This window comes from Antechinus flavipes, chromosome 3 (genome assembly GCF_016432865.1).
Source record: "Antechinus flavipes isolate AdamAnt ecotype Samford, QLD, Australia chromosome 3, AdamAnt_v2, whole genome shotgun sequence".
NCBI lineage: Eukaryota > Metazoa > Chordata > Mammalia > Dasyuromorphia > Dasyuridae > Antechinus > Antechinus flavipes.
Window position 1 is genome coordinate 253,013,045 of NC_067400.1, and position 143,536 is coordinate 253,156,580.

Sequence of the window (143,536 nt, forward strand, 5' to 3'; positions counted from 1 at the left end):
AAGTCCATTTTAAATAACTAAATCTGGGAGGAGAAGACCCTCTGGGTTTCTGGCCAAAGCAAAAATGATTGCTATTTACATTCAGTCTGAGTTAATCAGGACCCAAACAATGAACAAATAAATATGGTTCCAGAATACATGAGTATAAAACACATTTTTCCCATAAGGAGAACATCTCTAGTATGCAGCCTAACCTTAGCCTGGAACCTATCTATTCCTTGTAAATCAATGAGAATCAGATTGATTTTGGTCTTTATATGGGAAAATGTTATCTGTAACTCTTAAAAATGTTATCATTATTTGGATAGTTTCTAAAAGCATAAAGTGGTAGCCTGGCATTTTCTGCTTCAAAACTCTTCTAATTCAATATTCCCTGTATTTCAAGGAGAAAAAAATGCTTCAGCACTTGATACTTGCTTAGTACTTGTTGCACTTGGCTGTCTTGGTTGAGTAGTAGGAATGTGAGGTGGTCCAGGCACACTGCTCATCCCCCACAATTGCTGCTACTGCCTTTAGTTGTGGCAGCTCTTCTTCAGCACAATAGGAGGACTGTCAGGTTGGAAGACATGGTGCTGAAACTGTACGCATGTGGCAAGTCTTGGGGCAGTTTCTGCAGAACAATGTGGCTATAGTATATAGTTTCCTGGCTTCCAAAACAGTAGTACCAGAAGGGTCACAAATAACTGGTGTGCTCAGCAGGAAGAGAAGCAGCCCTCCCTTCCCAGTAGTGGTAGCATGAGTAACATGGGCAGGGGGAGAAGAGGGAAGATTGTAGTTCCTCTCAGAAAGTGAAGAAAGGTCAAGAAAGGTTGGGACGGCTTGTTTCTCCACATCATTCCCATTTGCCACTCTGGGGAATTGAGTGGGGAGAAATGATTAGACTGCAGACCAAAGATGTACTCCTCATGGGAAAAATTTGTCCTGTATCATGCCTTCTGGAACCAAATAATGATGAGTACCAAGGTACCACTGTATAGTAGATAAAAGGTTTGAAGTTGACTTGGGTAGATGACATAAAATGGAGCAATTATTTCATACAAATGAAGCATAAATAGAACTGCTTATAGTGGCAGCAGGAATGGGAGTGGAGGGCTGGTTCTTAATTAGAAATTTATTCTCATCAGAACTTGGATAAAAAGGAAATAACATACACCTAGAAGTGTATAAAAGTCTTCTTAATGTACAAAGAAATAGAAGGAAAATGAGGATAGGATAATAGAGGGATGCTTGGAGAGGTGTAGAAATAAATAGGAGAGTAAGAGGAGGAGAGGATGAGGAAGTCAATTAGACTTTTAAGGAAGGATAGACTAAAGAGAGAGAGAAAGAGGGATAATGACCAAAAAAAGGATGCAGGAAAGTGTGCAATTAGTAATTATAATTTTGAATGTGAATGGGATGAAATCATCCATAAATAGTAAATGAATAGCAGAATGAATTAAAAACTAGAACCTAATACTATGTTGTTTACAAAAACATATTTAAAAATGAAAGATACATGTAGAGTAAAAATAAAGAGCTGGAGTCAAATGTTATATTTTAACTAATGTAAAAAAAAAAAGCAGGGATAGTGATTATGATCTCAAAGTTAAATTTAATTAAAAAGAGATAAACAGGGAAACTACATTCTGATAAAGGGAACCATAGATAATGAAGTATTATCAACACTAAAGCTATATGTATCAATTGTTATAGTCTCCAAATTTTTAAAGGAAAGGCTAAATTAATTCCAGGTGGAGAAAGATAGCAAAATTATAATAGTGAGGGACTTCAATCTTTTCCTCTTAGAACTAGATAAATCTAACCAAAAAGTAAATAATAAATCATGAAGATGAAAATAATCTTAGATAAATTGGATATGATATATAACTGGAAAAATGGAATGGGAATATAAAGGAATAGATCTTTTTTCTAGCAGTATATGGTACCTTTACAAAAAATGGGCATTAAATTGTTAACAGTTAAATGCAGAAAAGAAGAAATATTAAATGCATTCTTTTCAGATTACAATATAATATACTTAATAAAGGACCATGAAAATACAGATTAAAAATTAATTGAAAACTAAATAATACAGATAATTGGTAATAAATTTGATAATAGACTATTTGTAAATAATTGATAATAAAAACTAAAAGCTGATTTTATGGAAAAAAATAAACCATTGATTAATATGATTTTTAAAAAGAAAAGAAAAACCAAATCACTAGTATCAAGAAAAAAAAGGATGGTTATATTGCTAATGAAGAGGAAATTGAAGCAATTATTAAAAGTTATTTTGCCCAATTATATGCTAATAAATTTAACAGTTTAAGGTTAATGGAAGAATATTTACACAAATATACACTGCCTAGATTAATAGAAGAAATAGATTATCTAAATAAAACTATCCTAGAAGAAAAAAATGGAACAAATGATAAATGAGCTTCCGAAAAACAACAAACAAAAAAATCAGGACTAGATGGATTCTACCAAACACTTAATATCAAATAATTCCAATATTAAATAAATTATTTAGAATAATAGGCAATGAAGGATTCTTACTTGTAGAGGGCTGAAATTCTGAATAGGTGTATTTGAATCAGAGAACTGAGCACTTAAGGCTAATTACCTATTCTATGTGAGACAATGACTCTATTAGCATATGTTTGGATAAATGTCTCTTCTCACCATTGGTGCTTGCTGAATGTTTGGTGTAATTGTAGGCAAGAATTAGAGGGTGGAGTGACAAAGAGTTGGAGGGGATGTAGAAAAATTAGGACATTAATACACTGTTTGAGGAATTGGGAACTGATTCAATCATTTTGGAGAACAATCTGGAATGAGGCCCACAGAGCTATAATGCTGTGTATACCTTCTGGCTCAGTAATGCCACTATTAGATCTGCTTCTCTAAATGATCAGATAAAAAGGGAAAGAACCATATGTTCTATAATATTTATAGCAGCACTCTGTGGTAGCAATGAAGTGGAAACTGAGGTAATCCTTATCACTTAGAGAATCTGATTGTGATGAAATAATACTGTGCTCTAAGAAATGAGAATCTATATACTATATCCCAAAGAGATCACAAAAGAAGGAAAAGGACCCACATATACAAAAATGTTTGTAATAGCTCTTGAGATTCATCAGTTGGGAAATGGCTGAATAAGTTATGATATATAAATAATTACATATATATACATATATACATACAATAATTGTGTAAGAAATGAGCAGGCTGGGTTCAGAAAAATTTGGAAAGACATGAACTGGATGCTAAGTGAAATGAGCACAACCAAAAGAACACTATATATAATAACAAGATTATGTGATAGATCAACTGGGATGGACTTTACTCTTTTCAACAATGTGGTGATTCAAAGCAATTTCAATAGACTTGGAATGGAAAGTGCCATCTGCCTCCATAGAAAGAACTATAAGACTGAATGTGGATTGAAGCATACTTTTCTTGTTTTTCTTTCTGATTTTTTTCCCATTTGATCTCATTTTTCTTGAATAACATGACAAATATTGAAATGTTTACAAGAATTGCACATTATCTAACCTATATCAGATTGCTTGCTGTCTTGGATTTGGGAGAGGTAAGGGAGAGAGGTAGAAAAATTTGGAACATAAAAGTTTTACAAAAATGAACATAGAAAATTATTCTTACATGTATTTGAAAAAAAAAATAAAGTACTAATTTAAAAAAATCCTGGCTGATTTTAGAAAAACATGAATTTGAATGAAGTAATGAAATGTAAAGTGAGCAGAACTAAGAGAATGTTATACTAATAGCAATATTGTTTGAAAAATAATTGTGATCACTTATTCTGAGTACTATACTCAACATCCTGGAAGATGCCATACATCTCCAGAGAAAGAACTGAGAGAAGTATACACAGTATGGTTTTACACATATTTATAGATGTGTCAGAGGCCTTTTCTAGTGTTGAGTGGAGAGGGAGGAGGGAAAAAGTTTTGAATCTAAAATGTAACATATATATCTGCATTGTAAGATGCCCTAATCTGCATTGTAAATTCACCTGTAAGGTGGGTTTGAGTAACATGTTTCTTCATGAGTCCTGTGGAATTCCCATTTGGTCATTTTGATGATCAGTTTACGTTCTATTTAAAAAAGAGATCTATAAGAAAGGGATATGCTCAGCACCATAGCAATATGTTAGGTGAAATCTGCTTCTATTCTATTGCAACAGTCTCAAAATCCTTCCCTCTTTAGGAAAATCTAATCAGTTGTTTGGAGGATGGATTAAAGCACAGGTCTGAACAAGACTCTCCTTACTTTTAAGTAAAATATGAGAACCTCTGCCAGTTCTTTAAAACCTCAACTTACCTTTCCAGCTTGTTGTGTGTGTGTCTATACACATACATATTTATCATACATGCAAAATAAGTATATAATTTAGTGAAAATTTGTGGGGTATGGTTTAGCAGTTATGGGGATCAGGAAAGGCTTCATTTAGGAGGCAGAAATTGAATTTTGAAGTAAACAAGGGATTCTAGAGGTAGAAATGACAAAGTGAATTTGAAGCATTGAGGACAGCCAATAAATTACAGCTATATGCGATACAGACCTTCATATTGCTTTTCCCGATAGAAAGCTTCATGAGGCCAGAGACCTAGCATAGTGCCTTGGATGACATATAAAGACTAAAGAGAGAAATTCACCTCTACTTCATGATGAGATACTGATACTGGGTAATACTGTATGTAGATGTTTAATGCTTGTTTAAAAAAAGTTTTAATATAATAAGGTTAAGAGGAAAAGTCTTCCAGGTTTTTTTGGTGATGAGTAGAACCACCTATGTTCTATTTAGCCCATGTCATAGGCGCTAGTCTGTATAGTGGAACAGGGAACACTCCAACCTAATTCTTAAGTAACTAATCTATTTTGCAGATTATCCTTGGTTTCGAGATATAGCCTCCCTCCCTCTAGCTCTTGTCTTTTCCCATTTCCCAGGCCAGCTTAGCCTTATTTTTAGTAACCTTGGCTGTGGAAGATAAAAAGAAATTGTTGAGTCGTGTCTGACTCTTTATGACCCTTTTTAGACCTTTGTTGGCAAAAATATCAAGTGGTTTGCCTTTTCCTTCTCCAACTCATTTTACATATTAGGAAATGGAAGCAAACACTGTTAAGTCACTTGTCCAGTCTCCAGGAAGTATCTGAAGCTGAATGAATATGAATTTAGGGTGTCCCAACTCCTGGCCCAGTGCTCTATTCACTGCACCACCTACCTGCCCATACAAATAGAAATTACTCATTTGAGTCTTTTTTTTTTTTTTTTGGTCACTATCAATAATTTATTTGCATTATTTTTGTTTTTTATCATTATATCATTTGTACTTGACCATTTCTTCCTTTATCCTTTTCAACAATAGGTTTTCAGCAGATATATAATTCTAATGATGAATATGCTTTTGATTTATCATTACACATATCTGGAATTACTTTCCTAACTGTGAGCTGCATTTGTTTTGATTCAAATCAGTCTTGTTCTTTCTCCACTATACACACATCTTCAAAATGGCCAACTGAAGTTAAATTGTTATTACAGCAATGGAATGCTAACAGGTGTAAATGGGGGACCTCCTGCTCAGCTCAACTAACTTTAGTCTTTTTAACTCTATGCATTTCTTAGCCCTCTCAACTAGACCAATAATGGTAACTGCTGTCTGATTCATCTAGATTGTAATATACATTCCAGGCCCCATTGCACATCAGAAATGTATTGGTGGTATTTGGTTTTACCCAAATGAGTAGCTCAGATCATATGTTCTACCATAGCCTTAACTTTTACTTTCCTTTCATCTGTTTGTTCATTATCTTCATCACTTACCACAGTGCTGGTTCCATGGCAAACAGTCAAATAGTTATCAGAACTTTTTGAACAAATGGCATAATGCACATAAACTTTTTTTTTAAATTAGGGTGTACAAACAGTATTATAATGCTCTAGTTCAAACTCTCTCCCACACTTATTCTCAAAAAAGAAAACTAAGCTCTATGCAATTGGTAGTTCCCAGTCTAAAGCTTTAGTCAGTTTTTGTAATGCATTAAGTCTGGGAATCAATAAATAGCAAACATAACTTTCTTCTGCAGATAGAAGAGATATCTATTTGCTTTTGGAATAAATAAAACATAGATTTTTTTTTTTTTTAATAGCCAAAGCCAGGAAATGTCTTGGAAGAGGAAGAAGGCCCGATTGCTGGTGAGAGGAGAGGGGCTCAAAGATAGGAGGCTAAATAGGAATCAAAGATTATTAGCATGATATGGAAGATTATTAGTTTCAGCTTCCTAGCATACAGATTTTGTTTTTAAAACTTTTCAGGCTCACTTAGAGTACAAAGATAAATTAGCAGCACTGTATAGCAATTTAGGATAGATAAGTTAACACCCTTCAAGAGACAGAAAAGAAAAAAAGACTCAGTTAAGGTAAAAGAGGGATTGGGAGAATATTTGCCATGAAGCTAGCAAGGTTTATTATTGGAATGACAAAACATTCTGAGGAGGCAACCAACTACTTATATAATTGTTAAGTCCATTTAGACAAAATTTAAGTCTCTTATCCAAAGACATCAAATAGTTGTTATAATAGTGGCCATGACTGCTCTACCTTGTCCTTGCATCATTTATTATATTTTATTTCTCCTTCAATAGTGTTCAATAATTTCTACCTACTGTCAGGCCACCAGGTGAGGGGGGGAGGGGATTCCAAATTGAAAGTCCACAATTTTGGATCCTATTTTTCCCCTCACACCAAACAAGGTATCAGGAAGGAATATTAGAGAATGGTCCGACTTTCTCATTTAGACTTGAGACCCAGATAAGTCATTTAGCTCATTAATGTCTCGATAGAGTCAAGATCTGAATCCTAGTGCAGCTACCCATCTTGCCTAGGAGTAGCTTGTTACCACAACTTATTTTACAAGTGAACATACATATAGTACCACTATCTTCACATGGATCTCTGCAATAATGTTTCAGAGTTAAAAATCAGTCTGTTTACTTGAAAAAGTTTGAAGAGTACCAAATTGCGATCTAGAGCTAAAAATAGCCAACTGTTAAATTATATGTGCACTTGCTTTTCCAAACCTACATTGTTCCCAAACCTAATATTGTTGATTATCTAGACTTAAGAAAGCGATGGGGGTAATACTGATCATGGAAATTAGACTTAAATAGTAAGCGTGCAATTCCCTCGCTCCCTTCCCCCCAAAAGACTTGTTGGTTAATGTTAACCAGAACATCGTTGAATTAGAGTAGGGTCTCTTGCCCACTTTCACCCTGAGGCTCACTACTAGACAGAACAAGGAAGTCAGAAGCAGCGTCCTAAATCCTGCAGCTTTCCCCAGCCCTAGTGCGCCCAGCCCCACTGTGCCTGGTCTCTGTCCAGCGTCTTCCCAAGGGGACCCTTTAGCACTTAAGAGACAGCCTCTAGTAAGAGGTATCTGCCCAAACTCAATATGGCAGTGCCGACGACTTCATATTATTCGGCGCGAGGTCTTCATCACATGACAAGAACCTCTATCTTATTGGCTGTCAGGGGAGGTATGGCAGATAAGAAAGCTTTCACTCCCATTCTAACTTAAAGAACCCGAATCAAATTCGCCGTTCTCTGGCTTTGGGAAAGGGAATGGCCGGGCTGATTCGTTTCCCTTCTATTCCGGGGAAGGTGTAGCGACAGTTCCGGAGGCAGCTTGTCGAAACAAAGACTTGGGAACGAGGGGGTTAACCGTCAGCCCGACTGAGGCCATAACCGTGGGAAGGAGGCAGCGGAGCGGCGCTCGCGCCCCTGGCTGTACGTCTAGGTGCGGAAGGCTTACGCTCGCCAGCCTCCGTCCCCGCTCTGCTCCCCGCCCCTCCCACTTAGAGCTCGAGCTAGGCTCCCATCCCCACCCCCTGCACTAGCGCTCGCCAGCCTCCGCTTTTCCCTCCTCGGGGAGGGCTCGTCCCTGCCCCGCCTCGTCCTTCCCGAGTCCTCGGCCCGGTCTGCTGGGGATGGAGGGCGGCGTACTGGAGTCCCGGAGCGAGGCGGCGGTTGTCGCCGGCGCGGCGTCGGTGGAAGGGGAGGAGGCAGGAGAGGAGGCGGTGCCACCGGACTTGGAGGCGACGCGGCAACACTTCTCCCAGTTCGAGGGGGCGGAGGCCCGGGACGAGGCTGGGGGAGATTGGAGCTTCATTGACTGTGAGATGGAGGAGATTGACCTGCAGGACCTGCCCAGTGCCATCATCGCCTGCAACCTGGACCCGCGCGTCTTCGTGGACGGCCTGTGCCGGGTGAGGATCGAGCGAACACCCAAGAGGGGCGGGGAGGGCGATGGGCAGCCTGTGCCCCTCGGACCGCGCCCTCCACAGCCCCTAGTGCTGGGCTCCTGCAAGGATGGCGAGGCGGGGGCGGCGGCCGCACCTGGTTGCGCAGGGAGGGGCCGCGGGGGCGTGCCCGGTGCCCCTGCGGGGATGAGGAGGGGAGAGCCCGGGGAGCTATGGGGGGCACTTGTTGCGCTGTGCGGCCTCCGGGTGACCGGGCCCTCGAGGACCGGGGGCGGTAGGGGTGACGGGCTTCTAGAGTATTAGGCAAATTTGGAGCGCAGAGGTTAGAAGAGGAGGTGTTGGGTTTGGGAGGGCAGCCTCTGACCGACGTGAGAACGATGACACCTCGAAGAGGCTGGAGGGAAAGAGCGAATCCCTTGTTTGTAGGAAGAAGCTTTGAATGGCACCTCCCCAAGCCTTCCAAATCCGGCTGTTCGGTTCAGCCTCCTCGGAGAAGGAAGCCGTCAAGGATGTTGCTGTTCTGGTACCGATCAGTTATAGAGCGGCTCGTTGCTTCCATTTCTAATTAACCAGGGCCTGACATTTTTTTGGTTAAAGATGCTTCGGCGAGTTGCCTGCCTGTTGCCATCCATCCCACGACTGTAAGCACACCTTTCGATAACGTGACATCAGGCCTTATAACTCAGAAATAAGCATTTTTTCATTCTTTCCTACCCCCTCTATGGATGGGAACTGAAAATGTTAGTAAAAAGGCCAGTCAACTGACAAGTATTAATTATTAGATGTGGGATCTGTGTTAAGACCTGACAGAAGTGAAACCATCTCTGCCCTCAAAGAGCTTGCATTCTTATGGAAAATCGGCTTGTGTAAAGGTAATAATAAAAACAGAGTAGATTTGTGGGGAATTTCAAGACTTAGAGAATGTTTTCCTTTTTACAATCTTAACAAATTAGTGCAAATATTATCCCCATTTTACAGTTGAGGAAAGAATCTCAGGAAAGTGACTTTTCCAGTATTAGCCACTTGTTATGTGATACTAACAAAACAAGAATAATTATCCTACTGGGCTAGTATTTGTGGTAGTTTCATATGTTAATATTGTTTGGGGACCATTGTAAAGTTGGTTATAGAACTGTTTTCCAAATTTACATACTAGGAAAACAAGTCTTGAACAGTTCAAGAAATATGTAGTCAAACAGTAGTTGAGGTGACTCAACAAGTCTTCTGATATTCATTCTACTGATAAAAAAAAAAAAAAAGGCACAAGATGGTTCTCTGCCTTCTTTTAGTGCATAGTGCTAAGTGTCAGTGGATGGCATAGTGCTGGTCCCAGAGTCAAGAAGACTTGAAACCAAATATAGCCTCAGAAGTTCACTAATTGTGCAACCCTGGGCATGTCATGTAATAGCTTTCTGCCTCAGTTTCCTTCTCTGTAAAATAAGAATTATAATAGAGTCTCACTTCCCAAGTTGTGAAGATAAAATGAGTTATTTGTAAAGCATTTTGAAAACCTTAAAGGGCTATGTAAATGATAGATATTATTATTAATCTATATTGTCATATAAAGTGTGTCTGCCTAATAATGTGTCTTTCTTTTATCCTTAAGGGACAGGCAATTTTTTTATAGACCAGGAAAATGAATCCTTGGGCAGTAAAGTGATTGTTAATGAGTATTAACAACTCCCATTTATATTGCACTTTAAGAATTAGTGCAATATATAAGAATATTTTCATAATACAATAGTGATATGAGGTAAATTGTGAAAATATTATTTTTATTTTACAAATGAGAAAACTGAGGGTCAGAAATGATAGCTGACTTGTCCATGGCCATTTTATATTAGATTGGAGCACAATATAATGTTCTTTAAGACTTACTCGTGTCATAGGCCCCTTTTGCAAGCTCATTTTACATTTATGCAAATGGTTGTATATGATATATTTTCGAATTATCTGGTTCCCTTGACTGGGTAGAAGGAGGCAAATTTCTAAAAGACTTTTGTATTTTGTTTATTCAGGAACTTATTGTATTAGAGGGGTATCATTAACAAGCAGGGTACTAAGAAAATCGATTGTGATACTTAATATATCAAAAATTCATTTAGAAATGCTTTGGTAGCAGGGGAAAGGAAGATTTAATAATGAATGGTACTGTTTAATTTATTTTCACTTAAAATTTGCATTTACATACATTTGGCAAGATAGAATTTGGGCATTGAAATTCTTTAATTGTCATTGCAGAAAGAAATTTATCTTTGAGACTTTTTTCTTTTAAAAATGCACATGTCCCAAAAGGCTGGAATTTTTCCAATATGGATTTTAGGTTATATCAACTACCCAGAGTCTATATTTAAAGGATGTTTTCTAAAAAAAAAAAAAAAAAATCCCCCTGGAATATAGTGAGTGATATACATTCTAAATTAAGTGCATTATACTCTGAGACCTTTTTATTCCATCTATATTCTGAAGTAGAGTAAGTCATCATTGCCTAACTTCTCTTGGCCCCATGCATAACTTACTACATTAACAAGATCATGATCTGCACAATAGATTTTGCAATGTCGATAGTCTATGATAGACTATAAGAACATTGCCCTTTTCCCTTTGAGGGAGAGAAAAAACATGTCTAGAATCTCTTTGTGATGAGCCAGAATTATGAAAGTGCCAGTTACTCATTCTCTATAAATTAAGGAACTTAGACTAGAAATCTTTGAGATATTTTTCAGTTATGACATTTCATGCTATATTAAGTTTTCCTTTTGTAAAGGCAGTCCCACTTCCTCGGTTCTGACAGTGGTCAAAATTAAGAGGATCTTCAGAATGGGATACCCGAACCTTTTACCCTAGTACAGTGAAGTAGATAGAAACCAAATACCATTTCATTCTTTGGGCAAAGATAGCTTATCTATTGGCTAAAATCACCATGGGCTGGCCATGGCTTTTGTGTTTCAAAATTGGAGATTTCTCTCTCTCTCTTTCTCTCCCCCTTTCTTCCATTCCCCTCTTCTTTTTTCCTTCCTCCTCCTTCCCTTCCTTTCCCTCTCCTTCTTTCTCTTTTTTTTCTTATGTGTGTTACATACACATATCTATATGTTAATTTGGTTAATATATTTTGGATACTTAAGGCTAACAATCAGTTTTTGATGGTATAAACATAATATGATTACATGAAGAAATTGTGGAATTAGCAAGCATTTATTAAATTCCTATTATGTACCAAGCTCTGTGCTAAACAATGGGGAAAGACAAAAAACCCTGCTCTTAAAGAGCTCAGGAGGGAGAGAGTTTCAGGAGTCGTTGGAGTTGGAGATGGAGAGACTTGTTCAAGAAACTGCAAGGAGATAGTGTCACTTGGAAGGCAGTCTAAATAGGAATAAAGTGTATGAGGACTAGAGAGGAAGGCAAGGGCAAAATTATGAAGGACTTTAAAAACCAAACTAGAAAGTTTTGTATTTGATCCTGGAGATAATGAGGCCACTGAAGTTTATTGAATAAGGGACGGAGGGTTACATGGTCAGACTTATACTTGAGGAAAACCAATTTTATAGCTAAATGGAAGGTAGACCGGAGTGAGGAGAAATTTGAGGCAAAGAGACTAACTAGAAGATTATTGCCTTATTCCAGACATGGGATAACAAGAATCCATATCAGAGAGACAGAATGAAAAAAAAAAAGAATTTGGCTATAGATAAAGAGGGATTGAAAATTGAAAATAGAAGAGTTGAGAATGGAGAATGACAGATTTTGAACCTAGAAGTCTCAGAGAATGATGTTACTCTTATTAGTACTAGAACTTTCTAGTAAAAGGAGAGAAAGTTTGGGAGATGAGAATGATTTTATGTTGAATTTAAGGCGTCTGCAAGAAAACTAGTTTGAGATGTGCAATAGAAGTTGAAGGTTTGAGACTGGAAGTCAGGAGAGAGATTAGGCAAGACAATAAATATAAAATACTTACTATAGACCAGGTACAGTACAAAGTCTTGATGGTACCAGAAGGCACTTCATGGAGCTTACTTTTTTTTTTTCCTATTTCATTTTATTTATTTAATATTTTCCCCCAATTACATTCAAAATAATTTAAATTTTTTGAGTTCTAGGTTCTGTTCCTTATTCCCACTCACAATTAAGAAGCCATTTGTAAAGTTATACAAAATATTTCTATAAAGTCAAGTTATGAAAAAAAAAACAGATCTCCCACCCTAATGAAAATAAAAACCCTCAAGAAAAATTTAGTTAATAAAAAAGAGGGAGAGAAAGAGAGAATGCTTCAATCTGTATTCAGATACCCCATTTTTTTCCTCTGGGTACAGATAGGATTTTTCATCATAATTCCTTCAGAGTAGTTGTAGATTATCTTACTACTGAGAAAAAGCAGTCATTTACAGCTGGTCATCTCAGGACATTACTATTACTTTGTATAACAATACATTTCACTTTGCTTGAGTTCATGGAGGACTTTCCAGATTTGGTTTTGTTTGTTGTTTTTTTTCCCGAGAACATTCTGCTCATTTCCCATAGAACAATAATATTCCATCATAAACACACACTACAGTTTATTGAGCCATTCCCCAATTGATGGGCATCCCCTCAATTTCCAATTTTTTTGCTTTGAGAAGAGAACTACTATGAATATTTTTATATAGGTCATTTCCTTTTTTTTTTTTTTTTAAGTCTCTTGGTATTCATGCCTAGTAGTGGTATTGTTAGGTCAAAGAATATGCATGAATTTATAATCTTTTGAGCATAGATCATATCTTTTGATCATTTATCAATTGGCACTTGGCTCATGAAGCAACTTTTAATTTAATATGCAACATGCAGCATCTGTTGCTGCGCTCACTTTTTTATGGGACTTGACATTGAATTCACAAGATTTTGACCTATTCTTTAATAATTTGTCATGAAAACACTCTAATAGAGGAAAACAACACACAGAAGAGAATTGAAAAGAAGTGGGAAGAGAAAGATAGCTGAGAACCAGCTATTAAAAGTTTGGAAAATCCAAAACAGAGCCAGGAAAATGAAGATTGGTCAGCCTAGGTAATTCCCCAAAATGGAAGCCCTAGGATAGAGCTTAACAATGATTGAAAGTGGCTGGCATCATGGAGAAAGATGCCCCGGGGCAACAAGCCTGCAGGAAATGAAAGGTGTAGGGTCAAGGGGCCCGAAATATTGAGGGAAGTTGCAGAAAGCGAATATAGCTGAGGTACTTTATTAAAGTCCAGAAAGGCAGAAGCAGATCCAGGAGTGGAATGAACGTTGGTTGTTTAGGCTTCTCCACAAAAAGGAGCCCATCGGAAGGAGTCACCAATGTAGGTGGAATAGGAGGTGGGGGGTGAGCTGGCATGGTGGAGGAGCATTCCCTTATAAGAGAACTGTGTCATAAAAACAGAAGAAAATATCAGAGAGAAAGAAGATGGTTGTCAGAGGTTGTCAAGAGGGAAAAAGGTTCAATTAGTGAAATAATATATGTAAAGGTTTTTTTTCCTTAAAACTCTAGAGTTTTAAATTCTAGAAATCTAAAATTTTAGAGCTTGTTCTATCCAAAAAATAGCCACCAGATTAGGCAATTAAAAGTTTATTGGTAACTTTGGAGAAAGCCGTTTCAGTTAAATGAGGATGTTGTGCATATTGAAGAATTTAGCTTGGCAAGGAGAGAGGTCGACAGAGGTGAAGAGGAGATAGTGGGGTAAGTCATCAGAGGGATGTGAGAAGAGGACTGGAATAAGAAGGCACTCTTGGTGAAGGACCTCAATTTTTTATTGCAATATTGGGCAAGATTCTTGGCTGAGAGGGTGATGATGGAAAGGAATGCTTAAGAGGAGGACTGCAAAGGTTTGGAAAAGGTTCTGTGCTAAGTAGAATAGTGACTTGAAAAGAGAGGTGTACAAAAAGGTGGCCCAGGTGAGATTATGTACATTTGGAGTGGATCCATCCACTCAGAATAATTTTGTATTTTCTTCAGTTTTATTCAACAGCATGTAAGTAGGAGCGAAGGCCATGGATGTAGTCCAGCACTAAAACTTGGTAGGGTGAGATCTGAAGTTTTTTGAGTCTTAAAACATATCCACAATCTGTGTTAGTTTCAGGCTTGACATTGTCTCCTTGTTCAAGTCTTCGCTTTGCTTTTCCTGTGTATTAGTCCTTTGCACTATATTGTGAAACTGTTCAATTAACAGTAATTTATTAAACACCTATAATATCCTAGTACTACATACTGGAGATACAATATAAGACTCCTTGCCCTCAGGGAACTTATATACCAATAAAAGTATATGAAGTATGTCAACCCCTTTTACCTTTTCCCCCTTTTCCCCAGTGATTGCAGCCTGTGATGGATAGAGCTTTGGTTTGAATTGCTCATTCATTTAAGCATTTTAAAGCTATAAATGAGTTTTATAACTATAGCAGTTTAGCCTTATTATAAAAATCTCATTTTTCTTTGCCTGAATTCTAGAGAGGATTCTAGCTAGGTGAAACAGTTGGTCCTGGAGTCAGGAAAGCCCACATTAAGATCTGATCTCAGGCTGGCTAGTTACCAGATGTTTAACTCTGGCTATATCACTTATGTTTGTAGCAAACATAGGACTTAAACACAACCATATAAATGATTATGTAAAAGTCATCCATTTAAAATGATGAGATTTTATTGACTTGTAACATAAATTAAGAAATAAATAATTTGTGTCCATGCAAATACTTTATGTACACTCTATAATTGCATATCATTATTCACAATGATGCTTAGAAAAGGAAAAAATACTAATAAATCCAAATTATTGGTTGCCTTTATCTCTTTGCAAAGATTTGATTATCTTTTCCAGAATTAGCGAGCAATTTGATTACTCAGTCTCCTTTAATTAGAAAGACAATAACTGTAAATCAAAACCACATTAATTACCTTTTATGCCTTAGATGCATGTTAGATGCATATTTTCCTGGACTAAAACATAAAGTATTATATTTTGCTAGCATAATTATAATGGGTAATCTAGCTATCTGACAGAATTTTAATTAATGGGAAAAGGCTTGAATACATTAACTTAGGAATTCTTAGAACTAAATTAGGTAAACAGTTATAATTAATAGCAAATAAACTATAATAAATTCAAGGATATATGGGATAATCAGGGACGACTAGCCCCTTTGGTGTGAGGGCTTGCTGAGTTCTTTTCAGGGTTGTTCATCTACCTTTCATATTCATCTTCACCCAGCTCTCACCTATGGTTCCAAAGAACTGTGAAATGTACAGTAGGCGCACCCAGGTAAATTGTGCTGAGGGTTATCAACAGGCTACAAACCCCTTGGTGAGATAGGGGGATGTCCATCCCCCCCATGTCAAGACTGTCCTCCAGCAAAATGATGAGATCAATTTGTTCCAATTCCATGAAGTCAGTTGAAGCAGGAATTGTGGAGTGCTAAGAGCATGGTCAGACATCAGGGTCATCCATCACTGTATCCCGTACTATCACCAATCATCTTGACTTTTGTCTTGCCACTGGACTTCCATGACTGGAAAGAGAGAATGAGGCTGATAACTTTGTGCAACTCTGTCTCACTTAAATTCAGTTCATCTACAGATCAAGATATGATGTCATTGTTATTCTTCAAAATGAACAAACAACAATAAATACAAGCCCTGACCATTAACATTTTGAGCTATATAATCACTTCCTAAGTTTCTCTTTATTAATTCAATCTTACCTATCTAGTAGTAACCCTTGACAAAATAGCTGCCCAAATTTCTGCTCTGGGGCAAATGATACATTTAGAACAGTATCAAACTTGACTACCCTCCAGTTCTGCTCCGCCTTACATTTAGCATGCAAGGTGAATATCAGCATTTAATAACTATCAAAGCACACTAAAATTCAATCTGTTTATTTGCTTACCTATAACTTTTGGGTTATTGAATTGAATTGAAACCATTTCATTGTTTCCTGATAGGAAGAATTTTTGAGATAATACAATAAGGTTACCATAGTACATGATTCCAGGTTATGACTTTGAGTTCTTGAATAGATGCCTTCCATGCATGTTACAATTACATTACATTTGTGACATATAGAATCCTGAAATTCTAGTAGCATATTAACAGTTGAGTTATGTTACATTACAGTACAAAATCCAGACATTCTTAGATTATTTTTACTTTGCATCTAAATATGGGTTCTGAAACTCAGATTATGTATGAAATATATAGAAAGCCCTAGTTTTTCTCCTATGTCTTTTACTTGGGGAAAATGATTAGAAAAGATAGAAGTATGTTCTTTCCTATTATCATAAGGCTCCAGAATTTAGCTGAAAATTTGCAATGTCTTCCATAAGTCTACATAAGGAAACATCTACTTCACATGATGGTTGTGAGAGCCAAATGAAATGATTAATGGAAGGTATCCTGGACTAAAGAAATAAAATTAGTTATTGTTGTTATTACTTAATTTCAAATTCCCTAAAGAAGAACTACATTTTTTTCTCTAATGAATTTTTTCCCTTCCTAAATATTTTGTTTCATTTTTTGGCATATCCTGCTTTGCAATAAAATTATTAAAGCATTAAAAAAGAAAATACTAGTGACTTAATATGTTGTTGGTTGTCATTAGATTGAGTCCAAAGAAAATTACAGAGGAAATAAAAAATAGGCTTTTCAGTCAAATAGCATAGCTAAAGCAAAAGATGTTGATTATAGTGTTTATGTTTGTCTATTTTTTTAAAAGTAGTCAAATAACATACTTTATATTCTTTTTCTTACACATCACTGAGGAGTCTGTTCTGGCTCTTTAAATGTGTTACAGTAGTAAATATGCTGCATATGTCAGTGGAAGAAAAATGGACCTACATTTTTTATGCTCAATTGTGTAGAGAGCATTTTAAGTGATGGGGATAGTATCAGCCACTTGAAATAAAATTCATATGTGAAAATGAAGAATTACCTTCAGTTTTTTTTTTTTTCTTTATAAATACTAATAACCATCCAAACTGGGAAGCTGTTGATTAATGAGAGAGTAAATGTTCTCTGCTGTGGTCTTTGGTTAGGGCATATGGTAGTAATAGAAAATAAAAATAGTTTTATCTGCCCTTCCTCGAAAGAGAGAAGCTTGTTTCCAAATACTATATCACCAAAACAACATTAATTTCAAGCCAGGTTTTGACATTGTCAAAGACTAAAATTATATTCATTGGGTGATGTTTTATTGAAAATTTACAATACATTTTAAAAATACTTTTACTTACATTGTTTTCCCTTTTTCTTCCTTGAATCCCCATTGAAATTAATGTTGTATTCACTATAACAGAGTTAAAATGCCATCAGCATCCTCACTGAAATTTATAATTTGATAATTAGTATTTTTTTCCAGACCCAATTTTTCTTCTTGAACCTAATTTTCCATTTCTTTTTAGTACTCAGTATTCAGGCAGTTTAAAAAAATGTTATTTTTTCAAAATGCAGGAAAAAATATCTATTTTTCCTGAAGATAGTCTCCCAATTGGAGATCTTACAGGCTTCTGCTCACTAAGGAGGATGTGTTTAAAGCCCTATCTAGTAGCATTTATGGATACTATCTATATAGACTGTATCTAAACTAATAAAACTACCTAAAAGGTTTGTAAGGAAACATATGTCAGAGAAATAAAAGCAAATTTTGCAGTTTGAGCCTTGAGCAAGCCTAGTATTTTTCCATAGTGATTTCAGCAGGTACAATATGATATTCCCATGTAGAATCATTTTCTTAATCACTTTTACAATAGAAAAGGAAGTATTGAAACTAAGCTGTGCTTTTACACTTAAAACTTTCTTTCTTCCTCTTAAAGAAGTTATTTTGTTTTCTTTGAGGCCAAGGTTAAGGTTTTGTTTGCTTCGTTTTTATTTTTAAAGTAATAGGTGTTGACCCTCCTATTTGACTGAATTTTTCATTTTCAGTCAAATGGTTTGACATATGTGAATGCAACTAGAATGCTCAGTATACCGCTTATTAATTGTCAGGCAAAACACTTTGCCTATATTATCCTCAGTTTTCTCATCTGTAAAATTAAAGGGTTGAATAAGATAATCTTGATGGTCTCTACCTGTTCTGACATTCTTTTAATCTATGTATTTAAGAACGTTGTTGTTCATTCATTTCGGTTGTGTTTGATTCTTTGTGATTCCATTTAGAATTTTCTTGGCAAAGATACTAGTGTATCTTTTCCAGCTCATTTTACAGATGAGGAAACTGAGACAAGCAAGGTTAAATGATTTGACACAGTAAGTGTCTAAGGCCAAATTGGAACTCGGGTAGAGAAATCTTCCTAACTCCCAGCTTGGCACTCTTATCCACTGCACTACATAGGCTGCCCTGCGTCTTATGATCAACACGAGGACTTCCCATTTTTTTTTTTAATTTTAGATTTATAGTTCCAACTGATAAAATCATGAAATATTAAGAGTTCAAGGGAATCCCAGGCAGCATCTAATTCTTCAACTCCCTTACTTTACAGATGAATAAACTGAAACCCAGAAAAACAAAGTAATAATCCTAACAATAATATTTGCTTTAAGCACTGTAAGGTTAAAAAACTGCAATTTTTGACACATACTACAGCCCTGTGAGGTAGGTACTAAAAGCAAGAGAGCAAGAAATTTAAGACCAAAAGAAACACAGATTAAAATTGAAAAGTTCAGGAAACATATTGTATAACAGCCAGCTCAAGAGACACAGATATGACTGCGGTGATACCCAGGTCAAGTTGAATTTAATCTGAAAAGCATTAAAAGAAACAGATTTTTTTTTTTATCATGATTAAAGGAATAAGTAGTAGTGAAGATGAAATACTGAATTCATATGCCCTAAATAGTTAATACTTAAAACTAATAAAAGAAAAACTGACAAATCTAATGATAAATTATAATAGATAGTAATATTTCATTATCAGGATAATGATACATTAAGCAAAAAAGATAAAATATTGAATTCTTTGATTTCTTTATGGTTTATTTAGCAAGCTGAAATGGATAGATATTTGGGTTAAATAAATAAGGGCAATGATTTTTAAAAATATATTGGATGAGTACAATTCTGTGTGTGATTTCTCTGAGTCTATTGGGAGAAGCTCCCTCTTGAAGTATAGTTTGGCACCTGATCTATAGTAATGTACTTTTAATTGTCTGGGGCATTGAGAGGCTAAATATTTTTCCCACAGTCATACATACAACCTATAAATGATAGAGGAAGGACATAGATTTTTATCTTCCTGGCTGAGGTCAGCACTGAGGTCAAGCTTCCATATTTCTTCTTTAAGAAATGTATGTAACATGAGGACACACGTGTTATTGTGTTAGATAAGGAAAACTTTGATTACTAAGCATTGTACCTTGAAATAGAAACCCAGATTAGTGCTCTGCTTTGTTAGTAAAAGACAAGTCTACATAATGTAGAATATTTCAGTGTTATTAATTAAAGAAAATCCATCAATTATCTGCATTTACTGAGTTTTCCAGCTTGTTTGGTCTCTTGCCATCTGAATTTTAAGATTATTCAATGTGAATTTAATTTTTTATCTAGTGTTTTGTTGACACTTTTTAGGTACATTTAGTGATCTAAAATAAGCTTGTTTTGTATACTAGAAATGTTGTTGATTGTTATATCTTTTCTATATAATAAGGCAGAGCAAGAATCAATCTGATCTAAGGAGGTTGGAAAGTTGACAAGACAGAAAAAGAAAGGAAGAAGGACTATTTCATCACTGGAGCAATAATACAATGGTTCCTCCAATTGGATGAAAGTAGACTCTGTGAGAAGGAGCAGGATGCAATTTCCCACATTCTTCAGAATAATAATAAGAATCCACCAGTGCCAACAATACAGAAGCCATAGGAAAGATGAGCAGGTTTCTAGTCCTTAGTGACTTACTGATAAAGAATTACAGAGACAACCATTATATCATCCTCACACAAGCAAGCCAGGTATGAAAAGCCTCCTAAATTTTGTCAAACATGATGTTTTTTAAACAGTTCTGAAAAATTTTGATGATTAGAGTTTGAAATCTAGCTCCACTTTCTTTCCATTTTTTTCTTTATTTCCCTTGAGATTCTGATCTTTTGTTTATTTACATCAGTATTTATCAAGTTTTTCATGCTTAAATATTATAGAACACTCTCCCAAACAGCTTTTGTTTACGTGGATTATATTTATTGGTATGTACCATATTCAAATTGAAAACATTAAAAATAATTTTAACTTAGAAGATCCCTGAAAGCATCTTGAAGACCCTCAGGAGTCCCTGCATTTTGCAACATTTGCTGTCACTGAATTTTATTATTTAATAAATTTTTATTTAATATCTTTAGCATAGAAACAAGATACAAAACAAACCCAGAAAAACCATCAGTCTTTCTTTATATTACCAACATAACAGCTAGAAGAGAAAGAAAAATTTCATTCAGAATAATTACATAATATATAAAATATTTAGAAGTCTACCAAGAAATGCACACAGAAATTTTATAAATACACTGCAAAAGACTTTTTTCTATTATTCGAGAACTGAACAAAAATAATTTTTTGTACTACTCGAGAACTCAACAATTGGGAGATATTAGTCACTCATGGATAGGCAATATCTATATAATAAAAATGACAATGCTGCCTAAATCAGATTTTTATTCATTGCCATACCAATCAGATTACCAAAGGATTACTTTATGCAACTAGGAAAATAATATTTTAGAGCAAGGATAGTCTAATCTTGGAGAATATAAGCCACTTTCCCCCCAAGAAACTTTGATTTAGAAGAGATTTCCTTTGCTTCAGTAATGTAAGGAATAAGTTCACTTAGTAGGTAGAAACATCCTTTTGTAGTTACATTCCATTTATAATGTATATATCTTTAGGTACATAGTTATTTACACATTTTCTTCTTATAAGAATGTGAGCTTTTTAGGTAGTTTAATGCCTTAATGGTTTTGCCTTTTTTTAAACTTCATAGTACAGTATCCAACACATAATAAGCACTTAATGAATGATGTTGGCTAACCTCTGAGTTTAACCTTAAAGTTTCAGTCTCTGTCTCTTTTTGATAACTGCTAAAGATTTTTTAATTTGTGAAGTCTAAATGACATTTTGCTGTCATTGGAGGAAGTTCCATAAGATGAAGGAGCTGCTTAATGTGTTTACTGGTGAAACTAATATAACTTGATGAACATCCTTGTAATCAAGGTATGGATGAATTTGACTCTCTTTTTAATTTGGAAGCCATACTTAGGAGAAGTAATAGTGGATTTAAGGCTAAGTAGGCTTAAATTATCTTTCTGTAAAATGGCATAATTTACATTCTTTTCATAGTTTACATTGATCACCAAATCAGGCTCCTCTATATAACTACTCTGTAATTTCTGGTAGTAGAAACTAGTTCTGAATTGTTTTCATATATTCCTTTTGACATTGTTTTTCACACTTGGCCCACATTGCAGTCAAATTGTAGTGTTCTCCATTTCTTATAAATATTTTGTACTCTCCTGTCTCTGTACCTCTCATGCCACTTTTTCTGCTTATATTCTCTTTCTTCTTCTTTTTTTTTTTTTGGATTAAAATCTTGTATGTCTTTAGGTACTATCACTTCCATGATCTCTTCATGTGGACGCTGTCTTCCTCCCTTTCAACCTCCCCAATGCCCCATGTTCTTTTTTTAGTACCATTTTTATGGCACTCATCACGAACTGGCCTATATTACATTAATTTGTGTATTTGCGTTTCCTCCTTTGGATTGTAAGGTCCCTACGTAATGAGGACTTGTAATTGGATTATAAGTGCCCTTCCTTACTCATCCTTGTATCTCTTAGGATGTCCATTTTTGTAGGGAATATTTCTTTAACACAAGGCAAAAGTTTGTTGAATGAAGCAAAAAGAACTATGTTGTATATGTTACCATAAGGATATATATGGCAGTAATTCTCAAATGTTGTCCAAAGAATCCTGGAGGTCTCTGAAACCTTTTCAGAGGGTCTACAAATTCAGAATTAGTTTTAAATTTCTAATATGTTAAATATCTGTAAATATAACTCATGTAAACAAAAACTCCTTGGACCTATCCTCAATAATTTTTAATAGTATAAAGATACTAAGAAAAAAAGTTTGAGAACCACTGATATATAGTACCAAATTAAAGGCCTCCCCAAAAGGACCAACTTGATTACTTCTCTCCATTTTTTTATTCTTTCCCCTCTAATGTGAATATTCTTTGAGTATTTTTCCTACATAAGACATAAGTAATTTGCTCTCTAATTACTCCTTCCTTCATTATCCTATTCTTTTAAAAATATAGAGCATTGATGCAAAAATAGGCCCTTTAGCAAGTGTTCAGCATTAGCTCTAATTGCTTAAGCAACCCTGAATTGAAGAAAGCATATAGAAATTCAGTCCCACCGTAGCTCCTGTTTTCTCTGTTAAAATGGTGTGTATCCCTTGTCCTTGCTTCCTCCTGCTTCCCAGTTACTATAAACAGAAGTCATAATCATGGAATGAATTCTTTGGTGGCTATAATAGTCACACAGGTTGGAAACTTCTACTCTGAAGCTAGAATATTAGAAGTTTAGGAACTCAGGGAATGAATAGAAATCATCTTGTCTTCTCTAGACTTTTTGTCAGACCAGATGCCAAAGAACTTACAGTCTAGTTGAGGAGGTTAAAAATTTTAAATTATATAAAGGTGAGTATTTTAAGTACAACAGCAAAAGGCTGTTTTTGGCAATGCTCGTTGCCAGATGATTAGTAATACTGATAACTTACACTCCTATACTTCTTAATAGTTTATGAGTATTTCATGTTATCATGTTCAATACAGTAATTCTCTGAGGCAGGCAGTATAAGTACTATGATTCCCGTTTTACTTTATGGGGCAGTTTGATGGCCTAAGGCAGGGGTCCTCAAACTTTTTAAATAGGGGGCCAGTTCATTGTCTCTCAGACTGTTGGAGGACCGGAGGATAGTAAAAACAAAAACTTTGTTTTGTGGGCCTTTAAATAAAGAAACTTCATAGCCCTGGGTGCGGGGGATAAACATCCTCAGCTGCTGAATCTGGCCTGCGGGTAGAAGTTTGAGGACTCCTGGCCTAAGGGACAGAGTGTTGGGCCTGGAGTCAGGAAGACCTGAGTTCAAATGAGGCCTCACATCTGTTAGCTGTGTAACCCTGAGTAAGTCATTTAGCTTCTTTTGCCTCAGTTTCTCTCTGTAAAATGATGTTAATAGCCCCTACCAATTGTGAGGATGAAACAAATCATAACTGGAGTGGCACAGTGTCTGGCACATGATAAGTTCTGCATAAACATCGGCTTTTGTTACATGAAATTTAGGTGGCAGAATGAAATTCCATAGTCACATATCCCTCTCTTTCTTCAAAGAAAAGGAAAGTACAATTGGGGGATAGGAGAGAATGGTAGAATCTCGTTCTACTGCATTGTATATTTATGGGTTATGGGTTACTATTGGTAGTCATAACACAAAATGTTAGAACTGGAAGGAACCTTAGCCCTAATTTTACAGTTAAAGAAATTGAGTAAAGAGATACAAATGAGTTGTCTAAGGTCACATTAATTGGGGAGGCTATGAAGTAATGCTCCCTGACTAATGAGTTGCAGCTTTTTTTATTGCATCACACTGCCTTTTATTTACTATATGTAACACTGTGCTTCCCCTGCTCCCAAAAGGTGCAACAGCAAAAATGACAAAATCACCACATGCAACAGTAAAAAATGAAATAGATATGTAAACGAACATTGTAGAGTGTTTAAAATGAGGGTTAGTCTTGTTACTCAAAACCTGTATGAAGGAACACAGTGTCTTATTGATACATTCCTTTGTGAATTATTTTTTTAAAATTGCATAGAACTTCCAGGCTTCTGGCTGAACAACTTAATATCATTGCAACCATGGGAAAATAACTTAACTCAAGGTGTTAATTTCCTCATATGTAAAATGGCTTAGATGACTAATAAGGTCCTTTCCAATAGTGAGTCCATGATCTTATGCTCTTCTACTCCAAATGAGAATAAAAAGGCAACAGTCACCACTAGAGGGCCAAGTAGCTCTATTTATGTTTTGTCCTCAGTCCAGTCTGGTAAGTTACATTGCTTTTACTTCATCTAGTAGGAAAGAAAAGTTTATTTTTAGGTGTTAAGGTTATATGGATGTATGCACCAAGAAAGGATGTTATCAAAATCTGCTTATAGGTAGAGTTTAAAATTATGTAAGAAACAAAAAATAAGTGATATCCCAGGAAAAGGGTCCTTCTGAGTTAGGTAGGCTACTCCTATGGGATCTAATATGAAAGAGTTTTTATGACACTAACAATCTTGTTAGAAAAAATTAAAGTTAAAGTAGTGTCGTGTACTTAAAAATAAAGCAAGATAATTAACCTGACTCCAAACATAATCATTTGTAAATTTGTATTCCTTTTACTCAAATGTGGTTTTATTTATTGAGTCGAAATCAATTATCTTAATTAGATTAAAAACCTATTCAGTTCATTCAAGGCCTTTTTGAAATTACTCGTATGCTAGGCCCCCTGTGAGTAGGATGATAAGAGAGTAGGCCAGGGCAAGTATTGTGTTGGTAGTTTTGCTTAGTCTGTAATTTAAATCATTACTTTAGAAAAAAAAAATTCGAATAAAGTGAACTCATTTGTCTAGCAAATGCTTTATTCAGGGATAATGATATTTCCCTCAGAAAACCTTTGGGAATTAATTAGGGTTCTATATAGATTGATTTTAAAGTAAAATAAAACCCCCAAACCAGAAAACTTCAGAGGCACCTGATTTTAGAGAAACAATAGGCAGTGGTGGAAAGTGTTCTCTCATAAGGGAGTCTCTATCCCCAAATATCACTGCCATTAACTACTTTTCAGTACTGCATGCTGTCAATTTCTTCTGGAGCCAAGAGTCTGTGAACTAATGTAGCTCACCATCACTATTGTTAGACATCATCTACTTTTGCAGTAGTCTAGTCTCTGGCCCTCTAGTGACAAGGGTGTTACAGCTTTAAAAGTAGACTAACCTTTGTAATATTTAACTAGATTATTATTCATGAAATGATCTAGAAAACATTTTTTAGGTTAATTTTATAAGTTATTCAGTCCTTTTATATATTTATATATATATTGAGAGTCTGCATAGAATAGTGGAGAGAGAACTAGCTTTTAAGCCACAAAGCCCTGAGTTCAAGTCTTACCCTTCTGACACATGTTGACTGTGTGACTTTGGACATCCTCTGAATGCTTTCAACATCTTTCTAAGAATTTAAATTGCAGAGAAATTCATTGATAGGAGTTTCTTCATTTGAGTGTTCCCTTTATTATTGAGATTACAATTTCATTCCCTACACACACACACATACACATCTTAGAATAGATGAATCTAGATCAAATCTTTTTTGAACTCATGCAATTGCATTGTTCTATTTGAAGAATGATCTTGCTTTGGGAACCAATCATAATTTGTAGGAAAGACACTTCTTTGAAATGTTTTCATAAATTTACCAGGCATTAATTTACTTAATTTTTTCATGTAGCCTTCTGCCATATGTCTTCCTTTCCATATACAATTATGCTATTTATATACATCACATATTACATGTTTGTTTTTTGTAGGAATATGTGATTCATTGTAATAAAGCAGAGGTGATACACTCCCCTTGCTGGAACCAGCAAAAAAAACTTCCAAGTACATCCCAAATAAGATTGAAATGTAATTAGAAAATGTTTAATAAGATAAAAATACAATAAAATATTGATATTTGTTTGACCTCACTGGATTATAAAACAACCTTAATCAAGATTAAGGACATTCTCTCTACCAATGTAGATCAGCAATTGTTATTTAAGTTTCTATGGTCTTAGAAAGTTGCCTGGTCCATGACTTTCTTATGGTCACATCACATAGCTAAGGAGACTTTAACCTTAGTCATTCTAACACCAAGGCACATTCTCTACTCATCATGCCTTGCTGCCTTTCACATGTCATATCATAATTTCTTAATCTTTAATTGTGTTTTAGTTCTCTGTTCTGTAAAGTGTCCTAGCTCTTATACTACTCTGAATCTATATGCATGCTATGTATGTACATTTATGTAGATGTATATATGAATATGTTTAATAATAATTAGCATTGATATAGCATTTATTGTATGCCAGGCAATGGGCTATGCACTCTACAAATATTATCTCATTTAATCCTCCCAACGGTCCTCAGAGGTAGGTGGTGTTGTATCATCCCTATTTTAAAGTTGAAGAAATTAAGGCAGAGATCAAGGTTTGCACAATGACGTACAATTAATGAGTGTCTGAGCCTGTATTTGAACTCGTTTCCTGATTCCAAATGCAGTATTCTAGCCACTGCACCTAATTATAGCTCTCTAATTGAATATATGTGTAGCTATACATAGGTATTTACAGTGGAAAGTAGAAAATGGTTACCATTTTAACTTGCCTTTAATGTTGAGGATCTCACTTTACTTTTGTTAGCCAGTATTGCTTATGTAACATAGAGAGGTCTAATTTTTGACTGAACATCTTTCACATAATCTTGTTGCCATGTACAACGTTCTCCTGGTTCTGCTCACTTCACTTAGCATCAGTTCATGTTAGTCTCGCCAGTTCTCTCTAAAAGAGAGGCTTGGAGAGACTTACATGAACTGATGCTAAGTAAAATGAGCAGAACCAGGAGATCATTATACACTTCAACAACGATATTGTATGAGGATGTATTCTCATGGAAGTGGATTTCTTTGACAAAGAGACCTAACTCAGTTTCAATTGATAAATGATGGACAGAAGCAGCTACATCCAAAGAAAGAACACTGGGAAATGAATGTGAACTATTTGCATTTTTGTTTTTCTTCCTGGGTTATTTTTACCTTCTGAATCCAATTCTCCCTGTGCAACAAGAGAACTGTTCGGTTCTGCAAACATATATTGTATCTGGATATACTGCAACATATCTAACATATATAGGACTGCTTGCCATCTAGGGGAGGGGGTGGAGGGAGGGAGGGGAAAAATCGGAACAGAAACGAGTGCAAGGGATAATGTTGTAAAAAAAATTACCCTGGCATGGATTCTGTCAATATAAAGTTATTATAAAATAAAATAAAATAAATCATCCTGCTGATCGTTTCTTATAGAACAATAATATTCCATAAAATTCATATGCAGTCCTTTGAGCATTTTTCCTAATTTTTTCTTTTAAAAATATGATCTTTGTTCTATAGTTGTTTGTTAGGTTACACAGAAACCACATTGACGATGCTAAATAGTCTTTCTTGCCCAAAATACACAGTGACCAGCAAATAAAATAAACAAAAGCAAAATAGAAATATCATTTTAATCTGATTATATTTCCCAGAAGCAAATAAAGTATCTTTTAAAATTTGGGGTCATTAGAATTGTATGTTGTCCATTGGCATTGTTTTGTGGAATCCAAGGTCATCTTTTTGATATGAGAGGGATAGGCCTTATTTAAATTGAACATTCTTTTAGTTGGCAAAATCATCTTTTGTATGTGTATTGTATGTCTATGCATATACATGCAGTTATATATATGCATACATATACACACATGTTTATATGTGTATGAATATATTTTGCTTTTGTCTTTGTGTTCACAGTGCTTGATACTGTAAGCAGTAAGAGACTAATAAAGGAATGTTGTTGCTTGATTGGTGAATGTTTCATTGTTGTCCCACTTTTCCCTCTTCTACTCTTTTGCTTTGTGTTCTGGATTCCTTCAAGTGAAACATAATACCTTTCATTAGTACTTTGAGATCTGTTAGATGCCTGATTCTATTCTTTGCCTTTTCTAGTAAGGAGGTAAGTTTTATCTGATACTTCTTATCAGTGAATGATCCAGTTTTCCATTAGATTGTTCCAGGAAAGATGATTTGCCTCTAAGCTATTCATAATATCAGGTTACCCTGGAAGTGACCTGCTGTGCTTTTGTTTAAATAATACATTAACAAATCTTGATTTCCACCCTCCTTGTTTGTTTTCCAAAGTCAAGCAAATAAGAAATTGTAAGTAATGGGGTTTCACTGTAGCAAGGAGAAACACTGTAGCATAGTGGAAAGAAAAGCTGTCCTCAAAGTTTATAAGACTTGGATTCAAGTCCTACATCTGATAAATACTGTCCACATGACTTATGAACTTCTTAGTATTCCAGATATCTTTCTAAATTTATATATTGTATAACAGTGACTCATCTGCTTTGGTAGAGGACATTTCCTAACAGGAAACTTGCTATACTAATGGAATAATAATTTTGAACCAAGTTCTGAACCAAAACAAAATTAAAAAAAAATGTTGTAAGGAAAGAAGTTCTGCTTTATTGAGGATGTCATATGCCAGGGCTGGTTTAGAACCCACATTCAAGTTTAGATTAGTATTTCAGGTTCAATATTGGAATGAACTGAGATATTTATTATACATCTAATAATAATTGTTAAGGGAAATAGAAAGGAAGAGAATAAGCATTTATGTAATGCTTACTACTTCCAGGCACTGTGCAAAGTGCTTTACAAATATCTCATTTGATCCTCACATCAGTCCTACAAGAAACATGTTATTTTTCCCCATTTTACAGTTGAAGAAACTAATGCAGGATAGAGGTTAGTTGTCTTGCCCAGGTTTACACAGTAAGTGTCCAAGTGCCCTAGCTAGGTAAGCTAGATTTGATCTTGGGTCTTATTGATTCCAGGCCTAATTCTTTCTATATTGAATCATCTAGCTGCCTCAAAAGGAGATTTTGTTGTTGTTGTTTTTGTTGTTTCTTAACATAGCAGAGAAAAGATAGCCTAGCATAAATATATAAATACAGTTTTGATTGAATTAAGCACAATCTACCTTCCTATTTGTTGCACATAGTGATTCTGTGATCAAACCTTGGACCTAGTTTCAGCTTCTCCTTACTTTGTTCTCTGATTAAGAAACAGTCAGTGGCCCCAAAATTTATCTTCCTGGAAGCAGCCTTCCCATCCCCCTTCCCCAGGCAGTTAAGTTTTTAACTAGGACAATTGCATTGTCTTAAAAGGCAAAGAACCAGCCCATCTCTATTACCATCTTCTGGTTTTATATTTGTTTAGAATAGGACCAGTCACTGCTGGTTCTGGGGAGAAGCTTATTGAGCTCTATCATCTTTCTCATCAAAAGGACTTAAGCAAAACTGTCCAATTGTACTTGTCTATATTTTGCTTCCAAAGTGAACTTTTATTGGCTTTAGGAAAAAAAGACTAATATTTCTTATCTGTTAAGAAATCAAGATTGTTATATGACATTCAGTTTTCAGCCTAGTTCCCTGGTTGAATATCACCATGCTAGTAGCTATTATTATTTTCTCATTACTCATATGGACATTCACAGAGGAACTCTAAATTAATCTTTCCTTCAATTTTAAGTAAGTTCAAGCAGAACTTATAGTATTGATTATTAGCAAACAAGAAATCAATAGATCTTCAACATGATTTGAATATTTTTTGCTCTTAAAACCCTTTAGAATTCTTTCCATATGGTTGGGGAATTCAAAAGAGAGCTCTGAAGGAATAAAATCATATCTATCTATCTATCTATCAATTCTTCCTTAGAACACGTTATAATTTCAGTCAGCAGTTGAGATACTCTTTGGTATCTTTGTGTCTGTGTTTGTGCTGTTAGTTAAACAAATAGTTGGTGGCTACATTTCTCTGTAGTGGCCAGAAAGGAATGATTATTTCCTTTACTTTGTGGTTCTGGGGAGTTTTTAGGAGATAGAACCAAAAGATTAATAACACAGAAGCCTAAGGGATGTTTTTTAATGGCTCTATTTTTTTTAAGCAACAAAAATAGGGGAAGAATGATTTGCTCAGTATGATGACTTATCAGCACTTTGGTTTCCTATGTGATACATTATTTGTGGCTGCAATTATATGTTGAGAACAGGAAAGTGCCTTGTTTTAGTTCCACAATGCCTAACAAATGTTTACATTTTTGTAAAAATGAATGAGGAGTAAATATAAAGTGAATACTATTCAGAATATACTCTTGTTTTCCTTATAAGTGCTCAGATCATCCTGGATAGATATAGTGGATATAAGTCTTGATACATTGCTTCTTAAAGGCAGCTGAGTCTTCTTTTTCTCTTCATGGAATGATCTCTTATGTAATAAGAACTTTGACGAATCTTGTTCGTTATTTTTTTTATTACAGCTTTTTATTTTCAAAACATGCATGGATAATTTTTCAACACTGATACTTGCAAAACCTTGTGTCCAAATTTTTCCCTCCCTTCCTTCCCACTCCCCTGCCCTAGATGGCAAGTAATCCAATATATGTTAAACATGTTAAAAATATGTTAAATCCAGTATATATATTTATATTTATAAAATTATCATGCTACACAGAAAAATCAGATCAAAGAGGAAAAATGAGAAAGAATTGTTTGTTATTTTTAATAGGAGACCCAAGAAGAGTTAGATTCATATGATCTGTTTCTGACAAATACTGACTCTGAGCAAGTAACTTATCTTCTCAGTGCTTCTTTCACCCCACTCTGACCTCTTGACCCTCCCAAGTAACTCTCTAATACTGTAAATTGCAAAGATGCCAAACTGCATTATTATAGGAAGTTTGCTCATTTGGGAGTATCCTAAACCAGTCTATTCTCCAGTGTTTTACATAGGTCTCATTCTCATCTCATATCTGTTTGAGGGCATTTTTAGCAGTTTGCCCCATCTTTTCAGCCTTACTACTTGCAAGATGAAGTGCAATAATAACTACTAAAATAAGATTCTTAACCCACAAATGCACTGCAGTCAGCTGAGGTAATTCTATAGTAACTAAAATCAGAACTAAAAAAACAATTATAGCATCCCTTCTTGAGTTATTCCCTCAACTCAGACTCACAGATTAGGTCTCTCCTGAGAGACCTTTTCCCAAGATTTAGTGTACTCTGTGGGTCTATTCTTCTAAAACTATAGTTCACAAACCTTTAGTAGTAAGTTTGGCTTTTATAGATAACCAGAGAATATACTCAGTCCAAAATGAAGGCATTTACTGAGTTATTCTAAGATCAATAGCACCAAAACAATCCCCTCATAAATATAGATCTCCTTTTCTCCCTCAGTTGCACACATCATCAGTGGAATGAGGAGACAAATACTGAGAATACCTTAGTAAAAACATTACATGTTTAAGGACCTCGTGGAGGATAATTTTCTCTTTTGGGAGCTGCTAGGTGGTGCAGTGGATAGAGCACCAGCTCTGAAGTCAGAAGGACCTGAGTTCCAATGTAGTCTTAGACCATTAACACTTCCTAGCTATGTGAGCTTGGGCAAGTCACTTAACTCCAATTGCCTCAGTAAATAAAATAAAATAAAATAAAATAAAATAAAAAAATAACTCTCCCTTTCACCATATCAGGACCTCAGTATTCCTTTCCCTTTTTTGTGGTTTCTTCCTGTTGCTCCATGGTGCCTCTTTTGAGTGATAAGGGTTATTTGTCTTCACTCACATAGTTTTTTTACTCCTAAGATCTATTTCCTGCATAGGTTACTTCTCCTGGGTATGATGTTCCCAATATTTTGCTCTCTTCTCTGCTGCCAGAAGTCATACTCTTCAAAACTGCCTCTGTGCATTACCTGACTCTTTAGAATGTATCTGTATTTATATTTTCATTATTGACTTTGCTGACTCCCTTTAAATCCCAACTAAAATCCATTCTTTTATAGGAAACCTTTCTCATCCTCTCTCCCATCTAGCATCTTTCCTCTGTTATTTCCTATTTGTCTTGTATATAGCTTGTATATCTATATTTGTTATGTCTCTTTCATTAGAATGTAAGTTCCTTGAGAGCATGAACTGTCTTTGCCACTTTTTGTTTTCTTAATACTTAGCACAATGACTGGCACATAGTAGCAGCTTAATAACTAACTGTTTACTGATTGATTGATTTCTCCTGGTGTGGTTTTTCCCTTACCTTTCCTTCTTTTCTGGTACCAGAGTTATATTCTTCAAAACTATGTTGACTGATACCTTTGTAAAGATGTCTCTTTACTTTTTTTTAAATTTTATTTAATAATAACTTTATATTGACAGAATCCATGCCAGGGTAATTTTTTTTTTACAACATTATCCCTTGCACTTGCTTCTGTTCCGATTTTTCCCCTCCCTCCCTCCACCCCCTCCCCTAGATGGCAAGCAGTCCTTTATATGTTAGATATGTTGCACTATATCCTAAATACAATATATGTTTGCAGAACCGAACAGTTCTCTTGTTGCACAGGGAGAATTAGATTCAGAAGGTAAAAATAACCCAGGAAGAAAAACAAAGATGCAGATAGTTCACATTTGTTTCCCAGTGTTCTTTCTTTGGGTATAGCTGCTTCTGTCCATCATTTATCAATTGAAACTCAATTAGGTCTCTTTGTCAAAGAAGTCCACTTCCATCAGAATACATCCTCATACAATATCGTTGCTGAAGTGTATAATGATCTGGTTCTTCTCATTTCACTTAGCATCAGTTCATGTAAGTCTCTCCAAGCCTCTCTGTATTCATCCTGCTGGTCATTTCTTACAGAACAATAATATTCCATAACATTCATATACCACAATTTACCCAGCCATTCTCCAATTGATGGGCATCCATTCAATTTCCAGTTTCTAGCCACTACAAACAGGGTTGCCACAAACATTTTAGCACATACAGGTCCCTTTCCCTTCTTTAGTATTTCTTTGGGATATAAGCCCAATAGAAACACTGCTGGATCAAAGGGTATGCATAATTGGATAACTTTTTGGGCATAATTCCAGATTGCTCTCCGGAATGGTTGGATTCGTTCCCAACTCCACCAACAATGCATCAGTGTCCCAGTTTTCCTGCATCCCCTCCAACATTCATCATTATTTTTTCCTGTCATCTTAGCCAATCTGACAGGTGTGTAGTGGTATCTCAGAGTTGTCTTAATTTGCATTTCTCTGATCAATAATGATTTGGAACACTCTTTCATATGAGTGGTAATAGTTTCAATTTCATCATCTGAAAATTATCTGTTCATATCCTTTGACCATTTATCAATTGGAGAATGGCTTGATTTCTTATAAATTTGAGTCAGTTCTCTCTATATTTTGGAAATGAGGCCTTTATCAGAACCTTTAACTGTGAAGATGTTTTCCCAGTTTGTTGCTTCCCTTCTAATCTTGTTTGCATTGGTTTTGTTTGTACAAAGGCTTTTTAATTTGATATAATCAAAATTTTCTATTTTGTGATCAATAATGGTCTCTAGTTCATCTTTGGTCACAAATTTCTTTCTCCTCCACAAGTCTGAGAGATAAACTATCCTATGTTCCTCTAATTTATTTATAATCTCATTCTTTATGCTAGGTCATGGACCCATTTTGATCTTATCTTGGTATATGGTGTTAAGTGTGGGTCCATGGATGTCTCTTTACTTTAAAATTTTTTCCTCTTCTTTGATTGTAGAAGAAATTTGATAGGACCTCCTTTTCAATTTTTTTCAAACAACTTTCGTAATATTGGAATTTATTTTTAGTTAAATATTTGAGAGAATTTATTATAATCCATCTAGGCAAGCTTAGAATTTTATTTCTTTGGGAGTTCACTTGTGGCTTAACATTTTTGTTTTGAAATTGGGTCATTTAAGCTCACTGTGTCTTGTTTTATTCATCTGAGTGTTTCGTATTTTTGTAAATATTCATCTGTTTCATTTAGTCTCTAATGTAAAGGGTAGAATGTGGGTATTGTGCTGCTTAATTTTTACTTACATAATTATGTGTGCCCACGTGGTTCTGTCTAGATAGGATTCAAAGGGAGGCAAGAAAAGATATTTCCAGTATCTCCTTCCCCATTTGATTCTTGCCATGAGGAAAAGTAGGAAATCGAAGCCAGAAGTTAGCTGCTCCTCTCTCTTCAGAGTGAGGAGATACTAGGCTAGAATTTCATTTATCTGCTCCCTTAAATATTGTTATAAGGGAATTAATTTTTAGATTCAAGGAACAATGTGATCATAATTCTTTACTGAGAAAGGAAAGCTCCAAGCTCCAAGATTTGGCTCTCCTCTAATCATATAGCAGTTCCACAATCAACACACAACAAGTAGAAAACAAGTCCATTTGTCCAAACATCAAACAGAAATCAAAGAAAACATATATTAGAGAATATATACTAAACAGTATGTGTTGAATGAGTTTGAGTACCAAAGTAACCTAATCAGGAAAGCCTTAAATCTCACCTAGTGGGAAACTTCAGAAAGTCTCTAGTGTAGCTCCTTGAGAAGAAGGGCATGATGGAGAGCACCACTGCTAAACAGGTCAGCATCTTCACCAGTTTTTCCCTTATGGGCCTGAAAAAAAGTTGGCATTGCTTTTCCCTCTCTCAGGGCTGGAAGTTGTAAAAGGTTACACACACACACACACACCATATAATCACTATCAATGAAGTTCCAACAATTGACCTTCTGAGCCAAGGGTTACACTAATAATTTACTTTATTTTTTCATTGGTGGTGTAGTCATCTTAATTCATTTTTTGATACTGGCAATTTATTTTCCTTTTTTTCTAAAAAGTAAATTAGCTAATGGATTCTCAGTTTTAAAGTTCTTCCCCAGGGGGAAAAAATCTCCTGATTTTATTTATTAATTCTACAGATTTTTTAAAAACTTTCGATTTAAAAAAAATCTTTTTTTGACTATAGGAAGAATTTGTCTGTTGTTGTTATTTTTTAATGAGGATCATGGCCGATTCCTGATCTACCAAAGGTTAACTTTCTTAGTTCCGACAATTTTAATTAAGGATGGAAGAGTCAAGATCAATTTCCTCTCCCCCTCAGCAATACACAAAGAAACAAAAAAATTGGCCATTATCTGACATAGTATCAGTAAGGAATTTTTCTGATGAAATGTCAATTAAGTCTAGTATTATGAACTTGGCAAACATAGTTCAAATTCAATCAGAAATGGTGGTTTTTGGTCATCTGTATGTTGCACAAAAGTGGCTAAGAGTTATGCCTTAATTGCAACAAAAGTTGAAATGGAACTGGAAGCATTCTGAGAATTCTATTAAAATCTTTCAAGCAAAGTCATTACGTAATTTTGACCTAGATTTTTTTTCAATTCTATCCAGTAAACTTTATTAAGCACCTTCTACAAGCCAGGTACTGTGCTCATAAACTCCAGGAATGCAATGAATAAAAAGAAATTTAATCTCTGCCCTTAAGGAACTCTCAGTCAAAAAAGTAGTAGGTGAGAGTAGGGTGCCCACCAGGGAATGCTTAGCACAGGGGCATCTTGTTTTGTGGAATTGAAACAAGTCAGAGCAGTAAATGCTAAGTAACCTGAGCTAAAAACTTCAGTTTCTTCCCTCTATTAAGAAAGCTATTGGCAGGAGGTTGGTACTACATCCTTCAGCCTTCCACAGGGGAGAGGGACTGAGCAAGGTGCTATTAGCCAAGAAGAATAGTGATGAGATTAGAGATCAGAAGAGATGAGATTGGTATGGGAGGGTCATTCCAAGTAGAGTGAGCCACACAGAAAATTTTGTAGGTGCCTTTGTGGAGTTACACAGAATAGTCTGACATGTAATAAATATATTTAGTATCTTTTCAAGTCATTTTCAGGGAACCATGTAATTTCCTGTTTGTTTTGCATATAAATAATTCCTGGATTCTGCATGTAGTGTGTTTAAAATAATGTGATTTTCCTAGCATTTTTTAACAATTGATATACAACATATGTTGACAGTTTGAATTCCACAGATGCCATTATTGAATACCCTCTTCAACTCTTGATTCAGAATAAAGTCTAGGGTTCTGTCAAATCATGCGATTTAGTCATCCTAAGAAGGTGGGGTCAGGAGTATCACCTAATTCTTGAACTTCTTAAATAGTTTCAGTGACACCATATAATTCAGGATCTATAATGACATTTCTTCTCCCACAGCCTCCATGCTGCACTCTCTCTTAGAGCAAAAGTTATATTTCCCAGCTTTTAGGTGATTTATTATTAAAGGCTGGATCCAAATATAATAATTCATTTTTAAAAGATCTGAGTTCATTGGGAAATAGTCTGGGAAAGCTGTTAATGCCTTCCTTATTAAGACTTTCTAATCAATCAACAAGAATTTATTATGTACTTACTATGCCAGACTGTGGGGATGCAAGTACAATGAATGAAATAAGGTAGAAATGAGTGCAAATAAAAATGTAAAGGGGGGGGGGGTTGTGAGGAGCAGGATTGTCCATACTCCCTGAAATGGCAGCTCTCTACATGGGAGAAAGTTAGAAAACTGGTTCCAGAAAATCATTATGATGTATAAGTGTCTAGGAGAGAGAGGCTCTTTGATTTTTTTTGATTTGATTGCAATCAGAAAGTCCTTTCAATTTCAAATGTAATTTCTTGGCCTCAGTACTTCTGGGGAAGTTTAACAGCAGTGAAGAAAGAAGAACTTACAATTGTATGAGTTCAAAAAGTCCAGAGGGCTTCTTAGTACCTCATTCCAGAGTTCAGTTTTGCAGCATTAATGCTCTTGTTCTCCAGCAAGGAAAGGCTTTTGGAAGTGGAAGGAAGCCAGCCCCAACCCAGTCAGGGTTTATGGGGACCATTGCTGTGAAGGAACTAAGCTATTTTGTTCCTAAATTCCCTTTTTTCTCAGCCTGTGTAGGTGCCTATGTAGGGCAATGCCCTTCAAATCTTTGGGGACATGTTTGTATTTGCTATTCCTTTGAAGTAAGTATACCTTTATAAAAGCTAATCTGATACTAAGTGGTTAAATAGAAGTAGAGGGGATGGTCACTAAACTAACAAATGGGGTGGGAACTGTAGCAAATTGGGCTTGAGCCAACAACTGGCTGAAGAGAAATCTCTAACCTGAGATTAGGAGGAAATGAGGGGAGGGGAAAATATAATAGGCCTGAAGAGAAGAGACCAGAACTAACCATGAATCAAAAGCAGATAGGCAGAAATATAAAATAAATTTTAAAAATTGCAAATCAGGTAAATATAGGGAGTTTGGGAGAGGATAAGCAGCTGGGAGACCAGGAAAAGCTTACCAGATCATAAAGTAGGTAGAAGGAAGTAAAAGTAAAGTGTAAGAATATTACAAAGATAGGAAGGTGCCAGGTTACAGGAGATTTTGAAAGTCAAACAGAGGATTGCATATATTTTTTTAAATAACTTTTTATTGACAGAACCCATGTCAGGGTAACTTTTTACCCCATTATCCCTTGTACTTCCTTCTGTTCCTATTTTTCCCCTCCCTCCCTCCACCCCTTCCCCCAGATGGCAAGCAGTCCTATACATGTTAAATAGGTTACAGTATGTCCTAGATACTATATGTGGGCAGAACCAAACAGTTCTCTTGTTGCACAGGGAGAATTAGATTCAGAAGGTATAAATAATCCGGGAAGAAAAACAAAAATGCAAGCAGTTTACTTTTATTTCCCAGTGTGCTTTCTTTGGGTGTAGCTGCTTCTGTCCATCCTTGATCAATTAAAACTGAGTTAGATCTCTTTGTCGAAGAAATCCACTTCCATCAGAATACATCCTTATACAGCATCGTTGTTGAGGTATATAATGATCTCCTGGTTCTGCTCATTTCACTTAGCATCAGTTCATGTAAGTCTCGCCAATCCTCTCTGTATTCAGAGGATTTCATATTTGATCCTGCAAGTAGTAGAGAACTGCTGGAGTCTTTTGAATGGAGGTGATTCAATTAAAGCAAATTGTCAAGGGTTTTTTCCTCCTGTTTAGCAACTACAATTTTATTATCTGTGATCTATAATTAAAAATCATAAAATTGTACATAAAATTACCAAGTTCTGTCAAAAAAAAAAAAAGTCTAGCAGGGAACTATACAAATCAAAAGACGTATAATGAGTCAAGTTGACTTTGATGTACTTAATGTATAGATAACTGACTTACTTTGGGCCAGTAACAAATTATCTGCCTTTTAGGCATTTAATTTTAATGATTTTAACCATATTAAGTGAATAGGTCTTTAATGATATGTATGGTTAGCAGAGAAATTGATTTCTGAGGCAGGCAGGATGAAGGCAGTGATCTCTATCATCCTATTCATGGTCCCATTCTCTAGGGAGATGGTCCAATCTGAAATCCAAGTTACATCAAACTCCTGAGACCCATTCTGTAGAGGTCTCAAGCAGTCTGCCATGCCATGCCCTGCCAGAAATCCTAGTCATGTCCCTGAGATTAATTTTTCCCAATAAAATCGACTTATGGGCCATCTAAAGCTGCTGCCCTACCTTTGGGTCAGCCTGCCACAGTATTTTGTTTCATGATTTCTTTCCCTTTCCCTTTCCCCCTTTGCCACAGAATATCTCTACTAACTCCATTAGGCTTCCCCACCCCACTTCTTATAGCTAGTTACTCTTTTGGGATACTATGTCCCTTTCAGGAATTTTTTTTTCATATACTCTCCCAAGTTATCATATTTACCATTCCCATTATCTATTGTATTCCTTTGAAATGAATATAAGCTGCTTGCATTTTTGTTTTTCTTCCCGGTTATTTATACCTTCTGAATCCAATTCTCCCTGTGCAACAAGAAAACTGTTCGGTTCTGCACACATATATTATATCTAGGATATGTTGTAACCTATTCAACAAGGACTGCTTGCCATCTGGGAGGGGGGTGGAGGGAGGGAGGGGAAAAATAGGAACAGAAGGGAGTGCAAGGGATAATGGGGTAAAAAGTTACCCTGGCATGGGTTCTGTCAATAAAAAGATATTTTTAAAAAAAAACCTATTTGTATCCCTTCATTTTGTCTGTAACCTTATTCCCCTAAGTAAATCTATCTTTTGCCAAAGAGAATGGCCATTGTAAATTCTTCACTCCTGCACCTCAACTTTTGATGTCTACCATAATCTGGTGTCTACATTACCTACATCCTTTTGGTCCTAAAATCATATCATTTGATGCCAAATCCCACATCATTGATCACATCATTAAAGACAGATAAGATATTGTTCATTAAGAGTATAGGGTCAGACAAAGATGAACTAGAGACCATTACCGATCACAAAATAGAAAATTTTGATTATATCAAATTAAAAAGCCTTTGTACAAACAGAACGAATGCAAACAAGATTAGTAGGGAAGTAACAAACTGGGAAAACATCTTTACAATTAAAGGTTCTGATAAAGGCCTCATTTCCAAAATATATAGAGAACTGACTCAGATTTATAAAAAATCAAGCCATTCTCCAATTGATAAATGGTCAAAGGATATGAACAGACAATTTTCAGATGAAGAAATTGAAACTATTACCACTCACATGAAAGAGTGTTCCAAATTAAGACAACTCTGAGATATCACTACACACCTGTCAGATTGGCTAAGATGACAGGAAAAAATAATGATGAATGTTGGAGGGGATGCGGGAAAACGGGGACACTGATGCATTGTTGGTGGAGTTGTGAACGAATCCAGCCATTCTGGAGAACGATCTGGAATTATGCCCAAAAAGTTACCAAACTGTGCATACCCTTTGATCCAGCAGTGTTTCTATTGGGCTTATACCCCAAAGAGATACTAAAAAAGGGAAGGGGACCTGTATGTGCCAAAATGTTTGTAGCAGCCCTGTTTGTAGTGGCTAGAAACTGGAAAATGAATGGATGCCCATCAATTGGAGAATGGCTGGGTAAATTGTGGTATATGAATGTTATGGAATATTATTGCTCTGTAAGGAATGACCAGCAGGATGAATACAGAGAGGCTTGGAGAGACCTACATGGACTGATGCTAAGTGAGATGAGCAGAACCAGGAGATCATTATACACTTCGACAACGATATTGTATGAGGATGTATTCTGATGGAAGTGGATTTCTCTGACAAAGAGACTTAACTGAGTTTCATTGGAGAAATGATGGACAGAAACAGCTACACCCAAAGAAGGAATACTGGGAAATGAATGTGAACTATTTGCATTTTTGATTTTCTTCCCGAGTTATTTTTACCTTCTGAATCCAATTCTCCCTGTGCAGCGGGAGAACTGTTCGGTTCTGCAAATATGTATTGTATCTAGGATATACTGCAACATATTTAACATATATAGGACTGCTTGCCATCTTGGGGGGGGGAGGAGGGAGGGAGGGGAAAAAACGAAACATAAGTGATTGCAAGGGATAATGTCGTGTAAAAATTATCCTGGCATGGATTCTGTCAATACAAAGTTATTATTAAATAAAATAAAATTAAAAAAAAAAAAAAAAGAGTATAGGGTCAGAGATGAGAGACTATATATGCTTATATGAGATTTTTTTTTTCTCCTAGCCTATATACTGGGCCACTTGCTGAGTTTTTTTATTTTTTTCCAATATGCATGGATAATTTTTCAACATTGACCCTTGCAAAACCTTGTGTTCCAAAATTTTCCCTCCCTTCCCCCCTAGATGGCAAGTAATCCAATATATATTAAACATGTTAAAATATATGTTAAATCCAATATATGTATATATATTTATACAATTATCATGCTGGACAAGAAAAATCAGATCAAAAAGGAAAAAAAATTGAGAAAAAAAAAACAAAATGCAAGCAAACAACAAAAAATAAAAATGCTATGTTGTGATCTACACTCAGTTCTCATAGTCCTCTTTCTGGGTATAAATGTTTCTCTTTATCACAAGATCATTGAAACTTGCCTCAGTCATCTCATTGTTGAAAAGAGCCATATCCATTAGAATTGATCTTCATATAATCTTGTTGTTTTAAGTCTCTCCAGACCTCTCTGAAATCATCTTGCTGATCGTTTCTTATAGAACAATAATATTCTATAACATTCATATACTCTAACTTATTCAGCCATTCTCTAATTGAATGGCATTCACTCAATTTCCAGTTTCAAGCCATTACAAAAAGGACTGCCATAAAATTTTTGCACATATGGGACCCATTTTCTCCTTTATGATCTCATTGGAATACAAGCCCAGTAGAAACACTGCTGGATCAAAGAGTATATATATTCCTTTGAGCATAATTCCAAATTGTGCTCCAGAATGGTTTGATCAGTTCATAACTCCACTAATAATGGATTAGTGTCCCAGTTTTCCCACATCTCCTCCAACATTCATCATTATCTTTTCCTGTCATCTTAGCCATTGCCTCAGAGTTGTCTTAATTTGCATTTCACTGATCCGTAGTGATTTAGAGCATCTTTTCATGTGACTAGAAATGGTTTTAATTTCTTCTTCTGAAAATTATCTGTTCATATCCTTAAACCATTTATCAACTGGAGAATGGCTTGATTTCTTATAAATTTGAGTCAATTCTTTATATATTTTAGAAATGAGGCCTTTATCAGAACCCTTGAATGTAAAAAAATTTTCCCAGTTTATTGCTTCCCTTCTAATTTTGTTTGCATTGGTTTTGTTTGTACAAACCCTTTTTCAATTTAATATAATCAAAATTATCAACTTTGCGTTCAATAATGTACTCAAGTTCTTCTTTGGCCACAAATTTCTTCCTTCTCCACAGATCTGAGAGGTAAGCTATCCTTTATTCTTCTGATTTGCTTATAATATCACTTTATGTTTAGATTATGAACCCATTTAGACCTTATCTTGGTATATGGTGTTAAGTGTAGGTCATTGCCTAGTTTCTGCCATATCAGTTTCCAATTTTCCCAGCATATTTGTCATAGAGTGAGTTCTTATCCCCAAAGCTGGGGTTTAGGGGTTTGTCAAACATAAATTACTATAATCATTGACTATTTTGTACTGTGAACCTAACCTATTCCAATGATTGACTACTTTATTTCTTAGCCAGTACCAAGTGGGTTTGATGCTGCTTGTCATTTCTTAATATTTCATTCCAATCATATGTCAATTGATGGGTATCCCTTCAGCTTCTGGTTCTTAGCCACTACAAAAAGAGCAACTAAAAATATTTTTTGTACAAATAGACTTTTCTTCCCACCTCTTTTTTTACATATTTTTGAAAGTATTGCTGGATAGGTATACAGTTTTATAATCCTTGGACGTTGTTCCAGATTTCTCTCCAGAAATAATTGGAGCAGTTCACAACTTCACTAACAATGCATTAGTGTTTATTTTCCCACATCTCCTCCAACATTTATCATTGTTCTTTTTTTGTCATATGTTGATAAATTCATTAAACCTGTCGTAGGTTTATCATATCATAGACTTATTATAACATATCAAAACTACAAATTTGAAAAGAACCTTAATTCTTGAAATATAAACTTAACTGACAGAAATTCCCTTAGACATAAATTTGGAAGTAATCCAGAAAGGAAGATGGAATTACTCATTTTGAGAACCATTTTTTGGCTATAAAAAACAGACCTGGCTTTAGTGGTCCTTTCTTCCTTTTAAACACTGCATCAAAGCAATCTCTTCTGTGAAATTATACCAGATAGGGGCAGCTAGGTGGCGCAGTGGATAGAGGACCAGCTCTGAAGTCAGGAGGACCTGAGTTCAAATCTGACCTCAGACACTTAAGACTTCCTAGCTGTGTGACCCTGGGCAAGTCACTTAACCCCAATTGCCTTAGCAAAAAAAAAAAAAAAGAAGAAATTATACCAGATAGTCCAGCTTAACTTTAATCATTTTAATCACCTGTATATTATTGGCTAGTTAAGTCAGATATATTCAGTATGTTTCTGAATATCTTATGCTAAAACTACAAAAGTTTAATTTCTGGCTATGATTTTGTGAGTCTCAAGTATGTGTACCATCAATGCAGCTCACAGCCTCTCAGTGTCTTTAGTATATAGTTTCATGATTTGCTATACTCCTGGCTTCTTTTCCTCCCATAATACACCCCCTATATTTTCCTTTCTTTCCTTCCCATCATTCAAAAAAAAATCATATCCTGGTCAATAATCTTCTGGAGATAACCTTTTCCAAACTTTGTTAAGCTGATCATCAGAGCAAAAACATAGTTTCTAGTCTCTTCCTTGAAAAACCTCTCTAGTTTTTCTGTGTTTGATAGCCGTACCTTAAGTCAGCTGTCTCAGATTTAAAGGTGCAAGTTCATCTCCATGCCTTAAAGAAGCAGTGGAGAAAGACTTAAGTGGACAATAAATTAGATTTTCATTGATCAAATCCTATTTTTAATTAACATATTATAATTTCTTAATTTTATTTTCAGTTTTGACTGACCTTGAATTGTCTATGTCCACAATACATTTTCAGTTACTCTGCTCCCCCCAGCTCTAGTAATTAATTATAGACACTCAAGTATGTAATAATTTTCTTGGTTCATCTATATAACAGTATTAAATAGGTGTTTTCAATGTCATTAAATGGATATTTATTGCATATTAAATTAATGCACATTAAATGGCAGATTTTGATATTAAATCTGTTGCTTTATTCTGGGATTCATTAAGTTTTCCCTCCCTCATAGTTTGCACTGCAAAACAGTATTTTATTTAACTTTTTAAATTTGTCCTTTTAAAATACCCCTCTTCCTTCCCCAAAGTACCCTCCCCTGTAACAAAAAGTACAGCTAATGGAAACAAATCAACACATTGATCATGTTTGACAATTTGTGCTTTTTTACATCTTAGGTCTTAGGTTTCTCTGTAAGCTCTCTGACGTTAGACCTTCCCTTTTTATATTGAAGTCCAGCATTGGCTGGATCTCTTTTTCAACCGAGGTGTCATCTGTTACACTTTTCTTCACAAGTAGCAATTTGATATAATGGGAAGAGTCCAGAATTCAGAAATCAGGAAGTTGTGAATTTAAATAGCATTTTAGACACTTAATACCACATAATTCTATACTTAACTTTTCTGAGCCTTAGTTTCCTTAGTTGTAAAATGGAAGTGTAAAATGGTAACACTTGGTCCCTCCCACCTCTCTATATCCTGAAGAGCAAATGAGCTTAAAATAAAATGCTCTGCAAAACATAAAAGTTACATAATCATTATCTAGTTTTATTGTTATTTTATCCATTGTTTACTGACACTGCCTGATTACTATTTAATACAGATACAAGGTAATAGATCCCTCAATCCAGGCATTTTCTCTGCTTGTTTCCCATGCTTGGGACATTCTCTTTTCTTTAACTACTGATCTTTCTGGCTTCCTCAACTAAAATTGCACCTTCTACTGAACATATTCCCCAACTCCTTTTCATGTCAGTGCTGTATTCATCCTGCTGGTCATTCCTTACAGAGCAATAATATTCCATAACATTCATATACCACAATTTACCCAGCCATTCTCCAATTGATGGGCATCAGTTCATTTTCCAGTTTCTAGCCACTACAAACAGGGCTGCTACAAACATTTTGGCACATACAGGTCCCTTTCCCTTTTTTAGTATCTCTTTGGGGTATAAGCCCAATAGAAACACTGCTGGATCAAAGGGTATGCACATTTTGATAACTTTTTGGGCATAATTCCAGATTGCTCTCCAGAATGGTTGGGTTCGTTCACAACTCCACCAACAATGCATCAGTGTCCCCATTTTCCCGCATCCCCTCCAACATTCATCATTATTTTTTCCTGTCATCTTAGCCAATCTGACAGGTGTGTAGTGATATCTCAGAGTTGTCTTAATTTGCATTTCTCTGATTAATAGTGATTTGGAACACTCTTTCATGTGAGTGGTAATAGTTTCAATTTCATCATCTGAAAATTGACCAGAACATACTTCTACAAGTAATTCCAGGTTTTGCTTTTAATGTCTAATGCTATGCATTTAGATCACTCTTGTTATGTTACCATGCACTTGAATTTCAAAAGATGCTTTCGTGATGCTTTCATAAAGTTTAATATAACAGAATCATCCCAGGGAAAAGTGGATTTATAAAAAATAATTCATTGGGGTGACAGAAGAAGATAGAAAAGACTCAGCTATCAAGAAAGCAGATGCCTATCTGCATAATAACACGTCACAAAGCCATATTAGCTTCTATTTCTTTCATTGCATACAATTTATATTTAAATACTTAAGATTTTTCTCAACTGATGTTCTTTGCATTTTTTGCAATTTCTTTCCTAGATACCCCTAATTATATCTTACCTAGCAATTTGATGAAAGCCATAATAGATGTTAATATTAGAAGGATTGTATTTCTTTAATGATGTGAGGTTTTCCACTGAAGTCGGCAAAAGAAAGAGTGGATTGATAAGAGAAAATATTTTAAAAGAAAATGTTTCAGAGCAAAAAAGACAAAATTATAACTGAATTTATATTTTTCTTATTTTTAAAAGTATAATTATTTTTCCACAGTAATAATTAGTCTGCTTCTAAAATCCAGAGAAGAAATGTATTTTTATTTTCACTTCATATTCTATTTTTAAATTGTAGTTTGGAGTTACATATTTAGTTTTTCTAGGATAACTGAGTTTCTACATCTTCTTTGGATTATTAAAAATCATCTAGGAGCTAAAGAGGAAAATTGGCAGAGGGGGAGTACACTTAATTGCGTGAAATAAAACTTAGGATTTTTCTGCTACTACACACATTTATAGTTAATAATAGAATGTTTTCAAGAACACAGGCAATTTCCAAGAACATGGGCAAAAGCTTCAAGCCAATAAATGAATCCTCAGAAGTCTATCCTGAAGAGTAGCTTAGTCTGTTTACCATTACAAATCAATGTTCATCCTATCTCAGGAAATTCAAATCTAAGCAAACACTTTCCATGGGTTCAGGAAGGCAAACGTTTTTCTGATTTCCATGAGTAAAGTCAATGTGGTCATTTTTATCAGAAATTTAATTTGCCTAATCAATAAGCATACATTTATTAAGCACATACTATTTGCCAGGCACAGTATCCTCAGGTATTAGGGATAAAAAAATTTAAAAATTAGATTGAATATAACATCACAACTATATACAAAATAAATATCCAATAACTGGTGTTAAAAAAAAATGGTATGGGCATTAATAGTTTAAGCTTTTCTAAAAAGCTGGATTTATCCAGCAGTGCCATTACTGGGTCCCAAGGAAATCATAAAAGAAAGGGAAAGGACCCACAAGTGCAAAAATGTTTGTAGCAGCTCTTTTTGTGGTAGTACAGAATTGGGAAATGAATAGATGCCCATCAATTGGGGACTGAGTGAACAAATTCGGGTATATGAAAGTAATGGAATATTATTGTTCTATAAAAAATGATGAGCATGCTGATTTCAGAAACGCCTAGAAAGATTTACATGAACTGATGCTGAGCGAAACAAGCAGAATCAGGAATACATGGTACACGATAACAGCAAAAATGTTCAACTAGGAAAGACTTAATTCTTCTTTTTTTTTTTAATAACTTTTTATTGATAGAACCCATGCCAGGGTAATTTTTTTTTTACAGCATTATCCCTTGCATTCACTTCTGTTCCGATTTTTCCCCTCCCTCCCTCCACCCCCTCCCCCAGATGGCAAGCAGTCCTGTACATGTTAAATAGGTTACAGTATAGCCTAGATACAATATATGTGTGCAGAACTGAACAGTTTTCTTGTTGCACAGGGAGAATTGAATTCAGAAGGTAGAAATAATATTCATTTCCCAGTGTTCTTTTTTTGGGTGTGGCTGCTTCTGTCCATCTTTGATCTGAATTAACTCTCTTTATCGAAGAGATCCACTTCCATCAGAATATATCCTCAAACAGTATCGTTGTTGAGGTATATAATGATCTCCTTCTGCTCGTTTCACTTAGCATCAGTTCATGTAAGGACTTGGTTCTTCTCAGCAGTTCAAGGATCCAAAGCAATCTCAATAGACTTTGGACAGAAAATGTCACTTGGATCCAGAAAAAGAACTAAAATGACTGAATGGAAATCAGCATGTGCCATGTTCACTTTTTTCTGTTGGGTTTTTTTTTTTTTTCCCTCTCTTATGAGTTTTTCCCTTTTGCTTTGATTTTTCTCTCCCAACATGATTTATAAAGCAGTGTTTATTCATAAATAAATAAATTTACTAGAAAAAAGAAAAAAGATGGCATTTGAGCTGAACATTAAAAGGAATTGAGGTGTCAAGAGATTGAGGTGATGAGAGAGCACTGATAGGGGGACAAGCAGGGTACAGAACATTGTATATGGAGAAACAGCAAGTAGGCTAGTGTATCTAGGGAAATAATGGCTAAATCAGCCTAGGAAGATAGATTAAAACAAGCTTGTGAAAAGCTTCAAATATAAATAGGAATTTGTATTTGGTCAGTGAGAGACACAGAAACTTCTTGAGTAGATCAGAGACATGATCAACCTTGTAATTAGGAATATCAATTTGCAGCTGTGTAAGGATAGATCTGAGAGCTAAGAGACTAGATGAGGATGACTTTGTAATAGTCAAAGTGAGAGGTGAAGAAAATCTATACCAGGAGAGGATAGAGAGGAGGGAACGGGTGTTAATGATTTTGAGGAAAGAAAATCAACAAAATTTTGCATTGAATTAGATAGGGAGAAGACAAAATGAAGAGTCAGATAACCCCTAAGTTTTGAACCTTGGTTCCTAGGAGAATGGCAGTGACTTTGACAGATACAGAAGAGGGGTAAGTTTAAGGGGGAAAGCTAATGAGTTCTGTTTTGTACATGTTGAATTTGAGATGTCTGTGGGAGCTGTCTAGACAACTGGATATGTAGAGCTGGAGCTCAGGAGAAAGACTAGGGCTGCATTTATCGAAGTCATGTGCATAGAAATGGCAGTTGACTTCATGGTATGTGATAAGGTCAGCAGGACTCAGGACAGAACCCCTGCAGATAGGGAACAGAACATCTATGATGATTCTGCAAAGACGACCCAGAGACATGTAGGGGAAGAATCATGGCACAAATTTCATAAAAGTTCAGGGAAGAGAGAATACCTAAAAGGAAAAGATGGGCAATGTTGTCAGACACTTCAGAAAAGTTTAGAAAGATAAGAACTGAATAAAAAAGTTCATTATAAAGATATTTTTACGAATCTTGCAGAAAACAGCTAATAATGTAGTGATGGAGACAAAAGCAGCATTGGGACAGAAGTCATTTTGTAAAAAGTTGAGATGGTTAATAGGTAAGAAAAATGAGGCAAGATGAGTATAGACTTTTTCCCCCTAGACATTTGATTGTGAAAGAAAAAATCTAAAAAATTCTTCTAAGAGGAAGATGAATTAGTGAAAGTTTAAAGGGAGGAGAGGCATCAGGAAAACAACTCTTGGATAAAGAGTGCATGAACATTAAGGAGAGAGAAACGATAGGAGCAAGTTTCTCTAGGAAATAGGAAGAAATGGGATCAAGGGCACAAATAGAGGGGTTGGTGTTTGTAGGAAGAAGGGCCACTTTATACTTCAAAACTAAAGAGCATGGGAAGGAGGGGGTACAATGATGCTGAGGTGATTTTTAAGTTTTAAATTGAGAGGGGGTTTAGGAAAAATGAACTCTTTTTTTTTTTTTCAATGAAGTATATAAAAATAGTCCTCTGCTTGAAGGAAGTAGAGAAATGGTGATATAGGTGAGTTAAGAGAGAAGAGAAAGTTTGAAACAGCCACTGCAAGGAATGTAGTGGTCAAGCAGCAAAGAGTGAAAAGTATTGATATGTAACAAAATCAAATTTGGACACTGCAGAGCAGAAAATTGTATCCTGGTCAATCCCTGTCATGTGACTTCCTCCAGTGTTGTTTAGAAGCACATAGACAGGAAAGAAAGATAGTTGGAAGGAGAAGAGCAGGCAACAAAACAAGTGGAGAAAAGTGTAAAACTAAACTTTCTAGGAAAAAAATTAAGGTCTGGAAGGAGAAAATGTGAAGCCAGAGCAAAAAGTGATAGTATGGGAAAGTATTTATGGAGTGAAACAAGAATAGTGAGTTTGGAGATTAGGTTTTAGGAGGGCTGAGGCATAAGGACAACTGGAAGGATAAGAGTTGAATTATATAGAGGAATTTCAGAGTTATGAATTGTATACATTTAACACTTGTAAGTGATGCTATAATGCGATATAAAAGTGTTTGTTACCTTTTAACATATAACAAGTTGGAAGTCCCCAAATAAAAAGGCAGTATTTGGGTTGGAGAGAAAGACTGTGAGCTATATACTGAACTTTTAGAAAAAGAAGGAAGAACAAATAGCACATGACCTGATAACTTGCCTACTGCCATTCCTCCCTTCCTCCCCTTTTTTATTTAGAAATAAACTAATACCACCACAACATTCAACTTTACAAAGAACAAATTAAGTTTCATTTATACATGTATCCGTGTTTACACACACACACATAGACACAGCCATGACCATACAAAATACAATTGTCTGCCTTATCTTCCAAATTAAAGCACTGTGTTTTTTTGTACAGTCAATTTACTGTATACTTTAATTGAAATTTAATTCAATTTGGAAACTATTTCAGTTATTTATTAAAGAGTGTCAGTACCATTAATCTTTACTCTGCTCTTCATCTTCCAGGATTCCAAGAATAGTTGACATTCTTGAAGCAAAACTTAGAAAGTATGGTCAAGTAAGATAGTAGAATGAAACCAAATTTGTAGTCATGGTTGAACTCTCAACTGTGAGATTAACTAGCTTTGTGATCATGGGCAATTCATCTTAGCTCTTCAAGGCTCAGTTTGTACATCTCTAAAATAGGTTATATTGAAGAAAGTGTTTTGTGAAAAAAAAAAAACATAAAGCATCTTCTCAGTTGGGAACCTTTTCTCTTATTTCACTGAAAAAAAAAATGAGGCTATCACTGAGACGTCCCACTTTTCCCCTCCTATGCATTTCACATTACTCAAACACTTTCTACCATGACCTCCTCCTTCATTTTTATCTCATATAAAAAAAGACAATCATTCTTGCCAAGGCAAATCTCTCTATTGGGAGCTCAAGTGCTCCCAATCTCATCTCCTTCAGGGTTACTCTCCTATTATTTCCACTCCCTCAGTAATCTTCAGTTTCTTCCCTAGCTGCTTCACTGTCACCATGTCTACTCCATCCTGGGAAATACATTGCTCTTCCTCACAAAAGACACTCTATCCCCCAATATGTTGCTCCATGCCTAAAATTTTCTTCTTTATATCTTTACCTCCTAACTTCTCCAACTTCCTCTACATCTCTACTAAAATCCTGCTAGTGACTGGTCTTTCCAGTTTATATTTTTTTTATTCATAATTTGAACATCATCCTACCCCATTATATCATGAACTCTTTGGTAACAGACAGCCTTGTGTATGTCTTTGTAACTCCAGTATATATAAATGCTTATTGACTTCACTTGACTATGAATGTAAGTTATTATTTATTTGTCTAAATCCAACCTCAGTTCTTTATCTTTGAAGAAGACCTGGTAAGGGACAGGTCAATTCTCCGAGTGCATTCACAGCTGTGGATCACAACATCTGAAGGAGTTGCAGGGCAGTTTTTGCTCTCACAGGTGTTGCGGACTGGGAATGAGATAAATTGGAGGCAGAGGGAAGAGGAGAGAGGTCAGACAACACAAGGGCCTCTGTCAGGTCAGACAATAGCAATTCCTTCTTAGTCTCCTTGTATCATCCTCTCACACAAGGAAATCCATTCTGCAGCACTCCAGCAGCCACTGTCAGGTGGCTCCCAGGACACAACAAAGAACCAGGGAAAGCTAGGGTCTAGTGGAAAGAAAATTAAATTTGGAATCAGAGGAACTGAGTTCTCATTCTGGTTGTGCTTCATATGCAACCTTGAGCAAGTCATTTCCTCTCAAGGTTTCAGATTTTTCATCTGGAAAATGAAAGCTTTGGGCATTAGTTGACGTCTAAACTCTCTACCAACTCCAAATACTATGATCCTATTTTTTTGTTTCTAACTTTGACTATGTTCCTTGTATAACCTAGACGTAATAGCACAGATGTATTTTTACCCTCATGGCTTGAAGTAGGCAATTCCATTAATTTAAAGTAAATATCGGATGTTTTACACTGTCTAATGACTGCAGATCTAAATCCATGATTTCATTCAAGGAAATAACTGTAACAGAAAAAAAATATTGCGACACTTTTAAAAATAGTCAATTACTTCTAAATTCACCCATGACATTCTTTTTTGTTCCTTTTTTCAGTTTCTTTATTTTTAATACATATTGTTTTGTGAATCATGTTGGGAGAGAAAAATCAGAGCAAAAGAAAAAAACCATGGGAGGGTAAAAAAAAAAACAGAAAAAAGAAGTGACATAGTGTGTGTTCATGACGTTCTTTCAAAAATGGTTTTGCAAAATGTCATTTTAGAACTCTAATATTGTTTCTGACTTACTCAGAATAAACCGTTACTAAATAAATTGTGGGTACCCAATTTGCAAAGGTAAGTGAAGCCAGGCCTTTTGAAACTAGATTATGCACTATTTGTGGTCCTCTTCAGTATCTTGATAACAAATCAGAACTGCTAACTGAGACAAGAGCATGTGATTCTTTACTTACATAGAAGTGTCAAAGTGTCTTCTTTCCAAGAATTCTAGAGAACATTAGCAGAAGGTCTTAGCATTGCCTATTCAGTGAAAATTTAGGTCACTTACTAACTTTTTTATAATTTTCAATTATATTTTGTTTCTTTAAAAAAATTAATTAAAACTATATATATATATGTATATATATATATTAAAAGCATAGATATTATAGATTAGGAAAATGGCATTTTAGAAAATACAGTTTCAAGGGGCAACTAGATGGCATGGTAGATAGAGCACCGGCCCTAAAGTCAGGAGGACCTGAGTTCAAGTCTGGCCTTGGACACTTAACTTGTCCTAGGTGTGTGACCCTAGACAAATCACTTAACCTCAATTGCCTCACAAAAAGAAAAAATGCAATTTTAGTCCTTGATGATGATGCATAATCTTTCAGTTTTGGTTAATTCTTTTCAAAGCCTGTCAGAAAGGAAGTTTTTTTCCTTTCAAAATAATTGTACCTACTTTTTGAGAAATTTGTTTTTCTTTGTGTCACTCGATGGGTGTGGATTAAGAAAAGAAAATGGAAGAATTCTATAGGACATCATTATTTTAGTCAAAAAAGTTTAATTTCAACCTCTTAGATTAATAATTCACATTTTTTTTTTATGGCATATGACTGACTATTAGTAAAAAAAAAAACAAAAAAAAAAACTAAAAATTTGAATCCATATCTCCAAATATATATTCATTTGTAAATTATATACAAGTGCTACTGTATATTTAAAAAACAATACATAATAGAAATTTAAGTGTATGAGACAAAAATGAAACAAACATCATTTAAAATATTTTTATTTTATTAATGTTAAGAAAAATTTTTGTTTCTACTAAAAAAAAAAACTTTATAATTGTTTTACCAGAGTAACATGGTGAATATGCTTGGTTATTTTTTAAAATCTTTACTTAATATTTTGTGAAATAACAATTTGAAAGTCCAATTCTAAATTCAGTTTATTTCAGTACTTGGTTTTAAAAGCCATCCTAGCTGAAATGATATATCACAAAGATACATAGATCCAAATGGAAGAAATATGTCATTGCCTGTGCATAATAAATCATGATACTCGTTTTTCAAACCAACCCATCAATTATGCAAAGGTTTTTGTTTAAATTTAGCTAGTAAATTTCCATTTTCTCTGATGTTGGATGTGAGAAAGGACAATGGTTCCCAGAGATCAGGTCCCAGTCCCAAAAGGTCACTATTCTAAGGTGGCTTGAAGGTTGCTCCAACACAATATCCAGGTAGGCTCTAATTTCCTTAATCTTTGCTTTGATGGTGTTGACTTGTCTTTCTGCTGGGTTAAAATTTGTGTCCATAGCAGCTAGGGGGATCATAATTTGTCAAAGTCTGCCCCAAACTAATAGATTCAGGAGTGTTTTTGCTGCAGTAAACATAGCAGGTATTTCCAGAAAATGAGATTGGTTTCCTAAATCAAAATGGGAGAGACACCTCCAGTTTTCCCTAAGCATTCCCAGAAAAGGCCCCCATCCCAACTCTAGTGTTTCATATCTCAGATTTTCCAAGATGAAAAAAAATGATAAAAAAAACGATATTTTTCCTTCTATCATCCTTATATACTTTCCTTCACTCTCCCTCTTTACAAAATGTAATGTTCTCATTGGTTTTCTGGAGATCTCGGAACCAGCCTTGTTTTCAGTGGGGGAAGTGCAGGAGGACAGGCCAGCCACTAGGAGCCTGACCAAACACAGGATTGAATCTCTCTCCTTTTCTCCAAGAGCTTGAACTCTTGCCTCCAGTTCTTTGTCTTCTCTATCTCTCTGAATGAATCTGGCTGAGGCTCCTGGCTTATATGCTCTGAGTATAAACCAATCATTCTATCACTAAGAAACCATTATTTGTTGTAAGATTAAATCATGCTGAACTTCGAGAACTATTAATCACTATGCTAATAGACTAGATAACCATTGTCTCATCAATTCCACTGACTTAACATCTTGTAAGAATCTTTGTTTCAGAGTTCTGGCCCATAACATCTCATGCTTTCTTTTGTTTTTGAACATAAGGTGGTCACATCCTCCCTGACTTCTCAAGGAGGTGACAACCCCAAAAAAGGGGTGATCACATCTTTCCTGACACCTCAAAAAAGGGGTGAAAACACCAAAAAAGCTGATCACTCCCTCCCTGACATCTCATGAAGGGAAATGAAAACACTAAAGTAAATGAGGAATCAAATCAAATTAGTGGGTTTCTGAAGGGTCTCACTTGAAATAGGTATACATAAATCCATCAACATGGGAGGTATTACACAAGCACATAGTAATACAAGCTAGTAGTGATATAACAAACATCACAAACAAACAAACCTGAGGTATTATACATGTCTATAAATCTTAGAAATAGTCCAAAACCAATCTATTGTCTGTTACTTCACATATGTAGGGAATCCAATAATTCCTGCAAGTTTTGAAGTCCTTTATTAGTCTTATGTGTTAGGGAATCCAATGATTCCTGCTGGTTTTTAAGTTCTGTGACAGTCTCATTATCAGCCATGTTACATGTTTCAGTGTCAAATGTTTCTTAGTTCTTTTCCTTTGTTTTGAGGTTTTTTTCTCTTTTTCGGTCTCCAGATGTTCATTGGCACCCATCTGATTCCTTCTTCATCTATAGAAATACAAACAAACCCTTTCCCTCAAGCAGTTATCTCATTCCTTCCATTTACCACTTTTGGGATTTCTCCTCATCATCTGGCAATTATATTGGAGCTGCTCGCACTGCACACTGTCCTTCTTTCAGGTTAAAAAGCCTATATTCTTTCCAACTGTAATTCCTTTCTTCCATCAGATTGCTTTTTGGTTAATTGATCATGTAATCCCTTTCTCCCATCTGATTGCTTCTCTGCTGATTGATCATATCAGAGTCTTGAACTTCTAAAGACTCTTTTGGTGTAACCTCAGCTGCCATCATGTCCCATCTTTTTTTGTTTGATATCTTGGAGCTGGGTCCCACCTCTCGTTTCCCTGGGTCAATCTACATTCTGAGGTCCAGTGGAAGACCTTATTGCATGGGGTTTGGGGGCTTATTCTCTCACCCTGTCTTCTTACTCTAACTCTGTGCTTACATTGAGCTTTTAGATGCCCTTATTTACCACACTGAAAGCATCAATTAGTCTCTCTGGAAGTCTCTTGCCAAAAGGGACCCTTTTTTCTTATGTTCTGCATCATAGCCTAAGTATAAAAAGCATTTGTGCCCACTATAGCACAGCATCTTTGTGTAGTTCTCATATAATTTTTCTACAAACTTCAGTAGCATTTTCCTTAGCAAGTTGTATGATCATTATTCCTGTAACTGTATTTTCTCCAATTGTTCTTATGACAGCTGTTTGCAGATATCCCACAAAATCAGCAAAAGGTTAATTTGGACCTTGCTCTGTTTTTGTGAAGGCTTCTTCTCTATCTTGCTTTCCTGTGAGAGAGTCCCATACTTTTTATAGCAGCAGCTGCAATTTCCTCAAATGCTTCTATGGGGTAATTAATCTGTACTGAAGTGTCTGCACTGACCTTTATCTACTAGTTGATGAAAGGTAATTTGTATATTAACTCTAGTTTGCCTTTTTTGTTGGGCTTGTATCCTACAGAGTTCACTATATTCAGAAAGCCACAACATGTTTTGTTCAGGTTCTAAACATGTCATTGCTATAGATTTCCAATCACTAGGAGTTAAAAATTTCATAAGCCAAATTCTCTAGTACCATCTTAACATAAGATGATGTAGCCCCATAAAGAGTGCAACCCTTTTTCAGATCTTTAATTTTTTCCAGATCAAAAGGAGTATATTTTCTCCTGGCTTGACCTGAAGAGTCAAACTCTTCAATAACAGAGTATGCATTTATCAAATCAGATATATCCTGTCCTTTTTTAGCTTTAATTAGTGCCTTTTGTAATCTTGTCATAGGCTGCTTCATAGGTGGTGCTGATTGTGTCACTGCCCTTCTCCCTCCACTCATGAAGGGTTAATTGAGGGGGGTAGGTCAATGGATAGGCAATGCCCTTTTGGCTCCTGCTATGAAGCACCACACTCCTTAATTTAATCAGAATTGTACTTAATTCCTTTCTTGTTTAATTCTTCATCCTTTTCATCTAGTTTGTCAGTATCCTCCCCCTCCTGTACTTTCTTCTTTTTCCTTATTCTATAACTTATATAATTTACTAAAGCCAATTGTATTAAGTTATATGTATAAAATGTTTCTTTAAGAATTAGTACCATTTTCATTGTAGTATTCATATAGTTACTCTCCTACTAATTTCCACTCATCTGGATTTAATTCTTTTCCCTTAGAGAACCAAGGAGTTGTGTATTTTAATATTTCGAAGAGTTCAATTGTCTGCATCCAAGTTATAATCAAACCTTGGTTTTTCATAAGTCTAACACTCCTCTCTACACATTTTCCTTGAAGTAGAAAAGGCTCCTTTCTAAACATTTGTCCTATTTCTGCTGAAACACTATTTTAGCCCTTTACAAAGTTTCCTTCTTGTCTATTTTTGTACTTACCCTAGTTTCTGGGTCACAGATGTAGGTCCTTGGCCGCATGTTGGGCACCAAAATGTAATATTCTTATTGGCTTTCTGGAGGTCTCGGAACCAGCCTTGTTTTCAATGGGGGAAGTGCAAGAGGGCAGGCCAGCCACCAGGAGCCTGATCGAAGATTGGATTGAGTCTCTCTCTCCTTTTCTCCGAAAGCTTGAACTCTTGCCTCCAGTCCTTTGTCTTCTGTAGCTCTCTGAATGAATCTGGCTGAGGCTCCTAGCTTATATGCTCTGAATATAAACCAATCATTATATCACTTGGAAACCATTATTGTTGTAAGATTAAATCAAGCATGCTGAACTTCGAGAACTATTAATCACCATGCTAAACTAGATAACCATTGTCTCATCAATTCCACTGACTCAACATCTTGTAAGAATCCTTCAAAATTCTGGCCCATAACAACAAAGAAAAGATGGTAGTAAAGGAGAAAGTAGTGGTCTTGAAGCTATTTGTTTCCATTGTTGTGCTCCTCCTCTTTCCCCTTTTCCCAGACCTCTTTACTGGTTCTTACCAGTATCTTTCATTTAATCTCCATTTTATGATCAACCCAGTTTATTTTGGTTGTGAAAAGCCCTTTCTTTCTAAATTCTTCTTTTCTTTTTTCCTATCCCTACCTATTTTCCTGTTGAGTTAAACATCTTACAACACCCCAGTTTTGTGTTGGTATGCATATAGGTATTTGTGTTCAGCCATACTTTGTGCTCAGGTAAAAACAAGGTTAGTATGTTGCCCGTGCTCCTCATCCTTTCTTTCATGTACGTATACTCCACTCTCTTCATCTGTTCCCTAGTATTTTTTCATTTTTCTCTCCATTTTCCTTCTTGTCTCAAGATCATCAGAACAGAACAATATCATTACTTGTTCCTCCATTTGTCTCCTATGTGATTCTTAAAGATCTTAGGATTCTGAAGGAAACCTCTCTTCTTGCTGCCCTTCCCCGTTGGAATGTATCTGCTATAATACAGCCCCTTCCATTTGCTCCAGTGTAGTCATAATTTTAGTTTCTTTTTGACTCCTTTCCAATTAAAAATACCTACTTAAGTCTGATCTTCTAAGGCTGATGAGATGCTCCTCATCCTAGCTTTGTTTCAAGATTCCATACTGTTCTCCTAAGCAAGTGCAGACTTCCTTGGCTGGCTGCTGCTTCTAGTGCTTGTGGTTTCGGGCTATTGTCATTGAGGTCTAGACTGGATTGAAGAGCCTGCTAATGGATTTTGTTTTGTTTTGTTTTGCTTTCTGGCTTTCTTGATCATTAGTTAATCTGGTGCCTTTTTAAGATTATCTGTGGAAGGTTCCTCTGTGACCTTTACACTGCCATCTTAACTGGATCCTTTCTGCAGTATTGTAGAAAAAATCTTGCCTGCCAAATATTTATAGTTGTTCTTTTAGAAAAAGAATGAGAAATATGAGTCTAATTCTGGTGAGAATGAAAATGGTAGATTGCCCAATCACTAATCTGTGCGTATGTTTCTGAATCCTACCCTGTTCATTAAAGAGAAGTAATATTAGTCAGTGGCATAAAACCACACTAACATCCAGCCTAGTTTTAACAATTATTTTTCCTATCCTGTTAATCTTTTAAAGCAGTATATATTTAGCTGCATCAGGTTGCAACATATATAATTCCCAAAGCTGCAAGGACATGACTGGATAATAACTTGTCAAGTGAGTTACAGTGATATTTTAACATAAGCTTTCATCTGATTATTCTTTCAGTCATATAACCCCAGGCAAGAATGGATTCATATTTTCCACTGCCAGCAGCACTAGCCAGTTTACATATCAGCCTGGAGCCTCAGCAAGATGTAAGGAAGGCCACATCATTCTTTCCATTAAAACTGACCCTACTTGCTTAGTTAGTATCAAGCCCAAGTGCCAGCAGCCTTAACCAAAGAAAAGTGGCTGGTCTAGCTGTACAGATCATCCTCCTTTTCAGCACCTAGGAGTTTGGCTCTTACTTTTTTCAAAGCAGAACACTTCCTCCTAAGCCCTTGTGCCAGATTCTCTTTCAGAGAATTATAGAATGTTGAGGGAGTCCCAGAAATCATCTAGTCTAATGACCTCCCTCATTTTGCAGATAAAGAAACCAAAGCCCAGAGAGGGAAAGCAGTTTGCCCAAGATTACCCAGATAGCGAAGGGGAGAGTTGAGCCTCAAAACTAAGTCTTATAAAACCAAGTCCAGCATTCTTTCCACCATGCTGCCTTGTTTTATTTTGAGCTGTTGACATAAATGTAGTGTAAGCATTTGGGGTCTGAGGGTAATATTATCTTTGTGTCATTAGCATCCCTTAGCCCTAGTAGCATTGTCACATGGAGCTAGTTTGGTATAGTCATTCTGCCTAATAGCCTAAAGAAGCTGGTCAGCTGTCATCATATCTATTTTACAAAGAAGGGAAGCAAAGTTAGAATTATTTTGCCCAATGTCATATGCTCCTATTCATTGCCTCTCCTTATCCTATTTTAGGAATACTTCTGACAGATTAGACCCCACTTTTGGGAATTGAGAAAGGACCTACTTTGGAATCTATGATTCATTTGTTTTGTCCTGTAATTATTCATTAGCAACTGAATAATGTCTGAGTAATGTAACAGGATTGTATCTTGGTATTTGGAACCCCTGTGAACTATTCATTACCATTTGTCAAAAGAATAATATTCACAGAGTCAAAAAAATTTTAGAGGTTAATTGGTCTTCAAGAATTACCTAGTAAGACCTTGATCTCTCCCTCTCCACTTTTTCTTTTGACAAATCAGGAGATTGAAATCCAGAACAATTAGATAGCTTGCCAAAATCTAGCCTGTGTGTTAGGATAGCTCAGAACTAGAACCTTTCTGAGTTTTTAGATATCTTAGGATACTAAATAAATCTGGATTGTGTGCATGAGAGGAGATATGAATCCACTGACACAAGTTTTGTGCACTACTCTCCAGCTTGGAAGTTTAGGCTGGGACACATCTTAACATTCTTCTTGAGCCACAACAAATCTTGTACTTTCATGTTAATGAAATTGTATTACTCTTATAGAATTGATAGCTACCAAGTAACATAATGAGTAATCAGAATGTAATCTTGTCTAAAAAATTAAATATACACATATATAACTTATAAAATAGCTTTTGAAAAAGCTTTCCTGATTTAGAAAATTCACTTATTTGCATCATGTTTCCTATTGTCCCAACTGGCTAGACTCCTTACAGGTTGTCTTCAAAACACTTTCTTGTATTTTCTAAAATTCAGAGTTCATGCCAATCTGAGTTAATTGTAAATATGTGTGACATTTCTAATTTACCATATAAATGCAGTTTCATAATATAGTCAATAGTTTTCATGGGAAAGTCCTTTCTTCTCATTTAGTTTGAGAACACTTTAAGCTTACTCAGTTTGATATTAAATGAAATTGTCCCTTGTAATGTTCTCTGGTTTGGTTTTCTTGGGGTCTCTGGAGCAGCCTTCCTTTCAGTTCAGTAATCACCACAAGAACAGCCAGGTGTTGAAGTCCAAATCCTTTATTGTCTCTTTCAAAGTCTTGTCTCTTTTCCTGGGGTTTCAGCTAGCTTTCTTGGAGGCTTTCTGAAGTCTTGATTTCAGTCGAGGAAGTACAGGAGGACAGGTGTGCCACCACAGGGTGTAAGATGGGATGAATGAATCTTAAGTCCAAAGGCTTGTGCTCTAGCTCCAGCCTTCTGTCCGCTTATCTTCTCTGGCTCTCTGAATTTCTCTGAATCAATTCTGGCTAAGGTTCCTAGCTTATATGCTCTACACTGAGTATAAACCAAAAATTATGTCACTAGGAAACCATTATTTGTTGTAAAATTAAATCAATCATACTGAACTATGCTAAACTAGATAATTATTGTCTCTATCAATTCCACTGTCTTAGCTACTTGTTTCAAGTTCAGAATTCTGGCCCATAACAGTCCCTTTTAAATAATTTTCTTGTACTATAGCTATTTACTTCTCAGCAGTTAGGTTTTTGCTTAGTATGTTCAATCTTCCATCTGGTCATATAGTAATCTAGAAGAATGTAAGAATATAAGAATGACTCTGCAAAGTACCTGGAGTTTATTATTTTATTCACCTGCCAGATAAGACTTGAATTGCTTGCAGCCCTAATAGAAGAATTAGAAAGGCAATTGTAATTGTAAAACCATAGAACTTTAGAGCTGGAAGGAACTTTAGAGATCATCCAAAAAATAAATTCCATCATAGTTCTTTTCTTTCTCTCGTCTTTTGCTATCCTTGTTCCTACCTATTCTCTCCAGTTTTAATGTCACTGTATTAGCCTAGGAAGGTATAGTAGAATGAGCTCTGGACTTGGAGTCAGGAAATCTGCATACTTTAAGTCCTTGATCTTGTCACTGCCTAGCTGTGTACTGTCACTGTATTACTTGGAGCCTTAGGGGTCTCATGTATAAAATGTGAAGAATACTACATTGGTTAGCCCATAGAGTTGTCGTGACATTTTATTGCGCCACTTAGAATAGGAAAAAAAAAAAAAAAATAGACCAGTGAGATGGAAACTACAGCAAGGCCACATGCCCTGGGGCTTCATCATGGTGATATTGGGAAAATATAGACAGACTTGAGACCTCTCCCTATCAAGGACTAGACAATATTCCTAGACGGGAATGAAGGAATGTCTTTTGTCCAAGTGTTGGCTATCTCTTCTCCATATAATTAATAGGCCAGACTCATTTACAGAATTCATGCACCAAATCAGAAAGCAGAGTTCTTCCATTATATGTCATTTCTGTTTTCTGGAAGCAGTTTCTCCAGTCTCTTCCACATGGAGATTGCATCAGCCAGGTTTGTTGCACCAAGTTTGAGGCTCCCCACTCTCTCCATTACATATATTTGAATTTTTTTCTAGCCTATTCTTTTTGAATAAGATATACTCTTCCATAGCCACATTCTAGTTTTGAGGCACATCCTATCAAATCTCAGATAACCTACAATTTACTGCCTTGCCTTAAAAATCTGTCAGTCACTTTGATTATTATACAGACTTTGCATAGTTGTATCTTGGCATCTGAAGTTACTAGTTTTATTACTTGATTTCTTCTTAATTATCTTACATAAATTACTGTTTCTGTGTATTGATGCTCTTTTTTATGGTGTCTAGCTGGATAGACAGATGTGTACATTTCCCCTCTTACTCTGCTTTTCAATTTAAAGTCCTCTTTTGAAAAAATTCTTGATTTTGAACTTAAATACAAAAAAAAAAGAAAAAGAAAAAAAGAAAAGAATATTTCCATGTACACAGTACAACATAAAAAGAGGATTCAATATAAAACCATAAATTTTTATTTTACACTGTTTACTTTTTTAAAAAAACTATATGATAATACTATACATAGTTATCAAAGCTACTGTGATTTTCTTTTCTATACTTCCTTTTATTTATTTATTTTTTTTGGTTCTCTGCAGTATACTTTTTCCCTCCCTTTTTCCCCATGCCACCCTGGAGAAGGTTGTCATTAGATCTAAATATATTTATGTAAAACCATACTATAAATGCTTTTATTTAGCAATTCTTTCTTTGGAGGAAAATAACATCTTCCTTCATAGGTCCTTTGTAGTTGATTTGAGTATTCATAATACTCAAAATGACTTAGTTGTTTAAAGTTGTTCTGAAAACAATCTTGTTGATATGTATAACATTCTCTTCTGCTCATTTCACTGTTCATTATTTCATGCAAGTCTTTCCATGTTTTTTCTAAAATCACCCTTATTCATCATTTCTTATAGCACAGTATTATTTCATCACAATTATATATATCACAATATTAAGCCATTCCTCAATTTACAGTTCTCTGCTACCACAAAGAGTGAGCTCTACTGTTATGAACCAGAATTTGAAACAAGGTGATAAGTCAATGGAAATGATAGAAGCAATGCTTGTGTGCTTGGGTTTTCACCTTTGAGAGTTCACACATTAGCTCACACACAAGTGTTCACAAGTATGGGAGATACACAGAGTTAGCTTTGTAACTTTGTGAATTCACACCTCCTTTGAGAGAGCATAAAAAGGAGCTGAGTCAGTGAATTCAGTCAGTTCAGAAGATTGACAAGCTAGAGACTGCAGTCAGGCAGAATGAAGGATTCTGAGGAGCAGAATCAAGATTGAGATTGAGAACTGGAGATTCAGAGAGAGCTGCAAGAGCTCTTGGAACCAAGCAGAGAGATAGGCCTCTAAGAAAGCTAACCGGGCCTAAGGAAAGAGAGAAGACTTGGAAGGAGAAAATAAATGTTTGGATTTTATCAGCTGGCTGTATTTGAAGTGATTTTTACTCTGAACTGAAACTAAGGCTGCCTCCAGAAAACCTCTTCCAGAAACCTGCTCCCAGAGAGAACCATTATATTTTAAAGAAGAGAACACCACATTCTACTATAAAATATTTTAAAATATAGTAGTTCTTTTTCCCTAATCAGCTTGGAACATAGACCTAATAGTGGTATTGCTAAGTCAAAGGGTAAACACAGTTTTATAGCTCTTTGAGCCCAATTCCAAATTGCTCTCTAGAATTGGTTGGATTCATTCACAGTTTCACCTAGAGTGAATTAGTGCCCCAGTTTTTTCATATTTGATTTAACATTTATCACTTTCCCCTTCTATCATTTTAGCCAGTGTAATAGGTGTGAGATGATTATCTCAGTTGTTTTAACTTACATTTCTCTAATAAATAGTGATCTAGAGCTTTTTTATAACCATATATAGATCATGTTTCTCTATTTGAACTCACCCTGTCCAAGAGGTGAATATGAGCTGCTAAGGACCCAACTGCCTCCAAGGCTTGGTGATGTGGATTCAGCAGAAGCTGCCTAGAGGTGTTTGTTTTTCTCTTTGTCAATCCTGCACCCAAGGAGGGTGGAGTCTTTCCTAAAGTCCTCTCAATATCCACTTTCTGTTTCTACTCTGTTATCTACTAACATGTCCAGGTCTCCCTCATCCTTAAACAATCCCCATTCCCATTCCCATTCTTTCCTTAAGCTATCTTTCTTTATTTCTCATCTCTTTCACAGACAAACATCTTAGAAAAACCACATGTGAATGAATGAATAAGAATTTATTACATGTTTAATATGTGTTAATATCTGAGAACACAAATAGAAAAGCAAGATAGTCAAGGAGGTTCTTCTAAAAGATGAGACAATTCCTTTGGAGGACTCAGCTGCAAGACATATCTAGGCTCTATGGTCCTTAGACTAGACTTCTAGTTTATCCCTTTGCCTCTTAGCAAGTATACATTGCTCAATTCCTCATTGTGATTAGAAATGTGAAGTTTTTCTTCAGTATGGGCTTTGTACCCTGCCAAATGTAAAAGGATCAAGGTTCAGCACCAGCCTGCAGGACAATTACTCCCCCAGCCTTGTACAGGTATGGGGAGGGCAGTTACTTCTCTCTTAACCCTGAGCAGTAGTGACAGGGACAGCTGAGGAGGAGAAAAAAGAGCAGTAAAGGGTAAACACTCTGGACCACCACCATTGTTGCTGGAGCTGTTCCCCATCTCCAGAAAGTAGGATGGCAGACTACTTGGCTTCCAAAAGCTATCATCTGAAATATTATTTGATGGGTAATTGTTTGGGATTTTGCTGTTATGTGTTGATAAGCCTAAATACATTTCCTAGCCCTTAGAGCCTCCATCAACCACAGTTTTTTAAAGTAACTACACTCCTTGCCTCTATTTCCTCTCTTCTTACTAATTGTAATAAACCTACTCTGTATTGGGCCAGATGTGAATAATTTGGAAACATGTACAAATCCTGCTCATTTTCAAATCCTTGCATACACAAGAAACTTTACAAATCCCTCAGATCTCTTCCCCTTAAAACATTGTCTTTCAGTGGATGCTGCCATTAAAAGAAATCCAGCCTTGAGCTGAGCAGCTGAAAGGACTAAGGCAAGAAAGATTTAGTGAGGCCCACTAAGACCTCAGTGCTTCTTGGCAAGCATGTGATTAGCAGACTGGCATCAGTTACAGAATATCCATACATGATCTTCAGTCTTTCAGATGTACCTTCCTTAAATGTCATCATAGCTCTCCTGAAAGCATGTTCCTCAACTTTTCCCACATGGAGAAATACCACAAAAAGCACGGTACATATGCCAGACACCCCCAGTACCTAAACAAATGTAATGTGTCTGAACAACTTGGTTCAGTTGCTGGAGATACATCAATTCACGAGAGCATTTACTTAGGCGAATTACTCTTTTAAAAAAACAAAAAACTCCTTTAATATGAAGCAATTTGTGGTTATCTCAGCATTAATCTAAAAAAAAAATCTCTTTAAGATACATAAGAATTAGATGTGTCAGATGATGTTAACAGTACATTACTATATGTAGCCACTAGTTTCTGGTCAAGCAAGCTACTTTTTTAGTTTATTAATTATAATTGGTAAACTGTAATCTCAGAATTAATGAAGGAATTAGAGGGCACTTAAGGTCAGGATGTATAACTCATTCTTAATTAGAACTATAGTCTTTATATAGCAGGATCTTTTGATGGATTTAGAGGAGGGGGAGATAGAGAACTATATCAAATACAGTAATTTTGTTTCTATAATCAATGGAAAAATGTGTGAAGTGACTGACTACTATAGAACAAGTAGCTTGCTTAAGTGCTAAAGAAGTATTGTCTTTCCAGTATGTGATATATGTGTAGTGTGTGTGTGTGTGTGTGTGTGTGTGTGTGTGTGTGTGTGTGTATGAACATTAAGTCAAGAGTTTAAAATTACTGATTAGATCTTGGCATATGCCAATTCAAATTGTTTTGCATGCTTCCCTGCACACAACAGATCTGCCAATACCCTTTCTTTTCTCACCTTTGGGAAAAAGACTACCAGTCTGGTAGAATTTGGTGAATTTGTGCAGACTGAATGCCTGAGGGACTCAATGGATGCAGTTAATTCATGTTCCCTGTCCTTTTTGTAACAAAGATCTTCTATTCTGAATTGTAGTAGGCTAGCATAAAGTTCCATCCTTTTCTCTAGTTTATAGCATTTAACAAGAAAATAGAATGAAATAGAGTAAGGATATCCAAATGAATCAGGATACACACACACACACACACACACACACACACACACACACACACACTCTATTAGTGAGCATTGTTTAATTTGGCCCTTCCTCTTATTTCATACTACTTGCTGGAGAAAAAAAAGGAAAAATTAGGCCACAGTTTATCACTGCATAGTCCAGCCAAACAAATTCCCACATTGGTCGTCATGTCTGAAAACGTAGATCTCGTTCTGAATTTTAAGTTCATCACCTATCAAGAGATGGGTAGCATGTTTCATTTTCATTCTCATGGTTTATCATTGTATTGATTAAGATTCTAAATTCTTTGAAATTTTTTTCATATTATCATTGTCTGAATCATCCTATTTTTGCTCATTTATTTCTCCATTAATTCATAAAGTTTTTCACATTTTCCATTGAAATTGTCCATTTCATCATTTCTTTTTTTTTTTCTTCTTTCTTTTCAAAGCAATCAAGGTTAAGTGCTCAGGATCACACAACTTATACGTTTCTGAGATCAGCTTTGGACTCAGGTTCTCCTGTCTCCAGGGCTGGTACTCAATGCACTGTGCCACCTAGCCACCATATTTCTAATATCTCAATAATATTCCATTCTATTGATAGCTGAGTCAGCTAGGTGGTATAGTAGATCAATGTTGGAGTTGGGATCTGGAAGACCAGAATTTGAATCCTGCTTCAAACACTAGTTTTAGCTTTAATCCTCATGAGAAAAAAAAAAAGAAATATTCTGCATATAGTACTTTGCAAACCTCAAAAGTTCTATCTAAGTATTAGTTATTAATATTGCATACTATAGTTTGTTTTCTATTTCCTAATAGGACATCTCCTTAATTTCAGATTTTTTGACTACCATATAGGAGCTATTTTAACTTTCTCTTCAAAAAGTTCTTAAGGGATGGAAATTTCCTGGCTTTAGTTTTAAATCAATTTCTTAAATAAAATTATTCTAAAGTATAATTTTTAAAAATTGTATATATTTAAAAACATTTTAGAAGCAAGTCGTAAGAAAACCTTTAGAGTTTGCCATTGGCATTTTCCAAGCAAATAAAGGTTAAAGTTTAAATTTCAAAGTTGCTTTCCAACAGTCTCACAAATAGTGGTTCATTTCAGTAAGAAAATTGAATTATCTCATGATATATAATGTTTCTTTTAAATTTTTAGTGAAAATTTGATAGCTTTCTTATTTTGCGATACTTAGTTTGTGACTGCATGGTTCATAGTTAGCAATTCATAGGACCATAAATATTAGTTACTAATGTTACAAACTATAATTTGTTTTCTGTTTCCTAATAGCACATTCCTTTAATTTCTAATTTTAGGCTAAAATTTTTAAATCACCAAAGATCAATTATGATAAAAATTTTATAGGTATATCTATATTTCCTTTTAGTTTGAAAGGTCTGTGATTTTTATCACAGTTCCAAATTTAAACATTTTATTTAGAAAATACTCAGATTTTTAGAGAAGTATTAATTCATCCTTGAGCTCCCTTTCTTACATACAAGATTGGAGTGCTTTTGTCTAAGCCAGACTTCGATAATCCTAGTATATTTTCCCATTACACACCATCATTATGCTTTATCTTTTAAGAATATCTGTGGTATTCAGTAAGCATTTTTTATTAAGCATTTGCCTTTATGTAAAGCACTATGTTTTCTTGGAGATACAAACACATACACACAGAGAGAAAAATGAAAGCTGGTAATATCCAAATCAGGAGTTGGGCAGATTCATGGGAAATTAGTCTTAAAAAAAAAATGAAGTAGTCTTATTCCAAAAACTTAATTAATTCCATGGCTAGAATACTTTTAATGTCTGTTTTGAGTGATGATTTGCCTATAGTAGATTTTATTTAAAAGATCATTGATTTTCTGGGATATACAATATTATTTTGCCTACCCCGCATTTCTTGTAATCACCAAATGAGATAATAAATGTAAAATAACCTTGAAAATTGTAAAATGTTGTTCATTTAAAAGTATCATTATGCCATATTTATGAAGATTTAAGGAAGCACTTTGAAGCCCTTATAGTTCATAGTTGTTTATTAAAGGATTGTAGCAAACATCTGACTGATAGCTCAAATTCAAAATTAAAACAAAAAGAAATACTCATAGATAATTTAAAACTTGGCAATAAAAGATTTAATCAACTATAGATAGCAAAGAAAGAATAGTTAGCAAAAACTTAGTATTGGTTCAGCTGAGCTTAGCCTTTTCTGCCCTAATGTCTCAGTACTGTTCTGCTAGTCTGAAGCTTGAGGGAGGAGCTAGTGATTCCTATATATCTGCCCTTTTTGGTAATTTGGCATCCAGGAAGTTAGATTGATAGCTTGGAGCCTTAGTCCCTTGAGTCAATTAGGTCTCAAAAGATGATTTCACTGACTTTAAAGGGGAAAAAAAATACTGACCTTCATGGGATAATAAGGCTTTAGTATATTGTTTCTACCATAAAGATCAAAAGGTTAAGGGCAATGCAAATTGATAGAGACTGTCATGTGAGGTATAATGCTTTCCCTTAGAATAGAAAAGATGACTAGAATATCCAGAAAGATAAAAGTCCTAAGAAATTATAGTTGTTTTTGTTGTAATCATTTCATCTGTATCCAACTCTCTGTTACCCCATTTGGGGTTTTCTTGGCAAAGATACTGGAGTGGTTTGCCATTTCCTTCTTTAACTCACCCCTACAAAAAAAGTCCTGGGAAATTATAGATGGTTTTATATTTTGACATATTATTCCTTTGCTCCCAGCAACTGTATTTAAATCTTCCTCCAAACTATTATCAGTGTGTATGGCAACTATATAAATAGCTTCGATCTCCCCAGCCTTACTAATAGACTAATAAAATAACCAACTGCAATAAGGATATGTCCTAGATTGAACTGAATATTTATTGTGTGACCATATGCAAATCACTTAACCACTCTGAGCTTCAGTTTCCTCATCTGTAAAATGGGAATAATAATTCCTATGTTGGGAATTGTGAGGAAGTTAGTTCTTAACTCAGAAGAACTATAAAAATGTGAATTGAATAACACTGATTAGCAGCAGCTGCTTAAAGTCACAGTTTGTAGGAGCTGCTGCCCATCAACTATAGAAGTTAATAGTATTGGGGGACAGTTGATGTACATGAAAAGTACAGATTGAAGCTTGAATTTTTATATGGAAAAGTTTGTCAGCATTCGTCTTGCATTAATCTCTTATTTCCAGTTATCAAAGTTTTCTATTTAATCAGGGAGTGTAGAGGGGGAAAGTATTATATTTAGAATCAGAAAAATTGGGTTCAAATTTCATTTCTGAAAACAAACCTTTATTAAGCATCTACTGTGTGTGTGTGTGTGTGTGTGTGTGTGTGTGTGTGTGTGTGTATGTATGTGTGTGTTGCACTATGCTAGGTGCAGGGATACATAGACAAAAACAAATATCTGCCCCTGATATTCTTATCAAGAGAAGGTAGACATACACAAATAAGTACAAAGTAAATTCAGGGTAAATACAATATAAAGGAGGCAAGAGACTATGTCTCCTATAGGAACTGGAACTTGGGCTGAACTTTGAAGGGAACTAGAGATTCTAATAGTGAAAAATTGTGAGGAAATCCTCAGAAACATGGGAGTCAATTGGTACCAAGTCACAGAGATGGGACGTGATTTGTTATGTATGAAGAACAGCAAGTGGTCCAGATTATCTAGTATCTATAATTAATGAAGAGAACCTATGTAAAAGGGTAGAATGAAACTAGAATGGGAAGGACTTCAAATATCTGTAAGGAATTTATATTTTAAGCTGTTAGTCATTAAAATTTTTTGAGCCACAGAGTGACATGGTTACAGTGATACTTTAAGAATGTCCTTATTCTGGGGGGCAGCTAGGTGGTACAGTGGCTAGAGCATCAGCCCTGAAGTCAGGAGGACCTGAGTGCAAATCTGGCCTCAGACACTTAACACTGCCTAGTTGTGTGTCCCTGGGCAAGTCACTTAACCCCAATTTCCTCAGACCAAAAAAAAAAAAAAGTCTCTATTCCTACTTAAATTGTGGCATACAGATGGGTTCTCAAAACCTGATCAGTGAAACAGAATTGTTTCAACAAGGACAAGCTTAGCTAAATTCAGATAGCCTTAATAAACACCAAATACTATTTGGCCATTAACTAATGAATTCTTTTCCCCACGGTATTTCATTAAACTGGATTTCTGAGGCATAGAAGGATTGCAATTTGTGTCAGTAGAGCCAAATTGATGTCACTTCAGATCATTTAAAATACAGAAATAAGATGATGATGATGATGACAAGTTGTGTACAGCAGCAGGAGAGTAATCTAGAATTAGGGTGAATGACTTGTCTAAGGAAACACTGGCAAATTGTTTTTCCCATGTATGTCACAGACACATAAAACAACTTCCTCATCTAGAAAATGAGCAAGTTGGTATAAAAATGGCTTCTGAGCTTTTCCTAGGGATCATTATGTTCAGTTCTGAATTCTAGGTATACCATGAATAATTTAGTGTTCTTTTTTGATGGTGAATGATAAGATCATGAATTTTATTATATTTGTCCTTTGCTTTGGCTTGAAGTTATGTTGCTGGAAAACAAGATGCCTTTTGGTTATTTTGTAGAACCTACAGGGAAACCAGGGAAACCAAGGACTCCCTCAGAAATAAAATGGATTAGTGGAATGAATAAAGGCAGAGTAGTTTAGTTTGGATTTCCAAAAAGCACAATGTGTACGTTGGAAGGAACTGAAACCAATGTCATTGAAGAGTATATATTCACTTGATAGGTCTTTTGTTGAAATGGAAATTTGGTCAAAATGTATTTTAAAGAGGATACTTTTAAGAGACATAAATCAAAATGATTGTCTGATTGATATGAGTTCATAAAGGAATCTAAGGCAATATTCAAGTTTTGTTGAGGTAAAGTTTCCTCCGCATGAATTAACAGAAAACTTAAGGTAGAGTTAGAAGGCCTTAAAGCAACATCTATTTATTTGAAAGAGAATTTTAAGCTAGAAAGAATTTTAGATTCCATTTTATATAACATATCCTTCTTCCCATTCCCTCTATCCTACTTCTAATTTTATAGATTTGCAAACCAAGGCTTGATTGATAAACCAGAAACAAATAAAAGCAAATTAAATCTTGTGAATGAATTCTTGGAATTATAGGGTAAAAAGTTCAAGAAAACCTGCCCTTTCAAAGTGGGAATGCATTCCATAGGTAATCTTGGATACTGTACTGTTGACAAAGGTTTTTACTGAGGGAATGAACTCATTATAGAATGTTAATGGAGAGATTGGGATCTATTCTCTGGTTTCTTGATTTAATCAATCAGTTCCTGGAGCTATAAAGTACTAGTAAGTAGGAGTAAGGCCTTTGGACTCTGCCTTTGGCTGAGTCAACTCCAAGTCCTCAAAATGGAAACTTAATTTTGAAGGTTTCCTTAATGTCAGTTCTCTTCAGCCTAATTTTTTAATGTAAATTATTCAAAAATCTGATTTTTTTGAGAAAGAAACAAGTTCAGTTCCCAGAAAAGTTTTTGGAAGTAGCTAAATAGTCAGATCAAGCAAAAGAAAGTAAATCAAATATTTAAAAATTTAATTAATTAAATTAATTAAAGTATGTATATACATATGCTTTATAGATGTAGCATATATAATATATTAAAGCAAACAAAGGAAATACATAAAAAATCAATCTATTTTGTCATTTTTGTGACTATTCATGTTTTCAGCTTTCAGAGGCAGGGACTTTTTTTTTTTCTTTCAATTTTTCAAAATACATGCAAAGATAATTTTCAACATTTACCTTTGCAAAATCTTGTGTTCTAAATTATTCTCCCTCCCTTACCCCTACTTTTCCCCTAAATAGCAAGTAATCCAATATAGGTTAAACATGTGTAGTTCTTCTAAGTATATTTCTACATTTATTATGCTGCACAAGAAAAATCAGATCAAAAGGGGGAAAGATGAGAAAGAAAAAAAAGCAACTACGACATAATAAAAGATGAAAATACTATTTTGCGATCCACTTTCAGTCCTGATAGACATTTCTCTGGATGCAGATGGCTCTCTCCAGTCATTTTTGAGATTTATCTTAATGCTAAAATAAATAAATGAATGAATGAATAAATAAATGAAATACCCTCTTGACCATTGTGATTTTTAACAAAAGAGGAAAGAAAAAAGAATATAGTTTTCAGAGTTTTGACTGATATTATTTCATAAATAATTTTCAGTTCCTAACCATATCCAAAGTTACTTTTCTTTAGCTTTCCTTTCTAGGAAGATAGCCATGACTATTCTTTTTTCCCCCACTAATCGATCCCTTAGTCACTCTGTAATAATAATGATTTTAATACATTATTTTCCTTTTCTTTTTACTTCAGCTATTCTGTATATTCTGAAAATAGTATATGAAATAATGTAATAATTAAAGGAGACAAAACGATTTCCTCTGTAAACCATTTTTTCCTTTATGAAAAACATTACAAAAATCCTCCTTTGATTTTATATGATTTTTCCATAAATTAAAGTCTTTAGTGGTCTAAAAACTTAAGCAAAATGTATTCTCTTAGAAACATACTTGGTGTTGCCTTTCTAGGTCTACCTGCAAAACCAATAGACTGTATTTTGTTTTATTTTTGTTAAGAGTGGAAAATCAATTGTTTTTTTTTCCTCATTTTTTTCCCCTTTTTGAAAAATCTGATTTTTCTTGTGCAGCACGATAATGTGGAAATACATTTAGAAGAAAAACATTTAATCTATATTTGATTACTTGCTGTCTAGGGGAGGGAGATGGGGGGAGAGAGGGAGGGAAAAAATATGGGACCCAGTTTTTCAAGGGTGAATGTTGAAAACTATCTTTGCATGTATTTTGAAAAATAAAAAAACTATTATAAAAAAATAGAAAAACAAGATTAGTTCCTGTCATCTCTGGATTCTGCTGTTTACTAAACTGTTGCAGTTCTTGGTATTAAGTTGTTCAGTAGATGCTTGCAAGCCATTCAGATTGGTTTGACTCTAAAGTGATTATTGGTTTGAGTCTAAAGTGATTATTATTCCAGGTTCTTTGTTATTTAAGGATCAAAAATAGAAAAATAAATATCCATGTTGAAGTGATGTGGGAGGTAGAGGACTTAAAGTTCACAAAATTTATCTCTACTTCTTGCTCCCTTTGTATCCATGGGCAAATCACTATTTTTGCACCCCAAATAAACAAATTTATATACATATATACATGTATATATATTTATATTTAAATATAAATTTTTAAAAAGAGAAAGAAAGAAGCTTGGATTGAGTGGCTTTTAGGTCCTTTTCAGCTTGAAACTTGTGATGGTATGATGGCCCTCAAGAATCCTTTGAGTTCTTGAAAAGTGATTAATATCACATACACACATATACTTCACACTTTACATTGCATATTATCTTATATAATCTCTTATTTGATCCCAGAAACAGTCCTCTGAATTGGGTAGCTTGGACATTATTATTCCTATTTGAGAATGAGAAAATAGGAGGCCTCAAGATATTAAGTGACTTAGCTAGTCATTGGTAAGTGACAGAACTTAAGAGTATTGTTTTGAATCTCTCGTCTAGCCACCTTTGTATTGTTTCCCCTCTCTCCCTTTTTATACCTCATAGAACCTTAAGAGAAAAGATTGTCTGTCTATCTACATGTCTACTTGTATTTATATTCCTAGTGCTTAGTTTGATAGTAATGCATACATTTAATAATTGCTTTTTTTCTTTTAAGATTTCTTTAAATGTGATATCTAGGCTCATTTTATGTTGCTGTTGATTTTTTGTTTGTTTAGATTGTGGTCATAGTCCAATTAGTCTTAATTTTTTTTCTTCAATCTGTTTTGATATCTAAGATACCTTACATTTTCTCCTATATTCTTAGTGTTTAAACTAACTTTTAAAAGTTTCTTGTGGGTTCATAAAAGTCATTAGTTTTTATTTGATCCATTTGAATTTTCAGAGAATTTGTTGGATGGGCAAGATTTTAAACTTCTTAGGCTAAGCTGTTAATTTTCTTTCTAATTGTTTTCTCTATAATTCTCATTTCTTTTCCAGTTTTTTCCTCAACTAATACCATTCTATTTATAAAGACATTTTTTAACTCTTGCTTTATCTTTTGTAGGAATTCTATTTCAGTTTGTGCTTAAGCTGTGTTTTTCTCTGAGGCTTTTCTTGTTGGTTTGATGGAGTTCTCTTCTGGATTTGTATCTTGAGCTTTCCTGCCATTATAATATCTCATTTTGATGGAATAATTTATTTGTTTGTTTTTGGCCTATTTTTCTAGGCTGTTCACTACTTTCTGACTAAAGAGTTGATGTTAGGATTGGACCCTGTAGCACTTCTGGAGGAAAAAATCTTGGTTGATCTTATTACTGTTTTGTTGGGGTATGGAACATTATATATTCTAGGATATTAGAGATACACTTAGAACCTGCAAGTTTTCAGTGCTCTCGAAGTCATCTGATCTGGGACAAAGTCTGTTTGATTTCCCTTGGTCTGAACCCTTCAAGTTCCTGACCTGGGTTTTGCTCTAAACAACAGTAAATGCAACTGGACTTAGCCCCTATTAGCCAGCTAGAAAGCTCTGGTGGTTCAGTGGTAGAATTGTAGGCTCCCCTTTAATCTCATATTGCTGCTTCAGTTATTCTGCAAGCTGGGACTAGATGTTGGATCAGAGACCCTGTTCTGCAATTGTAGTATGAGCCACATCATTTCCTGCTTTCTCAGTAGCCCAAGACTCCTCCTTGCTCAAGAATGCCACTCCATGCTCAGGTCCCCTTCTCAGGATATCCCAGATCTGTGATCCAGACTTCAGTAGTGAGCAGCAAAGCTGGGACAGATGTTTCTTTCTAGTGCCCTGATATGGATCTGCAGGTGTCCTATTTGCAATCTACCTCCTCTTGCCCTAGTGCAGGTCCTCTTTCAGGGTGCTGGAGTGCTCTGGGTAAACTCATGCTCTAACTTGCCCTCATGTCAGTTCAGGATCTCATAATCCTATTAGACAATAAACACTGTGAGGGAAAATTTGTAATAGTTAAATTTCATCTCTTCCCAGAGATAAAATGGCAGGCCAAGGATTAGCACAGAGCTTTTCATTAAATTAGGTACTTCATAAATTACTCCATTCCTTTGCCCTATCTCCCCTTGCCTTTTTTTGTTTCTTATTGTAAAGGTTTATAGTTCATTGAGAGGCAGTTTTTACTTCTGGAAGCCTGGGAATCTCAGAAACCTATTTCAGTTTAGATTATAAGTTCCTAATCTAAGGTCCATGGACTTTAAAAAAATGTATTTTGAAAACTATATTTTAGTTTACTAATTTCCTTTGTAATCTTAGGTATTTTATGTGTTTAAAAACATTCTGAGAAGGAATTCATTGGCTTTATCTAGTTGCACACTGAAAATCATAATTCCTGTTTCATGTCTAGTTATGCTGCTGTCATTCTGATGACTTTAGGCATATCACATGATCCCTTTCAATTTTTTCATCAGTTAAGTGATAAAACATTTTACCACTTTGAAATAAGTTTTAAAATCACTGAGTATTAGATTGCTATGCATATGGTCTTATAGGTTATATTCTGTGGAGAAGTCCTAAGGACATTAAATTTGAGAAGATGGTATCTAAGTAAAGTAAGAACTCCATCAATATACAAATATGAAAATTTTATCAGCAATAAAAGAATACTTTTCAGCATTGTCCTTGCATACTTCATGCAATATTGATTATGTTTGATCATTAGGAGTTTTGATATTTGAAATATTTCTAATAATATTCACTATCATTTTCTGGGATTTCTATAAATGTATATTTAGGTAATGCTTGTTCATCCACTGAAGGCAAGTTGATATGTTTTTTAGAAATAATCTGAAAATGCTTTGGAAATTTTGCAGGATATTTTGTCATTCTAATTTAACACCACCATTATAAGAAATAAACATTTCCAAGAGATATCAATTGAATTCATGTACTGTTAGAGTAAATTTTTTACATCATAATTATTTCACAACTCAAAATTAAATTGTATTTTCTCTGCTAAACTGAAAGAAATGAGTAATCTCCAACCAACTTCTCACTATCCCTAATTCTTTCAAAAGGAGGAGTTAAAAAGTTGTTATTTTTACTTTGTGATGTGTATTATGTAGCATTTCTTGGAGTTTTTTTTTTAATGATGATCCTTTTTCCCTCTAAATTGTTTTTTAAAAGTTATATTTATATTTTTGCCAGTTATTAATTCAAAAACAAATAAAATTGGACAATGATCTCTAATTAGAACATAGAACCCAGAAATGACTCATTTTGTTCATCTAAATCCTATGCAGTTTTAATATTTTTCTAGAGGTTATGTTTAAGATTCAAAAAGTGCCCCAGCACTTTTATTATTTGTACATTTTACATATGGAATAACCTTCATCAAAATTATTCCAGACAGCAAAAAAAAAAAAAAAAAAAAAAACGGATATGGTCATGAGTCACATATGGAAAACTACACCATGGAATGAATTAGTCAGAAGTGTTTCAATGATCAGCATAAGCTGTCTGCTGTCAGGAAATTGTTGCTTTCCATGATTTTTTTTTTTTAAATACTGGAAATCATGTGGGTAACAAACTGGAAATCCAGATTCTTATTTACTTTTTAATTTTTCACTCAAGATAAAATTGAAATTTACTGTGGAACAAGAGATCCCAAATTCCTTTTAGTAATTTGACATCACCGATGTGAAGTTTTATTTTTGCTATATGGTTAACTTAAAGGTTTGTTTGTTTTTTTACCCTTCTCCCCCTCAATTCTCCAGGTAATCTATCTTGAGCCTTAGCAAATTTTGAGAAAAAAAATTATCAGTACACAGAGGCAATATTGATTGTGTTACCAATGCAAGTTTCCTAGTACTTGAAGCTTCTTAAAAAGCTCCAAATAGAGGGCTGAAAGGTATTTGTTTCTCTTTGTTGAATTCCAGGCAGCCTCATGTTTATCCTGAGAAAGCAGCTCTTTAGGATTCCAAAGACCTGGGCTCCAGTTTTGTTCCTAATCTCAGATCTCAGTTTCTTCATTTGTTAAATAAGGGTGTTGTACTAGATTATATCTAATGGATTTTTCAGCTATAATATATTACTCTTGACTTTTAATAGTCCAGAATTATAGAGAACTTTCCAGTTTAATTATTTTGTAATTTTTAGGTATAAATTGGTTATTTTATTTTACTAGAATGAAGATTATCTAATTTATTTTCTTTTAAACTGGTGATTTTGCTAAATAGGTTTTTACATTTGAATGTATTCTCTCCTTTTTGTTAAATTAATGCAAGATCATGATTGCTTATCAAGTTTGTGCCCTTTAAAAAAACTTTATTTTCTTAATTTCCATTTTATTAATCTCAGCTCTGATCCTTTTTTCCCTTCTTTTAGTGTTCTCCATCAGTGTATTGTTTTATTCATCTTCTAAAGGACTAAAATATAGGTTAAACTTAATTTAATTCAACAAACATTTGTGAAGCACTCAGGTATACAAGACACTAAGAACACAAATTTAATATGAGTGGACTGGCCCTTATTAGTATTGGGTGGCTTGCTGCTTCTGACCACATTAACAATTGTGACTAAACAATTTAGAGCCGATGTTATAGGGGATTGCAATTAAGGGCACTTGATTCCATTTCCCTACCTAGTTGCCATGTGACTCTGTAGCTTTCTCTTTTTCTTGGTGTTTGTTCTTTCCTGATTTGGGGTAAATGAGTATACCATAAAGAAAGAGACCATATCAGGGAACATGACCCTCTCTTTTGGAGAAAAGCTATGACTCTCCACTGAAAAAATGAACCAAATCTGCAAGGCATATAAGCAGAGATCTACATTGAAGCAACTATAGGATACTCTATGAAGGAAGACTTCTGGGAGCAGAAGTTGTCATATGTTTCCCACATATGTGTTTCACTACCTTTTTATTTTTAAGTTTGAATCTCCTCCCATAAACACTATATTTGAAGAGAGGGTGGGCCCCAAGCTTTGGGGATAAATGTTTTGTGTTAGCTATTCTTTATACCATTTTAGCAAATTTCTTTGTTAAAAGCTAAGTAAGTCTAATGGTCAATTGGTAAATAAAAATGCATTTGTGCTGATTGAAGAGCTAGAGGCAAAAATAGCTTACCTATATGGTTATAACTAGAATCTGAGGAAGCATCAATTTCTGAGGACCCTAAAGCACAAATGTAAGTGCATTTTTTTAAATAATAGCTTTTTATTTTTCAAAATACATGCAGTGCAAAGATAATTTGCAACATTCACTTTGCAAAACCTTGTGTTCCACATTTTTCTCCCCCCATCCCCTAGACAGCAAGCAATCCAATATAGGTTAAACAAGTGCAACTCTTCAAACATATTTCCACATTTATCATTCTGTGCAAGAAAAGTCAGATAAAAGGGGGGGGGGATGAGTAAGAAAAAAAAAAGCAAGCAAACAACGACGATAACAAAAAAGGTGAAAATACTTTGTTGTGATCCACATTCAGTCTCCATGGTTCTCTCTGGATGCAGAGAAAACTTTCTATCACAAGTCTGTTGGAATTGCCTTGAATTACCTCATTGTTGAAAAGAGCCAAGTCCATCGCAGTTGATCATCACATAATCTTCTTCTTCTTCTTCTTCTTCTTCTTCTTCTTCTTCTTCTTCTTCTTCTTCTTCTTCTTCTTCTTCTTCTTCTTCTTCTTCTTCTTCTTCTTCTTCTTCTTCTTCTTCTTCTTCTTCTTCTTCTTCTTCTTCTTGTTCTTGTTGTACAATGTTCTATTTGGAGCTGATTGAATAGGAAGGTGTTCTGGTCAGACTTGTACTTTAGGAAAATCAATTTGAACCTGAGTGAAGGTTTAATTGGAATTAGGGATAGATGAGTCAGGGAACCCAATCATCAAGCTATTACAATAGTCCAGAAATGAGTTGATAGAACCTGAAACAGAATGGGGATTAGTGTCAGAAGATAGAAAAGGCTATGTGTGGGAGATGTTTAAAAGACAGGGCCTAGCAACTGATTAGATATGGGGTGTGAGGCAAACAGGAATCGAGGATGGCACTTAAGTTGTGAGTCTGGGTGACTGGAAAGATAGTGGTGCTCTCCACAGTAATAGGAAAGTTAGGAAGAAAGGACAGTTTGGAGAGAAAAGATAAAGGGTTGAGTATAACATGTCTATAGAACATCCAGTTTCAGATGTCCAGTAGGCATTTGGAGATGTGAGAATGAAGTTTAGGAGGAAAGTGGTCATTGAAATTGTGGGAGCTGATGAAATCACCAAGCAAAATAGTTGAAAGGTAGAAAGAAGAGATTCCTAGGACAAAACTCTGTGACACATGGATTCAGTAGGCTTGATTTGGTAGGAGGGAGGAAGAGAGGGAAATGGAAAGAGAGGAGAGAAGAAAGAGAACAGTACCATGAAACCTAGAGTGAATAGAGTTTCTCATTTGAGACTCTCACCTTTATGTAATAACTAATGTTCATTTCATTCTATAAATGAGAGAAATTAGGCTGATGGTGATTAAATGATGTTTCCAGGTGATAAAGAGAATAGCTGAACTAAAGCTCAAACAGGTATTCCTATTTGTAGGCAGTTGTTCTTTGCTTCACACCTTGTCTTCTCTCAATATCGCTTTTGCTCACTTTCCCTACTTTCTAGATATAAGAAAGAAATGGTTTCTAAATCTTCAAAAGTAGTGTTGAGATATGAAAGGATAAAATACTAATGTTTCAAGACTTCAGCTAAAAAAAAAAAGTTAAAAGGAGTTGAATCAGAATAGCTCAGAGAAAAAAACCCAAGAATTTATATATGTAGAAAATAAAAATCAAACTGGGTATAGAGAGCCTAGAGAATTATCTCAGAGTCAGAAGGACCTGGTTTCCAACTCCCTGGTCTTTTACAACTTTTTTTTTTTTTTTTACAACTTTTTTACAACTTTTGGTCTTTTACAACTAATGGTCATAGGTCTCTAAGAAAATCACATATCCTCTCAAGTGCCCAAAGCAACTGTCTTAATAAGTTGAAGAATAGGTTCTGATCTACTTTGGGAATGAGGAGATTTCCTAAAGACAATTTTCCTACTCTAATAAAAGAATAGGCTAGAACCCCTAAAGTATTTAGAACTACAAGAATGTGGGTTTGAGTTTTTCTTTTCATTCCAGTTTAACATAAATTTTGTGTTGTTTAAAGCATTATTAAGCCAGAGAGAAAGGACATCATGTCTTTGCCCTTATTGTTCTCTTAAGAAATAGATTAAATTCTCTTATTGGTCATTTCATTATTGCGGAATTTTCAAACAACTAATGGACATTATTACTTTAAAATCATTGGGGAGATGATTCAGCATTTGTCATGGTTTCCCACTCCCCGCCTCCCCCTCCCTTAAGGAAGAAGCTATTATAGGTATTTCCTGGAATGATAACTTGCATGTATTTTCCTATTAGAGGATAACCAGCAGAAATAAAGTAAAATATAATATTTATTGCAAGAGGAACATTTCTGATGTATGATCAGAAATATAATAGAGTAATAGAGTTCTCACATTTTTATGATGGATTTCTTATACTATATTGAGTTCTTTTGAAAGCTTTTCAATGATTTTTTAGGCCTTTTTTTTCTTTAAAGAAAGAGAAATACTGCCTAGAATTCTGTATTTGAAAAGTCCATGTTAATCACTGTCATAAAACTACTTATCTTACTTTATTTTATTATACATTATATAATATTATGTTACTATATTTATTGTATGTAGCATATATATATGTGTGTGTGTGTGTGTATATATATGTGTGTGTGTGTGTGCATATATATATATATGTGTGTGTGTGTGTGTGTGTGTGTGTGTGTGTATATATATGAACAGGATACTCATAATTTGTCATTACTCTGGTATGTGGGGCTCTCTCTAAATATACATTGTAATAAACACATACTTGGAGATGGAAATAATCTTGAAATAGCAACTTAAGCTATAGTTCAATGAACTGGAACTATCATTAAACTAGCCTCATGGTTTCTTTCAGATATTCCCCTATAAAAACTTTAATGCAAACTCTAATTATACTACTTCTGCTTTTTGTAGGAGTATACATATTTTCTTTTTTTAGTAGAAGAGTATCAGGTCAAAGAGACCATTGTAATCACGTGATATACCAAGTTCAATGAACTTGCATAGCAAATGTCTAAGGCATACACTTGTCAGACCCAAACTATTTTGCAGTTCTTATCCTTTTTTATAAAAATCTATACCATCTCCTTCATCCTATGAGAGAAGAAATGAGAGAGCTTGAATTTATCTATTTGTTTGGCATTGTAACAATAATAGCAGTTATATAACTTCTAAAAGGAAGCCTTCATTCCAAAAAAACAATTAAAATGACTTCTGAATAGCCAGTATTTTGTAAATGAAAGTTGTTTTACATGAGGCTATGAACTAGAGTGTATTTTTGTCATTCCTTTGTATTTTAACACTCCTCATCTTCACCTTTGTGAATCCCTACTTTCCTTGAAGACCCAGCCAAATAAGTGTCATCTCCTTTCTACATTCTAGCTTTCCTAATATCCCCAAATGTTAATGCTTCTTGCCCATAAAATTACTTTGTATTTTTTAATGTACTTTATATTTTTCTATGTACATGTTGTCCTACTTCTCCAACCTCACCCAAAAAGAATATAAGCTTTTTAAAAACAGAAACTATTTCAGTTTTTGTTTTTTATTTTGTTTTGTCCTCAGAGCCTGGCACACTACACATTTAAACTTAAAAGTTAATGACTTTTACAGAAAAAAATTTAAAGGAATTGTGGGGAAGTTTTCTTTTCTCTTTAAAGAGGGACTTTTTTTTTTTATGAGATGTTCCAGTCCTTCAATTCAAAATTATCAAAACGCTCTTAAACTTCTAAGTAGTATATGTTTGTGCATGTAAAGTGTTATGATTAATATTACTTGTTAGTCTTATAAGAGATATTTACACTGTTCTTTTTATAACCTTTAAATGTCATCACAACAAATATCTCTAAAACAAGATAACATATAAATTAAGTCCAATTTGTGTTTGAGAACAAATGATTTGAGTCATTCACTTTTTTTCTGGTCCTAATTCTGTAAAAATTCTTACAGAAAACAGCATGAATATGACATGATGAACTCTATATTTCAGAGTAACTTATAAAAGTTATCACAATATAACACATAACTTATTTGTGGAATACACATACAGAGGCAAAGACTATTATTTGCTATTAATGAATGGTCAGACTTGAACCAAAAGATTGATTTGTTCATGATCACACAGTAGGCCCATGGCAAATAAGGGACTAAAACTGTTTTCCTGCTTTTGGGATTTTTTTTTTTTTTTTGCCACAATGCATCATTCTGTTCTTTTTAATTTTCTGAAATGTTCTTGCATTAGCACCAAAACTTTGAATTTCATCTTTACATGATATTTCACTCAAATTAAAGCACAAAGACATTGTGTGGCAGAAAGAGCACTGTATCTGGAGTCTGCCTTTATTACCTACATGATTCACAGTGAGTCATTTAACTGTATTGTATGTACCTATACTTTTATTTGTAAAATAAAGACATTTGATTCAGTGGACTCTGAGGAACACTGATTCTTCAACATATTCCAAATGGTTAGTAGTACTAAATGGTACCAAGACCAGAACATACCTTCTTCCAGTTACCATTAGGCTATTTCTAAGTTAGAGAACATAATTTCAAATGATTTTTTAAATTTTCCCTCTATATCTTCAACAAAGAAAAGATCTAATTCAGTTCCAGTTGATCAGTGATGGACAGAATTGACAATCCCCAGAAAAGGAACACTGGGAAATGAGTGTGAACAGTTTATATTTTTGTTTTTCTTCTCAGGTTATTTTTACCTTCTGAATCCAATTCTTCCTGTGCAACAAGAGAACTGTTCGGTTCTGCACACATATATTGTATCTAGGAAATACTATAACATATTGAACATGTATAAGACTGCCTGACATCTAGGGGAGGGAGTGGAGGGAAGGAAGGGAAAAATCAGAACAGAAGTGAATGCAAGGGATAGTGCTGTAAAAAATTACCAATGCATATGTACTGTCAATAAAAAGTTACAATTATAATTGTACATAATACAATTATAAAAAAGAGTTCCCTCTATTAAAAAGAAGAAAACAGAATAGAATAAACTTAAGCAATTTAGTATAACAAAATGAATATTAGAATTGAAGTGGAGATACCTGGATTGATTCTAATCTGCCCTCTAATAAGTCACTTAATCTCTTAGGAAATTTTTAGATTACAAATAAAAATGCAGGTATTAATACTTATATTTACCTAAAAAGGTTGTGGAAAGAGAGACAGAAAGAGACAGAGTGTGAGTGTGTGTGAGTGAGTGTGTGTGTGTGTGTGTGTGTGTGTGTGCGTGCGTGCGTGCATGTTTGCCCTGAGAGGCTGGATGTCTAGTATTATTGCTCACAAGCCCCTATTTCTATGCTTCTCATTTATATCAGTCAACCAGAGTAATATTTTTTAGAAAAGGTCTTCACCACCTAGTACTGTAAGAAGTTGGCACAGAGCTTCTCAAAGTCTGAGGCATATGGGCAGGGAGCACACAGCACAAGATAATTCATAGCTCTGTTTGCCTGAAGTTACTTCCTTTGTCCTAGCTTCTATTCTTCACTAATCCAAGATGTCATGCTCCTTGATGCTACTTTCTTTCTTGGATAGCTCTCTTTATGACCTTCTAAGTCTGTCTTCATTGTGCATATTTCTCTGCTTTTAGTTGTTTGTGCTGTCTCCTACCAATAACATAGTCAATGAGGATAGAGGTAGGAGAGAGGTAAGAGGGAGGAAAGAGAGGAGTTGAGGAAGAAAAGCTCTAAGTTTAAAAAGGATATAATCATTTTGTTTCCAAAGCGAATCTGCCAAATTGGTGTTCTACCACTAGACAGGTTTATTCCTTACTGGACACTTTAGGCCCAGAAATGTATATGATCATTTCAGCTAATTACAAGATGCTTTTTGTGTGGCATCATCTGTTTTCTTCCAATGATCAAAACATTTTAATCTTTTAAAATTTTTTATTTTTATAATAGCTTTTTAATTTTCAAAATAGATGCAAGGATGCTTTTCAACATTCATCCAGCAAAACCTCATGTTCCAAAATTTTCTCCCTTCCTTTCCCCCACCTTTCCTCTAGACAGCAAGTAATCCAATATAGGTTAAACATGTGCAGTTCTTCTGTACATATTTCTATAATTATCATGCTAAACAAGAAAAGTCAGATCAAAAAGGAAAAAATGAGAGAGAAAACAAAATGCAAACAACAAAAAAAGTGAAAATACTATGTTGTGATCTACATTCAGTTCCCACAGTCCTCTTTCTAGATTTGCAGATGGCTCTCTCCATCACAAGACCATTGGAGCTGACCTGTTCCATGCTTTAAACACTTGTCATTGTGCACTTAGAAAATTTTTGTATTTTAAATGTTTCTTTTTTATGATGGAGGAAATATAGAGCTTTTCTATGCTTAATCTACTCTGTATGCTATTCACCCCTCCCCCCCTTTTGCTAAAGCAAAAAATTCAGGTCCTCCTGACTTTACGGCTGGTGCTCTATCCACGGCACAACCTAGCTGCTCCCTTTAATGATACCTTTTGAGGAAATCTTAGGCTTGAGCCTTAAGTTTCTTTAAAGACATTTTCCCCCAGTGTTATATTCTAGAGTATGATCACAATGAATCAAGGATCCTGAGACTTCCCTTTGTAAAAGGCTAGGACTAAACTGAATCTGCTAGGACTAAATTCCCCATTAATGGGAGCAGAAGGCCTTTTTCCCCTTTTGTGGCATTCTTTTACATAATAACCATGAAGACTGTACTTATAATTTTCTCCATTCTTTTTTCCCCCTTTCTGAGTAGTGCATTTAAACTAAGAACTTCTAATGGATAAAACTACATATATCTTTCCTATTTCCCTTCGCAAAGGAAAAACACAATTATTCCATGCAACATTTTTTTTAACATCTGAAATGGAATTATACAGTTTCTTGTGAAATGTATACCTCCGGGAATATTCCATTGTTGTAACTAAATTGTTCTTATTACAGTTTTACTCTCTGACTTTTGATAGGAGATTTAGATGTGGTGTTTGGGGGCGGGGGGGTTATCCTCTTTGATTTTTGATAAAGGTAATACATAATTTCTATAAAGGGCCACTTTTTAAAAAACTAAATGTATATGTATTTATTTCTGTTAGAGAATAAATTTAAGGTTTATATGGAGGGGAATCTTGTGATTATTTTCTTTAAATTGAAAATTAATCAACTGCCTTTTAAAGTAAATGGGAATATTATCTCTCAGAAATTATTTGTAAATAAAAAGACTAATTTTACAAGTATCAGTAACATTTTTCTAGTATTTTTAAATGTATAAGCAGCTTTTTTCATTGCTGAGAGACAGCATTCATAACATGGTAGCAGTTCTCAAAACTTTTAGTTTCAGGACTGTTTCCTACTATTAAACATTAATGAGGAATTTTTTTCCTTTTGACCTACTTTTTCTTCTGCAGCATGATAAATATGAAAATATGTATAAAAGAATTGCACGTGTTTAATATAGATTAGATTACTTACTGTCTAGGAGAGAGTGTGGAGAAAAGGGAGGAAGAAAAATTTGGAACATAAGGTTTTACAAGGGTAAATAGTTTTGAAAACTATGTTTGCATATATTTTGAAAATAAAAAGATTTTATTTTTTAAAAAAACATTATTTATAATTTCAAAGAACTAGAAATAAACAAAATATCCAAAAGTTAATGATTGGATGAAAAAATTTTGATATAACAATGTAATTGAATATTACCCACTAAAATTCAAATAAAAAAGAGAATTATAAAGAAACTTAGAAAGATATAAGATAGAACCATGACGCCAAAAACTCCAGTGGTTCCTTATAACCTCCAGATTAAATAAGAAATTCTTCTGCCACCCAAAGCCTTTAATAACTTGGATCTTTCCCTCCTCATTTCCTGTCGTCTTAAACATTTCTCACTCACACATATTCTGTAGTCTAGTAACATTCATTACTGCTCCTCACACAGGTTACTTTATCTCCCAAGTCTGGGCATTTTTAGTTGCTGTCCCGCATCCCTGGAATTCTTTCCTTTTTCCACCTCTGTTTGGCTTCCTTGATTTTCTTTCCAGTCCCAACTAAAATCCTTCTTCTGTTACAGCCTTTTCCTTATCTCCCCTCTGTTGATTATTTCCAGTTTTACCCTGTGCGTTTCTTGTTTGTATGTATTTCTTTGTATGTGATCTCCTCTATTGGACTGCTAAGCAGAGCCTTTCTTTCTTTCTTTTTTTTTTTTTTTTTTTGCTTTTGTATCCCAAACAGTTAACACAATACTTGATACTTATTGGCTTTTTATAAATGCTTGCATGTTAATTGGATATCCTTATATTAATACATAAGCTAATTTTATTCTGGTCATTCTGAAATATTATAAGCTATAATAGTGGCTAATGTAAAGGTTGTAATATTTTTATACTATTTTTGATGATTAATATAAGGTACTAAATTTGGGAGTCATAAAACCTGGGTTCTGATCCTAGCTCAACACTTAAAACTGTCTAGCCATGGAAAGATCCTATCTTAAACCCTGAGTCTATATATAGCCTCATTGATTAAAAAAAAAATAGTGCAAAAAATTTTTGCACTACTTAATAATATACAGGGCAGTTGGAAGGAAAGCATTTCATAAAACTTAAAGGAAGTTATAGTAGTATATTATTACTATTCACAAGACTTTGGGTGATTCTAATTTCCTATAATGATATATTCTTTTTTATTAGGCATTCTAAATATTTCACATAATCTGAGCAGTAGAATGGACCTTGGAGGCCAGCTATCTCAAAACATAATTGGCCAGAAATCTTCCATACATTATGATTTTTATTTTATTTTATTTTTTTAATTGTTCCCATGATTATTTCTTATTTTATTTTTTTATTTTATTTTATTTTATAATAACTTTTTATTGACAGAACCCATGCCAATATAATTTTTTTACAACATTATCCCTTGCACTCGTTTCTATTCTGATTTTTCCCCTCCCTCCCTCCCTCCACTCCCTCCCCTAGATGGCAAGCAGTCCTATATATGTTATATATATGTTATAACCGAACAGTTCTCTTGTTGCACAGGGAGAATTGGATTCAGAAGGTAAAAATAACCCGGGAAGAAAAACAAAAATGCAAATAGTTTACATTCATTTCCCAGTGTTCTTTCTTTGAGTCCTACATTATGATTAACAAGTGGAAGTCATTCCAGTCCTTATTCAAAGTTTTCCAATAAGAAGGTACCTACTTCTGGAGCCATCTCTTTGCACTTTCCGATAAATCCAACAGTTGAAAATTTGTCTTTATTTCAAACCTAAATGGATTCCTTTGTGCCTTCTTCCCTTCTACTACTTGGGATAGAGTAAGTATATTTCTTCTTCTGTGATACAGCTTTTCAAACAATTTTTTGAAAACAACTATTAAGTTGCCTCCCTAAATCTTCTCTTTTCCAGATGAAACATCTCTCTTCCTTTAGTTGATTCTATGTGTTAATGACCTTGAAGTCGCCTAATTTTTTTTTTAATTTTATTTTATTTAATAATAACTTTGTATTGACAGAATCCATGCCAGGGTAATTTTTTTACAACATTATCCCTTGCACTTGCTTATGTTTCGTTTTTTCCCCTCCCTCCCTCCCTCCAGCCCCCCCAAGATGGCAAGCAGTCCTATATATGTTAAATATGTTGCAGTATATCCTAGATATAATACATATTTGCAGAACCAAACAGTTCTCCTGTTGCACAGGGAGAATTGGATTCAGAAGGTAAAAATAACTCGGGAAGAAAATCAAAAATGCAAATAGTTCACATTCGTTTCCCAGTGTTCCTTCTTTGGGTGTAGCTGTTTCTGTCCATCATTTATCCATTGAAACTCAGTTAGGTCTCTTTGTCATAGAAATATACTTCCATCAGAATACATCCTCATACAATATCGTTGTCGAAGTGTATAATGATCTCCTGGTTCTGCTCATCTCACTTAGCATCAGTCCATGTAGGTCCCTCCAAGCCTCTCTGTATTCATCCTGTTGGTCATTTCTTACAGAACAATAATATTCCATAACATTCATATACCACAATTTACCCAGCCATTCTCCAATTGATGGGCATCCATTTGTTTTCCAGTTTCTAGCCACTACAAACAGGGCTGCTACCAACATTTTGGCACATACAGGTCCCTTTCCTTTTTTTAATATCTCTTTGGGGTATAAGCCCAATAGAAACACTGCTGGATCAAAGGGTATACACAGTTTGATAACTTTTTGGGCATAATTCCAGATTGCTCTCCAGAATGGTTGGATTCGTTCACAACTCCACCAACAATGCATCAGTGTCCCCGTTTTCCCGCATCCCCTCCAACATTCATCATTATTTTTTCCTGTCATCTTAGCCAATCTGACAGGTATGTAGTGATATCTCAGAGTTGTCTTAATTTGCATTTCTCTGATCAATAGTGATTTGGAACACTCTTTCATGTGAGTGGTAATAGTTTCAATTTCATCATCTGAAAATTGTCTGTTCATATCCTTTGACCATTTATCAGTTGGAGAATGGCTTGATTTTTTATAAATTTGAGTCAGTTCTCTATATATTTTGGAAATGAGGCCTTTATCAGAACCTTTAATTGTAAAGATGTTTTCCCAGTTTGTTGCTTCCCTACTAATCTTGTTTGCATTCGTTCTGTTTGTACAAAAGTTGCCTAATTTCACAATTACAAAGGATCCTATGAGCACTATTATAATGGTTTCCTTTTGAGTAAGAAAGATCAGGGCAGTCCCTAGTCCTGCTGATTTACAGACTAATGGAAAGACTAGAGGGGAAAGGAATACAGCCAGGCATGACTTTTTGATAGTTTTTGTCATGAGTGATCAAGCCATAATATTATTGACTGTGTCTATATTTTTTAAAGAAAAAACAATAAAAAGTCTCCTTGAATAGACAATATTTAAATACAATTAAAATTTCAAAATACCACCACTTCACTTTCTGTTAACCCTAAACTTATCCTTCAGATAAGTTTTTGGTTTCAATTCCCAGTAACAGCTACTACTAATCCTCAGAGTAGGGTGATTATTTTATAAACTGTTGGAAAGAATGAATTGCTTCTTGACCTGTGTCAATTTTTTGCCATTAATTTTCCTCGATGGTATCATAATTACTTTTCCTAGCAGTTAGCAGTTCAGAATATAGTGTGCTCGTTTTAAATTTACATTTGATTTCGTCAGGAAATAAACTGATATTTTTGTATAACATATAAGCAGAATTGAATTGAAGCACCTGTGGATGTAACAAAAATGCTATTACATTTCTGATCTGGTAGAAATAGTTTTAGAGCCTCCAGAAATGAGGGTCTCCAGAAATGAGGGTGGATACAAATTATCTTTAGAAGTTAGTAAATGAATCCTTAAACTAAGGGATTCTTCTATTTGGGTCTTGGTACCATGTAAATCTAGCACTATTTATTACATAGGAAACACTCATTGCTCTTTGTAGGATATGATTAAATTTTTTTAAGGGATTCATTTAGATTACATTTATGACAAAAGGTTTCTATCCAATTTTACCCTTGCCTCACTGCCTTCCATCATAATCAGTTTTTACTTTTAGTGTTCTGTCAATTTGTACCCGGGTGTATATTAGGCAGTGGGAAATACCAAATGAGAATGAAACAACGTCTGCTCTCAAGGAGCTTACCAACTGATACCTACCTTTTTGATTTTCTAAGTTTCGCTTAGAAATAAATACAAAGTTTTTATGCCTATATTACTGTCCTCTGCCTGCTGAATCATTATCGATATTTTGACTCCTGACTCAACTGCTACATCCTTCTGAACCCTTTCCGATCTCCCTTTTCTCTTTCTGCAAGCCTCTATATCACTTAGCACCACTTTGTACCTCATTCCACTTTCCATTTCTTTTATGTTCTTATTACAAAATTCTGTTTTGTTATACTTATCTGTGTATGTCATCCCTTCTATCTACTGGCAAGGACTTTGTCTTGCTTTAACTTTGATTCTCACCTAACTTCTAATACAGTGCTTTTAAACAATTCAAGTTTGGGCTAGCTATAAACATGGAAAACAGACCATCCCATCAGGTTTGATCTAAGGGAAGTGACTTAATCTGTGAATGAGTCAGTTTGGGTTTGTCAGATTTATCCAGGTGCTTCGTGTCTCATGAGACTCAAACCAAGAACAAATGCCAGGTTCAGCTGCAGAAGACAATCTAATGAATTATATCCATTGTCCCATCTTCTCATCACCTTAATGCTAATAATGGTGTAATGGAAAAAGAATAGCTTTGCATTTGGAGTCATTACCTGGATTTGAATACCAGCTTTACAACTTATACTATCAGTGGGAGGAGACAGCATGTGGAAAAAGTAGAAAAAGTCCTGGATTTGATGTTTATTGCTTATATAATCACATAAGTATATGTAATCACATGTAAATCACATTATCTCTATGAGTTTCAGTTCCCTGGTCTATATAATAAAGAAGTTAGATTGAATGATTTCTGAGTCCTTTCCATCTTCTAATCTTGTTATCCAATCACACTGGTTAGCTCCACTAATCAGCAAGGCTATAGTAATAAGTAAACAGAGCAGAGTGACTCGAAGAAAAAAAAAAAGAGAGCACGAGCTAACAGCCAAGCCTAAATTAGTGTTGCTTTGACCCAGATCATCACCAAATAAATATATTTCTGTTGCTTCTCTCTTCTTTTTTTTTCCCCTTCAAAATGTCACAGCAATAAATAGGATGAAGTAACACTACTATCTGACCCATTCCATATTTTGTGAGCCAGGCCTAAACTAGGCCAGTCCAGCGATTCACGTTCAATGTTTAAAATGTAGTAAGCATTGTAGAACATAAAATGTAATTAACATTTTTTTCTGGTAGGAAATTTAAAAAGATAAAACAGTAAAATATTACTCTCCCTCTCTAGAAAAAGGATAGCAGATAGTTAGCTGGATCACTAAGACATTCCCCAGATGTCAGTAAGAACTTTGGTAAAGTTTCTGACACAAGTTTCTTGCCAGACTAAGTCTTTTTTATTTGCAGAAGCATTTAAAAAAGCTAAATGCCTTCTTTCCTTCACAGGGCTAATTTAATTCATCTGCTTCTTAAGTTATTGCCCCATGTATAGAATGCTAGACAAGGCTGCCCATAGAAAAGAGGTCAGAAGAAGCAAAGGGGCAGGGTTGAAAGAGAAGAAAGAACTATGAAAGTTGTCTCAAAGGGGCTGCAAACATGTCCCCATCACACATCTCAGCACCCTACCTGCTAGTCACACAAAGTCAACAAAGCTCCTACCATACCATATTTTATCTTGTCATCTCCAGTTTAAGATAATCCAGGGCCATGTTTATATATTTTCTCACTAATAAAATTTCAGCATTTCTGAATCAACTAAGCCCAGAGTCCCTAACAAATGATCATATTTACTTAATAAGTGGAAAAGTCCCTTAATCTTCTTGGATCAAATAAGCACCGAAGTCACTGAATAAACAATTTATCAATAATAAAACAAAAACATAATTATAAGGGTTTAATTGATAGAGGACCAACTAGGTAGAGCTATAGTCAAAGTACTGGGCTTGGAACTGGAAAGACTCATCTTCATGAGCCAAATCCATCTTCAAGACACTTTCTAGCTATGTGATCCTGGGCAAGTCATATAATAAACCTATTTTCCTCAGTTCTTCATCTCTAAAATGAGCTGGAGAAGGATATGGCAAACCATTCCAGTATCTTTGCCAAGAAAACCCCAAATAGGGTTACAAAGACTGAAACAACCCAACAACAACTGAGAGTATAGTCATAGCCAGAGCTACCTATGACACTCAAGATTTCACTTCTAGAAGCATAATTCCACATCATTCAGGTCATTCAAGATAGCAAATAAGCTTTCTTTGCAAGATAAGGATTAAATTAGTTCCATCAAGGGAAAAAAAAAGGTTTCTCCATCATCTTTTTCTCTGTCTTCTCCAGAATCTTTCAAGTCATAATACTAAACTTTTCTCAATCCATCCTCTAGACATTCTCCAAACTGATAGTGAAAAACTACCATTTCAACAACGTAGTATATCATTGTTTCCACATTTGGCTATTAAAGCTATCATAATTGTAATTGTAGCTCTGTAGAAAGAGACTTTTGAAATAGATGTTACAAAAGTATGCTCATTTTGTAGTTTCAGAATCATTAATTGTCTTTATGATTTGCCTTTGGCGATTTTTTTTCATAGTAAACATTCCTTGCTAAGTTGGTTCCAATAATTTACAGAAGAATGGATAATCTTTGCCAACTAAGAAAAGGTTGAATAATAAGGAAACTTGAACAGGAATGCAAACTATGATTAATGGGATTAGAAACAAAGAATTTAACAAGATAGAATCTTAAAGGTTGTCCACTCCTAAGACAGAAAATAGTCTTTTTTGTTTTTTATTTTAGCCCCTTTATTGATGAAACTGTATTTTTGACTTCTATTGATCATTTACTTATAGTTTTGATCTATTCTATTATGGACTATTAAGCACTATTAGTGCTCAGTTTATGCCACTATAGATCCATCATTGACCTTATGAGAAAAAGAATTATAACACAACACATTTCTTTTGTATAATCTCAGCAATGGAGAGGATGTTGCCATGCCTAATAATGGAATAGCATACTAAATAACAGCATTGCTTTATCAATTTAGAAGCTGAACATTCACCTAAAATTGAAATTGTCTTAGCTTTGGAGTTAATGTATTGTGTCATTGTCCTTTGTATACAACTCAGTCCTAGATTAGGAGCAGAGAAGAGGGCAGGAACCAGAAAGATTGTTTCATTCTTTACCAGGCTTAAGTTTGCATATCGAAGTTAAAACTTTTTTCTTTCTGGTTAGTTAATATGTACATATGTTCTCAGCCCACAGCATATTTTTGAGGTAGAGTTATAAACTCCTTGTGCTTTATAATGGAAGAGCTGAGGTAACTTTAATTAGGATGTAGGAATGCTGTAATAGGAATAATGGAGTTCAGCATAAACCTCAGTTTTTCCCTGTTTGCTATACTGAAAATAACCCTCCAAAACTTCTTAATGAAAATATGTGAAATGATACTTTGCAAGTGCAATTAAAGACATCAAAGGTATTTGTAATTTTTACAATCCAGATGAAAAACACTTAAGCCTCCAGTTTTCTTCTAAAGCTTTAAGCTAACTCAAACATTTAAAGAGTGCTTTATTTTATTTATATAAAGAGAGGTTGTTGGGGGTTTATTGTTTTTTGTTGTGCTTTGGGTTTTTTTGGAGGGGGGGGGAGAAGATAGCAGTTAACCTTGGCTTTTATTTTTATTTTTGTTTTCTGTTCTTCTGAGAACATATTTAATATGTGGCTTCAAAAAGCTGTAATGGTATGGTTTGGTTACTGTGGAAACTCCCATTCTCAAATTATTTAGATCATACTTGCAAATAAGAACAAAGGGATTTATCTGATTGTCTGACTATCTGGAGGCCATGGACACAGACTTCACTTGTAAAAGATCAGTGCTCTTGCAGGAAGCTCTCCAGCTGGAGGGAGTTCAGGCAAGGCTGGCTACACACAGCTGAGCTTAACATTCACATTTCTCCATGAAACAGATCCAGTACAGCAAATTAAGATCTTTTTTTTTTTTTTTTCTACCCCAGACCTTCATTTCTACTCCAGCACTAAAGCCTCAAGGCTTTAACTTCATTCCACCTCTAGGCCTTTCTTCTTACTAGCTCCTTGTTGAACTTTTGTGACTCTTGATTTGGACCCACTTTTCATTCAGACACTGCCCTTTGCCTTTGAAGTTTTCAGTTCCTGAACTTGTCTGCTCGGACCTACTGAAGTTCCTTACATCTAAATACACAGAAATTTCTTGGTAGTTCCCTGTTAATTCCATCTCTCCAGCAGATATGATTAGTATCATGGACCCTAATCAATCATACTCCCTGATTACTTGGCCAACCCTTTGTATTATTTTACAAATAGAAACAGAGTCTATCTTTAGAATTGAATCAGTAATGGTGATGATAAGTATCTTAGAAATCATCTAATCCAACCCCCACTTTTTTACCTTTTTTATGTATATATGTTTATTCTTCAGAGACTAGTGTATACTTGACAAGCCACTTCAAAGTTTGTCTAAAAGTTAAAGAATAAACTATTAGGAAAGAAAATTCATAGATTAAAGGATAACTATAAATTAAAAATGATTGTTCACATAGATCACTATTGTGATGGTAGCAGTATCAAAGAATCACATAATAAATGAAAGAGAGGGGACTTTAATAATCAACTAGGCCAAATTCCTTTTTTTATAGATGAGAAAACTGAGTCACAGAGAAGTTAAGTGACTTTATCCTTTCAGACAGCTATTAAGAGGGCAATACCAAGACCAAAACTCCATGCTCCTGACTCTCAGATCAGTGGTCTTTCTCTTATGGAATTGAAGTGGAATGTTTGGATTAGAGTACTTTGTCTCAGACTCTACATTTTCACTGCCTAGAATGCTCTGTCACCTCATCTCAGCTTCTGGACTTCCTCTGAGAAGGATATCATTTTAGAGAGCAACTCTCACTTGGAAATGGCACCCAATTCAGTGACTCTGCATCTTTTGAGCCACCAAAGCTGGAAACATCCATCCCTTAGGACAGCACTGTTCCATCACCTGTGCCCCAGAAAAGAAATGTTGAGCAGAAAAGGCAGCTAAGGACTTAAGATCCAGTTGCCACCTACCCTAGGGAAGCTCAAGTTCTCACTGACATATGCATGTAGCTACAATAACTGCTGCCTAGGACCCAGAAAAGAAATATCCTCTCCCTTCCTTGTTGTAAGTCCAAAAGAGAGCTGGCAGTCCCTAGTGACACAATCAAAAGAAACAGACTGCTGGATTCCTCCTAAATCTAGTGCCTTCTCTCTGTTGATTATTTCAATTTAACCTAAATCTGTCTTGTTTGAACATAATTGTTTGCATGTTGTTAACTTCTTCATTCTGTGTACTCTTTGACAGTAGAGATTTTTTTTTTTACCTTTTTTTGTATCTCTGGCTCTTTATACAATGCCTGGCACATTATAGGGACCTAATAAATCTTTACTGACAGATTGACTTATTTCATCTTTTTCTTGGCTCAGTTATCAGTCATCTTTGGCACAGCCTATCGTCACAAGGGTCCAGGTACCAACCATAAACCTTTGGTTGAACATGTCCTTTAGCAAGAGGTCAGAGAACATAACCGAAGGATCTTTTTCCCATGGGAAGTGTTCTAATCCAACCCTCAACTACAAAATCCTTGAACCATATTAAGGTTTTTCAGCGATTCTTTGCAATTTTTGGCCATTAGAAATAGTCATTGAAAACTAGGGCTTTAAATGGCAGCAACTCACCAAAAAATGGATGCTAACTACTCCACCAAAGTAAACTTAAATGAAATCTTATATCAAATGCTGACCTGTGATGGAAAGGGGAGCTTTATGTAAGAAAAATGCTCTTTCTATGTAGATTTTATAATTTTAAAATCATGAAATCTAAAATCTTGCTAACTTTCCTAGTATGTTCACCCAGGCTTTTATGTAATCTTAAATGAAAAAAGTCCATGGGAACTTTGGTCTTTCAGGTAAGGCTATGCCAAATAAATTTCATTTATTGCTTCTCATATAATTTTCTTGTTCTCTGACTATCAAGCCTAACTACCTTTTTTTACCTGCATTCTTGGTTACCTTGCACTTTGGTTAGAAAAATGAATTAGAAATAGAATTTGACACATGACAGCTTTTCTGTGTGCCTTTGTGAATGTCACTTCACATCTCTTGGACTTCAATTCCTTCACCTGCAAATGAGGCATTTGGACCAGAAAATCCCTTTAAAAAAAAAAAAAAAACTTTTAATGTTTTATATTTCCTCACACAACTGGACAAAAAGAGAAAGAAGATGATAGAATGGGTGGAGGACATTCCATAATCATTTCTACCCAATCAGAAAGGGGGGTAAGAAATTAAAGACTTCCAAAAAAAAAAAGAAGAAGAAGAAGAAGAACCAGAATGCCTCCTTCCACCACCCCAAACCCTAAATCTATGTCCAGGTTAAGCAACTGAATCTTGGCAGTGGAATGGCATGTTCTTCAGTACTAGGCAATGTAATAAGCAGTACCCAGCAACCTCAAAGAACAACATTAGCTATGGGAATTAGTATGACCTTTATTTTTCAGCAGGTTTAAAATATGTACATTTAGATCTTTTCAGATTGAAAATGATGGTTAATTGGTATGGGAAAATCTATATAATGTATTTCTTACAGGTCTACATAATTTGACAGCTTGTCACACTGCATCACAATTAAATATCTTGTTTAGTAAAATTATGTTTGGCTTTTGGGGTGGGGAATATATTCACTGTTAAGCTTTTGTCTTGTTTGTTTTTTAAAACCACTCACAAAGTTTTTAAGAATTCTTCAGAATTCATTTTTAAATTTACATTCTTATTGCTACCACCAACACTCCTTTATTTTGAAAGTCCAAATGCCCTTTACTAGACAAAGCTTTTTAAAATAATCTGGCTATATACATACATTGTAAAAAGAAATTGGAAGAATCGTTAAGGAACGGAAGTACTTTGTTAGTCCTTTGAGTTGGTAAAAATTTAGCATTTTGACAACAGTTTGAAATGGAAAGCCCCCCAAAAATTTCACTCTCCTAGTATGTTCACTCAGGTTTATGCATACTCTTACATGAAAAAAGTACAATTGAACTTTGGTCTGCAGGTAAGGCTGTATCTGTCTCTGTTCTCCCTTTCAAAACACTGATCCCCATGCAGTTTAAGAAAGAAGTCTCATTATTGTGTGATTTGTGTGCCTATATGTGCGGGTGTGCGTGTGTATCTGTCTCTCTGTCTAGGAGACTTAGATTTCAGACAGCAAGAATGGTCAAGCTTAAAATTTTCTAAAGAAATTCTTAGGCTCCTTGTTAAAATAAACTTGAAGGATCCTTATTTCCCCTTAATAAAGAGTTGAAACACAACTTAGTAAATAGTAATTGAAACATTCATCCAGTCAAAAGTTAAATTAGAAAAATTATATTTCCAAATTAATTTCACTGTTAGATTTATTGATCAAGGCATTTCAAAATCTCAAGTTTTTCAGAAAGTACAGTGATTACAAATGCTAAGAGATTTGTTTCCAAGTTTCCAAGAGCCCTTGAAATTTCCCTAAGGGTAATTACTGTTTACTTCTATAGACCTTCGTCCTTTTCTGCAGTAACATTTTCCATCTTAGAGAGTCATCCCATTCAAGTGAGGAGCATGTTGTCTGAGCACTGAATGGAATTACTACCAATGGAAACTATGCTGCAAAAGGAGTTGATAAAGCAGCTGCTGTGCAAACCTCAGCTGTTTTTTCCATCCTCCCTGAGCAAAGTTAATTAGCATAGGGAAAGTGACTAATGTGCTGACGTCACCTCTTTCCAGTAGAAGCTTACATTTTGTCCCTGACTGCCTGTAAGCATGCAGGACTTTATTCAGGAATTTGCTGTCCCAAACTGGATACTTTGAAAGCTATTCTGTTTTTCCCCACGGGGCCAGACTGCTTTTCTTTATAAATACTGTCTACCGAAGGAACTTGTAGCTTCTTTAAAAAGTACTCCACTTGGGATTTTACCATTAGTGGTTAAAAAAAGGCAAGATGCATTTTAGAAATTTTAACTACAGTTTTAGCTCCTTGATTGCCTGTGTTGCACACAGTGATGTCTTCTGCGAAAGCGAAACCAGGGTAAGGCTTCCAAAATTAATATAATATAAAAATTTAGTTCTTGGATTTTTAACTAATGGATATTGTTTCAATATCATTGTTATCTTGTGGAGTGTTTTAAGAAAGTTTTGAGGGGGAAATTTTTTTTAAATTTGAAAAGTGCAACCTGAGACACATAGTAAGAGATTTGGGGGCATAAAGAATCAAAACAGAAGTTAATATTGTGTCTGAATACGTTACAAAAGACAGTAAACTTTCCTCAAAAATTCTTTTTTGGGGCAAGTTAGTACTTCGGTAGAAATTAGTATTGACAATCTGAAGAGAGCAAATTATTTGCATTTTTTATGGAAATGGGGTCTATGTGATCAATTATTTTATTTGTTTTATCTTAAACACACATCTTTTTCTGGTTTAAAAGGAGGAAGAAATAATAGTAAAATCTAAAACCAGAGTAAATCTTTGAAGTGTGGAGTCTCAATGCCTTCCTAAAAAGCATAGCTTTCTAGAGAAAGGAGTGATAATAATTAATGAAATACAGAGAGATGGTTCACCAAATGAAAACCTAGGCAATTGTTGTTACTGCATAGGCTTTTTTTTCCTTCCTAGTTTGCCTATTAACATTTCTTAGAAACTAACTAGCTGTGTTTTAATACTTAAATGTTTTATATGAATTCTGATAGTCTAATTTAATTTTCCCCCTTAACAAAGATATAATCCGTTTACTGAATGGCAGCATTTGTTATAACAACAACAATTATTCTTCACTTATTATTTGTAAGGTTTTGTGCTAGGTCCTGGGCATGCAAAGGCAAAAACAGAAAGTTCCTGATCCCAATGAGCTTATAATCCACTGGGAGGGTACAAATAAGTATACTACTTATTAGTAAGGGGGAAAAACAATTAGAAAGAAAACACTAACAATTCGGAAAATGAAGAAAGGCTTCAGTAGAGGCACTTGATTTGGGCCTTGAATGGAGTCAAGTCCAAAATATATAGATGAATGCTCTAGCTATTCCACTTACTGCATGATCTTAACCAAGTCACTTACCTCCATGGGTCTCAGTTCCCTTACTTGTAAAACAGTAATAACAGTACTCATACTGGCTGTTTTACAGGACAGTTCTACCAAAATCATGATACCATGTATGTAAAAGCCTTCATAAACTGAAAATGCCACTCTTAAGCTGTTATTAATCACTGAATGTGATCCAGCAAAAACAGTACATTTTGATCATGATATTATTTGAGGCAGAGGCTATCTATTCTGACCTAATTTGTATAAATACTAATTGATATTTAGATATTGATAACTGCAGCTGTGGGTTCATCAGTGTTTATCTGCTTGGAGCACACTAGGTCTGAAACTGGAAGCTAAGCCCCTCCCCTATGAGGATGGGAGAAGAGTAGTAGAAATCAGGAAGGTGGCTACCAGCCTTTCTCTCCCAATAGCTTCCATTTCCATCAAGGCATTCTTGTAGGGGCCAAGAACTCCCAGAGTTTCTTCTCAACCCTCCATTCTTTCTCTCTCTAATATCATCCCTTCCCCAGGATATTTTTCCTGCTCTTCCCTCTTATATAGTAAGAAGGTAAGGACTGAGCATCCAGCCTGAGTCCAAGAGCTGTACAAGAAGATAAACAATGATGAATCTCCAATTATATGAATAAATCAGTCATGCGGTTTTTATTACTTAAAAAATGATTACTTGAGAAAACATAGTAATGTATAATTTTGTTCACACCTTGCAGGAATTGTCATGACCAAGAAAAATTGCTAAAAAAATTTTGGTTATATTTAAGGGAATAATGATGATAAAGCATCATCAATATAGGGTGTACACTCAAGAAATTTATCATTTGCTTTTCTATGTGTTTTATTGTTCCTTCTAATTCTTTTAATAAGTCACCTCTAAATTATCATTAAATTTGATAATAATTGAACAATCATGTTATCTGTCGAGGAAATCATGTGAAATTACAGATTAACTAGGCCCACTTTTCCACAAGTCTTTCCCTTGTTACAATAGGAAAAAAGATTTAGCAATACATGCAGCTGAAGCACTTTATCATCTAATCTAAACATATATATGAATAAATTATATGTGAATATATATAATATCTGAATAAATCATAGAAATAAAAGAGATATGTGATAGCATTGAACAAAGCAACAGTTTGCATCATAGTTATTTTCTAATAAACAGATAAAATAAACAATCTATATCAAAATTCCTCAGTGACTGCTATTAATTTATCTTGTTCAATATGAAAGTAAACCACTTAAGTTCTAAGCCAAATATATGACTTGCCTTTTCTTTCTCTTTTTTCCTTTGGGCATATCCCCCTAACTCCAGGAAGAGAGTAAACATACTACAGAGGCAACAGATTCTTATTTTTTTAATTGACTTGAGTATTTAAAGTAAATCCAGTCCCTTTTCTTAGGTCATTTTTTTTTTCATTTCCCTAGCACTAACACAATTCTATGTTTTAATAGACATGCACATTAAACATAATCAATTTCTGAAAATTCAAAATAAATTAAAATAAAATGAAAATCTATCATCAAAGAGTTTACATTCTTCTGTGTGGGTGGGGATTTGACAAGTATACCAATCAAAATAATAGGAAACATTATCCTGTGGTGGAAGCAAAAGCTTTATGTGGTGCATAAAGACTCTCATATATATACACATATAAATTTTCTCTTTTCTGGAGAGAATTTTCTTACTATCAGTTTCAATAGCCTCTTCCTCAAAAATATTGTGACTATAACTTTAATAGGGAAGAGAATCTTGCAGAGAACTGACAATTAATTGCAGTACAAGGAGATTTATTCTAAATTTAAAATGCTGTTTCCAAAAAAGCAAAAATTGTAAGTTAATTGTCTCCTTGTGAAAGAATTGGAATCAATAAGACAGCTATCATTCTTGTGCAGTATTGGGATTGAAGGAGTTAACCATCAACTGTTAAGAATCTGTTCAAAGACTAAGCTCATTTAGTTATTTATTCTTGTGAGAGATTGGGAGTGAGGTTAAGAGAGAACCTGAAGCGACACTATGAAAGTCCCTAGTTTAACTCTTATTCAGAGGAGACATATTGAAGAGAATTACTGGAAGACTTGATTAGCATCCTGAGAAGATTATTTGAGTTGGGAAAAAATCAGTGTCAATATTGAACAAAGCATTCTATTATACTCTCTATATTATACAAACAGATGGAGTTTTTTTCACTGTCTTGGATTATGAACTTTTAAATAAGTATTATATTTATTATAATATTATAATAAATTTATTATGGATTATAAATATTTATTTATGTTTTATATGGTTGTTTGCTATTGAAATAAATTATTTGGCCAACCTTGATGTTGTTTTAGTCTATGAGAGCAGGGTTTAAGATAGAGGAGCAAAAGCATATAAGAAAAGAGATTTTTCTGGTTTAATTATGAACTATTGTAGAGACTTGAAGCTAAGTGATTAGTGAGAAAGTGGATTTTTGTTAATTTATTAGGAATTTTAAAAGCATACTCCTTGATTGCCTTAGAATTCTGATAGAGCATTAATAAGGAAATGATTCAGTAACAATGAAAGAAGAATAAGTATTAGTGTATTATAAACTAGTATTTATACCCAGCCCACTACTCTGAACTGATCTCCCTGTTGCCTCTTGTAACTATTATTTTTCTATAATGTAAACCAAACAGTGTGAATCAGGGCATCTACATTTTTATTCTTAGTATTCATTCTAATTTCATCAGATAAAATAAGAAGTTCAGACTAGATGTTATCGAACATTCTTTAAATATACAGTTTAATTTTCTTAAAAGTACTTGGGGAGAAATATAAATGGATATAAATAGAAGTCACCTTATAGTATAGTATATAGAATGCTGGATTTGAAGACAAGAAGATTGTTTTAACTATCATTCTTGTGCAGTAGGAGTTTTAATCCTTTCTAAGACCTTTAACTTTACAGAATCTTAGTTTTCTCATCTATAAAACTAAAATAACAATATCTACCTCCCAGAAGTTTGAGGGATAATCAAATAAGATAACAAAGATAAAAAAGTATTTTGCAAACCTCAAAGCATTGTAGAGATGCTTGCAAAAATAAAATAATCTTTTTCTTCAAGGAGCTTATATCACATGTAAGCAAATCAGTATAAAATATAGCAAGGTAAGAAAGAAGCAAATTTCGGAAATATAAGATGAATTGAATTTTCAGCTCATTTTTTCTTGATTAATTTCTTTATAGCTACACAATATCTTTTATTTGCTTCTCACTTTAGATTATGATAAATTGTTTTAGGGAACAATAACATGCTGATAAATGTAGATTGCACTTTATGGAAGATTTATAACGAGAACACTGATTATATCTGCTTTTAAATAAAATACTATGGTCTGTATTCTATTTATAAACTTCTAATAAAAACACGTTTTTATTGCTAAGATCTCATCCAATTTCACAGTAATTACTCATCTGCATAGTAGCTCAGGGAGGCAAAAATGTATAAAAACAACTATTTGTTTGCATTATTTTTAACCCCTTATTTTGTTAATAATGAGTGAAAGGAAAAAATAGACAAATTGTTCGTTGTCTCTATTGAATTAAAATACTATTTCATTAACTTGTTTTTAACTTACTTTCCATCAAAATGGATTTTAGATTGGTATTCATATTTTTTGAGCCTTGCATAACATGGTTCTCTATATTTGGGTAGTACCAATTTACAAATGGTGGTTTCAGCAAATAATTTTTTCCACAAAAAAAAAAAAAATAGAAGTAAGCCTTAAACATGAGTTCTTTATTCAGCTACAACAGAGAAAACATTCTATATATAAATAATAAATAAACTTAATCTCCATCAAATTAAGAGAATTTCAGCAATGATATTAGGTTGTTCCTGATTTCTCAGGTTCCCCAAGGTCATCAGGGTGGGGTGAAAGACACCAATCACAAGATAAAAAGTTACATATCAGTTCTTATTAGAGAGCTATATATTGCAATATTATGTTTGAATGGGAAGGTAAAAATCTGTCAGTTCTTAAATAATTGGGAACCTCGCTGAATCCCTCCAAATATAGTCAGTCAAATAAAGGAAGAGACTGAAAAACTGGCTGACATGATAGAAATTCTCTTTTTGTTACTTTTCAGGCCAAATTTGAATCTCTCTTTAGGACATATGACAAGGACATCACATTTCAGTATTTTAAGAGCTTCAAACGAGTACGAATAAACTTCAGTAATCCATTGTCTGCAGCAGATGCCCGATTGCAGCTTCATAAGACTGAATTTCTTGGAAAAGAAATGAAATTATATTTTGCTCAGGTAAGTTGGAATAAGTAGGGAGTATTCTTCTAAAATATGACCTTATTCTATATATCTTCTAAACACATACACACACACACACACACACACACACACACACACACACACACACACAACCTAGTGTCACACTTTTAATAACATCTGGGCACATGGGTAGGTCATATTTTGTTTTGTTTACAAGGAGCATAAAGGTATAAGTATTTAGAATATATTGAAATACATTTGAAATCAGCCATGGAAATCACTATGCATAAATAAATATCTGGGTATAATGATAATTTTTTAAAAGAAATAGAAAATAAACCTATTTCATTCATTTATTTTCTTTTCTTTAAACTTTTCTTATATAAACTTGATAACCTGCAAACACAAGCTTTCAACTTCACAAACACAAATCAAAATAAGGTAATCCATTTAATCATAAGTTTTTCAACATTTATAGGGTAGCCTAAATATGCACATTGACATTAACAAAGTAATATGAGATTTGTCGTATATGTTTACATGCATCCTCAATAATGATTCAGATATCATTATTATTGAATTATTTTCACATGCAGGGAGTACCATGATTTGGTTACTTTTGGGAAGTAGGACAAAGGCTCTGTCTCAGCCAGATCCACCTTGTCCTTTTCAGTCCTTCTACTGAATTGGTTTGCATAGCATCTGGATGTTTATGGAGAGACAAAAAACTTACCATTCCAGCTCCATCCAGCTAATTTACAGTTTGCTAAGTGTAGTCTAATTTGAAAGGGATTCAGGTTAGCCTTCAAAGAAATTGAAGGAAATTAAAAGGAATTTCAGACCATAGCTGAAATATATACCAAGGGACCCTAAGCAGCTGCTGGAAAATAGGAGTTAAAAGATAAACTCAAATGTGCTTAAGGCTTTCTATTTCCAACTCTTTTGGTTTGGTTTGCCTGAGATTTACATCTCAAATTTTAAAAAAAAACAACTAAAGATAGCTGGGAGTGTGAAACTAAAGGATTGGCCAGACCTATAGATTCTTTGGGAAGAAACTATGTTTACCTTAAGATCACTAAGTCTCAGTAAAAAACATTAACAGCCAAGTTAAGAAGCTTCCCTACTGGGAAAACACAAAAACATTTCAGATGAAGAAGCCCCATCACAACTGACAAACAGCAAGGAGCAGTAGCAGCTCAGCAAAGACACCCAGCAGAGAGCAATTTGATAATGTCATAAAAGAGGAAGCCATCTACTTTGCAAGAAATAAATTGTTCTTGCCATAGCCACATATGGAAGTCTCTGTGTGTGTTTCCTAATCATGCATATTGTGGGATGGTCATTTTGAGAAGGAAGGTATATAATACATGCAGAATATGGATGATTCCTGCCTGAAACAGTGCATCTTTACCAACATTCTCTGGTGACATCATCCTGTTTTCTGAGCTTTTTTTTTGCTGAACAACTGCTGCCCTCTGTTGACAAATCAACTAAGGAGAAAGACTGAGGGAAGTGGAACTGGCCACCTTTGCCCTACTTTCTACCAACAACCAAAATTTGTGTACTCTTTCTTCATAGTTGTAATTTGTGCATAGTCATGCTTTTTAGTCTACTTTTTTCACTCATTTAAATCTTGCCACATATTTTTATAGTCTTAATATTTGATAGACTAGGGCAACTAGGTGGAGGCTTTGGAATAAAGAAGACTCATCTTCCTGAGTTCAAATGTGACTTCAGAGATTTATTAGCTAGGTGAACCTGAGCAAGCCACTTAACCCTATTTTCCTTAGTTTCCTCATCTGTAAAATGAACTGGAGAAGAAAATGGCAAACCACTAAACAACATGATGTGAATTATGTTACATTATGTTCATATACTACAATTTTTTCAATTATTTCCTCATCATTAGACATCCAGATTGTTTCCATTTTTTTTTTTGCATTTATAAGAAGGCAGTCATCTTTGCATATCTCCCCCATTTGGGGGCTAATAACATCCTATAATTATAGTCCAAAAATAGCCCCAGAATCCAAGGCTATTAAGCAAAATTAATTTTTTTTCTTATTCTGCATCTTCAGGAATTAATGTCCTGAAAAATATGAATTGGAAAATAATTTTGACTTTATTTACATAACTAGCCTCATGTCATACCTATTTTTGTGCTTTACTCACAGTAGATGATAACAATTTACATCAGAAAGTTTAGCGAATAGCTATAGTTTCAGTCCTTAAAGCCACAGCTGATCTAACCATGAAAAAGATGATACCAAATAAATAGTATACTTTCAATAAATTTTAAATTTTGCCTATCTAAATTTTAGCACATTATTCTGGAGGAGGGTGAGTTCCCCATTCACCATCATTAGGAGCTTTATCATTGTCAATAATCACAAGAAGGACTAATAATTTATTCATAAAACTGATGGATTTGGGATTTTTTTTTTAGGGGGGAGGGGGTTTCTGAGGCAATTGGGGTTAAGTTATTTGCCCAGGATCACACAGCTAGGAAGTGTCAAGTGAGTGAAGCTAGATTTGAATTCAGGTCCTCCTGACTTCATTTGGTATTCTCTATGTATCGTACTACCCATCTGCTCCAACTGATAGGTTTTAAAAAATAATTTTTAAATAAGCCTATTATAAGTTACAATGCACATTCACATACATTATTATCTCTTTTAGCTTTATTATTATAACTGAACTCAGACATAAAGAATTTAAGTAACTTTCCCAAAGTTTTAAATGTAAGTGGAGGCACTATCACATCAAAGCTTCTCTAGATGTTTCTATATCCTGTTCCTTTTTCCTCATTCTGTTTTGCCTGTTTCTGAAAAAGTCATTCTTTCTGTATGGGCCCTCAATCCATACCATCCCAGTAAATTTGATATCAAGTACAATATTCTTTCCAATGTCTTGTGCTATTAATACTAGTGATATATTGAGAGTAATCCCAAGGAATCAAAGAAAAGAAGTCATAAGAATATATTTTTAAAATGTTATTGATAACTTAAAAGATATCAGTTATTTCAATGAGATGGGATGTTTCAATGGAAACTCAAGAAATAGATTTTTAATAGATGATTGCTAACTAATAAAAATAAAGTTTTAAAATATCAAGTCTCTTCAGGCGTAATGTTTTCAATACCTTTTCTTCATCAAGTTATGAATCGCTTTCTTACCTCTTGACTAAAGGTTCCCAATAACCTCAGTCTTTCGCTGTCAAGTTACTCCACTGTCATCTCTCACCCCACTTCACTATGCCTATTACTCCTAGTCATCTTATTAAATGAAACACATTTAGTTTTTCTGAATATTTATTTTAAATATTTACCAAATTGTTCTTTTTCCATTTTTCTTATTCTCCTGGAACGTAGAATTTTCATAATTCTGCCTACCAAAGTTTTTATCAGATCTTTCACATTTACCAGAATCCTGTTGTTTAAAAGGAATATGACATAATGTTCTTATTAGTAGCCAGAAAAATATCTTTTTGTGCAAATATCATTTTGGCAACATTCTTTGTAATAAGGTGTTAAGTAGCAGTAAATTTTAGTGACCTAAAACACCAAACCATTGTTAACAGCAGAAATATAGATTTGATGAAAAGATTAGACTAAAATTTTTTTAAATAACTTTTTGTTGATAGAACCCATGCCAGGGTAATTTTTTACAGCATTATCCCTTGCATTCACTTCTGTTCCGATTTTTCTCCTCCCTCCCTCCACCCCCTCCCCCAGATGGCAAGCAGTCCTTTACATGTTGAATAGGTTACAGTATATCCTAGATACAATATATGTGTACAGAACCGAACAGTTTTCTTGTTGCACAGGGAGAATTGAATTCAGAAGGTAGAAATAACCCGGGAAGAAAAACAAAAATGCAAGCAGTTTATATTCATTTCCCAGTGTTCTTTCTTTGGGTGTAGCTGCTTCTGTCCATCTTTGATCAATTAAAGCTCTCTTTATCGAAGAGATCCACTTCCATCAGAATACATCCTCAAACAGTATTGTTGTTGAGGTATATAATGATCTCCTGGTTCTGCTCATTTCACTTAGCATCAGTTCATGTAAGTCTCGCCAGTCTTCTCTGTATTCATCCTGCTGGTCATTCCTTACAGAACAATAATATTCCATAACGTTCATATACCACAATTTACTCAACCATTCTCCAATTGATGGACATCCTTTCATTTTCCAGCTTCTAGCCACTACAAACAGGGCTGCCACAAACATTTTGGCACATACAGGTCCCTTTCCTTTCTTTAGTAGGATTAGACTAAAATTGAACAAGAAGGACTTCTAGTCCTATCTCCATGACTAAGCCATGTGAGATCTTGAACAAATCTCAGTTTCTTTATAAATTTAGAAAATTAGAACTATAATATCTTTGAGGTCCTCCCAACCCTAAAATATGCCAAATGTTTAAGATGACTACTTGACTTCAGCACAATTACTAAAGTTCCTTCAGGTGCACTTAATGTGGGATCTAGTAATTTACTGGACCTAGAAAAAAAATTCCTTATTTTCATCCACCTCTAATGAAAACTTAATATTTTCTTCAGTTATGAATGTAGTCAATAAAAATCTTAAAGTCCATAGGTTTCTCCACACTACCAAAGGACACACACAAAAAAGTTAAAAACTCTATGCCTATATCTATAAGCTTTACTAAGAGGGTACTCTAAATGTAGAACAATTTTTTTAAGTTATTATATGTTTATTAATGTGATTACATAGTATTGATCTATGTTAGCTCATATACCCACCTTTGGAGAAGGTAGTGCAAGGATTTTTATCCCCACATCGCTTAGCCTACGATTTTAAAACTGGGACTCAGAGAGTTTCAGTGGTTTCCCAAGGTTACACAGCATTTTCCCCAGTTTTACAACTCTTTTTTTCAGGCATTTCAGTTATATTTAATAATTTATAGTATAACAGGTTATAGTACAATGAAAGAACTTTGTTCATATGCTTTAGTAGCTAGCTTATAAATCCTTCTGAAAATGTTTTATATTGATATTTTTTTTCTCTTTTAGACTTTGCACATAGGAAGCTCACACTTGGCTCCACCTAATCCAGACAAACAATTTTTGATTTCTCCTCCTGCCTCTCCTCCTGTTGGCTGGAAACAAGTGGAAGATGCTACTCCAGTCATTAATTATGATCTTTTATATGCTATCTCCAAACTAGGGCCAGGTAAGGACTATTCTTATGACAAATGTAACAATGATAGAGATCTGGGGAGTGAAGCAAAAGAATGTGAAGAGAAAAGGAGATTGTGAAAATGTTAAAATTCAAAGATATCCTTCTTCTTTTTACATTTCATATGATTTAAACCAAGCACATTTTCATTCTTCTCCTCAGTGCTATTTTTTTTGTTCCATTCTGAATTCAGTTCAGTATAATAAGCTTTTAGCTTATATTATCGGTTTAATGTTTTTATTTTTCAGTGGAAAGCTTGGGGGAAAGGGAAGTAGAAAAGAAAAAAAATAAAATTTTAATTGGAAAAAAAAATTTAAGTCTCTGATGTATATAAAGCACTATGCTAGACAATGGATCTTATTTTCAGTATTTTAATTCATTTTTAGTATTTGATCCACCTGGCAATAAATATATATGCCTGCATCTTAACTTTATATGATGGACAGAGAATTCTGCTGTTAGGGAGATGGTAACTCCTTGGAATCATGATCATATATTTTAAGCTGGAAAGAACCTTTGAGGTTTACTGGCCTAGACCACTTTTTTACAAATGAAAAACCCGAGTCTCATAAAACTTTAATGAATTGTCCAGCATCACACAGGTTGTTAATGACTGAGCCAAGATCAGAACCCAGATCCTCTACCTTCAGATCCATTGTGGGCTATGCTATAAGGCAAGGCAGAGCATGACCATACTAGAGCAGTAATGAGGTTCCCAGCTCTAAAATTATTTTACTGACTAAATAGAGGACTTCAAATCTCCTAGTGATTGATGCATTATATTTTGTCAGAAAGTGAAAAAGAGGTTTTTTGCAAGGTCAAATGGAATTAAAACAATTAGCAGAAAAGTTCTCCTGCAGGAGACATATATTCAGTAATAGGACGGTTGGATTCATTGCTCCAATTCTCATATTAACTTCAGTTTTATAGTACCTGAGAATAGGGATTATGCTAAAGAAAGATCAGTAGTGAATCACTTTTTCCCACTCATGTGAAAAGACTTCATATGGAGTTTATGGGCACATTTTCCTACTAGACTTGCTAAAATAGTGAGAGATTATAATTCTTTCACATGCTGTCATTTGATAAATTCTATTACTCCCAAAGACTGTGAAGAAAATTAATAGTTACTGATGCAAACACTATAAAACATTCCTCATGTTGAATTTTATAACCTCAAAAGTCCTCCCCAAACTCAATATCTATGATCCTAGAAACTCTGAGCAATTGGTTTAATGAAATGATATCAGAAAGACTTTCCCCCTCCCCTCCCTTTTCTTTAACAAAAATTGATGGAGGAGGATGGAGAGCCAAAATTGGGGGGGGGGGGCGGAAACAAGAGGGTCATGTATTAAAGACATTTGAGCAAATACCATATTCACTTCCTCCTGAACTTTCTCTATGAAACATAGAAACTCCCAAGAAGTCTCAACTCTCACAGTGTTCAGTGAAGAATATTGTAGTTCTTTTCGCTGAGGTTTTGGTATTCTTGATTCATCAGCATGTCAGATCAAGATTCTACAAGTCTTGCCTAAACTGAAAGTTTTCTTTGGGAATTACAGGAAGAATCACAGAATTATTCATTGCTAATCTTCTCACAAAGGGATCAGATCACAAGATGATAGTAAAATATACTGGAGGAACTGAGCATCTTTAGATATCTTCTAGCAGGTTCAGGGCTTTCTTAGCATGGGTAGCAGGAAGGAACTTATATATTTCAGGATTCTGAAGAAAAAAGAACATTTCTTAGATTGTTTTTGTTTGTTAGACCAAAAGTACTTAAATAATCATTTCTCACATCTTTAAAAATGGTGAAGTACTTTTCTAGGATTTTTATTTTAAAAATAGCTTGCTCAAAAAACAAAAACAAGCTGGCCTTGATTTACATAACTCCTGAACTTTACAATAATGGGCCTTTCTACTGTGCTTTTAATCTAATTCAATCTTGAAGATTTTTTCTAAATTTGACCCCTGTACCACATACCATAGTAGATGGACAAGTTAGGAAAGCATTTCATAAGAAACCTCAATAAAATGGTAAACTAGCTGGACAGTAAAAAAGAAATATATTAGACTTTCCTGAGTTTAACACATTTGGCTCTCTTCTTTTTTCCTTATCCTGCCTCAGAGTAGAAAAACCGGGAACCTTTCATGTGAAGTCTGAGTTAGCTCCCTGTTGAGTCAGGATCAGCCAGAGTCAGGATCAGCAAAAGTCCTTGGTCCTGAGGGGGAGAAGTAAAGGAGATGGACAAAACCACCACAAGCTCTCCACCTACCGACCTCCCTTCTCTCCTCGTTCTACTACAAAGTGACTCTGGCTTGTCTTACTCCACTCCCTAATCCCTCCTACAATTATCTGTATACACCAAAAGATCGAGGCACGGAATAGTGAGAAGGGCCATTTTCCAAGCATATGCCAATAGAGTATTGTCCATCTATTGGTAATTAGCCTTAAATGCTAGGTTGTCTGATTCCAGTATTACCTATTCAGAGTTTCAGCCCTTTACACTTTCACTTTTTCAAATAACAACTACTACACTCCCATGCCAAGGTACAAAAAGGCAAATCTTCCAACATCTGTACTAATGACAAAAAGCAAACTTTAACTTCTATACTTTTTTCTTATACTTTTATGGTGACTGTATTCTAAAGTAAAATGAAAGATAATTTAAAATGAACAGAGCCAGTTAAGTTATATAGTGGATAGAGCACCAGCACTGTAGTCAGGATGACCTGAGTTCAAATCTAGCCTCAGACACTTGACACTTACTTACCTGTGTGACCTGGGACACCTCACAACCTTGATAACAAATTATCTCTAAGGACAGACAGTCAATTCCTGGGCCCATCCACAGAACCTTCCCAACTTCATAGGCTTTTCTGATAGCCTGGCCTGTAAGAACTCAGGGCATAGCCATACTATGATGAACTGTTAGCAGAGAACTGGAGGGAGGTTTTAGTGATTCTGCCAAGCATAAATTTGAGATGAGAATCCTACATAGTTGTTGTTTTTTCCACCCAGTAACTAACAATTAATTATAAGAGCTTTATCATACAGAAGTCAGAAATGCTTATTTTTGGTGATATATTACAACTACACTCACCAATGATACATAAATCTTCAAAGCCATTGCTGTGATTTTGAGAAAATGGAATTAAGTTCTCTTACATCAGTGTAAATCTACAAAAAGCTTTGCTATGTAGTTTTATGTGACTACCCCGTTCCCAGCTTCCAATCCGTGAGTCAGAAAATTACTCCAAATCAATTTTTTAAATAAATATAGGCTATATATTTGATTTATTACAACTTCTTTATGTTGGAAAAGTTATCTCTTTTACATTTATGAAACAGGAAGACCACCAATGTTAAAAGAGCTCAACCTAAATTTTATAATATCACATACAGAATAATGAAAAGATCGTCTTTTTTTCAGTTGAAGATTGATAGAATCTCTCTGTGTGGATGCTAGAATACACAGAGCTCAACAAATTTATTTCTGGAAGCAGGCCTAAATTGAAGAGAAAGGAGCAGAATGTTGCCACAGTCAACTTTTTCTTTTCAAATCAAGATCCAACCTCACACCACCAAAAATCTATAGAAAGATCTTATGTGATTACCTAGAAGTATCAGACTAGGAGAGAAAACACATGTGGTGATGATACATCTTGGGCTATATTTGGGGCTTGCTCCATAAGTTCTCCTTCCCTCCCCTCCTAAACCCAAGTTAGAATGTGTAGCGTAATAGTTGGAAAGACTTCAAAGCCCTTCAAGGGGACTCCACTCCTTTCCCCACCAAGTGGCTCTATCCAACTCTTCAAACTTTTCTTTTCCAATTACTGTGACAACTTAGGGAGACTGTAAAGTAACAAAGTTACTCGTGGGCAAACCCAGGATGTTTCTGATCAACATACACTGAAGTCCTGTGTTGCCTCATTGTTTCAGACAGATAACTCTGCAATTTCCAGGTTATCTTAATGGAATACAATTTCTGACATAATCAATTGAGATAGAAAGACTTCAGATACAGACTCAGAGATGGACTATCTCACTAAATTTTAAAAATGCTAATTAGCAAACTGGCTGCAGAGTGATTGAAGACAAAACAGGCCATGGAAACTATTATGGCATAGGTAGATAATTACCCGTCTTTTTTTAAAGGAGAAAACACACTTGGTATATGGATAAATCTTCAAAGTATTAAAATGTTATCTGTTTCACAAAACACATTTGAACAGTAAAAATGAAATACTCAGCACCAAGCTGCAATTGGTAGTTATCCAAGGTTTGTCAACTTGCCTTAAGATACAAAATAAACTTGTCACTGGGTCTCTTGTCAATTTTCCCCCCAATCATTAACATCAATACAAATGAACTGTGAATTTCTTTTTATTTCAGAAGAATTGGATGCTATGGGAATAGATTTTTTTGTTGTTGTTCTTGTTTTTTTCAGTATTTGTTTCCTTCATAATCTGTGTGTTTTATTTCATATATTTAGAAATATTCTGAAAAGGTATCTGTAGAGCTTCAGAAGATTCATTATACACTAAAAAGGCTAAGAATCCCTGGTCTAGTCATGATGCATATACATTTCCCTAAATTTATTCAGCTTTGCTTGGCAAGTTACTCAAACTAATGTGTTCTTTAGCCAGCTGCATTTCCATTTACTACTTCTTGTTTTTATTTTCTAACTCGTTCAGAGCATTTCTAAGGTATCCTGTAATTGTTTTCCACTCCCAGGTGAAAAATATGAATTGCATGCAGCAACTGACACCACTCCCAGTGTGGTAGTCCATGTATGTGAGAGCGATCAGGAAAATGAAGAAGAAGATGAGGCTGAAGGAATGAAGAAACCCAAACCAAAAATTATTCAGACAAGAAGACCAGAGTACACACCTATTCATTTAAGCTGAACTGACCTAAGGGTGTAGATGAATTCCAAACCACTGTTCATTCATAGGAAGTAATCTTTTACTGTGCAAATGTCAGGTCACAGTTTTTATGGTGGCAACAAAGACGGCTCTCTGTGGCCAGATTTCCAGTTCATGTTGCTCAGAAAAGAAGCAAGGGGCCACCTGTCTCCTTGTTCTCAGTGCTGCACATCAGTTAGTGTTCATGGAGCCCTACAGTGGCCTTATGCCCATCACTGAGTTAATGATGATCAGACATTTGGGAAAGAATTGAAAAAGCCAATAAGTGACACTTGTACTTGTTCTTTTCAGGTGGGCTGTTTTTGTTTTTGTTTTGTTTCTGAAAAAGGATGATCACAGATGTGGGGAGAGCTTTATGTTGCCACACAATCTATAATGATAGAATTCATCCTGTGGTAGGCTACAGTCATTGTGTGGAATATCTAGTTCAGTAGCATTGTTTAAAAAAAAAAAAACATACAATGTGGGGATTTTGAAATGTTTTCTTTTTCCTTATGTTTTCTTATTTTGTGCATGTGTAGTTACTGATTTTTCCAAACTAACTTTTGTGTCAGTCTCTTATTAAGTTTCTTTGATGTTGAAAAAGCCTTTAATATTTATTGCCTTTCTAGATTCTAGTCCTCTGTTTTTGGTGACACTCAACTTACAGCTGGAATGCATTCACTGACAAGATTTGGTGCCATATGTAACTGCTTTCCAAAAGAAATTGATCTGGTTATTAACATTCATATGTGGAATTTAGCCTGAAGAATTAAGAAAATAGTCTTTTTATTGCACAATTTAGCAAGTGGATAGTTTTAGCTTAGGTATATTTTTGTTGGGATTTGGATTTATTTAATGTTTGTTAAAATATGAATGCTAACTATAGGACTAGTTGGGGAATATTGGCGCAGATATTTTGATTTTTTTCCACTGAAATATGAAAATAAACTTGTAAATAAAACTGTTAGAGCATATTCATAGCTGTGTATAGCTGGGTGAAAAATATGACAATGGGAGACTATTGCAAACATAATTACTTGTGTATCTGTATGTTGTAGAAGATGCTGTTAAAAACATTTTAACAGAGTGTGGATTCAAAGCATGTGAAGTGGATATTAAATGTGTGATTATAGAAGAAGGATGCAGTGCCTTTCCCCAAATTTCAAGTGGAATTCTACTATCTACATGTCACTATTTTTCCTAGTTGCAAATGTGTATGTCCAGTAAATAAGTATTACATTTTGGACTTAAATTGCCATAGCAAAGTGTTTCATGTTGAAGTACTTAATGCCAAATAATAATGCATGCTTCAGAAATTTGAAATATGGTTTCCCTGAAGGAACTGTTAAAGTTTGGAAGCTATTCAGTAGTTGCTCTGATCAAGAATGTAGTTGAATGCTCTCAGAATTCTGTTTACAACACACCAGGAGGAAAAACCACCATTACATAGCTGTTCAAGTGTTTCTAGTTACGTGGTTTTTAATTGGAGAACCTAACCTTGAAACATTTTTAAACTGCATTCTATAATAAATTGGCACAAATATGCTCTCTGTGCAAACAATTTCTACTCTCTGTTTTATTTGGGCAGTCTCATTCTTGAGCTCTAAACACATTGTAAATCAAAGTTAAGTTTCCAGGGTAAGCAGTTTCTTTTATTTTGGGACTAGCAGCTCCTGAGGCTTCACGGTGATCATGTAGTATACACCACCATATGCCTGGTAAAGAAATGAGAAACAGTTTCTGTGTGCATGAAGGTTGATACAAAACTCCTGAGTTCCATAATACCATTTGGTTTCACACACACACACACAAAAGAGGTACCTGAGACTTTTCTGTTAAGAAATGTCTAAATGTACATGAGTAGCACCCACGTTATAAGTAGGTTTTGTTGCAAAATTTATTTGGAACTTGAAAGAATTTTTTTGCCATAGAAAAACATTTTGATAATTTAAGTGGTCCAGTCAGTCCGTAAAAGCCTATATAATTAATCTTTTGGGGATTTTAGAATCCAGAAGTCATCTAAAGGGAAAGACAAGAATTGGTTGAACTTTCTCCTTCTTTCCCTGGCATACAGCCAGTCCTGGGCAAAATTTTAAAACAGGCAAAATTCATTCATCCCACCTCACTTTCTATGCTTTTCCCAATCCCTATCTATCATCTTCTCTCTCCCCTCATTCCAATTTCTTCATGCTAGCTAAATTTTAGGAATTAAAATCCATTCAATCTTAATTCACAAAATGAAATGCATTATCTCCTAATCTTCCCAGTTATTTGAAGTTTTTAAAAGAAAGTACTTATTACTGGAAATTACTCTTTAAAGAAATTCTTAACTTTTTTGTATAATAGACTCCCTAAGCAATCTGGTAAAACCTATGAATCTTTTCAGAATAATGTTTTTAGAGTCATAAACTCGTGTACAGTTGGTATTTTTTTTTAAGTTTGCAAATCTCAGGTTAAGAACCTTTATTCTAAGTAGTAGAATTCCTCACAGCATGAATGAAATGTTTAATGAAATTAAAAATTCAAATGCATTTATGTAATAGGGAGATATTTGGGAGGCAAGATTTCACTTTTAGGCTGTCAAAATTCCTAGGATCTCACCCCAAAAATATCCTTTAAAATATTCCAGATTTTTAAAGATTTTTCCTCTACTTTTCAACTTACTGATTTTATAAAATTTCTAAGTTTTTTTTTCGTATATCTACATATATATCAACACATATATAATATGTATACGTATTTTAAGGAAAATTTTCCTTTGTTTTTGGTGGTCGAATTTTGACATTTCCTAGACATTGCTTGAGTATTTTGAAGTCACAATATATGGATTAATTTAGGCTTGTAGATTTAAATACAGTGAAAACTTTACATATCTAGTTAGTAAGTTGAATCTGAAAACTAGAATAATAAAAGGAAATCTGGTTCATTTGACACAGTAGAGTAAAGAATACTTTTAGCAGAATAATAGTATCCTTTATGTATGACATAGCTGCATACACTTAACCTCATGGTTATGCTTTAGTGTTCTTAATATAAAAGTCAGTTTGGTGGTTGTTCAACCATTTCAGTTATATCCAACTCCCATAATTTCATTTGGTATTTGCTTGGCATATTTGCCATTTCTTTCCCTAGTTCATTTTACAGATAGGGAAGCTAAGGTAAATAGGTTACATGACTTGCCCATGAAATGGACAAATCCCTCCTTTCTACCTCGAGCCAGCAGAAGAAAGTTTGCTCAGCTAGAGTGGGGGATTTCTTTTGTATTTCAAAAGGCCGGCTCAACAATGCCCTTCAGGGTATCTGTGATGGGTGGTACTCTGTACTCAAAACTGATCCTATCTATGTTAAAGTATCTGCTCCTATCTTCCTGTAGTAAAATGCAAATCACAGATTAAATGTAACAAGCCGAGCAGAAATGCTTATAAGGCTGTTTTTAGTTCTGTAAAGCACGATTAGAACTCCGTCTCAAGCTCGGTACCAAATAAATTCTAAATCTTCCTCATTGCGGCTGTCTTGAATTTTATTGCCTGGGCTATTTCATTTGGAGGTTCCCCCGAGATAAGCCTTTGGCTCAGTCTGACGGCCAGTCCCTCTCCCTGGAGGGCGAAGGGGATTACGGATCCTAGGGGGTGGCCACCGAGAGATCTTCCTCGGCCCCTGGTGTCCAGTAATCTCTCTTCTGCGAACCAGGAGAGTGAGACCCAAATTTTGAATTCGGTCCAAAATTGGCATAAAGCATTCTAAAAGCCAGTTCTGGTTATTCTGAGGGGCCCCTGCAGCTGCATCTGCAGCCGCCTGTTCGTTGAGTACTCTTGATTCTGTGCGGGTGGGGCTCAGCTGGACACAGTGTTTACAGGCAGTCCCTCCCCCACCCCCCCACCTTGCTGGCTCTTCATGGGACGCCATCGTTAAGAGTCCTGACCTGGTTCTAGAAGACTAGTCTGTATGTTCTGTATGATCTGTGTGTGATTTGTCTGGTGTTCTGTGTGTTCTGTATGATTTGTCTGTCTAAAAGCTTTGTTAGTTTCAACATTTCTGGAAAATATGTTAACTGTGTAGTCTGTGTGATGTGTGTTCCTTGTTCTGTGTGATTTGTTTGTCTATTATGTTGTTGGTTGGAAAATTTTTAAGAACAACGTTGCAACTGTGCTTAGTGAATTGGAGCTCCATGGGTGTCTGTGTTGAAGTTAGCAAGCTTGTAAGAGATAAGAATTCAACCTCTGTGTTGCAGACTTAGAAAATATCCAGAAATTTGCAAAATCTTTCTCTCTCCCTCTCTGTCTCTGGCTGACTGCAGCAGCTTGTGGGAAAAGGGGGAGAAAGGAAGAAATAAAAAGGAAACTAAAAAAAAAATAGATTGAAAGGGATTTGAAAGTTCGGAAAGTTAATATATATATAGAGAGAGAAGAGCAGTGTGCTAACATTTTAAAGGAAAGAAGTTTGAATGGAATATCTAGACATTCTCTGTGAAGGCAGAGAAAAGCACTAAATGGGTTTGGAAGTTCACAGAAACCCCTTTGGATTCTGAAATGGGAAAAGGGAATTAAACAAACTTCTTTCTGGGGGTGGAGGTCTTGGAAACAGCCCCTAGTCTGTTTGCTGATTTAAGAGCTTTGTTAAGTTTTAAGAACAATGATTAAGGAAAATTTGCTTGTGATTTTAATTTTTTTTTTTTTTTTTTAAGGAAAAGCCTACTAGAGTAAAGAGCAATAAAATTCAAGACAGCCGCAATGAGGAAGATTTAGAATTTATTTGGTACTGAGCTCGGGATGGAGTTTTAATCGAATTCCGTGCTTTACAGAACTAAAAACAGCCTTATAAGCATTTCTGTTCGGCTTGTTACATTTAATCTGTGATTTGCATTTTACTACAGGAAGATAGGAGCAGATACTTTAACATAGATAGGATCAGTTTTGAGTAAGGAGTACCACCCATCACAGATACCCTGAAGGGCATTGTTGAGCTGGCCTTTTGAAATACAAAAGAAATCCCCAATCTAACTAAGCAAACTTTCTTCTGCTGGCGCGAGGTGGAAAGGAGGGATTTGTCCATTTCACCCAGAGTAACACAATTAGTAAGTTTCTGAGACCAAATTTGAACTCAAAAAAATGAGTCCTTCCAACTCCAGGCCTGGCACTTTATCCATTGCACCACCAAAACCCAAATAGCATGCAAAAATAAACCAAACACATGACTTTGTTGTAATGGATTTTAATTCCATTGTTTATTGAAATGACTCTTCATGGAATCTTTCATTCTGATATGATGTGTTAGGTACATTCAGATAATCTGTTCTTGAAAATTATATTAAATAGAAGTCTAAGGATAAGAAAAGGAAAAGGGAAACAATATCCTACACATAATTTATACTTATATTAATTCAAATATTAAATCGCCCCAGAAAATATTTAAGAAGGCTTTCTTATTGGTATATGAATTAATAATCACCAGAAATTTGAGGTTTTTAAGAGCCTTCAACTGTGACAACTCTAAATAGCCATTTAGTCTTCATTACAGATTAAATGGCCATAAATTCAGCTTAATAAAAATTAAAAATATTTCATATAAATTTTGTGGCTAAAATCTTATGGGAATAGTTTATATAGATAACCTATTGAATATTAAACTATTACTGAACATTACTCATTGCTATACACATAAAATAATCCTTTAATTTTATCTATGTAATAGTCACTTTTATAATTTGACCATTTTTCCTGAGTTTGACTCTGAAGAGCAAAATTACCAAAGCAGTGAACCCTAATCTTCTTTAATCTTCCTTAATATTTCAGATCCTCACCTTTATTTCCTAAAGGTAAAAGTCTCAGTTTGTCATCAACATTTATTAAATGTTTATTGTGTGACAAACTTAATCCAAGATTAGTTATACAGTGATTAGTAGAAAAATTAGACTTTAGTGGTTTGGGAGACTATTTATGAAAGCCAGATGGCAAAGATTTCTGAATGAATGAAAAGCATTATTACTTATAGGATCATTTTTTTTTTCTGAATTTTAGGTATGGAGTGATGACACTTTATTACTTCCCTACCTATTCCCCTAGCCCCACTCCCCACAGAAAAGGGCCAAGCAGCGCTGTTTTCAGTGCTCACAGATTTCCAACAGAGTGCCTGCTATGCAGTAAAGGCCTTTATCACTAAGGGCTCCAAGCCCAGGGTAGATAAGTGGCCAAGAGAAAAGAATCTAGTGGGAAGGGGCCAGAAGCTATTGGATGAGGACAAAGAAATGAACAATGAATAGTTCTTAACCTCTCTCCCCATCAGGTCACTCCTTTGTCCTGGCAACGACAAAGCACTATCTGTTCTGAAAAGGCAGCAGCTGCCTATTCAAAGCAAAAACAAATGTGAATATTGGGGGTTGGAATTAAGTGAAACAAATTTAATATTTGAACTTTCCTCCAAATGGGGATGGAAAATATGTAAAGCAAAGGAGCGACCTAATAAATTGCTGTGATACATTAAACATTAGCAATAACTAGCATTTATATAGCACTCAAAGGTTTGCAAAGAATTTTACAAATATTTCATTTGATCTTCACAACAACACTGGAACATAGGTGATGAGAAAGCTGAGAAACATGTAGAGTGACTTGCCCGTGGTCATACATCCAATGCTTTGAGTCTGGATTTAAATTGAAGTCTTCCTGACTCAGACCTACCTCTCATTCTATCACTTTGCCACTTAGTTGTCTTAAAGAGGGAACACAATAGTGTTTCCAGATGCTAGATTAAGTCAATAAAACATTTACATACTTACCCAGTACCCGGAACAATGCTAAATTAGGATACAAATACAAAAAACAAAACAAAACAAAACAGTTCCGGCCCTCCAGGGATTTAAAATCTAATGGGAAAAGAAAATACAAAAGGAAACCCAAGATGTAGAGGGATGAAGGAAAGTGGGGCCGTGATTGAGAAAGAGAAAGTATCAGAAGTCCCAAAATAGATGACAATTAGATATCTGAATTGGGTTCTTTAAATGGAAGTTTAGAGTTCATAGCCCCCCTTTCCAATCAAAGAAGCAAAGGATTGTAGATAAGGGAGGTTATAGAGGTTCCCATTACATTTTTCAGGGTAATGAGGTTTCCACAATAATGAGCTTGAAATAAGAATGCAGGCATTAAAGCCATTCCTACCACTACAACATAGAAAGGACCCACCCAGGAAACTATGTTCTAAATGAACCCATGTGGTACTTTATATGAGGCATTAAAGTAGAATTTAGGGCCCTCTATAGTAATCCATGAGCTTATAAATCTTAATAAAGAAAAATTATTTGCTAAATTACTTTTTCTCTCATTACTTAAAATTGTCTTCTGTAGCAACAAGTGGAGCCAGCAAGACATCTTTCCACTGCCTGTAGAAAGAAAAATAGTTGCATCCATATTTGCCACCACAGGATAAGTTCTAACAGTTGAGTAAATATATTTTGCATGTATCCCATCTAAAATCAGATTTGTTTGCATGACACATTTTTTCCTAAATAAAAATCTACGTTTTAAAATGGCTTTCACTAACTAGATTCATTTGCAACAGTTTTAATTTTAAATAGGAAGGTGACAATAGTTTTCATTTGACTTTGTTGTCTTTGTGCCAAACCTTTGTGGAAGTACCAGGTTGGGTTTGTTTTTTTTTTTAAACTCCTAGGACTTAAATATTTACTGAGTTCAAAACCAGCCACAGATACTTTCTAGTTATATCCTGTGCAAGTCATTTAACCCCTATTTGCTTCAGTTCCTCATTTGTAAAATGGGACACACTAGAGAAGGAAATGGCAAATCACTCCAGTATCTTTGCCAAGAAAAGTGCATGGACTTGTTATGGAGACTTGGACATGGACTGAACAAGAAATACCAATATTAACTTTTTTTTAAAAAAGCACTAGATACCTACAATTTTGTTTTGCCTGCCGTACTTTTATTCTTCATTGCTCAAAACTGTTGCAAATGAATCTAGTTAGTGAAAGCCATTTTAAAAATTAGATTTTGTGAAAGTAGAAAAAAAGCTCTTCCAGTGGAGTTTTACCACAAGTGTTTCCAATATATGTACCTTATTACCATTGAACTCTAAATCTATGGCATAGTAACCCCCTGTTGGGTATCCTAATCCTTCAAGTTTTAGAGCACTGAACCAGAGAGTAGGTAAGGATTGTTAGCTTGGGAGAGCTCATTGATACATTTAAGAGTATGTAATATATTGGGAATAGCAGGCCTGTGCTCTCTCTACTGCACTACCTAGCTGCCCCCCAAATCTTCACAAAGTTGGACAGTCCACTCTGTTAGGCAGACTCCCAGAATCTGCATATAACATACCACCACAACAGGTCATTTTCCCTAAAGATCCCATCATCCTTGAGGGAGTAATTGTCTTTCTGATGTCACTAGCCGCTCCCACTCTAAGAAATATGACAACTGCTTCCTGTGGACATTATTGCTATCACCACCAGTTCCAACTGCTAATGGGACCTCTGGTGGAATCTCTACCTCATTCATAAAAGATCTGGAAAGAACAGTCACATAAATATCCATATACTCATAACTGCCATGGCCTGGAGAGAGAACTGGAATCTGTCACCCATTTCTTAGTGAATTCAAAATAATTCTACTCCTAGCATTTACAAATGACAGTGATGTATCATACTTTTGTATACCCACTTAGTTCTAACTCGGGAACCCCTTAGTCATCAGCTCTTTCAGTTTTGTAGCTAATTATAAGACTTTAAGCACCACAATTTAAGTCTCTTAGTCATTCATGGTTAGTTCCATATAGTGACTGAAACTAAACATGGAATCTCTGTGCATGTCCCATTAATCCACCAAGAAAGGCAAATATGAACATGTTCCATCTATTATAAAAGTAATATAGAAACATACCTTTATTTTGCTGAAAAGCATCTAATTGGAGGGATGTTTGACTGGATTACTATATTACTAGGAATATTTCCCTTTGAGATTGAAAATATTAAAAGTTTTAATTAAATGTAATGAATTAATTAGATTCATTAAAAACTCCTGTCCCAACTCTATCATTGGTTCTTGGGGACTTTAACAAGGGAACCAAGGTCATCCAAAGGAAAGAAATATTATGAAAGTTCAATTAAACAAGATGTTGGGACATGCTCTTAGATAGCAGTACCCTAAAAGAGTTAGCTATAAGAAGGAGAAAGTAAACATGAGACATAGTGGGGATCGAGAGGAGAGATGCCATATGGTATGGTGTGAATGTGATAGGAGAGACACATTTGGTGGGAAGAGAAAGGCACCATGAGGCAAAGTGTCATGGCAGATTGACTCAAAGGAGTTCAACAGAGATAACATGGGTCAGAAGCAGATTTATAGGGGAAATTTAACCACAGAGGCATGATTGAGATTTCTGACAGGACATAACTAGGTTGTCCACGACCTCCACAGAGGGCGGACCTCAGGGGGGTTGACATAATTTGGATTTCTTGGCTGGACACAGCAAGGTAAAGATCCCAATCAATGCCTATTCCTGTTTGTCTCAGGGTAATAAATACTTCAGTCTTTTCTCTGCCAATGGCACTCAGCCATCCAGGATCTTATCTATCTGCCTTATTATATCTGAGATGAAAGAAGAGAACATGGAAAAGAAAGAAGGAAGAAAGGAATTGAAGGAAAGAAGGAAGGAAGGCAAGGAGAGAGGGAGAAAGAGAGGGAGGAAGGGAGAGAGGAAAAGAGGGAGGGAGGGAGGGAGGGAGGTAGAAAGGTAGAGAGGGAGGAAGAAAGGGAGGAAGGGAGGGAGGAAGGAAGGAAGGAAAGGAAGGAAGGGAGGGAGGGAAAATCACCATAGAAATGGGAAAGTAAGAGTTTAATCAATACTGTTCTGAACAGCAAGGAAACTACAATCTTTCTCCTTACAAAATCAGCTATAATTCACTTGGCATGTGAATTATACATTGCTGAACCAAATAAATATCAGTTCTTAAAAGAAATGACCTAGAGTCCCAAATAGTAATCTCATGGTGTCATTTAGAGCAAATATATACCAACAATACATACAATAGAAAAAATAATAGAAATAAAAGTATAAAGCATCATTGGAAGGTAGTTCCTATTTTATTTATTCATAAATATTAATTATTATTAAATTATTAAATATTATTATTAATTAAAATGAAATATTTATTACTATTAAATATTTGGTTTTTATGTCATAGCAGTACATGCAAAATCAAAGTACACAAGCAAATATTCATAAACCACAAAAGTAAAGCTGTTAAAAATCTATGTATATACATATAAACCAGTAATTAAACTATGCATAGTTAAAAGTACATGAATAATACTATCACAAAAGTAAATAAATATGAATAAGAAAATAATAAAACAGAAATGTGTTCAAAATATGCAGTAATTAACACATTCATCAATGAACTTGTGCATTCATATGCAAGACATATGTCACAAAAGTAAAAATGAGCATTGTCATCTAGTTAAATCTATAACCATTTCTTCATTTTTCCTACAATTTCATGTTTATCTTGTCAAAGATAAAACAGACATAGTTGACTTATGTGAGCTAAATAGCATTATTTTCTGGTTAGCTGCCCTATCACAATTATTGTCATTCATTCCTATACCTGAATCTTAAGAGGGCGTAGATGAATTAATCTTGTTACTACATCTCAAGTCATTCATTTGTCTATATTCCTGTACAGGAATCTAGGCAAGAAAAAGTATTGTGCCAATGTTTAGTCTTCCCTTTACTTTTTGTCCCCCAGCAGATTATTGTATTACAATACAATCTTTACTTGAAATATCTATTTCTGAGCAATTGTCTAGGTCAGATCATCTTTGCATAACTAACAGGCTCTTTTGTTTAAAGGCACTGAATTTGTCCAATAGTCCCTATCTTCTCATCAGGGAAGTCAGTGATCTTGCCTGTAGGCAATAAGTTATTGAAAGTGATTTGTCTTTAAAAGAACCCCAACAACCTGTGGGACTATTTTGTAAGCAAGAAGGTTGACTGGTGTCTCCCAACTAGGTAGAGTAAAGTAGATTTCAAATGATCTTCTAAGTATGTCCCATGAACACAAAGATTTCTAAACAAAACTGTTTCCTTATTGAAAGTCTTGACAACAAACTCAAACATCATACTGTCATTTGTGTGTCAGTAATTTTTTGAGCTAAAACTGTAGCTAGGGGTTAAGTTTCTCTTATCTTTTCTTTCAATCAAGATATGTCCTAACTATGAGTATCTTCAATCTCTCTGTAAGCAGAGTATCCAAAACCACAAATCAACAGTTAGAATGGGATCACACCTAAACACTTGTAGGCAATGTGTAAATATTATAGTGTCATTTCTGGTATGTTGACTCCACAGTAACCCTAACATGTTTGAAAGCATGCAGATGAAAACTAAGCCAGTAAATCCCCCTGAAGATGGTAGGGTATGATTATAGACATCAGACAAAGGTAAAATTTATTTGAACAATGTGCTTTCAAAAATCTCTACCATGGTCCAAAAGGATCCTGGAAGAATGACCAAAGATTGAAAAATAATTTCCCCATAACTCTTTAGCAGTCATTAAAACTTTGGGTTTAGCTATTATTGAAGTTCCTGGTTACATATATATGTCTATGAATACTTTGTGAAATACCAGTCACCATCAGTATTTGGTTTATATTCTTAATATTATATTCTAGAAATAGGAAATCAATAAGATCAAGTTCTCAATGTTTGCCAGGGATTATGCAGCATTTTTTAGCAGTACTTTTCTTTGTATATAAGGGGTACAAGTTTCTCACTTCTTCTTGACATCTGAGCCAATTCAATCTGTTTCTTACTAGATCTAAGGTTCTCTCATGACACAAAAATCCAGAGTCTTCATATAAAGATACCATTGCCTAGAACAAAATCAATCAACTAGCATTTATTAATGACTACTGGGCCAAGCTAAGTGGCAGCAACAGCTTCCTGATACCATGTACAGAATCAGTGACAGTTCATTAGAATAACCTTGTTGCAACTTTTCTCCCCACAACTGTTACAACTTTTGCTGTTATTTACCCAGCAAGAGGCATTCTGGGGCCCAAAGTTCCATTCTTTTGGAATCGCTCCCTTCTTGTCTTCTCATGGTCTTTCATTAGTCATCTGCTCTCCCTGCTAGTCATCCACAGACAACGGAGGCAAAGAGAATTGGTCCAATAAGTCTCAGACTTTCAGCTAGAGTCATTTGCTTATAGTCCAGTCATACATGGTCTTTACTTTTTTAAATATTACAATAGTTTAGTGTCAAATGACCTCTAAGACAGAGCATTTACACCCATATTAGTCTCTCTGTCCAGTTAAGTATGCTGAAATTATATTTGACTAGCGCTGTTGGCTGTCTCTAGCAAGCAGCATCTAACTTGGCAATGTCAGTAGATGTTCTCATTTGACACTTGCAACTTCTCTCCATATACATAGTTTGCAATATTATAACAGGTGAGGACCTCATTGCAGCTCTTTCAAAGCCAGACATATCTTACAAAATACAAAAAAGAAAAAAGTTAAGGACCAATAAAGAACATTAGAAAAGTTAAATATTAATTATTGGATTACTGGATAGGAGTAAAAAATATCATATACATATTTCTCATATGTAGATGACAACTTCATAAAAATTGATCTTTTAATAGGGCATAAAAATTTCATAGACAATGCCACTTACTCATAGAAAGGCAGAAAACTTAAACACCTCCATTACTAACCAGGATACAATAAAAATTATAATCAATAAAAGGTTTTTTTGAATAAAATATTCAAACTTGAATGGAGAATGAAGAAAATCCTAAAGAATTAATGAATCAGAATATCATGGCAAACTACTTCAGTTTCTCTGCCAGGAAAATTCCAAATGAAATCATAAAGTCAGACTTTGTTCATTTGCATATGGAATTCTGAGGCCATGGATTTTATTATTGGCTCCTTTCTTCAATTTTGGCTGCTGTTAGCATCAGGATGTCTCTTTTGCTGTTTGCCTTCTTACATCATAACTATTCTATATATAATATTTATTTTTCTCCATCTTCACTTTCTCCTTTTCAGCTTAATGCTTGTATTTACTGAATCCATCTTTGGCCTAGCGTTTCTAATTTTTAGGTCATTCAGAAATCTAAAACCCTCTCTCAGAATTTTTTCATTTTTTAAAATTATTGACTAGAAAATTATCAATAAATATGAATATTTTTACATACCAAGGTGGCCAGAGAAAGAAGATAGCATGAAACCATGAACCTATCACATGTGGCACTTAATATACATGCAAGGAGGTTCATTATCTTTGACCACAATTGTTCCTCCCCCATCTGCCATATACATATTATACCTATGTTACTATAAAGGTCAATACCATCTGAAAGGACTTAGTTCAAATTTTGCTTCTGATGCTCACTACCTATATGATTTTGGGCCAATCAGTTCACTTCCTTGAGTTTCAAGTAGGACTCAGAAGTCTGGAAAAGGTACTGCCAAAGGTCACACAGACAAGAAATAGAAAAATCAGGAATCAAACACAGGCGCCCTAAATCCAGATGCAGTATGCTTTCCACTGTAAGTCTACTCCTAAATTTTACAAAATTAAATTGTTTCATTCAATCTTTGTAATTAAAGAATGAACTTATCATCATTCTATTTCAGCTCTCAATTATAAGCTATATAAATGATGGTCCTGAGTGGGAATATAAATGAAATATTGAGTCAGGTAATTTCTTGCCTATGAGGGAGAGTAGAAGAGGTGGTTGATTTTAGATATGATTGTATCTTCCTATAGAAAAATTTTCCAACCAACAAAGAAGGGTAAAGACATGTTATGAACCAGATTGGAATCTGTATGGACTGGTTTTGTTCTCTCTTACTCAATTTTTTTCCTGCTGTCGTATAATCTAAAGCTAACTATGTATAGTATAAAGTCCCTGTTGTCTGTAACTCATATGAATTATGCCTCGCCTCTTACTCATGATGATATGATCTCACCTTGTTCTGTTATTCAAAAAGAACAGTCCAAAACATAGGCTGACCTTACTATGCCTTTCCTAGTGTATGAATTCTTTCTGTCAACAAACATATATTGAATGTCTATTGTCTATTATTCTCTCCTAAAAAACATCAAGTGAAGTGGATCTAGGGCTTTAATTCCAGGGCTGAAATTAAAGTTAATGACAGATGATTTGATAACACTTTTGTTATATATAGAGTCTCAGATATAGATCACCAGTGGTTTAGTTCAACCTGTACCGTAATCCCTAACATGTGATCATGCAGTTTGCCCTTGAAAACCTTCATCAATGAAGAACTCACTATTTTTTGAAGTAGCCCATTCCACTTTTAAATGACTCTACTTGTTAGGAAGATATTCCTTTTATTAAATCAGAAGCTACTTCTCTGCCATCTATCATAGAGTTGGGTATTAGAAAAGACATTAGAAGTCATCTGTTCTTGGTCCATCCTTTTAGGTGAGAAAACAGGCTTCAAGAAATAAAGTTAATTTTTAAAGGGCACATAATTACTAAGTAGTAGAGAAAGAATTTGAATCCAAGTTAGTAAGTGTCTAAGACCGGATTTAAACTCAGGAAAATGAGTTTTCCTGACTGTAGGTCTAGAATTCTATTCACTGCATTATCTATCTACTCCACATGAACTTTGTAAGACTGAAGAAAAGCTGTCTGATTAGCTTTAGTATGGAGTTTTTCCACACCTAAGGAGTTCCTACTCTGGTGGGATTATAATTCTGAAAATCAAAGAAATATGTACACAAATATGAAGACACAGAGAAGAGACAGATATAAAGATACAAGTTCAAAAGATAAAGAGACACAAACACAGAGACAAATACAAAGACACAAATAGAGTTGGAAACATTGACAGCCAGATAAAAATGCTGGCTTTTTAAAAAAAAAGTCCATATCATTTTGAAGAATATATACAGATCCTCTTGTGTCAAAAATAACTTGTCCTCTCCCTTAAAAACTGACCTCACAAAGCATGTTGTTCTATAATTCCTAAACTAGTGGTCTCTAATCTTTAGTAATGTACCCTTATATTAATCAGCTCTCTAAGAAAAAATCACCAGGGCCAGATGGATTTACATGTGAATTCTATCAAACATTTAAAGAATAATTAATTCCAATACTATATAAACTATTTGAAATAATAGGGAAAGAAGGAGTTCTACCAAATTCCTTTTATGACACAGATATGGTGCTGATACCTAAACCAGGTAGGGTGAAAACAGAGAAAAAAAATTATAAACTAATTTCCCTAATGAATAGTGATAAAAAAAAAACTTAAATAAAATATTAACAAAGAGATTACAGAAAGTCATCCCCAAGATCACAACCAAGTAGGATTTATACCAGGAATGTAGGGCTAGTTCAATATTGGGGAAAACTATTAGCATAATTGACTATATCAATAACCAAACTAACAAAAATCATATGATTATCTCAATAGATAGAGAAAAAGCATTTGATAAAATCCAACATCCATTCCTAATAAAAACACTATAGAGAATATAGAAATAAATGGACTTTTCTTTAAAATGATCAATAGCATCTATTTAAAACCATTAGCAGGCATCATATGTAATGGAGACAAACTAGAACTATTCCCAATAAGATCAGGGATGAAACAAGGTTGCCCACTATCACCATTGCTATTCAATATTGTATTAGAAATGCTGGCTTTGGCAATAAGAGAACAAAAAAAGAGATTAAAGGAATTAGAGTAGGTTATAAGGAAACCAAATCATCATTCTTTGCAAATGATATGATGGTATTCTTAGGGAATCAACGAAAAAACTGCTAGAAACAATTCACAACTTTGGCAAAGTTGCAGAATACAAAATAAATTCACATAAATCATCAGCATTTTTATATATTACCAACAAAAACCAGCAGCAAGAGATATAAAGAGAAATTCCATTAAAATAACTATCGATAGTATAAAATATTTAGGAATCTATCTGTCAAGGGAAAATCAGGAATTATATGAACACAACTACAAAACACTTTCCACACAAATAAAGTCAGATCTAATAAGTTGGAAAAATATCAAGTGCTCATGGGTAGGTTGAGTGAATATAATAAAGATGACAATACTACCTAAATTAATCTGCTTATTTAGTGCCATACCAAACTCCCAAGAAATTATTTTACTGACCTGGAAAAATAACAACAAAATTCATCTGGAAGATCAAAAGGTCAAGCATTGCAAGGGAATTAATGAAAAAAATACCAATGAAAGTGTCCTAGCTGTGGCAGACCTAAAACTATATTATAAAGCAGCAGTCATCAAAACTATTTGGTGCTAGCTAAGAAATACAGTAGTCAATCAGTAGAATAGATTAGGTTCACAGGACAAAATAGTCAATAACTATAGCAATCTAGTGCTTTAGATTGCTTTAAGTTAAGAACTCACTATTTGACAAAAAGTGCTAGGAAAATTGGAAGCTTATATGGCAGAAACTAGGATTGATCCATACCTAACACCATATATCAAGATAAGATTAAAATGGATTCATGATTTAGACATAAAGAATGATATTATAAGCAAATCAGAAGAACACAGCATAATTTACCTCTCAAATCTATGGAGAAGACAGGAATTTGTGATCAAAAATGAACTGGAACTCATTATTGAACAACAAATAGATAATTTTGATTATATTAAAAGGTTTTTTATATTTTTTTTTCCCTTAGGCAATTGGGGTTAAGTGACTTGCCTGAGGTCACACAGCTAGGAAGTGTTAAATATCTGAGAACAGATTTGAACTCAGGTCCTCCTGATTTCAGGGCTGATGCTCTATTCCCTGTGCTACCTAGCTGCCCCAGTGGCTTAAATTCTTATAAATTTGAGTCAATTTTTAAAATATATTTTAGAAATGAGGTCTTTATTAGAAACCTTGAATATAAAAATGTTTTCCCAATTTATTGCTTCCCTTCTAATCTTGTCTATATTAGTTTTGTTTGTACAAAAACCTTTTAACTTAACATAATCAAAATTATCTATTTGTTGTTCAATAATGAGTTCCAAAATATTTTTAGTTTTATCCTATACTAGAGTCAATGATAAAAAAATTATATGTTTTGAAAATTAAAAGCTTCATTATAAAATAAAAAAGTAATGCACCCTTGTCAGACAAAAAACCCAAAACAACTTGAACATAAATCTAAAATCAGTATATATTTACTGATTTTGAAATGTATAATGTTCTACTGTATAGTTGATTATTTACATTGTAAAGCATGAAAATAGGCATTAAAACAAGATAAAGATAAAATCATATTCAATCTTAAAGTTAATTGGGAACAGTTGGAGTTTATTTCATGGGAAGGGGAGATAAACTTTTGCACAAATTACTTTTGTATTTTACTTTTGGAAAATTACTTTCAAGGATATATGAAGGATTGATGGGCAGGGGCCAAGGGATGGGAACAGGGAGACTGGAGGTAGAAAAAAGTGTTTCAGTAGTCCATGTGAGAGGTGATAAAGGTAGTTTGTCTTTTATTCTCAAAGAAGAGCATGATATCAGGGAAGTGATGCTCTGATAAACAAGTGAATTGGATTTAAGCAAGATTTGATTGGAGAACTGAAGATAAATTTGTTAACTAATTAAATTTGTGGAAGAAAGAAAAAAAGAGTCCAAGATGACAATGAAACTACAAGAACTTGGGTGATTGGAAGGGTACTGGTGACATGGAGAGCAATTAGGAGCTTCAGAAAAGGAGTAGGTTTGTCAGCAAAGACAATGCAATGATGTACCTATTCATTTTGTGACTCACTCTTCCAATCTATGAAAAGGAAGGTAGTGGGGCCTCTTACTCTCTGATCACTGCCATATGAGAGCAGAACTCATACTTCTAAAGATATGAGGCAAAATAGAGGTGTTCTGGGCTGGACCTGACTCAAGTCCTGGTAGTTTGGGTTAGATAGTGAAGCAAAATAAAACATTCACACTTTATTCAACACTCAACAAAATGAGATTCACTTAACCATAACAAAAGGAGTATATTTAAGAAAGATAGACATTGAGTTTACATAGCACTGATTCAGCTGAGCTTGCCTGAGATACCCTTTGTTATCCATCATTCAAGTATTAGAAAGGGAACTGGAGCTTCTTGTGGCTGTTTCTACTCAAGCGACCTTAAAGTCATGTAAGCAGCCTGAGTGAGCCTTTAGTCCCTTCACCAAGCAAATCCCAAGGGTAGTTTCAATATTTTTTACAAAAAACAAAAAACAAAAAACAAACTTAAAACAAAACAAAACAAAACAAAAACAGCTTAACTTGCATGGAAGCAGGGCTTAAGATATTGCTCCTACAGATAGGTAGGAGACAGGGCATAATTTTAATAATAATAATAATAACTATAGGCAACTAGGTAACACAATAACTGTATTACTCCATCTGTAGTCAGGAAGACTGGAGTTCAAATTTGGCCTCTAATACTCACTGTGTGACTTTGGACAACTCATCTATTCTCTTTATCTTAATTTCCTCATCTGTAAAATGGCAGTGATAATAGCATCTACTTCCTAGAATCAGTTAAAATAATAATTGTAACAGCATAGTTTAACTGGGTATTTCCATCTTTTCCATCTCTCTGCTTCCCCTTATCTACCTAAATTTAAAGTAGTATAAATAGGAGTTAGGCCATCTTAGCTGCCTCTTGAAACTCCTGCACTTCCTGAACCATTTGTCCTTAATTGTTCTTGCACCTGGAGGTCTTCCTGGACCTCACTGGAAATATTTGGCAAGGAAGCAGAAATGGCAATGTGTCATCTCTAGATTTTTTTTTCTTTTGAAAAAAATTTCTTTACAACATTATCCCTTGCACTCACTTCTGTTTCGACTTTATCTCTCCCTCCCTCTACCCCCTCCCTGAGATGGCAAGCAGTCCTATACATGTTAAATATGTCACAGTATATCCTAGATACAATATATGTGTGCAGAACTGAACAGTTCTCTTGTTGCACAGGGAGAATTGGATTCAGAAGGTAGCAATAACCTGGGAAGAAAAACAAAAATGCAAACAGTTAACACTCACTTCCCAGTGTTCTTTCTTTGGGTATAGCTGCTTCTGTCCATCATTGATCAATTGGAAATGAGTCAGATCTTCTCTTTGTCAAAGAAATCCACTTCCATCAGAACACATCCTCATACAGTATCGTTGTCGAAGTGTATAATGATCTCCTGGTTCTGCTCATTTCACTTAGCATCAGTTCGTGTAAGTCTCGCCAGTCCTCTCTGTATTCATCCTGCTGGTCATTTCTTACAGAACAATAATATTCCATAACATTCATATACCACAATTTACCCAGCCATTCTCCAATTGATGGGTATCCATTCATTTTCCAGTTTCTAGCCACCACAGAAAGAGTTGCCACAAACATTTTGGCACATACAGGTCTCTTTCCCTTCTTTAGTATCTCTTTGGAGTATAAGCCCAGTAGTAGCACTGCTGGATCAAAGGGTATGCACAGTTTGATAACTTTTGGGGAATAATCCCAGATTGCTCTGCAGAATGGCTGGATTCATTCACAATTCCACCAACAATGCTTCAATGTCCCAGTTTGCCCGCATCCCCTCCAACATTCATCATTATTTTTTCCTGTCATCTTAGCCAATCTGACAGGTGTGTAATAATATCTTAGAGTTGTCTTAATTTGCATTTTTCTGATCAATAGTGATTTGGAACACTCTTTCATATGAGTGGAAATAGTTTTAATTTCATCAACTGAAAATTGTCTGTTCATATCCTTTGACCATTTATCAACTGAAGAAAGGCTTGATTTCTTATAAATTAGAGTCAGTTCTCTATATATTTTGGAAATGAGGCCTTTATCAGAATCTTTAACTGTAAAAATGTTTTCCCAGTTTGTTGCTTCCTTTTTAATTTTGTTTGCATTTGTTTTGTTTGTACAAAGGCTTTTTAATTTGATGTAATCAAAGTTTTCTATTTTGTGATCAATGATGATCTCTAGTTCATCTTTGGTCACAAATTTCTTCCTCCTCCACAAATCTGAGAGGTAAACTATCCTATGTTCCTCTAATTTATTTATTTATTTATTTTAAATTTAAATTTTATTTTATTTAATAATAACTTTGTATTGACAGAATCCATGCCAGGGTAATTTTTTACAACATTATCCCTTGCACTTGCTTATGTTTCGTTTTTTCCCCTCCCTCCCTCCACCCCCCCCCCAAGATGGCAAGCAGTCCTATATATGTTAATTATGTTGCAGTATATCCTAGATACAATACATATTTGCAGAACCGAACAGTTCTCCTGTTGCACAGGGAGAATTGGATTAAGAAGGTAAAAATAACTCGGGAAGAAAATCAAAAATGCAAATAGTTCACATTTGTTTCCCAGTGTTCCTTCTTTGGGTGTAGCTGTTTCTGTCCATCATTTATCCATTGAAACTCAGTTAGGTCTCTTTGTCATAGAAATCCACTTCCATCAGAATACATCCTCATACAATATCATTGTCGAAGTGTATAATGATCTCCTGGTTCTGCTCATCTCACTTAGCATCAGTCCATGTAGGTCTCTTCAAGCCTCTCTCTATTCATCCTGCTGGTCATTCCTTACAGAGCAATAATATTCCATAACATTCATATACCACTATTTACCCAGCCATTCTCCAATTGATGGGCATTCATTCATTCCTCTAATTTATTTATAATATCGTTCTTTATGCCTAAATCATGGACCCATTTTGATCTTATCTTGGTATACGGTGTTAAGTGTGGGTCCATGCCTAATTTCTGCCATACTAATTTCCAGTTTTCCCAGCAGTTTTTGTCAAATAATAAATTCTTATCCCAAAAGTTAGGATCTTTGGGTTTGTCAAACACTAGATTGCTATAGTTGACTATTCTATCTTGTGAATTAACCTATTCCACTGATCAATTAATCTATTTCTTAGCCAATACCAAATGGTTTTGGTGACTGTTGCTTTGTAATATAGTTTTAGATCAGGTACAGCTAAGCCACCTTTATTTGATTTTTTTTCATTAATTCCCTTGAGATTCTTGACCTTTTGAATTTTGTTATTTTTTCTAGATCATTAAAATATTTTCTTGGGAGTCTGATTGCTATAGTACTAAATAAATAGATTAGTTTAGCGAGTACTGTCTTCTTTATTATATTCGCTCGGCCTATCCAAGAGCACTTAATATTTTTCCAATTATTTAGATCTGACTTCATTTGTGTGGAAAGTTTTTTGTAATTTTGCTCATATAATTCCTGACTTTCCTTTGGTAGATAGATTCCCAAACATTTTATGCTATCAACAGTTATTTTGAATGGAATTTCTCTTTGTATCTCTTGCTGTTGGATTTTGTTGGTGATGTATAAAAATGCTGAGGATTTATGTGGATTTACTTTATATCCTGCAACTTTGCTAAATAAAATAATGAATTATTTCTAATAGCTTTTTAGTATAATCTTTGGGGTTCTCTAAGTATATCATCATATCATCTGCAAAGAGTGATAGTTTGATTTCCTCATTACCTACTCTAATTCCTTTGATCTCTTTCTCTACTTTTATTGCCGAGTCTAATATTTTTAAAACAATATTGAATAATAATGGTGATAATGGGCACCCTTGCATTTCTAGATTTTAAAACTTGTATGGATCAGACATATAGAGATCGTGAAGAATTTATCAGTATTTAATATAGCACAATCTATGAAAGGAGAAGAATGCTGAGTAGATTATACCTGGATAGCTCTACTTTGATTTGGAATGAAAATGTTATTTCTGAATAAGATGCCCGGAATAAATTTTTTGAGGTATTACTTACAAACAAGCTCCAGATCAATGTGTTAGATTGCCATCCTATTCATTAACAAGCCACTGAAAGTTAAACAAACATTGTCAGTGTGAATTGTAGATTATGAAGTTTGATGAAAATAAACAGAACTTCCTGCCCATGTTCCTGGTTATGGCTTCATGCCCAACAATACAGTATGGAAAATAGTAAGTACATAAATTGAATATGACAGTGTATGCAGTAAATTGTAGGACAGAAAGAGAAGATAAGCTGATTGCAAAATTGAGGGCTGATATGTTGTTGGTCAAAGTATTTCACTGCCAATTTCACAAGATCAGAAGAAATTGAGGAGGCCCTGTGTACTCCACATTGGGTAAACTGTTATGCCACAGTTCTCTTTAACTGTCCTGACTCAGTTTCCCTGTACGAGTTTCCCTTGTCTTAGTTTCCTTAACTGTTCTGTCTCAATCTCTTTAGTTGTAAATCCCCCTCTGACCCAGTAAAACTAAGAATTATTTGCTCCAGGTTATAAATTAGCAAGATAAACAAGAGAGTAGACCTCCTGACTCTTTTCTGTTCTCAAGAATTCACAATATCCGTCTAAAATATTCCAAGATATCTCATTGATATCTTTATTTCTTTGTATTCAGACATCCTGTCTCTGGGGTTTTAGAATTGGTGGCCTCCCCCATCCTGATAGAGGTTTTCCCTCTCTTCTTACCCTTCCTTTGTTTAGAGAAAAGGTATTTAAGAAGTTGGGGTTCCTCCATTCATTGCTGGAGGCTGGCGTCTGTATGCTGGACGCTGGATTCTTTGGGATGACAGTCTCCTCCAGCCCTGGGACCAACATGGATTCCTTGGTCCCAGTATATCTTTATCTCTGTCTGACTGGATAATTTGAGACGAGAATCCTGTCCAGTCAATCTTACTCTCCCATTAATAAAATATTAAAAACTCTCTAATCTCTCTCCTGCCTCAGTCTCTCTGGCATTACAAAACAACTTTCAGGAGGACATTGAGAGTTGCATAGGAAGATGGTCAAGTATGAATGGATTAATAATATCTGCATTGCTGGAACTGTGAATTACTCTAGCCATTTGGGAAAGTAACTTGGAACTCCATTCCAAAAGTCTCTAAATTGTGCATGTCCTTTTAGCCACAACACCATAACTAGGTCTAAACAGGGAGAACAAAGAAAGAGGAAAAAGATCCATATATGCAAAAACATTTATAGCAGTTCTTGGATTTGAAAGTAAGGAGGTTCCCATTAACATAGGAATGCCTGAACAAATGATTGTGTATGAACATTGACAGAATAATATTATATAATAGTAAATGATGAAAGAAATAGTCTAAGAAATCTGAAAGAATTACATAAACAAATGCAATGTGAAATGAGATGAACCAGAGCAATCATTTATACAATAATTTGCAAAAATTACCAACTTTAAAACTCTGATTAATGCAGTAACCAATCACAATTCGAGAAGACCAACAATGAAGCATGAGACTGAAACACATTGTTTTTGACATAGCCAAAAAGGGAATTTTTATTTCTTGACTATGCACATTTTTAAAAGGATTTCTTTTCTTTTCCAATTGGGGGGGGGGGGTAGATGAGAAAATAAATGTTTATTTTTTTAAAAGAAAGGAAAATTTCTAAAAATCACCCTAAAAAGTTATTTTAAAGTTAAAATTTATATATTTCTGAATAAAGAAAATTTGCAAATTTAGGTAATAGTTCAGTTAACAATTTGCTTCATCCAATAGAACACTAGTCAATTAAAATGTCAGTACACACTAAAGAATCACTTCCAAACTTGATTAAGGCATCACACCTTCTAAGTCTAGTTACCACCCTTCATCCATTTTCTGGAACTTTAAAATTTGTGCTCAATCTTTTGTACAGTTTCCTAACAGAAAATGTTAGGAATAAGGTTTTTGGATAAAACGGGAAAGGAGACCATTGCTTTTCAGAAGTCTTATCAAGAACTTATAAGGTTTCCCTTATTCAGATAAGTCTGAAAAAGATTTTATATTAGAGAAATATTTATCTCATTTCTTTTTTTAATCAACTTTATTCATATTTTTAACATTACCCAGATTTCTTTGATCATTCCATACTTTTCCCTTTCCCAGAAAGCAATTCCTTATAACAACTAATATTTTTAAAGAAAAAAATTGAAAGAAAGAGAATAAAATCAATAGAACCAATCAATATATTTTAGTCAATATGTATATAGTTTTTAGAGTATGCTTACTTTACTTTGCATCTGGCCATGTAGATCCTTCCATGGTTCTCTGTATTTATCATATTTATAGTCTTATCACACATTGTTTAGTCATTCCCAAATTAATGTATGCCTACTTTGTTTCCAGTTCTTTACTATCACAAAAAGTGATAGTATAGTGCTCATATAAATATTTTAGTGTATATGGGCCTTTAAAAAAAAAAAATCAATGACAGACAACCTTGGGGTATGTTTCTTAAATTCTTAATACTTTTTGTTAAGGAAAATGGGGCTTCAATATACTTCCATATGGATGATTTCTATTCCTGATTCGATTAATTAAACTGGTGCTCAGGAAAATTTAAAATTCCATCAATCACATACTAGTTTTACTTTCTTCTTTCTGATTTAGGTATCCCTCATGAGTCCAACCAGACCTTGCTTAACAACTATGTTCTATTCCCGCTGTGTTCTGCTAAGGAGGTTCTTCTGTCATGCAATAAGTGATTTCCCTTTTCTTTGTCACTTATCTTTTGTCTTTTGTGAAATTTCAATTTGTTTGTTTTTTAATGAGTTCCTGCTTTCTTTGGTTCCTGTGTCTACAATGAAATAAATCAGAATGGAGCCCCTGGGCATCAGAGGAGAGACAGTATACAAATCAAAATCATTTCTTTGACTAGTAAGAGAAACCATTCAGAACCATTTTTACCTATTAACCCTATCTCAAGTGAAAGTTCTTTTTGCTACCAAGAAAATGCAATAAAGGATTTGTGTGTGTGTTGATTTTTTCCCCACTTAATAGTATTTTTTTTCCAATTGCTTGTAAAGATAGTTTTCAACATTTATTTTTATAAGATTTTGATTTTCATTTTTTCCTTCCCTTTTCTCTTTCTCCCTAAAGCTATACATGTAGAATTATATTAAACATATTTTCACATTGTCATGTTGTGAAAGAAGAATAAGAACAAAAGGGAGAAACCAAGAGAAAGAAAAGAACAACAAAATAGATAAAATAGTATGCTTCAATCAGACTCCATAGTTGTCTGGATGTAAATAGCATTTTCCATCATGAATCTTTTGGAATGTCTTAAATAGTCATTGTATTGTTGAGAATAACTAAGTCTGTCTGAGTTGATCATCAAATCATGTTGCTATTATTATGTACAATGTTATCCTGATTCTGCTCACTTCACTCAGCATCAGTTCATGTATATCTTTCCTGGTTTTTCTGAAATCTGCATGTTCATCATTTTTAATTGAACAATAGTACTCCATTATATTCATGTGCCACAATTTGCTCAGCCATTTCCCAGTTGATAATCATTCCCTCAATTTCTAATTCTTTGCAACGGCAAAGAAAGCTGCTATAAAAAGAAAATGCAATAAAAGATTAAATAAAAACTTTTTTTCTCCATGTGTTGAATCTGTACTCATCTTTTAAAGCATAAAACCATATCCAGAAATCTCCCAGGTGGTGAATACCTTTCTCCACATGAACTTCACAAAGGGATTGAACCTATTTTCATTGGTATATAGAAATTACAAATTACCTTATCTGTGATTTAGTCTTAGACTTGCCTATTCTGGGCAAGTGACTTGCTCAGAATCACTTATCCAGTAAGTATCAGACCTGAGCCCCTGAACCCAGGTCTTCCTGGCACCAAGGGCAACTTTCTGTCTATATTACACTTTCTCTCTCCTGGATTTCTTATGTCACTTTGTTTTGTACTACTTTTATGCACTCATATTGTATCTGATAGTACAGATGTTCATGTACAGATTTTGTCCCCTCACTAGACTATAAAGTCAAAGAAGGAGAGAACCACATTTTATTTAAGTTTTCTATCTACTTTAGCATCTACCATAGTGCTCTAAACACTACATGTTTATCTGTCTGTTGAATTGTAGACTGCAGATAGTGGTGACAGGTGCTGTTACAGATTCCTGACCAAAGACAGTAGGGAAGCATAGAGTCAGCAGTGATTACACTAGTTTGTAAGGTCTTTTTGCCCCTCTCAGAAGACAACTAAGAATTGAATACAGAGTATTCCAGGGAGAGGATGGGAGGAGAGGATGACTACTAAGGGAGTTTGATGATGGGGGATGAGAGAGGTATTGAATATGTACCACAAAGTAGATTACATTCAACTGCAATGCAATCTAACAAATATTTATTGAGAAGTTTTCAGTTCATGAGGATTTGTTTTGGTGACTTTTGGGGGGCATGGTTTTTAAATGAAGTGTCTACTATTCTGTCAATTGGGGGTGATGGTGGAGAGAACAACTTAATAAGTCAAGGAAGGAAAAAAGTGTGTAAGCTTCTTAAGGTCATATATGCCATTTTCCTTATCTGTAGTTATAATATTTTATTATAAACTTTTACAAGAAAAAGACATTAATGAAAGCAATACAAAGATCAGCCATTATTGGGAGGGGTGAGGTTAGGGAGAAAAAGGAATTCATTTCAATCTGCTTATGTTTGACTTGTTTCTGTTAATGGTTAGTAAGAATGTAAAGTTTAATTTTAGTGGGAGAGGATCACTGCTTTAACTCATTCTTCCTCCTCCCCCCATCTCTGCTTCTGAAGAGACTTCTGAAGGGTTGAGACAGAGGGTCCTTAGGAATATGGTAAGCTTGCTCAGAGAGTTGTTGAAAACTTATTGGATTGTTTTCCCAGTACCACTATTTCCTGAAATCTTGACGAAGTTTCTTTATCTTTTGGAAGGTTAGTCTTTCTATAAAAATGTATTCTATTTATCAATATATTTGTTTAATACATTGCATTCAATTTCCACTACAGGGGACTATATTAATAGGAAAAATAATTCCTATTATTCAATGAAATCAGCACGAGAGAAGGGATAAAACGCTGCTTAATCTACTTCTAAGATTCTGCGATGTCTGGCAAACTAGAGGGTCACGTGGATAGTCTTTGAAATTAGATTTTAGACTTCAAGATCCGAATGTATTTGGCCTTGGTTTCAATGATGCTTAATCAGAGGATGACAAAACTAAAGCTTTTTATTTACTGTTTCTCGCAGAAATCCAGTTTATATGGCTGTCTGTCCGTGGCCTGATTTGAGAGATCCCAGTAGTCAATGTCTTTTTTAGGATTTTGCAAAGGCATCTCTGCTATTTCTTGCAAAACTCCCCATGCTATTTCCTGCACCTCACAAAGCCAAAGAGTGAGGTACAGGGTGGTTCAAACGGAGCAGAAAAAAGCCCGCCTTGGTCAGACTGGGATAGAACAAGGTGAAGGCTTGGCAGGTGTGGATCTGATAAAGCAAAGCCAGAGACTTGCTCCAGCAGAGACTGGTGGAGTCTGTTGGAAGATGCACTAGTTGGATTGGGAACCCAGACAAGATCTTGGTAGGCGGGCGGAGCCAAGGTGGGGATTGGGGGAGGCTGGCTCCCTAAGAAGCCACTTTGGGGCGGAAACACCCTCCCAAAACCTTTCCTTCACCTGCCAGAGGAGGGAGCGTGGCTAAGAAGGATTTGCTCTGATCCTAGCCGCTCCGAGCTCTGCTCTCAAGTCGCAACTCACCTCAGTTCCCTTCTCTTATGATATATTTAGGTAAGTAAATGGTTTGTGCTTTAAGATTCCGCGGGGAGACTTTATTTGGGTCTCCAAATTTTGGAACTTAATAGGAGAGATTTCCTGAATGTGGAATTTCTGGTTCCTTGGACGGACTAAGTTAACCATTCATCTCTGTTTGGTCAAACTCATTCTTTTAGGATAGTGAAAATATTTACTTAGATCTAAGATTTAAAATTATCTAAGTATTTTAAATATTCCATGGAAATTGATTTAGCGTTTCAGAAGCCTCAGCATACAGTAATACAGTTTCTATTTATTAATTACAAACTATTCTTATCTGTTCACTAAAAGAGATCCCCAATAATTTCTGCTAGATACCTTTGGAGGTGGGGTGAGGGCTAGTTTGAGCTGCCATATTAATATTTAATCTTGACATAATGCCTGTCACAGAATAAATTTAAGAAGTGCTTACTAACTGACAGATTGATTGTAACATATATATATATATATATATATATATATATATGACTTCCCTTGGACAATATATATATATATATGACTTCCCTTGGACAAAATATATATATATACATATATATACATATATATGTATATATATATATATGACTTCCCTTGGACAATATATATATATATATATATATATGACTTCCCTTGGACAAAATATATATATATACATATATATATATATATATATATATATAATATATATATATATATGACTTCCCTTGGACTATATATATAGTCCAAGGGAAGTCATCTCCTTCTTGGAGATGAAAGGAACATCTTATGTGCTTCCTGTAGCATGTATTCATTGGAACCCAGTACTAGGGGGTTGGTCTGAAACATCTTTGTCTTCCTACCTTCACTTTACAATTTCAGGGGGACTAGAATAATTATTAGAACTCATTGGAAACCTTTGCTTTCTGAGACTGGGAAAAAATATTCTTCTGTCCCAGAAGATTGGATTTAGACATTCCTCTGACCCTGCCACTTAACTAGCTGTGTGATACTGAGCTATCTCCTTTGTTTTGGTTCTCAGTTCAAAAAAAATAAAAAATAAAAAAAAAAGGAGATGGATTAGGTAACAATCAATCACTCCTTTGAATTCTATCATACTGATTGTGACACTGACAAAGATGTTAGCTACAGTTTTAGATTATAAACTGTAGATCAAGTGCCTACCTTCAATAACAGAGTTTTTTATTATGATTTCTCTACACTAATGACATCAGAAGTTGAGAACAAAATATATGGTAAACAAAGCACAGTAAGAAACACAAAGAAATTCTTGCAAAAACCCACATAATATACTAATGACTGAGTTAAATCTGAAGTCCTACATCAATAATCCAAATGTATAAAATATGTATTACTATTTTGTTATTTTCAGTCATGTCCAACTCTTCATGACCTCATTTGGGATTTCCTTGGCAAAGATATTGGAGTGGTTTGCCATTTCCTTCTCCAGCTCATTTTATATATGAGAAACTGAGGCAGACAGGGTTAAGTGATTTGCCAATAAGTAATTACAGCTAAGATTAAGTGATATAGCAAGTAACTATCTGAGGCTGGATTTGAACTCAGGAAGGTGAGTCATTCTGACTTCAGGTCTGGCACTCATTGTTCCACCTAATTGCCCATAATATTATTCATGACATATTTATTTGGACTTTCCAGAATATTACATGCAAATTGGCCAAATGCATACTTGAATTATTGTTGAAAAAATTGAATGGCTTAGTGATCATTTACCCAAACATTCATAAATCTGCCAAAATACTAGGGAAACAACTTTCAGCAGCAATGAACAATTACCTTAAATGATACGTGGTAAAGTAGAATAAAGAGATTTTCATCTCAATGTCTTCAATATTAGGGAAAATAATTCCTTCTATTTTTCTTTGGTCCATTTATATTGACTATAAATGGCTATAAGAATCTGTTTGCAAGCATGACTTATTCTAAGGATAAATTTCCGGAGGAAAAAAGTTTTTATGATATCATGAAGAGATAAGCCTTGGCTAAAGAAACAGTCGTCCTCTTGAATAGTTAAATATATGTCATTTTATCCAAACATTATTTAAAGTTATGAGGGAATTCATTATTGAAAGGTACAGTGCTTTTATCACCATAAAATTTACCTTTGGTAATTTAAGATTTTCATACCTATGGGTTTCTTAAAGAGCATACCTATACAAAATAACATTTTTGTGGTGGTTGTTGAAAGGCAATGTTTTTGTTTTATATATATATATGTATCAGATGTCATCAGACTCATAAGATTTAGGGTCGGTATCCTCTCATTGATGGGTTTATAAAGAACAACGGAATTCTCAGTCCTGAAATGAAGGATACCTCTTTTTCAGAGAACTAAAAGTAAATAAGACATCACCTACTCATCCTTTGCCTACACTACATGTGAAGCTATGCTTTAAATGTTATACTTAGTACTAACTAAGTGGTAGAAATGCAGATGAAAGTGATTAAATTTCTACACTTTTAGTTTTAATAAATTACAATTGCAGTAAGACTCTTAGGATACTGTATATATAATTATAATAATATTAATAGCTCAGTATATGGCATAGTGAAAATGTATAATGGCATAATGAAAGGAGTGGCAGAGATTTCCTAGGATATATTTCAGGATCTTTTTTTTTTTTTTTTTTTTACAAACAATCAGCCAGAATTTTCTCTAACATCCTTTGGGAAGGAAAGGGATTGATTGGATCTGGGATTTCATTAGTATATGGGACTTTCAGGTAAGAAAACTCCCTCTAAAATGCAATTGTTGGTTGTAATTTTGGTCTTAAAAAGTTGTCCAGAGCACTGAGAGTTTGAGTAGACTTGGCCTGGATCATACAATCACTTTGTATCAGAAGTGAGATTGAACTCAGATCTCCCTGGCTTTGAGGCAGGCTTTCTATTCCTTAAAACAAGCTTCTTCTCAGAGTAGTTCTTGTTACCTTAATATTTCCTAGTTGTTAAATGGAAGGAAATAGTCTGGTTTATTAAAAGCAAGAAGTCATAAAATCATAGAAATGCAGATTTAGAATCAGAAGGGGTCAAATAAAGATCATTTTATCCAATTTCCTCTCCCCCATTTTACTGATGGGGAAGTTAAATCCTAGAGATCACATAACTTGTGATTTTTTTCACAGGTTTGGGATTTAAACCTAGTGTACCGTATCACTAGATATGCTCTTCACTATAACACATACTTAATTATTAATACTATTGTAATTACAAACACAAAGTGTTCCAAAAGTCTTATATACCATTTTTAACTATTAAAACTTAGGTTATTTCAAATAGGTGTATTTAAATTATTAAAACTTAAAACCACATTGTGATGCTTTGGGACATCCCGTATTTAAGTTATAATTTAAAATATATCCTAATTTCTATGAAGTACTCAATTTTGTTGT

At 34.7% G+C, this 143,536-nt stretch overlaps 1 protein-coding gene across 3 annotated transcripts; it reads left to right on the forward strand.

Moving 5' to 3' along the window:
• Window positions 1–7,614: 7,614 nt before the first annotated feature.
• On the forward strand, window positions 7,615–114,083 carry RCAN1 (regulator of calcineurin 1). 3 transcript variants are annotated; one of them, XM_051984933.1, is made up of 4 exons: window positions 7,615–8,277; window positions 102,276–102,449; window positions 107,446–107,605; window positions 112,350–114,083. In XM_051984933.1, exons 1-4 carry the CDS (start codon window positions 7,999–8,001, stop codon window positions 112,520–112,522), a joined length of 786 nt encoding a protein of 261 aa, XP_051840893.1. In that variant the 5' UTR covers window positions 7,615–7,998; the 3' UTR covers window positions 112,523–114,083. The 3 variants fall into 3 exon arrangements, with proteins under 3 accessions (XP_051840893.1, XP_051840895.1, XP_051840894.1); XM_051984935.1 differs by lacking the exon at window positions 7,615–8,277 and adding an exon at window positions 20,034–20,215; XM_051984934.1 differs by lacking the exon at window positions 7,615–8,277 and adding an exon at window positions 96,883–97,142.
• Window positions 114,084–143,536: the final 29,453 nt, after the last annotated feature.

Bases quoted from the DNA above. Each gene is read 5' to 3' on its own strand.
- RCAN1 (XM_051984933.1), top strand. From the start codon at position 7,999: ATGGAGGGCGGCGTACTGGAGTCCCGGAGCGAGGCGGCGGTTGTCGCC. The intron at 102,450-107,445 runs GTAAGTTGGAAT...TTTCTCTTTTAG, and splicing joins TGAAATTATATTTTGCTCAG to ACTTTGCACATAGGAAGCTC. The intron at 107,606-112,349 runs GTAAGGACTATT...TTCCACTCCCAG, and splicing joins TATCTCCAAACTAGGGCCAG to GTGAAAAATATGAATTGCAT.